Source organism: Falco cherrug, chromosome 14 (genome assembly GCF_023634085.1).
Source record: "Falco cherrug isolate bFalChe1 chromosome 14, bFalChe1.pri, whole genome shotgun sequence".
NCBI lineage: Eukaryota > Metazoa > Chordata > Aves > Falconiformes > Falconidae > Falco > Falco cherrug.
The window spans coordinates 19,709,988-19,854,166 of record NC_073710.1 but is presented as its reverse complement, the minus strand read 5'-3'; the positions used below and the strand labels follow the sequence as shown (position 1 = coordinate 19,854,166).

At 43.4% G+C, this 144,179-nt stretch overlaps 1 long non-coding RNA gene across 2 annotated transcripts; it reads right to left on the bottom strand.

Moving 5' to 3' along the window:
* Positions 1–74,377: 74,377 nt before the first annotated feature.
* Positions 74,378–132,624, bottom strand: LOC114015407 (uncharacterized). 2 transcript variants are annotated; one of them, XR_008735124.1, is made up of 4 exons: positions 132,579–132,624; positions 114,563–114,647; positions 106,114–106,269; positions 74,378–74,517 (listed from the first exon to the last, which is right to left on the bottom strand). It is a non-coding gene; the product is annotated as an uncharacterized LOC114015407 (long non-coding RNA). The 2 variants fall into 2 exon arrangements; XR_008735123.1 differs by lacking the exon at positions 74,378–74,517 and adding an exon at positions 89,946–90,149.
* Between the last annotated feature and the right edge of the window lie 11,555 nt (positions 132,625–144,179).

Below are 144,179 nucleotides of genomic sequence, written 5' to 3'. Positions count from 1 at the left end.
GGGACAGGTGGGATGCTCCACGTCCTATACCCTATACAACCACAGAGGACCAGAGTGCCTGGAGCAAACTGCTTTGGGTTTGGAGAGTCTCAATGAACCTGCAGAGATGTGTTGCAGAGAAGCTGTCAAGCTACCTGCCCCCCAGGACCACCTCAGCTTTCTTGCCAGCACACCTGGCTTGTAAAAATACAGCAGGAACACCAGCGTTTTGCCCTTCAGGGACTGGTTTCCAGTAAGTGCAGCCTTTGGTGTGAATTTCTCAGTCCCATTTTAATGGGCTGCAAAATCATCTTAGTGCCAGAGCCTGCCTGGAGTGAATCCTGCCCATCTCACTGTCCTGGGCTTACAACAAAATGCGGTGTGTTAAAGGTAAAATATTTGAAGCGAGTTTGTCTGCTTTTTCTCTAGGGATCTGGGAAAAAAAAGTGTTTCTGTTAAAAAGAAACATCTCCCTGGTCCGCAGGCTTGAGCAAAGGGAACATTTTTGTCTGAGGTTCGAGTTAAATCACTGGCAGGACATCACTGCTTTTTGAGCACTTTAACTCAGATCCAACAAAAATCCATAAAAAGCTGTTAAGTTGCGATGAAGGAGAGCCACAGCGGTAATGAGTTTACTACAGTCCTTTAGGATAAACTCCAGACTGCTGCAGGGTGAGGAGCCTGAGTGCTGTTCCCAGAGGGCAGGCAGGTATTGCTGCAGTGTAATGTCCTTCGTGCACCTTCAGCCTCTCCGTGTCCCTGCCAGAAACTGCGGAGTAGATCAAGAGTAGATCAGGAGGGAATGTGAGGTGCTGATCTGTGTCTCCATTACAGCCTCCAGCTCTGTGCACAGGCGGGAAAGGGCCCTTGGCTGCAGCAGCAGGTTGTGCTGGTGGGTTTATGGAGATGGATAGCATTACAAGGTGGGAGAATGGGAGTGACAGAGCATGCTGCAGAGCATGACCAGCGCTCCCTGGGGAGTATCTGCTGGGCACCAAGCGGAGCTTTAGGAGGCCTGCATCCTTCACATTTAACAGCACATCGTTTCCCTTCCTTTCAACATACGCAGGGAGAAGAAGGGAAGAGACACAAAGCTAAATAACCCCACATCGAACGGTTTCAAGAAAGCTAAAAAGTTGTCAGACACGTGGGCAATAACCCAGTGATCAGCAGCTGCAAAGCATCCCAGAAACCTGCCTATGAAGAAAAGGAGGAGAAAGGGTCCGAGCGTGCGTAAGAGCCGTTTACCACCTTCGTTAGTGTGCAGAGCCCTTTTCTGTGGGGCTGTGAGCTGCGTAACAGCCTTCGGAGACCACAGAGACTCCTGGTCGTGCAAGTGGTGGAAGGCTTTTGCCCAGGAAGGGGAGATGATATTCCTCAAACATCATGCAGAACCTCAGCCTCTTAATGCAGCTTCTCTTATCTCTTGTGCATACTGTATAGAAACTGGAGTGGCTTCTGCCATTCAATACCATTCATTCTGCCAAATCACCACCAGTATAGGATTGATTTAAAGTTTTGCTCTAATACAGAAATTGCTCTGAATTTGGGGACATTTGTGGATTTACAGCTTCAGAAAAATAAGACAGCACGACAACCCACAGGCTGCATGCTGTAGAGCAGTCCAGAGGGATGTCTGAGATGTTTCAGCTTTATTTATGCGATAAGGGGGCACTGGCAGACAGGCTTTGCAGATACTGGGACAAAGAAGAGAGTGGCAATGAAAGCTACAGTTGATGGTGGCAGCTCCTGCGATGTGCTGGCCTCTCACTTACACATGGGCCCACCTCTGCTGCAAGCCAGAGGCATTTGGCTTCTTGCAGCAGAAAACTCTTTTCCGTGTCAACATTTCCCTCATGCTTTGGAAATCGGAATGACTTGAGGGTCTTCGTGTATGAGAGTCTAAATTAAATACTGACTAAGACGTTTCATGTGAGCTTGAGTGTTTTTAAAAAATCTAAATGAATCCCACAGGGTGAGTTTAGGGCTCTAAAAAGGATTCAAGTAGAATAAAGGATGTACGAGTTAGAGGCATAGGGAAAGTCTCGAATGGCAGATGACTCAGCAAAAAAAGAGAGACCAAGAAGATGCAGAAATAACATTAGGAATATAAAGAGACTGGAAGTAGAGATAATTTTCCTGTACCAAAGTAAGGAAAGAAAGTTTTTCTAATATTCCCCAAATTACTCCTCTCCAAATATTTGTTGGTTGATTTGCTTTTCCCTTCCAAAGCCTCAACAGCCTGGTTTTATTTTCCTGGCTGTGTGGAGAACCAGGAACACCAGCAATACGGTTTCCAACATGAAATCCTACTTGCTGGCTTGAAAATCTATACCTAGTGTTGAAGGGATACAAGCATCAATTTTTATTAGAGCTTTATTTGCTACTTTTAAGCAATGAAGAAAGTCTGCTACAAAGTAAAAACATATGTCCCATGAAAAATATTGATGTGCACAGATAATGTTGTACATCCCCTGGGTACCAGGTGGATGAAAAGAGTCAGAAAGTCATTAATAGGGAAGGACAAAATAATTATAAGTCATTGCATTAGACAAATCGCAGCTGAACCTCTTTAGTTCACTGTTTGCTGGTTTGAATTTCAAATAATCCTTCTGTAACACACTGATGATGGACTTCAAGCCTAAAGGAGGGAAATCAGAATGTATGAAATCTTCCCAAGTAACATATATATAGTCCATTTGTGTGGACATATTAGATACGTGCTGTATGTTAAAGTTCAGTAAATATTTACTGATGCGCTGCTCTTTCCAGTAGTGAGCACAGTGGACTGATGCAAGTGTGTATTAAATACATCTTCACATCTTCAGCTTTGCTTCCTTCTTCCCTCACAGTATTAAAAGTGGGAAAACAACATTTTAAATATTGTGATTGTAAGATTAGAGAGTGGCAGCAGTCTTTTCTTCTGATTAAGAGTGACCATGTTTCGGTACAATGTCTTATAAAAATATAGAAAAGAAGTTCTGGTCATTTCTGCATCTAGCCACAGAGAAAATCAGCGATGCTGAGGATTCCATATGTTTTTGATTAGCTTTTCCGGCTCATTCTTCTTATTAAAGTTCATTTTGAGGTTTGACTGATTCTCCTTTTGCCTTTGCTGTTCTGGTCCTCCCTCAAAACTCGGGTGGTTTGGGAAGCCTTTTCTCGGGAGCCCTTACTGACAGAGTGGTGGGACCTTTCCTGGGGTACATGTAGCTTGACTAGCAGTGGGGCCGAGGTATGGTGTCTCACCCTGGGGTGGGACATCCCCCAGCCACCTTGCCCCACTGCCTTGGAGATGACTGGCACTCCAGGGAAGCCAGAGGTGTATCATTTGCTAGTGTCGTATCTGAAAAGTGGAGCACAGGGTATGAAGTTAACACAGACATCTGTTAATATCAGCTGAAGGTCCAGTGCAAAATGCTTTAAAAGTTTCCATGTGCTTTTTTTGCTGGTGATTTTCTCCCCCCTCCTTTCTGACAAACTTTGTTGAAAATCTCCAGGAGCAGCAGAAACGAAGGGAGAAATGGAAGGAAAGGAAGTTTACTGGATGAAAAACTTTCAAATCGCAGAAGTGAATTTATGTAAGATTTCCACTTCTTTTTAGGTTAAAACCCCTTTTAAACCAAGGAGCTACACTGTCAGTACCAAATCCAAATTCAAATCATTCCAGGCTGGCCTAATTAAAAAAAAATCTCCAGGGCTGGTGTCAAGGGACCATTCAAAAGTCTAAGGACGGAGCCTATCCCTTCATCAGAAAACAAAGAGAAATGCTGAATATGTATGAAGATGGTCAGGAGCTTTCCCAAGCTCCCAGTCCTCTCCTTGGGAAACCAAAAAGTATCAGTTTTAAATCTCTTCGGTGCGTTTGTGAGACACAGGCAGTCATTGTACGCAAGACCCACGGTATTAATCACCTCTAGGTTTCCCTTTCCTCTTTCTAAAGAGGGGATTTTTTTTTTAATTTTTTTTTTTTAATGTCAATAAATAGTCCTGCCTGAGATTAGACTGTCAGGGACATAATGCCAGGAAAAAATCTGCAATGCCCCGGGCTGGAGGGCCCTGACCTGTTTCCAGAGTCAGCTCAGTAGGTGCAGGTGACCGCGGTGGTTTTACCCCAGCGCTACAAGCCCTGCTTTATGGCGCAGCTGAAGAGAGTGATGGTCCCACTGGTCGGGATATGCAAACACCTCTAGATTAAAAGAAGCCAGATCACCTCCCAAACCAAATATTGAATTAGGTCTGGGATTTTTTTTTTTTTCCATCCCTTTTTCATCTCCCATTAGGGCTGCTCTAGTCTCGGCTGTGTCACTGGCTTCTTTGTCCCCACATCCTGCAAAAAAATACTGAATATCTCAAGCTGTTGTTTGTGCTTACAGTTCAGGTCTGCTTTACCTGCAGCGTTAATTCAATGTATCACCCACGAATAAGTTTCTGACCACAAACAGATGAGTGCTTAGGTGTCTTTTGGACATATCTTCACAGTAACATTTTTTTTTTTTCCGTCGGCTTGCTTGGTGTGTTTTGGCTGTGTGTCTCAATGAGAATAGATGTCCTTTCCTTGCTTATTTTTTCATGTGGATGTAAATCACAGTCTCCTGCATGGTAGAGCTATGGGTGACCTTGTAAAGATTTTCACTAGGATGTTGAACATCCAGGAAGTTTGAGTCTAATCCTGTTCCTGCCCTACTCAATGCCACCCATTTCAGTACCAACCAGAAGGAAGAAATATGTCACACAGGAAGCAAAAAGAAAGTTAAAATGTATTGGAACTTTTCAGAAATGACAGGTCAGCTCAAAATTTGGCTCTTTTTTAAAGAAGGAGGAAAGGGAGTGTTTTTCTGATTACCAAAATGTATCTTGTGTATTCTGTAGCTGGATTGTTAAAGGTATCCAACCTGGAGCAATCTTCTTTCACCTCCTTGTGTTTTTTTTAAGGGGACATGAAGAGAAAATGGCCCCTTGACTTATGACAGTTCTGTGATGGGACAACATTTTCATGCTACTGTATTTTAATATCCTTCTCAACAATGACATCTTCTACTGATTAAAGGCAGGTCAGTGAGTGAATCTAATAACATATTTGTGGAAACATAAGGAGCTGAAATATGCCCTTGGCTTTTCAGGAAACAGAGGTCTTTCAGAAATGCCAGAGAAATGAGATTCTATTTTTCCAAGGCATCAAATTTTTTTAAAGCAACCCAAAATGTGCATAATCATATTATAGGCAATCAGGGTGCTATTCAGCTACTATATCAAACAGGCATGTCATTAGCGCAGCAGGCTAATTGCTTGAGCTTTCCTTGACCTGGGACTTCAACATTAAGGCTCTGGGTGGCCGAGTGATTTTCATAATTTTGTCTGTACTCCACGAGTCTAGAGGAAATCAAGGTCTGTGATTGCTTTGGTAATTTTCCTTTCAGAACAGATTGCTTGATTTGACATTTTAAGTACAGTATCTTGTAACTCACAGGCAGGGGAACCTTTCAAAGAAACTGCTGTGAGTGCAGTCTGCTGTTTTCCTTGCTAAAACACTCTTCTGTGTCTTTAGAAGACTTATCTTTGTGAGAACACAGCAGCAGATCATGAGAATTGAGTTGCCACTGAGATAAGGTCATGTTATGTAGAAATATGAGCTCCTTAACCTCTGATCTTTCCCCCCACTTCCAATTTTGTAACCTTTTGCCGCGTGTAGTTCACAGTGAAGTCAGGAGAAATGCTCGGATTCCTCTTGGTTTCCCTATCAAGAACAGGACGAACGTACTTTTTTTTATTTCTTAGGCTTTTTGAAAATCCACAGTGTGCTGCCTTACGGGTTTCTACCTGGCTTCCACCAAAGGAAAAACTTCTTCCAACTCCTCAGACGTGATGATGACACCCATCTAAAATATCTGCCATTCCTCAACATGCTCAGAAGAGAATTTAACTTCTGACTAGATCAGTAGCCAGCAAAGGTGGCTGTGGACATTTAAGCAAAGGTTTGGGATGAGATGTTGTGAAATGGCTGCATCCTGAAAGCCGGGGCAGGGAGCAGAAGTTTGACAGTGAACATGAATTAAGCAGGGTGGGTTTTGACCAGAACTTTGGCATGAAATCCCAAGTCAACTGAAAGTCAATAGAGGATGTTGTGATCAGTGTTACACCTCTTGGTGTAAATTGATTTGAACCCAATACTGGATCAAGAGTTTCCATTTCCCTTGGGTGCAAGACGGGGAAGAAATGAGCCAGAGCCACCGTAGCTCCCTGCGATAGGCGCGGATGGGGAGGAAAACACTTCCAGTCAGGGTGATGTTGGAAAAGTGATTTGCAGCAGCAAATTAGATGTCTCTTACTTGTCCCCAGATTACTGGCTGTTTTCTGAAGCTCTGAGTTTTGCTTCTATCCCTCTGATGTCTCTGCTAGAAAGCAATAGACCAAGGCATAGCAAAACAAGGCATGTGAACTGAAAACATTTCTAAGAGTTACTTGACTTTAAAACTTCCTTGAGCAGCTTGGTCAGCTGTCCACCCTCTTCCCTGGTCTCCTTCCCCAAGCTCTGAAATTTTCCAGGGAAATAGGAAAGTTTGGATCCACACTACAAAATCTGCAGCTGGAGCTAAATATGTTTCACACATACAAATCTATATTCACCTTTTTGTTTTGTTTGTTAAATTTCATCAGTAGAAGAATTTTCATAGATGTTATAATCTCTCTTTTCTTGCACAATTAGATTGGAAAGTGCACTGTGCAGACCCATTTTTCAAAGTGAAAGCCTAGAAGGAGGAAACTTATAATTCTCCTGAATACTTTGTATAAGTTGATGGCTATGAAAAGATAGGTTTAGCGTTTAAAGCTGTATGATGGGGTCACACACAGACCCTTACTGTATGGGATTAAATCTGAAATATTGTAATATTATTTTAGCAATATTTCACAATTCCTGATTTGAATCTTTGTGGTTTACCAGTTCACTAATAACTTCTTGAACTGGAAAAACCTGTTTCTGGGACATTCCATGAATATTTCCAATAAAACTTACTAAACATGGGATTTTCTTTATGGTTCTAATTTCATCAACATTTTAAAAATATCATTTTAACAATTAACAGCCTTGAAGCAGGAATTTTCTGAGCTAATTTGTAGATTGCAATGCTGGAGAAGGTATCTACCTTTTTCTTAGAAGAGGGCATATTAAAAGTTTGGCAGAGATTTAATTACACATGGGCTACTGCAAAGGAGTGAATGCCAGGCATGGTCAAAAGGAAATCTTTATTATGTTACGGGAAACACATTTCCTTGGTCACTGCAAAAACTCAAAAAACTACTGAGGGTACAGCAAAGGGGACTGGATGCACAAAGGATGTTGCTGACAGACTGTTTGGAGAGATATTACATCATCTGCTTCATTACTTCCCTGGAATACAGGAGTTTAACTGGAAGCTGGACTGGACTGGTGATCCTGACTGGAGATGCAGGGATGGGTATCACACTGTGGTCAGCTGTAGCGTGTGTGCAGAACCAGAGCAACTGGTTGTGTGAGCATCCCTGGTGCAGGCAGAGGCAATGAGCCATAGCAATGCCTCATGCAGTGTTGTAGTGCCTGAAAGATGCTCCGAGATTTCCAGGCTGCTATCTTCCTGGTCCTGTCCCTCAAATATAAATATACGCTTCAGATATTTAGTTCAGCTGGTTCAAATGAGCCATGGCACTATCAATTATTTGGTCTCTGATCCCATGAGAGGCTCAGGTTGCGCATAGTGAGAACGCTTTATCCTTTGGTCTAACAGAATAATCTTATAGCTCGAGCAATAAAGTGTTGCAGCTCTGGATCCAGAGGTACAAGAGGTCTCCAGCTCTCAACTGGAGTCCTTTTTATGCAGAAAGATATAAACCCAAGCACGTGTATGCTGTGCCTTGGCAAGGAGAACACGCTCTCTTCTCCAGGCGACATGTGAGTCTGCTGCTCTTGCCACTATCTTAGACAGTCATCTTCTCTGTAGGAAGAATGGATTTAATTATATCACAGTTTCCAGTTTTATTAAGGCTCAAACAATACGAGCATTAAAGTGAAATAATACGCCAAGTACTGTAGAGGCCACTGAAACGTTTCCTGTTATTGTGTTGTAATGGAGATTGCAGTGAGGCTGAGCCGTTCCAAATGACTGCAGCAGAAAATGTCTCTAACCCTCTCCAAGCGCCGCAGCACAGCAGAGCTCTCAGGACTATCACCCTTGACAATAGATTTTCTAGGAATTAACAACTGAGGTGGCAAATAATTTCCCTAGGAGGACTGGGCCAGGCTCAGGCACTTCCCGGCTCTCTGCAAGCCTTCCCAAAGCACAGCTGGCCACAGCTGGCAGGGTGGAGAGCTGCGTTCGGCGAAGGGCTACAACCTTCCCTAGCCACAAAGAAGTGACCGAGCCCATGAGTAGAAATTGTTGACAAATATAGGGCGCAGAAAAGCCACTGCTGTTATGAGAGAGCTCACCTGGGTGGCAAATTTCTGGCAGAAACTGGCATTTGTGCCCAGTTCCCTGGAAGGACTGCATTCCCGTGCACAACAGTGTTACTCGAGAGAAAGCAGACATACAGAAGCGGCTGCGATTCCCAGCAATGTTGTACTTGGAAGAGGAAACTCTCCATCCATACAACATGCCTGTGAATTTTTATACCAGCTCACAGGGGTTTTTAGTCCATCTCAAATGAGCAAATTGAAGTGTAGTATTTAAAATCTGGTGGTCATCACTGTTGGTTTCGTGTTCCTACCCTTTCCTGAGGCTGGTGTCCTTTCAGTCTAGATGTGGAACACATCTGAGATCCTTACCACCAAATCATCCCCAAAGAAAGGGTTGTGCTGATGAGAGATGCAGCTGAATTTCACTGGCTTCAGTGGCCAAACTCCATGAGGATAGGATTTCCAACAGTGTGATTTAACCAAATTCACACACGCGACCTCTAACAGAAATACGTCTCTTCTACATTTTAGTTGCATTCTTCTACTAGTCTGAAATGTTAACTTAATCTCTGCCTCCTAGCTGACCTTTTTTATTCATCTACCTTCACTGCAATGAAAATGAATCATTCGATCATCCTAGCTCGATATATTGTTCTGGAATGAATTCATGGGCACATCCATGAAGGTTGTTTCCTACCGTAGACAGCAAGGGGTTTCTATGTGAACGCTCTCGTGGTGCTTTTCCAAGGGATTTAAATTCAGTTAGAATAAATTATAGGCCTTTGAATATACCACTGGAATACGAGTGAAAATTACAGTGTTCTCATCTATTTACAGAATACGAGTGAAAATTACAGTGTTCTCATCTATTTACATGGAGACTCTTTATAAATAATGAGTCAGCGGTTGCTCTGTCATGAATTGACCACAAACTTTTCATGCTGTTTTTTTGGATTTGTCATCACTACCTTAGCTGAGAGTGGCTAGTGGTGACTTAAACCAGAATTTAACAGAGTGGAGCTCCCTGTGACAAAGTGAAACTAAGGTGGTTACAAAAAGTGGGCAGTGCAACACGCTCCTCGCCCCCCCCCCCCCCCCGCCCCCCCCCAATTTAAACTTTTATTAATCATTTCATTTTACAACAGTTAACCCCTGGCCAAGCAGTAACTAATGCCAGGGCTTTGCAGGTGAATTTGCTATCACAGGAGAAAACAGCAAAGCAGACTCAGGCTATATAGTTATAAGATGCTTTGGAATAGCTGAGGTAAGAACAGGCACTTGAGACATCCCAGGGTCTTCGGGCACTTTCAGAACATCAGTAATCTATGTTTCATCATCCCTGGGAGGTGAGGTTTTTTGTGTGCAATTGGGGAACTTGCTAACAGACTGTATAAAATTTGCTCTCTGTAAGGAAAGTCATTTAATTGCCTGCCCACAGAAGTGCATCTCATTTTTGCTGTTTCCCTTCTCATACTGAAGTACCACAGAAACGTTGTCTATGGACAAAGAGTGAAGAATTAAGCCCTCAAGCACTGAAAAAAGTGTGTGGGAATCCATCCTGCTGCTGGATTTTTGCAAGTTGTGAATAGTACAGGAATTAACTCTGCAAAATACATGTTTACAAATTACAAGGTTGTATCTTCAGCTGAAGATATAAAGCACATACAAATAATTATTTTTTCCAAATCCCCTTTCCTTCCAGCTGGACACTTACTGGGATTATGCAGTCAGTGCTGCACTTCAGGAGAGAAAGGACTGGAAGGAAAATTAGCTACAGACAAAACTGGCAGAAAATTAAGAGATACGCATGCGCATGGGCAATAGAAATCACATTTAAGAAAACAGGGGGAAAATTGTGAAAGACAGACTGCATACAGTAGTCTTAGTGTTTGCACTGGTTAAACCCCTTTTATCTCACATTCATAAACACAGGCTCTCTATATGATATAAAACACATTTAGCTGTCATTGAAATGCTGTGATTTATGGAACAGGGCTGTCCCTAAGAGGGTAACAACACTTGGTGCTTATTTTGGCAGGTGCACTAATTCAAACTGCTGAGCAGCTCAAAGAACAGCTAATGCTAATGACAAAAGGTTAATGATTTTCTTTTCTTTTCCTTTTATTTTTTTTATATTGGAAATATTTGTTCAGTTTAGGCACCGCTTCATATGTGACCCCAGCTGTAGCCATGCAGATGTCAGCTCACTTTGCATTTGGCAAAGGCAGCATTTGAAGAAAATATTATTTTAGTTTCAAACATGACTAAATAACCATCCACATCGCTGAGCTAATGAAGAGACATATACAGACCTTTGCTTTTCCTTCGTGTTTGCATTTAAAAGGTGATAAATGATGATCTATTTCCCTAGTAAATAGGAAATGACATGTCCAATAGAAAAAACAGCATTAAATATATTCACTTCTCCATCTATCTATCAGTTCTGGGTTACATTTTACAATCTTTCCATGGTTCTTCAGTGCACTTGTTACACGAAGGTTCTCCTGGCTTAACAGATTTGTGGATTTGCCTGTAGCACTTTAAACGTGCCTATACTCTCTGCTGCTTGCTAACTCCCTAAGTTATCCCCCTACATATTTTATAAGTGTTTGGTCATGTTTAGCGAGATGGAAACCCATGTAGTCAAATCCTGAACCTATTTTCAGCATATGTCAAAACCCCCATTGTTGAAAGCAGGACACAACAAAAATGGTTGTCCGAGCCTCAGACTAATGCTGGCTGCAGAAAGGGTCCCTGTTCCCCCCCCCAGTCTGAGCCGCAGTATTACAGGAACAGCAGCATCCTTTGCACATGACGTATACCTGGGGGTCAGCGAATTGGTCCTGGAGAGCAACAGCAGGTGGGAGTGAACCAGGGATGTTTTCTTCTCCGAAACTGTTTTTAAAAATATGTGATGCAGTTTGGCATGGTTGCTGAAGTAGACCTGAGCTGGTCTGAACACTGACATGCCCACTCTGTCCTTCCCGTGGCATGGGTAACCAGAGCTGCATCAGGGTAACCCTGACCCAGGTTGGAGGAGCAGGAGGGAGGAGGAGGGCACGTTCCCAGGCAGTATGTCAGTCATCATTAAACCGCCTGCCTGGGCCAGGTTCCCTGGTGTCTTTTGCGTGGTGCAATCATCTTTGACTTTCTGCCTTATGCTGGTGATGATGAGCATCAAACATCTGCTCATCCTGCATGGGGAGCAACTAGGTGTGAGAGAAAGCCCTGGGAGCTCTGCATAGGGCTTGCCTACTGGGCACAGCACTGGGAAAATAAAAAAAAAATAAAAAAAAGACAAGAATTTTTAAAGTCTTTTGAGACCTTCAGAGGCTAGATCCCTCAAGATGAAATGCTTTATTATCACTATCAGCACGTGAGCACTCAGAGAAGTTCTGTACTCCAACACAACAGGGCTAGTCATCTGCCACAGGACAAAAATCTCATGTGCAACAATATGAAAAGCAGCAGAAAAGTCCAACAATAACAACAAGGCAGCGAAATCCTGGCCAGCAGTGAAAAGTAGGTCATTTTGAACGCATCCAAGAGCCGTATCTCCACAAGGAACTGGACAGAAACCAGAAAGATATTTGTCTAATCATGGAGGATCAGGTGCCCGTCCCCCTCCCCACCCTCTCCTCATTAACCTCTGGCATCAAGGCAGGTTTGAGACAGGCTCCTAATAAGTGTGATTTTTCTTAGCTAGTCCAACATTATTATTATTATTTTCTAAACCACAGTGTTGCTCACAGCGAGGGCCATGTTCCCTTTGCTCCGCCAAGTTCTCTCTGATATGGGGAGGGGAGCTGGGGAACTGGTTGCACCACTGACTCTTCTGGCTCTTGCTATAGCTCCACACATGCAAAACTGCTTAGGGTTCAGCTCTGGTCCCAGCTGGACCATGCTGAGGACCAGCAGAGCATCAGGGTGGCTGTTCTCATCACAAACCAAACCTGTCCCAGGCCTCGATTGGAGCTGGAAAGCCCTGCAAGAAATTTCAGCTGGAAAGTCCCTACAAGCAATTGCAACTGCTTGGTAAGTGTCTTATGCCAGGAGAATTCTCCGCCGCAAAAAGTTGGGTTAGATTATCCCTTTTTAATGCATTTTGAGTAGGGCTATGTTTAGAGTGGTTGCATTAGGAAAAGCAGAACTGAACAAAAAGCCCCCGGGATTTAATGAGTAGGTGTTCAGAAAGCTCTAGTCCATCAGCTATTTACTAGGAAGGAAAGAAGGAAGCCTGGAAAGCATTAGGAACAGAAGGACCACCAGACATGAAAAATGGTATTTTTAATGCTGAAATTATCAGCAGAAGAGGTCCTTAGAGTTTACAAGGGGAGTTTTAACACTACCATCACAGCAGGACTTGATAAGTAAAACGTGTGTAACTTTAAGAGTTTTCCCCCCCCACCATTGGTCAATATTTCCCTTCCACCAAAGTCAAGTGTTATTTTGGCTTTACTTCAATTTTTATTTTGAAGGATTCCTCCTTGAGAAAGATGAGTAGATGATAAAATATGTGAGAGGATGACTAAAGCGTTGGATGAAAAAATAGATTATGGGCACGGGGTGTAATCTCTGGTGATACTGGAGAGTACAGATGCCTAGGAAAGAAAAGGACAGGCTGGCCATTTTACTCAGGAGCAAAGAGAAGGATGGAAATCTGGATGCTGTAAGTGAGGCTTGGTCCAGGAATCAAAATCCATAAAACACATTAGTTCTAGGGTGAACGTAGTAAAGAGTGTAGTCCAGCTTAGCCAAATATCTGTGGCTTCAATAGAAGCCTTTAGGAAACTATGCAGCCACTAAACCATTTTTATTCAGTGTCCTCCAAACATAAAATACTGTTTTAGCTGTTTAAGGCTAGTTTTTTACTCCCACCCCTCCTGACCTGCCTCGCAGGGCTGAGTCAGGGACAAAACAGAGAGTGATGAAAATTGCTATCTGCTTCTGTCGCCCCTGTGACCCTGGTACCACTGTTACTCACTGGCCACATTTCTTCCAGTTTGTCCATCTAGGTAAGAAAACCAAGACATTGAATTTGCTCTGTGGTAAAAAAAGGAGAAAAAAATAAAAGAGCGGTTTGCATGGAAAATCCTGGAGCGAAGTGTTTGTTGCCTCTTTGAAGGAAGATACATCACTAAGTCACTGTAACTAATAATCGTGTGATATTGAAAGAGTGCAGAATTTACTGGTGCAGTGGGATTACTTTTGTTAAAGCAATAATGCCTCATTTGTTCTTATGACAGAGCTTTACAACAGTTACACAGGCAAGTCTTTAACATCCATCAACATTACTGTCTGGATTGTATTATCTAGGAAATCCCAGAGTCACTAGCCTACAGGTTGAATTAGCTGCAAATTCATTTCAGATTAGAATCCCTTTTGTAAATGCTGCAGTCACTCAGGCAATACCTCGGAGAAAGCAGGGGGATGTTATTGAATTTTGTGTTAATAATTCTTTCCCAGTTGTTTTTTTTTTTTTTTTTTTTTTTTGTAACCACTGCTTCTTGAAAGGCATTAAGGCATTAAGCTGACTTTAAAATAACAGCAGCAAACACTTTTCCAAAAAATCCTTCCTTTGAGTCCTTCCCGCTGGAATGAAAACCCTTCAAATACAGTTTATAGGGTAACTGTCCCTCATTTCAGGTTTTCCAAAAATACAGGGGCTTACAGGCCCAGAGCAAATCACCCAAAGACCCCAACTGCCATTTTTTGGCCATGCTTCTGCACTGGGTTTCTCAAGCCAGCTTTGCCCAAGCCACCGTCTCCACCTCGTGCACGTGGGCTAGAGCTCATCTTGCAATGCACGGAGCAACTAAGCCCTCCTCTGCAGGGTGGGAAGGTCTCAGGAGGGATGAGAAAGTCTTTTCCCCTCTGACACGGTTCTTTGCACCACAAAAACCTGCTTTTGGGGGACCTGGGGTTTTTTAGACATTGCTGTATGTCTACATTGTAAATGTAGAACAGGACTGCTGATGGGGATCCGGATTTTGCCTGGGTTGCATTTGGGTCTCTCTTAAATTTGCTCGCAAGTGGTGTTCCAGCAAAGACGCCTGCAGGCAGGAAAGAGTGTATTTGCCTTGAGCGTTACAGAATGTTTGAAGAAAATGAAGTTTGAACTCCAAACCACAAATATTCACAACAGAATCCTGATTCGGAGGATTACGCTGAGCCAACCTTAGGGCAGAGCTGCCACCACATGACTGCTCAAATGTCACCTACGACGTTTGGATTTTGAATCGTCGCTGCTGAACGCCTCCCAGGCAATCCTCAGGCTGATATAGTTTTGGCTAATAATTCTGAACAAAGGCTGTATCTGAAAATTCACTTGTTGACCACATTACTCATGCGAATCATTTGCTTGGCATCTTGTTATAAAAGAACAGAGAAATCCGAATTAAGGAGCATGTCCCTGCCTTTGACGTTCTTTTTAAAGGATCCCTTCTGTGCAAGAGAGCTGGAGCTTGGTTTAAAAGCCCCATTAAATTCTGCGTTGATAAACCCCAAGATATTACTGTTTTGATCCTTTAAATGTCTAACCAGCTATGTTAACATTTTTATGCAACATATACTGCTGCCCACAGAGAAAAAAAGGAAAAAACCTCCTTCTTTCCCTTTTTATAAATTAGTTTAAAGCTTTAACAAGACGATTTTATGTTCTGATAGGAGAAATAGATGTTACTGTGCAAGAAACTATTGAAGCATCTGTTTAACTTGAACCCTGTGCCGAAGCTCCAGCCTGCTCTCTCCAGGGCTGCAGACATCAGGAATATCTGTGGGCAAATGCAGACCTCGTCACCATTTTCCCTACCAAAAATTAATTAATTCTATTAGTCCTCAGAACAGGTTCTAGCCTGCAATTGAAGACAAAGCTGCAGATTTCCTTCCCCAAAGAGCAATTGCTCCTTGATTTGGGAAGCACCCTGTTTTCTGGGGACGGTAAAGCCCCGGTTCCTGCCCAAGACGGAGGTCTCCTCGACTGCCACCCCCTCCCGGGACACACACTTGCGGACACAGAAATAATGGCTATTTTAGCCTGTCATTCTCTGCAGCCAAAACCTCACCTCTGTTCACTGGGGTCTTTACATAACCTGACCCCCAGAAGCCAATTACATCTGTTTTCTTTGTGCTCATGTGTTTCTAGTATTGACACCAACTTCGCTTTCAACAAAGGGTGGGTTCCCATGAACTCCATCCTTTATTACCAGCTGGTTCTTATTAGAGATTAACCAATAAAAAATGAGTAATACAGTCAGCAGTGTGTTCCTACATGTAGCACTTTTCCATGTGTTTCAATTTACCAATCAACCAATAAAGCTCTGCCCTCCAATGAACTGCATTCCATACCTCACATTTTTTGCTTATTTTGATAAATGTAGCTTTTCATAGATAAAAAGGGCAAGAATCTGGCTAACACTGTCTACTGTTAGCTGGAACATTGATGTTGGTTAGATGAATTAGAGAATGCTACTTGATCTTTTCTCTGACAGCTTATTATGCCTGGGTTCCTGGGCTTCTAAAATTTCTCTCGCAAAGCTCCCTGTCACTGCGCTTAGTTAAAACTTGTCAAAAAATTAACAAACCCAATTTCAGGCTTGTTTTGCTTATTTCCTTCAGCACCAAGCAGGCAAGGGAGATTTTGAAAGGACACGTTGTCGTTGCTGCTGTTGCAGAGGTTTCTGCGAGCTAAAATTCCTTATCCAGCATGATGTGCGGCATTAAAGGGTTCGAACCTGAAAGCGGCAGTTCATAAAATGGGTCATTTCTAGTACAAACTTTTGGGAGGAAAAGTACAAAAAGCAAAAGGCAACTTAATGGATTCCTCAATGAGAGAACCTGGGAGCAAAGTTATTCCTTGCCACTGCATCTTCTCTCCTGAAAACCCCTACACACATATTTTTGTCAAGCATTTAAGCAGTTGCACTCGAGCCAGTAAATAGCTCACATCCTTAAAAATAAGCACACGCATAACTGTTCATTAATTTTCATTGTTTAAAAGGAGTAGTTTAAGCCCTGGTTGAATCTCTCGTGTCAAGGGAGAAAGATCATGATCCTCGCTGGGACCAGGCACAAGCAGTATTGGCAGGACTGTGCTGCCCTTCACTGGCAGGAGAAGAACCTTTGATATAGTGATGGTGAAGTGTTAAATTTACAAAGTTTCTTTGAGACTCCTTCGGTACATCACGAAATTTTAATTTCAGCAAGTTATTTTTGTCATTGGCATAAGTTTAATAAAAATGTGCCCTGCTTGTACCAAAGTGGGGTCCATGAAGGACTACTCACATCTCCCACCCATAAAGTGATCCAGGTGTCCTAATGTTATTAGATTCTTTAATTCTGCTAAATAGACCTTCCCTTTGACACCGGATTCTGAACTTGGCTTCATTATCACTTTTCAGCAGGAGAATGAAAATACAGTAAATCTTTCCATTAAACCAAGCTGCTGAAAAGGGAACTTTATTGTTTTAAGGTAGTTCAAAGTAGGGTGAAAAACTCCCTGTAAAAACAGACACGAACTCCTTAAACCCCACTAAGGTATAAATGTGCTAACTGAATGCCTCAGTGCCTCTGCCTCCTTTGCTACCATTTTCCCATTGCAGGCAGGGAAGGTTCAGCCTGTAGGAACACACAATCCAGAAAGTCACTGAAAGTTCACCCTGTAAGATATGGAAACCTGACCTTGATGCCACCCAGCTCTCAGCAAACCTGGGATTTCTCAGGCAGTCTTAGAAGCATCTTAATTCTGTTGGACCTTCACGATTCAAGGCACTAAACAGCACTGGCCATCTACTCACAGGTGGCAATCAAAGTAGCAGCTACAAAACCTCACCCAGTCCTGAAGACGTGAGGGGTTCCCACCTCTATATACCCCATAACAGTTACTACAACTTGGGAAAGCAACCATCATGAAATACCAACTAGAAATAAATTAAATACATTCAGAGATGCCTTGAGATTTTTCTTTTCCTTTTTCTTTGGGTATTTTTAGGAGAAACTCCAGTCCTGTTTGAGCTAAGGACAAAAACTTTACTTCCAAGGAAGCCCCAGCAAAACAGGGAAAGGTGTGGATGTATGTCCTGACAGTTATCCTGGACAAATCACTGCATAGACACTCCTTCCAGAATCGGAGAGTTTGGCTCTGCCCAGAGCAGTCCCCTGAACTGTCAGCTGTGAAGACAAGACCCCCTTGCTGGTTCCTTTTCCGTTGCCTTCTCCTAAGGCACAAAATGCTCTTTCTAGGTGTTTTTCTCAAGGGAGCACAGCCCATTTCCCAGCTGTTGGCGTGACAAGTAACCGAGGCCAAGATCCTGGAAGGATGCGGCCAATGACTAACCTGTTGTGACTTTTCCAGGCACTGAGTTCCCCTGCTGCTGATGGGGTCAAGCAAGCGAGACTGGTCCATCTCCCCGGTGCTTTCAGAGGGAGGCGATATATTTGTGCAACCAAATTCTTCATTTGTAGTTGCAATTAAGGGAAGAGGTCAGGAATAGGCTATTTCCCATCTGGGTCTCCTTCCAACACCACCCTCAGCAGTGAATTTGTGTCCTGTGCCCAAGATCCCGGAGTGCTGCTGCAGCTTTCCATGACCCACGTGCTTCCAGCTCCCCAGTGAGCATGCCGAAGCCTTGTGCCACGGCTTCCCCCGGCACACAAGAGCAGTTTTGCTTAAGTGGAACAGTTATGTGGTAAATACATTCCATTTAATAATTGATTAAGTCTTAGGTGAAAAATAGACAGTGCTGCAGAAGATTCATTTTCAGAAAGGGATATTTTTTTAATAATTGGAATTAGATTCTGGGTTGGAAAGAAAGCTGGGGATGGCTGATAACATTCTGACAATGATGAGTGAGGCTTTAGGAAATAAGTACAGCCAGGATTATTGAAGTCTTTTCAGCAGCAGAGCCTCCAATTCAGTGGAAGCATATGAAAAAATATTTGCCTTTTTCAAGTCACCTAATCACTCTAGAAAGCTGGCAGCAATTCAAGTGATGTACACTTAAAATGTCAGGCTAAATTATAGATTTCAGCCTTCAGAATGTGCTCTTAAGAATAATTCATTTGTGTTTTTCAGCTGAAAAAATTTTGAACCTCAAGCTTCTTTCTGTATTACTTGTGGGGTTTTTGTCCTAGTGAAATAAATAAATAAAGGGATAACAGGCAAAACAGAGGAGAACATGAAGTGAGCAACACATTTTCTGGAGATCAGCAAATACGCAGGAAGGAGAAGGAAATTCTGAAGCAAGAAGGGCCAAGTTCTGCGCACAGCATTAAGGACATGAAATAAGTCCCAGGTAAAGCCGCAGCACAGCAAAGTACTTGAGGATACCTTCAACTTTCAGCACAAATCTTTTCCGTTTCAATCCATGAAACTGAAGTATCTTGCTGAACTGGGCTGGGAGAGGGCAGTCAGTTTAATAAACTCTTATCACTGCGCACAGAATAACATTATTATTATTACTACAAGGGGATGATTCACGTCCTAAGGGATGATAGCACCATCTCTTTGAACAGAACTAAACATTTTAAATCACCTTATAAATCACTAGGCAATTCTGAATTGGCATGAGCTGTTACTTGGGAGTGGCAGGGGAAAATATTGATAATACACCATCATATGTATGCTCAGAGCTGCACAGGGACATTTTTTGGTATCATTTTTGTACCTCCTGTGAATGGGGATTGGTACCTCCCTTCATTTGCTGATCACTTTGCTTGCTCCAGCCTTTATTCCTATTTCTTCCTGTTGCTGCCACCAGGAATATGCATCCCGCCTCTCGTCCTGCAGTACCCAGCACAGCTGAGGCACACACATCTCTGTCTGAGGTCCCCTCCATGTGGCACCCTCTTCTTCCTCCCCTGCTACAGTCCAATCTGTATTACTACCTGAATTAAAAATAAAGCAAAGTCCCATCCTACAGTGACCGGGAAGGTCTGCCAGATATCAGTTTTCTGTTTAACAAACACCAGGCCACTACCAAGAAGGGTTTTGTTCCAATATACAACTTATTAATTATTGCTGATCCTGCAAAGACATGATGATGCACTCCCCCTGCCAGCTTCACATCTGCAGCTGGTTAGGAAACAACCACGAGTCTTTCTGCACCGATCACAGGGCGGGGAAAGATGTGTTAGGTGGTGCTATACAACAGCTCTGATTAAAATGTAATTGCTAAGGCTATTCCTCCTGAAGAGAATGAGAGGGCAGAGTCTGACCACGATCAAATGCTTCTGGTGCAGAACTGAATGGGAAGCTTGAAAATGAGCAAAACCCAGCAAGCCCTGCTGGTGTGCTTGGCAGTGCCTGCTGCAGTGGCCTGTCTTCCACAGAAGGAGTCTAAACTGTAAATAGTCTTCTGACAGCAGCATTCCCCCAACACTGCTGGAGGTCCTCTCCACCTTGGTCTAATCTCTGTGAGGATAAATGTCTTCACAGGAGAGAAGAGCTGGTCCAGTTGTTGGCTTCTGCAGGGACACCTAGTGACAGCATCACTCCCTTTCCATCTCTGGTTTGCATAAATCCAGCTTTGTGTTTTCAGTGCCCAGAATTCCCCTTTCTGCTCTACAGACCAAACCGCTACTCACTGAAGTTATACCTGGCAGAAGAAATGCCCCTCACTGTTGCAGTGACTTCAAGGTCTTTGCAGTGAAGTACAGGAGAAAGCAAAGGGGGTCCTGCAAAATACTTCTGTGTTAGAGGGAAGGGATGTATGTCCGTGGGATATCAAATAAATCATGCCAGGACTGAGGGGGGGATGGCAGGTGGAGGGAGCTAGGTGTGATATCTGCTCCTGGGAGGTGACCACCTGGCACCCCCTTGTGTCTTGGCCATGGGGCTGGCTGAGGTGCTTCCCCACTGACGGTACGGAGCCAACAGTTGAGATGGGCTCTGGTGTCAGTGCTACCTTGCTTGTTTGGCTTCCTGCTCCAGTTGTTGCTTCATGTCCATTCTTCACATTTCCCCCACAATCCCTAGCCCTGACAAACCGCATCACCTAGAAAGGCTTTTGTTCCCGATCACTTCTACTGCACACCCTCGACGGCAGCAATTGTTTGTTGTCATTGTTATCCAACCTTGTTCTTCCCCACAAAGGCAACAGAATTAAATTAAATTCTCCATTTCCAAGTTCAATTTATTTGGTTTTTTCTTCCAGCCGTTGGAATTCAGCTGTCCTCTCTTGGCTAGATTAAAGAGACCTTTAATATATGTTATTTTTTCTCAGTGAAAATACTTGTGTGCTGTAATCAAGTCTCTGTTTGATCTTTTTAATAAGCTAAACAGACTAATTTCCTTAAATCTATTCCTATCAGTCCCCTCCTACATTTAAAACAAATGGCTCCTTTGCAAAGGAAAGCTGTTTTTTGCAAAGCAGCCTGCTCTGCTTTCAACACCCATTCAAGACTTTCAGTATATCCTTTCCGAAATAATACCCCAAAGAGGCATTTTGAGGCATGACCGCCTCAGCTGCTCTCCATTCCTTCTGCCTTCAAGCTGAAGAGATGCCATCTGGCAACGGCGTTTGGGGCAATGTGGTCGTGTAGCTTTGCACGCCCTTTTGGGAGTTGCTTGGGAGACGGGATTGACTGTGGCATGCATGCTTTGAGTTTGCATCAGCCCCAATACCCATGGTGGCCACTGCTTCCCCAGCTGCTCCTTTGGATGTGCCACTGGAGGTGAATCCCTCTCCTAGGGGCCACCAGCATCCATGGCTCGTGGTCCTGTGGGGCAGGAAGACCCCTCTCTGCAGACAAAACAGACACAACAAGGCCCCTGTGGCCCCAAAAGCAGCGTCGCCTTTGCACTGGATTTGGTTGTAAAACATGTAAAAAAGGGAGAAGGCAAAGCCTCGGTGCTGCTGGGGTTTGGGCAGGGTCACCCCACTGCTGTGTCCCAGGGATGCTGGCGGTGTCCCCTGCCCGGCTCCGGGGGCGGCAGGGGTGGGCTGGGCAAGGAGCGCAGGGGAAGCAGTGGGCTAGCAGAAAATAAATCACAGCGCCTTGGTGCTGTCACTCTCTGCCCCAACTGGTTTCGACAAACAAAACTTCACTGTCCACTGACAAGAACAAATAAACCGAGTCAGGAGAGACTGAAATTCACAGGGGATTTGAAATATTTACCTTGATGCCTTATAAGGCTAATAACCACTTTGCTGCTTTGCGGCCACTGACAGAATAAAAAACCCAAAAAACCAAAACAAAAACCTACCCAAAATGTTTGGAGCTTTTGACTAGTCCAACCTGTCCTGGCAAAAGCATCAAAGCAGGATTAGAACAAGGTTTTAATTATACATGCTTCCCCCACCCCCTTCCCCTTCTCCCCTCCCAATCTCTTGCGTTTGATTATCGAGATCAGTGGACTCTGCCAGATATTGCAGCTAATATAAATGATTTCATTCAAGCTCCTCCACCAAAGACACAACGAGCATTTTTGAAGCCGTAGGTAAACCTTTTGCTCTCGGCCGTGCGTGTTCACCAGGCTGTGCTGCTTTCTTTCATAATCTTGCAAACCACGTTTTTCAAAATTACCTGTAAGAGTCAGAAACTGGTGCATGCCAGCAGCCCCAGACAAATAAATAACCCACCCTGGGAGGAAATATCTGTCATCTGCTGGACAAAAAATAAATCTTGTTCCCCAGTGTTTAGCTTGGTTCTGTACTGATTTTGGCCAATGCCCTTCAGCAATAAAGTAGCGGTAAGTAAAAATAGGGGTACATTCACTTATTTAGTAAGTAGAGAACATGGCAAATGCTACGGTAGGGAATAAATTAATTTTTTCTGCATTTTTTTCCTTGACTGCACAATTGCATCAAGGCTTTGAGCAGGCTGTTGAAATACCTTGTGTTAAAGTTCCTGAAGCAGCACTGTGATAGATTTGCGTCATCTGTGAATTGGACACAGTGGGTTAATTGTAACACTGACACCCCGGGGATTACTTACGTGTGCTGATCAAAGGAAACTCATCCAAAATGGGTGAGGCTGGAAGGGATTTAAGTCCTGGATGGGTCTGACAGTTCAGACTGATCTCAGCGGAAGAAGTTGGGTGTTTCACTGAGCTCTGCATGAGGCAAATATTCAAATACGGAGCCTTACGTTGAACTCCTGATCTTTACAGTTGGGGACATGTTCTCCATGGAAAGAAGGTCAAAAATTTTAATTTACTGGGGTTTCAGATCAGATTACAAACTCAAAACTAGCTTTGCCAAAATGCCATTTTTAAAAGACACTTCTGAACCAATCTAAGTTTGTATCATGCTCATGAGGATGAGGAAAGGGAAAAATCCTGTCTGAGTAGTTCTGTCAGTGTCAGGGTGACCTGGTTTTCTACAGCCACAAAACTATATGCCTGATAAATAAAGGGTGAGAAATTTGACTGCTTGGAACACAAGAATAAAATCAGAATTAAATATATTTTTTGGTTTGCTGCTTTTCAGGCCCCTTATGTATTTTTTAGAATAAATTTCTTCCTCATAAAGCCTCTCTCGTTGTTTTAAACTGTGCGTGACTCATAGTTGTGCCAGACTACCTTTACCCTGAGCATGAAATTGTGGATTATAGGGCTACTGTACACGGATTTATTACTAAAAGTACCAACTCTGCCTATGTATCCTGTTTTCATTAGCAGTTTTAAAGAAGCAATTGCGTGTGTGTGTGTAAACATATTCAAGCAAACCCACTTATTTTCCTTCTTTGTTTTTATTTTCTTTTTTAATCGGAGATTAAAGTTTTGGTTGGCTTCCCATCCCCGAGTCGCTATAGATGCGCTATAAGGCGCTGCCAGCACGCTGGAGGTTCATTACTGCCGTTTGTCATTACCAGTCATCCTAGATTAGAAGAACTCCCTCCCACGTATCTTCAGGGCGCCCAGCCCAACGGGCTTAATTAACACCATAGTAATGGGCCGGGCAACCACGCATTTTTCCACTTCACGATTTTCAAACACTTGACTTTTCAGCTTAATGATGTGACTATGCATCTAATGTGTTTTTTTGTTGCGGGGGCACAGCTTTTTTATCTGGAATTCAACTTCATACAGGATGATGCTGTTCCCGCGGGTCCTGCCCTGTCCCTTCCAGCCACCCGTGGGTCTGTCTTGGTGCTGATGATTACCCCCTAAATCCTAAATCTCCAGTTCTTTGTGGATGGGTGGGATGGCTTTCAAATTTCTACCATTTGGGAATTCCTCAGGTTTTCCATAAAGAGTGTAGGTCCTTCTATTCATAATTATGAGTCCCTAATTACCAATCGAATGAACAGTTATATATTAAAATAATAATTTAGTGATGCATTAATGGTGAAGGGAGAAAGGATCATGAGACTAGTTATATTTTTAGGGTAGTAGAAGACAAATAACTTTATAATTTTTTCTTTAACTAAGATGACAGTTTTGCTGACTATTTTACATCTTGAGTACACAGAGTTACTGGAGTAGGTAGCAAAATTAAGAGGAGTAGCTGCATAACAGCTTATTTGGGCATGGGGCTTTACTGCTCTTGGTACAGTGCACTCACCTACAGGGGGCATGGGAAGAAGTGATTAAAAAAAAAAAAAAAAAAAAAAGCCAGGATACTTCAATCTAAAAAGGATGGATAATATTTTATTGCATACATTTGTTTTGGAAACTGATTTTTTAACAAGAGCTAGTTTGAGAGGAAACTCCTCTGGGGAAATTTTGAGAACATTTTTTTTTTCCTTTAGTCTGCATCTCCAGTGGAAAACCCTGTCACTGGAAGCTGGCACCTTTGTTAGCCTCAGCTGCCCAGCTGAAAGCTAAAGAATGTGCCTCAAAATCCAGCAAAAGACCTCGGTGAAAAGGAGATGCTTTCATTTCCCCTGAAGTCTATAGGGTGCATTTTCTCCCTAGCCCACAAGCCATTTGGGGTCATGCCACAAGCCCATTCTTTAAATTTACGATCATTATTTGGGATTTGTGTTGTGTGAGGCTGAGAGCCAACCTTCTCGCTCTGAGGGCTGGCTGTGTGAACGTCTCCCAGGGAAGGGGACACCAGTGGCCCCAGGAGCACCCATCTGCCTTTAGCATTTCCTTTTTCCTCATTAACTTTTTTCTCTCCAGCCCTGGTGGGAAGGCTGTAACATTTTTTACTGAGGAGGCTGGGAAGACAAAGGGGACAGAATGTTCTGGGATAAGCTGAAGAAGGGGAGAGTGGGGACAGAGCAGAACCAACTGTTGCGCTAAACAGATAGGACCAAAAAAGATTTGCAGACCTTCAGCAAGAGCCGTCAGGAGGAATTACACTAGGTCATGGTCAGTGCTGTATATCACATCCAGCACAGAGGAAAGACAGTTTAGGCTGCAGAAATCTTACAGGTTACTTTAGGAAGCCTTATTTATTAAAGTCACAAGATGTTTAATAATGATAGCCTGTTTTATAATAGAAATGAATTGCTGGAGTATGAACAGCATGCACAGAAACCCCACAGGTGATGGGCAGCTTCCCACAGACACCATGCCACTGCATTTTGTGTGTCTGCAGAGCAATATTCCCTGGGAGCAGCTTTTGGGTTGTGTAAAATCATCTTTTTGAGGACCATCAGGAGAGAAATCCAGGATATATGTGATACGTGGGTGTTTGCTGCTGACGTCACAGTCCCACCAGCTGCTGGAGGCAAATGTGGCCACTTGGCCACATGGAGGTCTAGATTAATTTTAAACTGCAAAGGGGTTAAATTTAAAACCAAGCCCATGTCTCCTTTGAAGCCTGCCTGACCCTTTCCCTTGCATCCTTTTGGTTTTCCTCTGACAGGGCCCCTGGGAGCGAGGGGGTCAGGGCTCTGCCAGGTCCATGGCTTGGTGCTGGAGGCTGGGGCCAACTGATTAGCTGCATGGTCCAACTGGGAGCCATCTTTCAGTTCTCCCTGACAAGAATCTAAACAGCCTTTTGCAGAGGCAAGGAGGCAAGCAATCCAGCGGTGCAATTTGTCCATCAGTGCAACCTGTTATTAAGTCATCCATCGCGCACTGCTCCTCCTCCCTGGCTGTCACATCCCTGGTTGTTTTCATGTCTTTAATTTGTCATTCCCAAACAAGCTGAGAATGCTAGAGAGTGGGGACTCGCTTTTTGATTTGGCCTGTCTATTTTCACCCCAAAGCGTTTCTGCCATCACTGCTTCCTCTGAAAAATCCCACCTCATGCATTTCCGTGTGGCCAACAAGCTGGAGCTGGCTGCGCTGGCTCATGCTGCTCTAGCCAGCCAGCTGTGAGAAAGCATCACCTGGAAGCAAACGGCTTTGCTGTAACAGAGCCAGCCAGGGATGGCCAGGAAGAGAAAGTCCGGCTGCCTTTGCTGCCCTGGAGTCTGCTTCCATGCACAGCATCAGGTCACTGGTCTGGGAAAGGGCCCAAGTCCCAGCAGAACGATGCTTCTGTTACCAAGATTAAAAGATAAAAAAATAATTCATCATATTATTTTTTCTTGCGTCTACCTAATTCTCTTTTAACCTTTTTACTCTATTAATATACCCCATCTAGGTACAGACTGTTCCCATCTTATTAGATTCCCTGATTTCCTTTTCCCACAGTTGGGGATGGGAGGTGAATAATTTGACTTTACAACACAACACATGCTTCTGCTGCTACAGACCCTCATCCTACAAACGCTCATGGGAACTTGAGTTTAAGTAAGTATCTGAGGCAAGAATTGAAGCACAAATCAATACAGTCTCAATGACAATCTTTATCCGTCATCCTTAGCCTAAAACAAGCAAGGAGATTAAAGTGACTTTATAACATGCATTTTCTAATGGCTCTGCAACGTCATCTCACAGGTTTCCTCAATAAATTAAAAAAAGCCAAGTGACATTTTGTTGGGGATTCTTTGGTAAAAATACATGGATGCTCCTTTGAAAATGTGACACTTGATATGCCTCCTTCTGTGATGCTAAGGAACAGCAAATATCTTATGTCCTAGGATATGAATAAACTATTTGCATGAATTAAAAACAAACACACCATTAAATAGCTGGATCATGTCCTGAATAGCTTTCTGAGGCTGAAATTGGTGCTTGAGAAATGGTCCAAAATTCCACAATTGCTCACCAAATGGCTGGACCTTCAAACATCTGGAATTTAAAACTTTTAACGTCTCTTCTCCATAAATTTTAGCCACCTCAAGGTCTTTCCGCCACAACTACAACTTTCCTGACATGTTTTAGTGCTTGAGGTTAAAAATCACACTTTACCTCAGCTCTGTCAGGGTCAGATTTGTGGAGGGTAATTCTGTTGGACAAGATATCTTTGAGATTGCTTCAAAATCTGTCACTTGGGGGAAGAAATAGGAGTTTTCCACAGTCCCTTTGAAGAAGAAGCTATTCAAGTGAACAAAAAGGGCTGGCTCAGCTTGCAACAGGGGAAAGAAAAAGTGAAGCTAAATTACCTAAACAGCATCTCAGCTCTTTGCAATATGGCATTGCTTTGCAGCCAGATTAAGTGAGTAGATTGGAGTCCTTGCCAGGGTTAAGACCAGTCAAATCAAGACTTGAGCAAAAATTAGCAGGTAAGCCAATTTTCCCAGAAATCTCCAGAGACTAGCTTCAGGAATGATGGTTTTTCCATTATGCTTAGCACTCCATGGCACTGCTTCACAAAGCTTTTCAGTCATTCCAAAAGCCAGATTTAATGGGTGGTATTTCCTATTTTGACTGGTACAGAGCTCATCTATACATCTATTAACATGTGCAAAATGTCTTTTGCCAAAGCCGCCTTTCCTCTCACCCTCCTTTCATGGAGTATATGGGTGGAAGCAAGGCCCTTGCTCCTGTGCCATGGTCTATATGCCATCTTTGCCTTTTTCCAGCATTTGTGTTTCTTTTGTGAAGCTGCAGCCTGCTTAAAATAAAGCAAGAAGGTGAACCATTGGCATCGTAGTTCATGGTTCAAACACCTGAGTTCTCAGCAGGAAAAAAAAAAAAAAAAAAAAAAAAAGCAAAAAAGCCCAGGCCCTCAGGAACAGGATTGCTCTTAATGTAGCTGAGTTCCAAGAAAAACTTGAGGTGTGGTCTTTCTGGGGAGAAACATTCCAAAATTATTGCTTCTGAGTCTGGTTAGGGTCAAATTAAGAGCTGCCATAAAATACGTTTGTGTTGATGGAGAGATACCCAGTAGGTTGTGCTTTCAGCGTGTCTTGCAGGTAGGACGAGCCCAGAGATGTCCCTTATGCTTATTAAAATGGACTTTTTTTTTTCAAAAAATGAAAATCTTGGTTACTGCTTGGCTGTGTGGAGTTTCTGTAAACTCCCTCTTCTGTTTGCTGTGGTGTGGGATGCTCACGGGCTGCAGCTGTCTGTGCCTTTTGTACTCTCCTGTCCCTCTTACGCTTTCTCATCTCAGAAGGTGGACTATCCCAAGCAGATGTACGCTGTCAAGAAGAATGACAACTCTGTGGCAGAAGACCAACAGCCCTGGGCTGAGGAGCAACAGCCTCGCTGTTTGTTTATTTGGTTCTGGCATGTCAATGAAGACGTATCAGATCTTGCTCCTACCCTTGTGTTCCTGGCCTTGGCCCGGGCGAGAGCTTGCATGCATTGTACATGATGGCCCAAGCCAGGAGGTTTCAGGGAAGTTCCCGGTATGTCTTCTCAACTTGGAGACATCCTCAGCTGCTTCTGAAGTCCTTGTGAAGTTGTGATGTTAACCTCGATGTCCTGGCCAAATTCCAATGTAAGTAATTACAAACTGCCTATCTTATTTCAGCCTCCTATGTCAACTACACAGAGTGTACTTTGGCTCTGACATTTTTTTCTCAACATCCTAAACAGTTGCATAACACTGCTTTGTGGAATTACCCGTCTTCCACCTGTGGCTGGTTGTCCAGTTGGTGATGCAAACTTTGCCCCACAAAGAAACGAAGAACAAATACGTGTCCCCAAATTCTTACAATATATAATGCTCTTTGGACTGTGGAGACATCTTTTCTCCACTAGGTCTCTGCCTCTGGACAGAGGATGGATGGGACTGGGAAGTTGGTTGCTGTGTTCCAACTATTTTCAGTGGATGGATGGCTCTGTAACGCTGTTAGCAAAAGCCATTGTTAGGAACCCTCCTGAGGGTACATTGCAGCACACCGCTACCTCCCAGTCACAGACCTGCAACCAACCTTCTGCCACCAGATAACTCACACAAGACAAAATCTCTCCCCTACCTGATGGTGAATCACAGTGTTTGTGATGCTCACAGAGTCCCTGGGAGGAAGGGTGCAAGAGGACATCTCAAACACTTTATGTGTTTTATTTCCAGCTGTTCAGCTGCTGTCCACAGTGGTGCACAGCAATGTGGCAAAGGAGACAAAACTGTCTCTGGAGCAGTCCAAAAACTAGAATAAATCCGCCTTCTTGCTAACAAAGAAACTTTCCACAACCCTTTCTGCTTTGTCGAGCCAGCTCTGCCTTCCCTGCCACAAACCAGCTGTCAATCTGCCTTATCACACCCCGATCTCAGCTCCAGATTTCCCCCAGGTCTTAACATCTCTGACCCTTGGCCAGACAGTGCAGGAAACACGTAATAAAAAAGGTTACTAGAACCACCCAGCACAGTGAATGCGGGGACATTTGTGCACCCTGAGAAAACCCACAGGCGCAGCTGCCTAAAGCCAAGACATTTACTCACCTTCAGATATTTATTATTCCTTTCTTCCAACCTGCTTCCTCACCGCCATCTGTCTCTGAAGTAGGAGGAGTGCATTCCAGATTATCCCCGATGCTTAAAATGTGGCAAGACATTGACAGAAATGGCAAACCGTCTGCATGGAGGTCATGGGTTTTCCATACGTTCCCACTGGCCACCTAACCTCGCTGCTTCCCACTCACTCCATGTTTGGGAGCATTTCCATAGAGTCTTTTTAAAAATGAGGGGGTGCTACTTCAGATACATGTCTAGTAAACAAACCAAACATCTTTATGCTATTGTAGCAGGAGGGCTAGAGATGGGTGATGTGGCAGGATTCAGCAGGATTCAGTGATGCTTGGGGATTTGGTGTCTGTCCCATTGTGGCAACCTATATCCAAGTATGTTGAAGTCCTTGAGAGGTTTCTGTGATCATAGATCTTGTTTCTACTTCATTCACTTCTGCTTATCTCTTTTTACTCTGGTTGATGTGAATCAGATCCCCTGATACAATGTTAGTGGGGCATGAGAGCTAGCTGCAAAAAGAGGGAATTTCTGCTTCCAGTTTAGTCTCACCTCGAAAACTCAGCCTGAGCAATTGCAGCTGCACAGTTGAACTTAATTCAGTTGTGAAAATAAGGTAAATACACATGCACAAATACGTAAATGATGAATATATAGTTTTTCAGCTAGGACAGGCAGCCGTGGCCTTTTTGGGAGCAAAAGTTGTCCTCTGATCCACCCTGATTTATGTTGCCCCACTGTACCTTGACACAGGGCATTGGTGGGACATCTTACAGGCGGAGCAGGCTGACATACCCATGTCTCTAAAGCTTCAGCATGGGAGGGACAGGTCTTCCAGCCATGGCCTTTAATGCAATCATATGTTATTGTCATGTAAGGCAGTATTCAAAGTGGTAAGTGACTGTGCTTTGTTGCAGAGGAGATAAGAAGTCTGAATCTTTCCCCTCACAGGTCCACCTCCCCCCCCCTCCCCCCTCCCCCCCCCCCAAGCACTAAAGGCCATCCATACACATGAAATCCTACACTGAACCTGCTTCCTTTTTCCATCGTCATGTAATTTGCCACATCAATGCGGCTCCCACCCTAGGATCTGGAAATTCTGTATCCCTTTTCAGAGATGGCCCTTTGATTTTTCTTGGACCTGGCTGTGTTTTGAAGCCTTTCTAAGATAGCTGCACAGGAGCAGGAAATTCTGTAGACCCCACTCTGTCTCAGGAAGAGGAGATGGAGCCAAACTCTTATTAGCTCTTCCTTTTCATTTGTAACCATTTGGAAGAAAAAAAATATAAAATTCAGACGACATGAAAGAGTGCCCGGCCAGGCATTTTCATTGAACTTCTTTATTCCTTTTCCCTTACTTCTAGAGTTCAGCACAAACTGTTTCCACGCCTGGTCCATGCCCGGGTCGACAGCCAGCAATAGGCAGGCGGAGGGCATCTCTCTGCAGAGCAGGCTGTGGGAAAGCAGAGAATTGTTAGTTCTAGATGAGCTTTCAGCTTCAATGCGTGAATCAAATACCTGAATCAAATTATTATGTGCAGCTGTGAAAATTGTGATCGTGAAACCTGATTACAATTCCCCCTCTCCCTCCAAAGGTCAGTGACAACATACAAAAGACCTTCCCTTCTCCAATGTAAATATTTCATGAAACAAAGATGACTTTCTCCGTGAGCTTTGTGTTTCTCAGGGAAGGAGGGTGGACAGTGCCAGCAGAGTTCAGAGCTCACGGGAGGTCAGGATGGAGACGCACTGTTCTCCTGGTGATTGGTCACTGTTTTTTGGAAACATTTTTTTCCCTTGGCCTCTGGTCTCCCTCACCTCACTAACCATTTCAAGACAACTGGTGATAATACCTAAAGGACTGTGTTTTGTCCTGTTTTTAATTTGACCATGACTCTCTCCACATTCATTTTCCGTGTGGTGAAAGCCACGTAACCTTCTACCTTCAGAGATTTTCACTTGCGTGTAAACAAGCACCGTTGCTTCCCTAGACAAGGTATGTCGCAGTGACATATATAGAGAACACAGAGACCTCCTACTCATGGTTTAACAACAGTGCACACACACTTCAGCAGCCCAGTGCTGGTTAAACTTTCCTGCTCCAGCCCACAGCCCATTACAGGGGATGCAATTTGAACCAGATGATCTTAAGGTCCCTCCCAGTGAGATCCAACCTTTGGTTCCATCTGAACTCTTACTTATCAGTTTGCTGGCCTGAGTGGATCTACTTGTTGGAGTAGAAGCTGTTCACACAAGTAAAATATTACAGAATTAGCTTTTAAAACATATGTGGAGCTATAAACTGCACTGGATGCAAATGCTTTCTGTATGCAAAACATCTGCTGCTGCTGGGCTTTCCAGGCGGTCTTTGCTGACAAAATGTCAGCGTGGTCTTCTGGTCAAGCTGCTTCACCAGGGGGCTGGAGCCCTGGGTTGAACCCTTTGCATGGCTCAGACAGAATTTTCCGGTGCCTTAGGGAACAGTGGTCCATGAAGACAGGAGTGGCAGATGGAAACACAGAAGGTATGGTAGGGTGGGACCTGCTGGAGAATACACAGGGTTGTGGTGAGTGCTGTCCCTGCACCAAGGGAGCACAGCCTTCCTTGGTCCTGTCTGCCCAGTGGCTCCCACCAGCCGTGGGAGTGGGAGCTGGTAAAAGCGGTGGGATACAGTGGGGATGTAGAAGATGACAAGGCCAGCATGGCATAGCCTGGAGAGACATCTGCAGGACCTTAATCTGAGGACTCTTGACAGGATGTGGAGATCAAGCAGGGAGCACATAGGTAGTAAAGCAGCGTGATTTAACAGGGAGGAGCAGTCCCACCTCCACTGCCCTCAGGGCTTGCTTGTTACAGGATGAAAGCCCCAAAGCTGCTTGTGAACTTGGGCCTTTGGATTGGCAATTTGCTGGGCTCTCTGCCAAGCCACGAGGCCAGATGTTCCTGACATCATTTGAAAACCACTGTCTCAGTCAGTAAACATCACATCAGTCCAAGCTTAAACCTGATTAAAGGAAACTTTGGATTTTCCACTTAATGAAGAAGGGGTGAAAGGTAGGAATGCAGAAGAGGTTGCTTTTAGCCAAGAACGAATCAAGAAAGTCAGTGTCTTTATTTGACTGACTACAACTACTGTGTAACTTCAGACTTGGTGCAACTTCAGTGTAACGCGGTCACCGGCTAGTCTAAAAAATGTTGGGTTTCAGTCAGAGGATCCTCCCAGAGTTCATCTGGTTCCTGAGGCTCATAAATACTCACATTTCTTAAGTTAAGAAACCTAGGCTGGAAAATTGCACCAGAACAAACTGTCTATGGGAGATTCCTGCTCCTTGTTGCTTCCATTCCTGATGCTGCAAAGGTAGCTGCCTTCTTCATTGTGGTGCAACATCTACTTGAGTCCAAACACATGCCAAAGAACGGTATTAAAGTATTTTAGAATGACAGAAAGATGAACTGCTGCTTCTCTTTTGAAAACCTAAATAAACCTACAGGCAGGTCTTGTTGGGTTTTCCCCCCTTCCAACTCTTCATCCTCTCCTGTATCAGAGTGACAGGGGCTGGACATCCTTTCAGGACAGCATTGCTTTGAGATGATGGTGTTGAGGCAGGCACCAAATTGTGGCTTTCTTCCCATTATTATGCAAAGTCTTCTGAAGATGCTTGCCTGAGAGGACCTCCGTGCATGTGTATTCAGGAAACACTCCCAGCAGCGGTAGATGAGTGTTTGCAAATAGTACAGATGCAGGCTAATCTGAGCCGCTTTCTGCAATGATATTGCAAGTTTTGAGTTCCTAAAGGGCGTTTTTTGGTGTTGTTTTAAATTTTATTTACAAATATATCCTAGACTTGGCAATTTCTATTTCTGAAAGACCATCAAGAGAGCTTTCCAGCTCTTTACTGGGATGACAGCAACTGGAGGGGAACTGGATTGTTTGTTAATGTTAGTAGCACACCAGCTGTCTGGATGGACTTGCTGTGTGATAAGATGTAGGGCTTGGATGCAGATATATGGCAACTGATTCCAGAACTTGAATTGGGTCAAGCCTGTCCAGCAAATTTAATACCTCTCACCCCCAGAGGTCTGCAAAAATGGCTAGGAGAAGGGAAGCTGGCATGCCAGCCCAGTATCGCTGCAATGCCTACCCTCCCGGCAGTGTTTTGCCTTTTTGATTTTGTTAAGTTAAACTTATAAACCTAAAGGTTTTTATTCCATGCATATTGCCATGAATATAAAATAAAACCAGAATCTTTGGGTTTTATATTGGGTTTTATTGGGTTTTATATTTAATATGTGTGCTCATCCCAGCTTGCACGCTTAGATAAGATGTCAATTAGTGCATCCTTGCTTACATGCTGGACAACAATTTTTTGACGACAGCTTGGACTGCATCGAAAGAGCTTCGGCATTTGGTGGCAATGCGAGGAAGAGAGTGGGTGGGAAGGACATCGCTTCTGTTTGCTCTGTGCTCGGCTGAACTCTCAGCTCCTCTCTCCTGGTCTTCCTTTAGCCATGAGCAATAAGACATGACACAATGATTTAATGCATTTAAATGCTTTTAATGCACACCTCAGGTGCAAAGGGGAATGACTCCAACCACCTGAGAAGTGCATTAATGTCTGGTGACTGATAGAGGAACTCTCCCACAGGAGGACTGTGGGAGGTGGAGAAAAGGAGAAGCATCACTGCAAAGTGCTTCAGGGGCTCAGGAGTCATGCCAGGAGCTGAGGAGCCCTGTGCAAAGGACTCATAATTTCCCACCAAGCTGCTGTGGGTCAGGAGAAGTTGCTGGGATGGGAAAGGATGGCAGATCATGGGGTCCTGCCCACCTCACTGTTCAAAACCAAAGGGGATACGAAGCCTGAAGCCTCTGGTGCAGAGACCCAGTGCTCCACCTCAAGTCGTGACAGCTGAGGATGTGACTCTCAGCTGAAAGGGTATCTGCTGACATAGCTGAGAGAGCAGCTGGTGCTGCTGTAGCACCTTGACTTTGTGCAGACCAGCTGTGGAGTGTCTCCTGTGGTGGTGAAGCCGATTTGAGAAGTTCCCATCCGCATCTTTATTTAGACAGCTCTAAGGGGGCTCTGCTGCAAAGGGAGCTCTGGAGTCGTCCAGGCCAAAAGCAAAGCTTAGAATTCTCTGTTTTAAACCCAGACCATCTCACTGATATTTCTGTGCAAGTGGTACCACCGAGGGGATGTGCGTGTGGTACCTGACCTGGGGCAGGTACTGGATTTGGTTGGTGATGGCCCCACTGAGATGGAGCTGGGAAGAGAGAGGGTGGGGATTACAGCTGTTTAGGTTTTATTTCTTTATAGAGGTAGAATATTGGATAGACTTGTGCTAGCAATGGATTTTCAAAGCATTGCTTGGCAGGAAGGCAGGGAATGGGGAGCAGGGGCAGGAGGGATGGTGTTGCATGGCTCAGGAAGGGCAGTCAGCCAGGCTGCTCCTCGCCACTGGGACAACCCCCGTGCCCAGCTGCGGGTCCCGTGCGAAGGAGCAGCCAAAATCACATCTGAACATGGACTTCAAGCATTAAAAAAGATAAGGCATTTCCAACCATTTTCAAGATCGGAGAGATGGCCAAGTGCACTGACTGTGTGTCTGCACAAGCACGCAGGTTGGTTTCGTTATCGTTAGGGGGGAATATCCATTATCTGGGATTTTTACTTTTTTAAAACATTTTTTTCTTCCCTTGGAGGGAAACTCCTCCAATACAAGAAACTCAGAGGTGGAGACATTAGGTAAATGACTGAGTATAGAAGAGAGGTGTTGGTAACTTTACCAAACCTCACAGAAGCTGCAGAGGCTTCCAGGACCAGTTCCCATCCCTGCCAGGCAGCCCAGTGCGATGTGTAAGCCCACACCAACACGCATGAACTGCTTTAACAGTAAAGCATGGATATAATTTATCTCTCACTTTCATTTTATTGCATGCAATGTGAAAAATGTTCTGGGCCCTAAACGAAGTAGTAAAGCAGACGAAATCAGATCAACTACTTGGTGAGAGTTAAAAATGACTGTAGGAACTTCCAGAGGCATTCAACAAACCATTAAACGCTTTTGTTCCTGGCCAGCCCCATAGCAGAGAAGTAATTTATTGAACTACTTTGTCCTCCACATGCACATGTGTGATGTAAACAGAGAGATAATAAACAGCAGCTGGGGATCCCTTTTTCATGCAAAAAGGAACTTGTTTGAAATTTTTCTTGCTCCCAACTGTAAAAATGTTTACTTTTTTTCAGGCTGGGACAATAGCTTTCGTATCGCAAAACAACGTTAATCATCCTGAGTGACGGCACTAAGACAGAGATGAAAAAAGGGTGAAAACTCGAGCCATTTGTGATGGTTTAAAGCGATCTCTTGAAATCAGACAATGTCAGTTCAATTTACTACACGTTTTTATGTAAGTAGTCAACGCTGCTATTAACAGCTGGACTTCAAAGTTCAGATGGAGGAGTCTTGAGGTCTGTGCAATGTTACTTTTTTCCCCCTCCCGGTCCATGTAGACATTAACAAGGGTTGGTTTACATGAACATCAAGTACTGATAAGGATGTCTGAGTATTGACACAGAAATTGCTCAGTAAAGAGAGCAATTTATAGGAAAGCCAAGTGTAAGGCATTAGTCACGCACTATTAGGGGACAGCTAAGTTTTACAGAAGGGTCTTTTGAACTCTATTGGACTTGAACTTAATAAAAGCAAATTCCAAAGGAGAGGCTTGCTTTATGTTGGTCAAACATATTAAAATAATACTGCTCTGAAGGAAATACTAGCAATTCAATTAACCTAATTCTACCTTAATTGGAAATACAATTATTCTGAACAATCAGAACTTGATTGCAAGATTGTAACTATTACAGAAGGTTGAGGGTTGGAAAGGGGTTACTCTCTAATATTTTATCTGCTGATCAATGAAAAATTGCAAAAGATTACTGTTATTTCAACAAAAGAACTGAATTGTAATAGCATTTATAACAATTTAATAGAAATGTTGTTTAAAAATATAAATACTGTAATAATAAAAATATGTTTAAAATTTAATTGGCATTTCAAGGCAGGGAAGCCAATCCCAGGAACTGTGTCTGACTGACACTACCTGATTTCCATGGTGTTGGAAACCCTGTGGAAAATTTGTTTTGAAATTATTGTCTACTGAGAAAAGAACAACATAGACCTGAAGTTACATTTAATATTGAGATTTAAAACAAACTTAAGTACTTTTCGTAGAAGACGCTATTAACTTGTAGAACTCATTGCCACAGGATTTTATGGAGACCAGAAGTAAAAATTAATTTAAAACTAAGAAAAAACATCCATCAATGACTATTAAAGGCCAGATATAGACTCCAGAGGAGGAAACCTCATACCTGCTGACAGCCAGAAGTTGAGCAAGTCCAGAAGGGAAAGCTCATTTAATATATCCTGCCCATTGCAATTTTTTCCTGAAGGTATCTGCTGGTCCCTGGTAGAACCGGGGGTGGCAGGACAGACATACATTTATTCTGACCTGGGAAAAACAGGTTACAATTTTCTATCACTTGATGAGCATTGGACTTGCCTCTTCCAGGCTGTGAATAACGTGTGTGGAGTTTGTACATTAAGTGTATGCGAGAAGGCTTCCCAGCACCCTGCACTGCAGGCTGGACCACAGTCTGCGAGGACCTATCCACACAAACAGCAAAATCAGCAGTGAGTGGTTTAAAAGGAAAAAATCTTCTCAGGCCAAGCACGGTCGTGGGAACAGGGGTGAATTTTGGACCGTGAGGGATCTCGGGCTGGGTACCACGGTGCTGGGTTGCAGCACGCCCGACGCTGCTCTGTGCGGATGCTACCCAGGGATTGCTGCTGGTGGAGCTCCACGTCCCCAAGGTGCACCCACACATACAGGCTCGGATTTTCAGTGTGACAGCACCTGTTAATTGTCCAGTTAGGTATTACCTATTAAACATTTACTGCCTATTTCCTGTACATGTCTGGTGAGGCTAGCAGGAAATTTAGAACAAATTAAGCGGCAGCTGTAATCCCTCACACTTCCAACAGCCCCCCGATATTACAAGATATTAGAAATTGATGTCACGAGCAGCAGATGCTTTTAAGGCAGCAAACTTCCACTGCGTCCCCAGCCTGGCCATCCCAGGAGGTTAAATTACTCAGCTGGTATCTCTCCGCTTACGCTCCCTGTCTCTCCACCCACACTTTTGGTATGTTTGATGGGGCTCTTTCATCCCCCCCCACTGTTCCCACACAATTTCACATGTGGTCTGAGTGGGGCACTTCCTGCCGTTAAAAAAAGCAAAACCAAGACCCCTGCAGAAACAGCCTGCATGCAGAACACCCAAGTTGACAGAGTGTGAGAGAGAAGGACTAATCCATACCAGATGAGCAACAGCAATAGCCCTACTGAGCCAGGCCAAACACAGAGCAGAAGACAGAACAATCCTTTTCTTCCCCCCCCTCCCCTTCAAGTGGACACTTCAAAACACTAGGAAAATATTCCAAGGAGCATGCCCCTAACTTTAAACCGATATTGTTTGGGTTAAGTTGCCTACCATGCAATGTTCTTTCTTCACTTTCAAAATAAACCGTAGGAAGCATTAATGCAAATACTATATAAACACACATTCATTCCTACATTTTAAAATCTGCCCCAGTGCTCAGGCTTTAGTTGCTGTTTAATTTGATGCGAGAACCAGATGTATCTTGAAATTGCAGATCTTCACAACCTTCTTACATGTAAACAGGAGGAAATCTGATCCATATCTGAGACAGAGACCTCCAGAAAGCAGGCGATCGAACCCTGCTGCTTATCCCTGCCTTTTGGACGTGCTTATCATCGGGTTTATTTCATCCTAACCGAGTTATCAGACCGAAGAAAGGAAGCGCACCAGAATCAGATTTTTTGGACAAAGCTCAGTAAGAGCTTTGGATTCCTTTTCTGACCGTAGTTATTTATTTGGGACCTGCTATTTTTATTATATAAATATTCATATGTATTTTAGTTTAATTAAATAATGTAATATATATAAAAATATTTTAATTTTTTATATCAGAAAGGGAGAGTTGTAAGTTAACCCATGTTTTCAGTAAAAGAAGGGAAAAGGAGCAACCTGAAATCTAAACCTAGTCGTGATGTGTTCTTTAAATAATATCAAACAAGCTTTGAATAAATACAAATACATAAAATGAATATATTTATCAACAGATATAACAGGAATTATTCTAATATCAGCTGTCTTTCTAAAGTACGTTGTTCAGCCCAAAGCAATTCTGAGTTCACTGAAAACAAATCTGGTCTTGTCAAAACATTCTGGTTTTTTAAAACTAACTTTTATTATAAAAAAAATTACTTAAAATCTTCAAACCTGGTCCTTTTTTGCGGCCCCAAAGTGTCGTATTTTGGGTATAAGAATTTATGACAAAAAATTCCTGAGTGCAGCGGAAAGTGATCAATGGAATTTTTTGAGGAAAGAGTCATTTTTTAATTGAAAGAAACCTTTTGAAAAAATTCCACTACCTTCCCATAATATGTTATAAATTAAATGCTTAGTTGGGCATTTGAAAATTTTGTTAGCCACTTGCAGGTTGAGGTGTAGTTTCATAACTGTTCCCCCCCAGAAGCCAACGGATGAGCTGACACATCCCTGCTGGGTGCTGGTGCCCTGGGGCACTCCGAGCTCACCAGGACCTCAGGGGAGCCCCTCTGTGTCCCATCAGGACCCCGCTGTGGTTATAGAGGAGCTGCAGAGCAGCATATGGACCTCCACAGGGTCTTTCCCTTTTTGAAGCCCCCTGTAAAGCAAATTGAGGTCTCTCCCTACTAACCCATGGTGCAGAGAGTTCTGAGGGATGCACCATCCCATTGTTTCACTATGTAGAGCACTGAAGGGAAAACCTGCCCTACTTTGAAGAAAACAAACTCCTAATTTCTGTAGTGGCTCAGCATTTCACCTCCCTCTTGGGCAAAATCCCAGCCTCCAGACGAGGCATTTATTACCTCTACATCCCTCGTAGGTCCTTACTTCTGCAGGGCTGAATCTACTCTGGTTACTCTTGGATATGCCAAAAGTGATGCATTCCCACAGTCGCCAGAAGGAGCTAAATAAAGCCTATTGGGTCACATATCCACTTCCATAAGAAGTGCCTGAATATATATTTACACAATACTACACCCGATGACAGCTCCAGAGCTATTACACTCTCACAAGCAAACAGTTCACATTTAGGCTCGGCTTCGCTATACGTTCGTCACAACAGACGCAGTAATGATCCAATATCCGCTTTCCCTTTCACATCCCTTTTGCGCTTGCAGCCAAAAGGAGTATGAAAATTCCCCAAAGAAAGATCAGAAGCAGAGGGAAACAGCATTACTGATGTGTAACGACGCTTGGGAGATGATGTCAGCGTTCTCTCTCCTCCTTGCTCCCCGCCACTTGACGAGGACAGGGATACACAAATCAAGCTCTTCGGTGCTGTTGTAGCAACGTTCACGGCATTCATATTCTTGCTGTCTCGGCACTGGCATCTCATGACTTGTCGGAGCAACACTAGGTCATCTCTCTTTTCCTCCATATGGACCTTTCCTTCCCTCTCTGGACCCTCCTGTGGACGGGGGATGTCATGCCCAGACAGGGGGGCTGCAGCTGCAGGAATGCCCCCACTCAGCCTGCTCATGTGCCCATCAAAGCCATGCCTGTTGTACTGCAGGGGTTAACAAGGTCTGTCCCAAACAGGTGGCCTCTTTGGGTGACTCGGTCATCCAATTCTGGCTTATCCAGGGTTTGGAGGTGAGGGGAACAGCTGGGATGGGGAGAATAAACAGAGGAATTGGAGAAGATGGGACTGGCCCCTGTATGAAGGAAAACAATACATCTTCACCGATTTCAATTTTATACCTACAGAGAAACAGCGTGATTCATTTTATCCCCCATGACCATGACAGGAGTCATCCTCTTGATGCTGAAGCACCACTTCCAGAAATGCTGTGTGTAAAAGTACAGCTATGCAGACATTTGCCTGCTATTATCTCCCTGTGTAAATGTTCACCGCAGTTGCCCCAGAGAAAGTGCCTTGGTCTGAGAGGAAGGGGAGACAGTCCTGTACCTGCTCTCCCTACGGAATTGATCTACACGGGGGAAAAGCAAGAAAACCTCAGTGGTTCCTCATCCTAGGAATGATGTCCCACAAGTAAAGATAACCAGAAAGCTGAAATCTCCAGATAAGCATTATCACTGAAATTCTTCCACTTGTTATGAAAACGACTTGCTTTTCTATCTTCTCTTTCTCATCTCCTTTTTCTCCCCTAATGTGGACACACTCTCACTGCTGAAAGTCCTGAAGTCACTGTGGTCGGTGGCATGGTTCAGTATGTGATTCACCAAAACGTGAGCCATACGTAAGGCCGGATCATTCACTATATGTCGTGATGCACAAAGGTGCAGGCTTTGAGATTATTGAAGCATATAAATCGCTCACACAAATGGGAGCAGATTTGTACCCTGAAACTGGGGCACTAAAAAACTAGCCAGCGCAATATTACATATGTGCATACATACCTTGGGTCCCACTTCTCTTACCATTGTTTATTGTGCTATCCTACTTTTATGTAAAGAAAGAAAAAGTTCACTGGCAGTTGCTCTCTCTCCTATGAACAAAACCCCTATTCTACGTTTTTAAAGCCTGCAGCTGAATAAACGAGAGAACCTGGCCTTTCTTTACAGGCAGGGGCTGTCAATATTATATGATGCTGGAGAAACACAGGGAGAAGTGAGGCAAGGAATGAAACACCAAGATTTTCTGTTTCAAATACCAAATGTCTGAAGCCAGTGTTAGGCTGTGCCAACACACAGAGGAATGAGTGAAATGTGAAACACGATCTCCCGAAGACGCTGGAAGACATAGAGGCTGGATTCTAGTGTTGCTATTAAAAGCCCATTTGAAACTCTGGGCTCTCCTTTGGGAGGACAGCAAGCAAAAAAAAAAAAAATAGAGTTTGCTGGTAAAGATTATATTTAATTCCATGTTTAGGATGCCTGGGCAGAATATCAGGAACAACAATATATTCTTGGTGTTTCTCCCTTGTTGGGCTTTCTGCAAGGTTTTGTTGTTGTTATTGGTTCTCAGGGCAGGGGGTTGCCTTTCTCCCTTGGGTGCATGAATGGCTGAAACGTCATTAGTTGCAATAATTAATCTTTGCTCCTGTGCAGTTTCGAGAAGCAGTGGCTTTATTGAATAGCCTTCTTATTTAAATGTAAGCCAGATGCCGTTCTCATAGCCATCACAAACACAAACTATTAGTTTTAGTTCAGGTCATGGCCAGTTTAGCTATTTGAACTTCTCTAAATGGTCATGCTGCCCAGCTCTCTTGCTCGGTGAGGCTGGGGCACCCACTCTAAACCAGGCAGATTATAATTTTTTAAGCTGAATTTTAAAGCCAGTGTTAAAGCAGAAGATTTAAATTTTTTGATTCAGTCATACCAAGATACTAACCTTCTTTATTTAACTTCTCACGTTTTCTCTCAGCAGTGGTGTTTGCAGCACATCTGCATCCTTAGTCAGGTGAGGCCGGTCTCTGTGTTACAAATATTCCCTCTGAAGGCAGGAGAACATTTTTGGGGGAGCTGACTTACCCTACATGAGCGAAGCCCACTCAGATGGGGACCTGGCAGATACTTTGCTGTACTTACACTCACATATCACATAGACACTGTTCATAACCCTTATGGCTCCATATCTGCCATGCACATACCTGACTCTAACAAAACCACTTTTGCTGGTCAAAGACCTGCCCCAGCAGCTCTGGGTGGAGCTTGGTTTGTGGGGTGAGGAATGGTCTCTGCCATTCCTCTGAGACCTTCAATGAGACTGCAAAGAGTGTCAGCTCCAGCCACATCCAGGCAAGCAGTGGGTGATGTTTGCAGGACAATTGCCGTGCAGTTGGGATGTGCTCTGTGATGGTGGTATCCACAAAATGTAAGAGTTTGATGGGCTGGAGCTGAGCACAGCACCCAGATTTAATGGAGCAGATGCCTTGTGTCCAGAGCTCTATCCGCAAGCCTTTCTCCGTCTATCTGGATACTGTCATCTGAGGAACGACGTGAAGGAACTTCCTCCTTGCATTTTGCCAGTCCAGGCTTGCAGCGAAGCAGCGTGCATGGAGGATCTGGCTCTGGAATCAGTAGAGCTTGAAGCATGTGCAATATTTTCCAGTTTCCTGATGGGTTCCATGTAATGCAAACAGAGTTTAGCTTTTTAACTAGATCATTAAAAGTGTTGGCAAGGAGGTGTCGGTCATGTCACTGAACTGGTTGCTGCATCACTGTAATTGCTATTAATCAATAGCATCTTGGAGCTGTTTTGCTCAGCTAACAGGTTCCAAATGGTTTGACGCTGAAGTGAAAACAAAGAGACTTTTTTTTCCCTTGTCTTCTTTTCACACTTTATACTGCACATTAAAAATCTACTTTCTGAATCCCGGTATCAGATAATCTGGGTATAATTAATGCCTGAGAACATTCGTCCCCTGCCTTACTTTTACAAGGAAGTGTAATATTCAGATTATGTTATTAGAATAAGAAAGAAAATATATTAAATTTTAAAGTCAATAATTGGTGGAGTAGTGGCTATATGGGTGTCAAATTCTATGAAAGATGGGAAGAAAAGGAAGCCCAGGGACTTTATCCCAAAAGCAGATCAAAATCAAAGTGTTCAAACCGTAACTTAATTACTGTAACCCATTATTGAGATGAAGTGATTTCATCCTTGCTGTCCTGTGAAACAAGACCCCCAGCTACTGCATGGTGAGGAACAGATGGAGGGGTGTCAAGAATGATAAAAAGTTCCCAAGTATAATTGTAACAAATAGGTTAACAGAAAGGAATGGCGCCGTGCGTACCATAAAACCCTGCTAGACTTCTCATGTTCAGATAAATCTTGATTTTGTAATGGGATAAATCGGAGCCCCCTGCTTTGGGTTTCACAAGTGATTAGATCACTGATGTATGGGGCAGGGGATGGGAGAGGGGAGGAAGGGACATCACTGGGAGGCCTTAAATGACCTCTGCTAGCTGCTTTTTGAATGGGGTGAGAAAAGCCCAGCTAAATAGTGCAGGATTGTTATTATTTCATTGTTAATTTTGTGGTGCCCTCATACCAAAATCAGTTGAACTGGAAACAAACTTGCTGAAGCCTGTGCAAGGAGGCCTGATGGAGGTCCTGGAGGGGTGAAGAGCCCATCAGGAGAGTGGAGCATCAACTCTCATCTGTTGATTTTCCCCAACATCATGCTGCCCATCCCCAGGCATGGCAGGGTGAGGGAAGGACTTTGGCATACCCTGAGGGTGCTCTGCAGGAAGCTCGGGAGAGATGTGAAAGGTCCTCCAGCACTGTGGTTGAACCCCCAAATGATTCTCCCATCATACCCGAGCGGGAACAACAGCATCCTTCCCCTTCCCTGGGATGGGGAGCACTGTCCTGAGTTCAGCACATGTAACATCATTCATTCATTTTTACATCCCGCTTTCATACCCATATTTTTATCATTGCATTGCAAGAGCAAAGCCTTTTCTCAAACATAAAAATCTCTCAAGATAGTGACGTATAAATAAGCGAGGCTTCCCTTTAACAAGCCAGAAGAACATTAAGCTTCATTTTGGGCAAGACAACCACCTATTCATCTTTCCGTGCTGTTCCTTTTAAAACAGAAAATACCCCCGAGCTCTTGAAAACCTCAAGGTATATTGGCAACGCAGAGGTCAGTAACTTGATCTCAGCGCTAAAAAGACACTAACAGTTCTTGAGGGTAAGGGAAAGCTCGTTAATGATTTTAGCAGATGAACCAAAGGAGGGAGGGAGGGTCAGCTGGTAAATCCCATACTACCCTACAAAAGATAACCTTTGACTTCTCCTGACTCTCTGAACTGCACTGCCAGCAAACCCTGAGTCCTTGTGGGACCAATAAATCCTTGGGTGTTCATATCAGAGATCCTATATCCCAGCTGTAAAACATGAGAATCCCAACACAGCCCAGTAGTTAAAAGTCATTGCCGATAAACCCACTGGGCTGCGTTTACCAGCAGGCTGGGATGTGGCACTGAACTCCTTTTCTTCTGAGAGGAAAAAAATCCATTTCTGTGCTGGAATTGCAAAAGAACCAAAACAACACATCCGTAGGCCAAACGCTTCCCTCAGATATGTGCCGGCAGCTTGTGAAGTCAATGAGCATCGGGAGTGTTTATCTGAGGGCAGGGTTTGGCACCGAGCCCCCTCGCTCCATTTATTCAGGCATGGAGCACGCTGCTGAAGGCAACCGGCCCCAGCCATGCCCGAGCATCCCTTGGAAAATGAATTCTATCGAAAGGAAAATAAAGACTTGAAGCAAGTGGTGTTTGGGCTCGGAAAATCAAAAGATACTGCTATTTTTATTTCGAGGAGCAGGCAGCATCTGCAGGGAGCATGGGATGTTGCTATTTGGAAATTTGTGTTTAAAATGTTTCCTTTCCCAGAATGAAGCCGTGATGTGATGCAACTGTTCCGACCAGTGAATGCCTTCGCGCCAATAGCACAACCTTTCTTTTACAGGATGGTGAAAGTGCTTCTTCAGTCTCTGGATGGCTTCAGCCAGGAGCTGAAAAGCCAGTCTGAGACAGAGACCTACCGCTGAGTCCCGCTTGCTCTCCTCCCAGTCTGCCCATGCCTTAGCGGGCTGAATTGCTCTGCCTTAGCTGACCTCTCCTTAAAACAAACCTAGTAATCACTTCACTTTCTAAACTGCAAGCCTCCGTTCTCTGGGGTTTGGAGGACAATATGTAAAAAAATGCAAGGGCATTTCCATGTTCATGTCTGCTGTGAACGTCCAGTTCGTGACCACTGTCCAGATGTGCTCACAGGAGCAGAGAATGCAGAATTGAACCCTAAATGGCTTCAAGACAGAGCTCAGCAAGACTTTTGTGGTAAGCTTTGATAGCAGGCAGTTAGATTTAGCAATGAGGAGGTCTCCTCAGCCTTGTGTCTTCTGCTCACATTTGGGCATTTACACTCATCTAGTTGAACTGCAGACACATACACCACACAAACCCAGTGACATACAGGGAAGAGAGAGTGTGATGGGTCTTGCAGGTAATATTGCCTGAACTGCCCAAGAGTTTCTCTCCTTGCTTATTTAAATACATTAATATAACAGTGAGATAATTACTGCTGTGGAGAACAGTCCTATTTGCTTCATAGCTCTTTTATTTCACCTTTGCCAGAGGATGATATACCTACTCCACTCAAGCTTTTTTTTTTTTTAAATCCAAGAGAAGCTTAACAGTAAAAAAACAAACAAACAAACAAACAAACAAACAAATAAATGAATAATGGGGAAGGCTGATAAGAGGTAATCAGTGGTAGTTTCAAAGATCTTAGTTGTTTTATATTGTAGTGTCTTCCTTTTACAGTTGCTTCTGGCCTGGTAAAACAGCTCAGTTTCACCAAATTAGCATTACCAGATCACCAGAGGCACTGCTTGTGAAACAAGGAAAATACAAATTTTATTCAGTATTACGCTGTTCAGGAATGATGGCGATGAAGAATCCTGGTTTATATCATATAAATATGCCAGATTCTTGTCCAGCTAATATTTTCCAATCGTTTTTCTTTCCATTTTCCTGATGATCACCAACGTATGTACTAAATGAAATGAAGGTGTTATAGAAGAAAGCAAGTATTAACATCAAGGGTCATGAGCATTTGCTCTTGCGCTGAACCTGAAAGGAAATCTTCCATAGAGAAGTTTTTCCTGCAAGGCCAGTGGGAAGCTAATGGGAGCATTAAGATGGAAGATAGGATACCTATAAAAAGTTATGTTTCAAAAGAAGGATGTGGGAAGAAAGGGAAGTAGGGAAGGAAATGATATTTTAAACCATATTAAAGTAAGAAGCAGGTCTCCTAATTCTGAAAGCCTTAATTAGTCCCCTTTTAAAAGTTAAGCAAAACGGATTAATCCCCAAACATTGCATTAAATTTGCCACAATGCCTGCCCTTCTGTTTGTGTGGGTAAGGAGTTTCACAAAAGACCTCAGTAATAATAATCATAAAACAAGGACAGCAGCCCAACACACAGTGAACAACCCATCAGTAATAAACTGGAGTGTGTAGCTTCGAGCAACACTCCAATAACAAATTAGTTAGTGTGTGCGGCCCAGCGCCGAAGGACAACCCAACAATAACAAACCAGTGTGTGCAACCCAAAGCACTCAGGAGCAACCCAACAATAACAAACCAGTTTGCATGCCTGATGGGAGAAAAGAAATTCAGCAAGGAAACGGATTTCAGTCTGAATTTTCCAAGGGGTTATTATTATTAACAACAGAGAGTTAAACTATTAATGTTTAAATTAAGAATAATACTTTCTGGAGCCCAGTCCTGCTCCCATTGACTTTAATGGGACTAGGAATGGGCCCAAAGTACCCTTAAGGGATTTAGCCAGTGAGGAGAACAAACTTTTACCTGTAACTAATGAGCCCACCATGGCAAATGGAAATTTCGTTCATCTCCGCTGGATAATGTGAGCTGGGCTTTATGGGGAAATGGAAACTGTTTAAGTCCTGGCACCAGGGCTTGTGGTAACCTGCTCTCAGATGCTACTGAGCTGGATCGGGGTTAGATCACCTAAAGTGAGGATGCCTTTTCACCTCGCTGTTTTCCTACCATGATGAAATTCCAGACGGGTCTTCAGCTGGGATAAAAGGAGGCTAGACCCTCTACTCAGCCAACATAAATCATGCCTTATTGCATGCCCCCCCTCCCAGCATTCCTTCACAAACACAGACACACACCTCCCCCATTATATACATTATGATGTAAATATATTATGGTTACTTTTTCAAGTCCAAATCCATCATCTGCCCCCAGCCTTCCCCCCCCCCTCCCCCCTTGCAGAAACCCTCAGTGTCAAAGCTAGCTCCTCCACACCCTGCTGAACAGTGCCTGACTCCTGAGGTCCTGAGCACAGCCCCAAAAGCTCAGCCACAGCCAAGCCTCTTCAAACCTTACAGCTTGAGCTCGGCTCTGATACAGTTTATACATCCCAGGTGCAAGCCTACTGAAACAGCAGGCATCTATCAGAGCTGATCCTTAGGAGAAGGCATGGTTAACTGGAGACAGGGTGATATCCAGCCTGAAATATATTCTTTAATAAGTGAAGTTGTTAGTTATACCCTTGCTGTCTTTCTTTTCTTGGTGAGAAGACCAGCTCCATCCCTTCCCCCAGAAGCATGTCTCAAAAATAGCCCCTGTTGTCAGTCTGAGATTCAGCGGGAAGAGGTGGGATAGAGTCACCCAGGGATGCAGGAGCAGATCCAGCAACCCATGACTGTGCTCCATCCAACATGGCCATTCTCCTGTCTTGGTACCTTCTGACCAAGGGAGCTGGGAAAACACCTTCACAAAGAGGACATTCTGCTGACAAGAAAGACAGGGAGACATCTGGATCAGTAAGGTAAGGCAAACACTACAGAGATTGTGTGAGAGGTGGGTTTTTTCCCTTCAAAGACATAATCCCTAATGTTATAAACTGTGGTTTGGCTCCCATGCCAATTCTGCCCAGCTATTACTGCAGCGTGAGTCCTGCTTCAGACCAGTTTAACTGGAACCAGAACACAGCTGAAGGTGTTTGGAAATTACTTTCAATCTTCAGCACTCCAGAGACTTGGCTGGGAATGTAGCAAATAGATCAAGGAAATGAAAAGGAACATTGGGGTCGCTACTAGAGGTCAGGCGAGAAAAAGAAGAGTTGACCCTGATTAATCAGAAAAATGATGGTGTTGAGAAGAGAAAATATTTGGGGGTTTAGGCTCCTGGCAAACAACAGCAAAATACCAGCAACTGCCATTGGCTGGATTTTTCCCTTCCAACCAAACCAGAGGAAATTCCTGAACTGACAATGAACAGGAACAATGAGTGAGTCAGTACCCTCAATGCCAGAAATTCTCTGGGTTTCCTAGCCAGACTGATGTCTTTGGAAGGTCATCGCGATATAGAGATACATTTCTGTTAAACTTGGGGGCTGAAAATAAGCCAAGCCAAGATGCAGATAATGAACGCAGAAATATTCCAACTACCTGTAAAACACCACATCTCTGGAGAGAGGGAAGACACACTTTCTCCCTCGTTCGTTCCAAAATTGTTTGCTCATTTATAGCGTTATGTTGATATTAGTTGTATGTGAAAGGTGCTCAGGTGCTGTCTCTGGTGATGACCCTGTAAACCACCGGAAAAGAGCTGTGGGAGGATAATGCTAAGAAATCCTGACTATTGGTACTTCTAATCTGTCTGCTCTGATTCCGAGAATTTTTTTTTTCATTTTGTAAAATGGGGTCCTGGGAATACCTGACACCACATATGTGTAAAAGCCAGAGGAAATGCTAATATTGGTTTTTTTTCAAGAGTGCTTATGCCTTGCTGTGCTGTGTCCTGGGTTTGTTCATGCTTACCTCTAATACTCGATCACATAATTGTGGATACAGTCTCAGGGCATGGGGCTATTCTTAAAACCAAACCAAGTACAATTGTGCATAAAAATAAGTCTAATCGGTATAATTGACATCAGGGTTCAAAATTCAGCCTGCTAGTGGCTTGTGTTGAGTTTGGGCAAACCAGCTTACCATCTGCACCTACGGCAGGCACACATACTGACATAATGACACCAGCTCATTCAGTGCTCTTAAGTGATGTAAGCCCACGAAGTGAGGCAGCAGTGGGCAGCGAGAGGAGAATGTGATCTTTAAATCCTAGTGGGAGTCTGTCCTCTGGGCAAAACACTTTATTTTTTTCACCATATGTTACTCATCTGTTTACTCGGTATTAATTTAAATAGAAAACTGTGAACATCATCTATGGGATTTTTTTCTCCTCCCCTGGTAGCCCTAAAATCCCAGTTCCCAGTCCTGATCTCACTGTTAATAGCGATACTAAACACACACATGATAGATAGATGCTCTGAAGCTATCCAGACACACAAAGCAGATACACAATGTGATATTATTACTGGCATGCTACGAATCTCATTACTTTCAGCGAGTATCGATGGAGGAGTGACCTCCTTGCAATCCAAACACAACCAGAAACCACAGCCCCCAGGCCTTTTCTCAAATTGAAATTTCCTAATCTCACACCACTGTACCAAACACACAAATATGCAACAATGGATGGAAAGAAAATAAGGCTTCTCTGTATGAGTGTTGGATTAGAAAGGAATGGCTGGGAAACCTAAATTGTAGCAGAAGAACATTCCCGCCTGAGGATCTGATGACACTGGAGCTGAGCTCTGCTCCTGTGGTTTCCAGTACCACCAGACTGGATAACCTTGCGCTGAAACGGCTTCACCCGCATTATCCATGTGTTATTTTCCTCCACCATAATCAGAGCAGCTCCTGTTATCGTTAGATAAAGATGAAAAGTTAACCTGGGAAAAACAAGGTGGTTTTATTATTATTATTTGTTTATATCTAAAATTTCAAAGGGTACAGTGGGAGCAGAAGATATCCTCTGGAACACGCTGTCAGGAACTGCAAGTTGATACAGATGTATTGATTTAATCAGCCTGTATGACACCATTTGTTTATGCAAAACATCTGTGACAAAAACGAGGCACTTTGAAGGCACAGTGATACGCGCCTGGTCTTGTCTTGCACGTGAAAATGTGTGATAAGAGCATCCATGTAGCTTGGAAGGGTCGATTTTAGGGTGTATTTGCTTTATGTACCACCTATATTCATGTTATGCAGAGTAGCTCAAAGCCCAGGGAAGCTACAAAAGCCTTTTCAAGGACCGGAGTAAATTTTAGATATGAATTCAGAATTGCAACCCAGCACACCAGATTGAAATGGGCAAAGAAACTGGAAAGCACAAAAAAAAAAAAAAAGGAAAAATTAGAGTACACTTTTCTGGTACATATTAGATACAAATTAAAGAGCTTTTTAATCCATGGGAAGGCAAAACTTGTCTGCAAATTGAAGAGATTGCATGACTGAAAAGAATATGGAGTTGTCGTCTCTTAAACAACAGTATGAGAAAATATTTGGAGTTCATACGTACACCAGCAATAGTTTACATGATAAATCAGTAGCTTGAGTACTTCCAGAATACTAGGACATATGAATGTGTTGAAACTATTGTTTCTGTTGTCTTTTTAATGCTACTGGGAAGCTTTTTGTGGTAAAGCAATAGAGTTATTGCCAGCTACATTATTACAGTCTCAGTCTAACATCTGCAATTACTATGGAGTAAACGGTTCGCATCCCATATGAAATATAAAAAAAATGAAGAACAGATTTCACTATTATTCTCTCTCTCTCTGCGAATTCTGTGACATTTTTTACTGTTTAATCGTGCCTGGGCAGTTTAAAGGTCTGGGAGAAAAGGAAGCCAAAGTGCTTATTTACAATTAGTGATGGCTAAATATCAAAAAAGAAAAAAAAAAAGAAAGAAAAAAGGAAGAATGTAGTGGTTCAGAAAAATGTCAGAAGAGTTCAGATGATTATCAGAAATCTGTGGAAAGTGTCTTTAGAAATCAAATTTTATTGGATTGCCCTTCTGTATCCTGCTCAGCCCAAGGTGCTGGTTCTCACTTTCCATGCAGTTCACCACCTGGCACTCCCATCTCTCTCCCTCCCACGACCAAGCACCCACCCTAACAACCACCCTCTCTTAACAGCACCATACATGACACCACTTCTTACATTTTCTTTCTCACACCCTGTTCCTCAGAGCAGGGAGGAGATCCTACCATAAACATCCACCCAGCTAGCTTATTTCCTTGCTTCAAAGCTCTCCTTTAACATTTTCTTCTTCCACAATGCCTACAAAGAACAATAAAATCCATAAAAAGTTGGGCTTCGTGGTGTGAGGAAATAATTTTGCCAATATTTCTGAGCAATACCGACTTGTCTCTTTCTCTGTGCAGGCCATCTTGGAAGGAAGACCTTCCATGTGGTTGCTCAGAGAGCAAAGGGTTCTCAGTATGCCAAAAATTCATCCTTTGCCCTATTTTAGGTGCCTTTAGGATGGGCTCTGTTGCACAAGGTGTCCGAGAAGTTGAACCTCATGATGAAGACCTCAACCCTGCTGGGATGGTTTGGGCCATTCAGTTGAAGACATGGTGCTTACACTCACTTCTGGCGCAGCGTGGCTTTGAGGCAAGGTTTAATTTGTGGGAAAGCCCTAGCCAACTAGGGTGGATTCCAGCCTTTAAAAAAATATATGAAAAAGCTGCTTTTATGGAGCTGCCAAGATGTGTGTTGCTGCATTGCCATCACAACCCTGGATAGGCATTAGACAGCAAGCCCTCAACGAGCTGCAGTAAGCCCCAGTTCCATACTGGGCATTTCCAATGCCAAAAACTACTCCAGAAGTAGCCAGTGCAGGCCTTAATATGCACAGGATTTCTAAAACACTTTCACGTCTTCAAAGCACTATGCAAACAGGAGCTGATTAAACTTTAATTAATGTCTTGACAGGTAAAAGCTTTTTCATTTGGCTTTTAGCTAATGTCCATTCATTGGCAATGGAAATCACCTAAGACCCCAACCAAAACACTCCCAGGGTAAACAGACTCTGATTTGCTGCATACATTTAGCGAAGAGCTAAGTGAACACTTTTTTGTAAATGTATTTACTTATCCTTCTTTTAAAAAATATTATTTCCTTTTTTCCCTGCACAAAGATAAATAAACAGCAAGCTGGAATGAAATGACAGAATATATGTAAAACAGAGGGCAAAGGTGAAATACCAAAGTGAAACTGGGCATTAAAACAAAAGTCCATTCTCAGGGTGTAAACAAAGTGTCCAATCCTTTCATCAAAAGTGTTTACAGCTTATTTTCGTAATATGAGTCTAAGTGGGTAATGTAGCACACAGCATGGGTCTGTGCATAAATATGTTCCTGTTTGTGATTTTAAAAATCATAACATCCTTTGAAATATGAAAATCCTGAGTCTTGATACAAACCATATTATTGACCTGATGCCAACTACCTATATGTATTTGATTAACTTGCAGCAATCCAGGGATTTGATAAAGACCTGTCTGAGGAACGTGGCCTTCGTAAGATGGCAACGATGCGACACAAACTGTGCAGTGGTTCAAAACGGGGCTGTGCTTCCTCCTTCCCTGCTTAAGCTTCAATGGCAATGCTCAGTCTTTGGGTTCTTTGGAAAATCAGGTCATTTAAGACCAAAGAGATGATCTTCAGAGGCAAGCAGTGACTTAGAAATTCAGGGCTCTCAAAGTAAAATCTGGATCTGGCTGACATTAGCAAGAAAAGGTCCTGGTGCCTGGAGGAGCTCCAAGATCTCATCTGCCCATCTGCATTTTCTTATCCAACATCTCAGTGCTAAGAAGCTTTTTCACTTGTCCACGGCCAAAATCAAATCATAGAACAACAGGTTTGTTGAAGGCCTCTCCTTCAACCTGCTGCATGGTTCCTGTTGGAAGTGAAACCCCCACGCACACCTCAGTTAGACGGCCTTATGCCCTGCAAGAAACACAGCACACCGTGACCCACGCTGTGGTGTAGAAGCCCTTGCTCTCTGACTGTAATGGAAGTGGTTTTGTGGCAGGAACAAGGGCCCCGGTGCCAGGTGGGAGGTCCGTGTTACGTTGTCTCCTGCCAGCTCTAAACGGCTTCCAATAAGGGAGCTAGGCCATACGGCCATGTGGACATACCCCACTACATATAGTTTCCACTATATGTGATTTGGGTGTACCACAAAGACAACATGGGGAATTGGTGCCCACGTTCGGGCACCTCGTTGGGAATTCTGGTCAAAAACCACTTCAAGAAAACTGGACCTGGACCAGCCTGTCCTGCATCACCTGAGGTTTGTGCTGGGAATGTAAATGATGCTTCCTTCCCTCTTCTGCCTTCCCTCTTGTGTTCGCCCAACTGCAGCACATCGACAGTGTGTTCTGGCAGGGTTTGCTGAGAAATATTTTGAAACCCTGGAAGGAGGGAGGGAGGACGCAGACATAAGCTCTCAGAAACCCATGTTCGTTTGTGACTGAGAGGTTTCTGGATACACTCACAACATTTTTAATAATGAGACCATTGGCAGAACTTTGTAAAATCTTGGTCTGCACCAGAAAACAAAGAGAGCCAAACCCTTTCTATTGAGTTTGCTGTTGATTGTTCTGGTTTCTTGCTTTGCTACAGGAAGCGTTAGAAGCCAGTATCTTTAATAAATGGGATCCAAGCAGCTTTCTCACATCGTCTTCATGTTTTGTTTAGACCAATCTATGTAAAAAGTTTTGCAAATTCTGATTGAGTTTACCATTAGGAACAATTCCTGTTATTCATTCAACATTTTCCTTTGCTGAATTTAATCTGATTTCTCCTAAATTTCTCATGCCGACCAAACAATTTCTTTCCTTTCTTAGTAGTTTTCAGTCCTCATAGACGTGCAGATAGTTATTTCCGCTCTTAGTCACAATTTGGCCAATTTACACATACTTAAATCTTTTAATCTTTTCTCGTAAGCCCGTTCCCTTTGGGTCTTCTTCATTTTTACTACATCGCCACCACAGCACCCCCCTTTTGCCTTTTCCCTCTCCCTCTGAGCTCTCTCTGTGTTGTTATCTTGCTGAGGTTCCTTGAACAGAATAGCATTCAGTAAATTAAATGATCACGGTTACCACACGTTGTAAAACTTAGCTCTCTGGTTGATTAAGCTTCATCTCTCTTTATGGAGTCCCCACAAGTGACAAGTTTTCCATTGCCATATCATACAGCCAGCAAAGGTCAAACGTGCTGCCCCGGTGGTGGTCACATACAGCTACCCCTATATGTGTGTAGGCTCTTTCTGCTGGAGATGACAGCCTGAGTTATTGAGGGCTTGCCAGTAGTTCAGCTCCAAGTGTTTCCATCTGCAAATGCAATGAGCATTTTGTTTGCTGTGTCTTCCAGTTTATTAATGAAGAAATTAGATAAAGTTAGGCTTAACTCATTCTCCTCTCCAGCCAGAACCTCCTTCATCTCCTCAAACCTGATATGTCAAAATGTATCTTAGTTTACAGTATTTCAGCCAATGCAGAGACCACAGAGAAGTACTTATATCCAGGCCAGATTGAGTCAATCTTTCAAATAAGATTTTATGAGACTATCAAACGCTTCACTTAAGTACAGATATATTTGCCCAGAACTCAACGTAACTGTTTTAAACTTCCTGGCCAGGCAATTAAAGTTGGAGTAGCTGGTCACAAGAGTGTCAGTACCTCTTATGGAGGTCTTCTGCTAGTTTAGAGCCAAAAGTAATGTTTTTAAACTAGCTTTCCTCTCTGTTACAATGCTCTGAGCTCCAAGTGCTGTATCAGCACATTGGAGTTGTTTAGTAGTAAGAGAAAATCTGGGCACATGTTCTTGTCTGGACAGATCCAGCCATTGCTCCTGTGATATTCTGATGCAAAGCCAAAGCGAATCTAGACCCCACATCAACCCTGTTAGAGTCCTGCTGTGCGTTAGCTAAATCACCTTTTCTCTTGGTTGCTCTGCCACAGGTATGTGGTGTCTAGCTTGGCAGAAGGACTTGCTGTCCACCCATGCAGACATGGACATGCCCCTACAGCACTTGTGGGTTACTCTGGGTCACCTTAGCCAAAGGTAACTAGGAACTGGGAAACAAGAAGTCCAAGACCTGAGGCCACTACGTGTTGGCTTGTCATCACCTGACTTAGCAGCTAACATTATTATTAGATTTAAGAGAGAACATAAGGAATGCATTTGTCTGGAATTACTTATCACTTGGAAGTCTAGGCTTGCAAGAAGAAGATATGAACAGCTTTAGCAGGTCAGGCTGGAAGTCCATGCCAAATAACCTCCTATCTTCAACAGTAGTGAGAGCCCAGGAAAAAGTACAAATGTAGGTCAGTTCTACAGCAATACTTCCCCCAAAATACTTGCCCAACCTACAGTGGTTTCTGGCTCAGGCGCTTTCTGAACCAGACGTGGCGTCTTTCTGCTTAATACAAAACGCAGATGGATTTTAAAAACCTCCAATGAGTTTTTCTTTCATGAATACATCCAGTAAATTTTTAGCACTCCCAGTATCCTGTGGCAAGGAGTTCCACAAGATGACTAAGCATGGTGTCAAGGATTGCTCCTTCTTGGATTAAACTGCCAGCTACCAGCTTCGTTTCATGCTTCTGAGTTTTTGTATTAGAAGAAAAAACAGCGAACAGCTGCTTGCTATTCTCTCCTTGTCATTCATAATTCCTGAGAACTCCATCATATCCTCTCAGTCATCTCTCTTCTGGCTGAAGAAACCTAGTCCATTTAATCGTTCTCACACTGAAGCCTTTCTAAGTCTTTAATTATCCTTGGCGCCATCAACTAAGCCTGTTTCAGTTTGACTAGTTCCTTTAGGAGCTGGAAGATTACAGGTATTTCAGGTGGAGATGCACCAAAGATTTATAATGTAACACCAATTTTTTTTTCTTCTCTATTCTTAATTTCTTTCTTAATCATTTCTAACACTCACTTTGCTTTCTGAGAGATACAAATGGGAACCATTTCACAGGATAATCACTTTTATGGAATTCTCTATTATAGTTCTAATTCTCCTCAAAGATTAGGGTTAGTTTAGAGTATAACAGAGTTCATGTTAGTTTAGAGGACCCTCCTCCCCCATGTACGTCACTTGACGTTTACCTACCCTGAATTTTACCTGATGTTTTATCACTCAGCCATGTACTTCCAGATGGACTTTTGGCATCTCACCACAGTTAGCCTTTATCTATAGCCCCTGAATAATTTAGTACTATCAGCAGCAGCGTGTTCTCATCAGTCTGTCTCCCTTCTCGTGTTATGACTTCTTTTCAGTTTCTCCTAGGATTGATGCTAGATCACAACCTATCTGTCGACTGGAGTGACCCATATGGATCTATAGCATTAGTGAATGCTGAAACACTTTGGAAAGCATCTTTTCCTGCTAGGATGAGTGATGTGGGAAGAGACATAGCAAGAAATTTCCTCTTATTCCTGGAAATAAATCACAATTGTTCTTAAAGTCTGCAGACGTCTGGCTATTACATCATCTGAGGCTCTGGTGTTTCCAGCTAACAATCACTAACAAAGGAGATGCATTTCCTTCAAGGAATTTCACCATTTACACATCTGATGTTAATTCTTGTTGGGCCAAAATAAGAATAGGAATAAGTGACTTTTTCACTTGATGTTTACTTTTTCCCAGGCCACAAAACATCCATTGACTATGAAACTTAAATTTACTGCATAACAAATGCCTGCTTTCGTAATAAGTTAATAAAGCTGTTTCATAAATAACAGCACGAGAAGCTACAGATGCTGACCTAAGAAAATAAAATAAATACGAACAACATTCGGTTTTAATCTGATTCTTTATTAAATATTTATCACAGTATCTGAGAACTGAAGAAATTTGGTTCTCCCCAGATGGTCATTCTGAGATGTCGGCAAAGAGATGGCAAAAGGGTTATCTCCTGTCCCTTGGGAGTTATAAATCACACGTTGATACAGCAGTTTGGTTGTTTGCTCATATTTCCCCATCCCTGAGACAGGGAGGATGTTTCTTTGCTCACTTACATGGGAGAAAGCATTGATTTAGAAAGTGTAGTGGAAAGCACAGTAACCTGGATCAAAACTACCCCTGTCCAAACTTGGTGGTTTAAATAAAAAGAGCCAAGGGCAAAATGCCTGGCCCTGGGGTGGCAGGGGTGGCAGCCCCATAGCACCTGAGCCATTGGGGGGGTCCCAGGGATCCAGGCATTACCAGACATCCAGACTGCTTGCCCCGCTCTGCACATCGGTCGCAGCAGAATTTCTTGATGGGCAGAAAGTGTGGCTGAGCAAATATGCATGTTGGGCCAGGAAGGGGAATAAAACACGATGTTGATTACTATCTAAATATTGCCCCCTTTGAAGTGAGCAGGTCTGTGTTTGGGGAGGATCAAATACTCTTTTCTCACAGTTTGAGGCACATCATGAGTTATTTTGTGTTCTTGCTATTGCGAACATTATTTCATTACGTCCTATTGCAAAGGGCTAAACAAGGTAAAGGGCAGGGGAAGGCGTTAGGATACGGACGCCTTATGGTCAGCAGCCTGCTGTCTGGCTGAAAAATGCCTACACTATAGCACAACACGGCCATCAGCTGTGCAACGGTGCAATGGTGCAATGGTGCAACGGTGCAACGGCTGGGTGGGGAGGGCAGGGGGGCAGGTTGCCTTCTGAGTCCCCTCTGCGCTGCCCCTGGCCAGACAGCACCAAGAGGGTTTCAGCAGAAACGGAAAGGGTACAGGTAGGATAACTGTCCAGGGAAAATCTGCAGTGCACCATCCCTCCTTGCTCCTTTACTGAGTTTGAGAAACTGAGATTTGAGCTTTATTCCCACCTGGGAAGGCTTTATTCTTTCCCTTTCCCCTTGTTCTCCACTGGGCAAACAGTAGGGTAACAGAGTCAGGGCACATGGGGAATATCGTCAATGCCGTATTCAATCCCTGCCACATATGCACAGTGCCCCGTATTTAAAGGGTGTATTTTGGAAATAAGCGTCCTTTTTTCTACTGTTTATTCAAATTCTCTCCTTTTTCCCTAAGCATCTGTTACAGGGAAAAGTCAGTGGGTGTCAGTGTCATTCAGGATCAGGCCAGGATAAGCAGGGCTCTCCTACGTCAGTGCTTTTCAGGGTTTTACCACATTTGGATGCAGCGTGGAGTCAGAGATCTGGGATGAATTGTTCTTCCGCATCTTCTTTTTGAGCCACTGAGATATAAAACAGAAAGCATCGGCTTGCAATAAATTCGCAGATGTGTTAAGTAACACACAATGGAGGTCCTTTCAGCAAACTGTCAAAAGGAAAAGACTGCCCTGGGAGTAGGAAAGGGCAGGCTGCCTCTCTGCCGAATTTGGCAGACTGGATTTTACATCTGCTCCCCAACCTATTACAACCTCATTTATCTGCTTCATCCCCATCCACTGCCCTGCTGCTGCTGCAGACAGTGGCCGTGCTAAGGCACACGTAAGGGTAAGGGGCTTCAGCCTCTGTGGGGGTGTTGGAGCTGCAATAACAACGCCAGTGCTCGGGAAGGCTTCTGACAATTCAAGGGGTTTGACAGGTACTGTAACAAAAAGGAGGGAAGCTTTCGGCTCACACAGGGACCATTTTCTTAACCACAAATAAGTCAGATATTGGGCATTTTCTGAGCTGCCACCCTCCCGACAGAACCACATACGACTGGCTGTGTCAGGATCAAGTGTAACGGACTCAGGGAAGGAGAAGGACCCATCTATAGCTCCCAGCCTGCAGTAAGCCTTCCATGCCCTGCTGAAGGCTAGGGCTGGTATGCCCTCAGCAGAGCTACTGAGAGATATGTTTTTATGGCCAGAGGTCATTTTCCTCTGAATATGAAAACCCAGAGATAAAAAGGTCTTTATTTACAAGTGTTGGAGCAGAGGGATTTGCCAGCTGCATCCCTGAGACAGCAAAGATTCCTGTGCTGGGGTGGGAGCTGCGTGGGGAGTCAATGGTGCTGGGTACACTATTGGGAATGGTCCACCACACCGCCCCTGACACTCCTGGCCTCTTTGGCACTCTTTGCCACTGGGAGCCTGTGAATTATCCCTGCAGAAACCCAGAGAAAGAACAGAAATTAAGTAGAACCCAACTTTTCGCTTATCCCACACAAGCCTGATCCTCAACCTTCTCTTCAAATGACTTTTTGGGGTAGCCCACCTAACTTGGGAAGTTACGGGGCACGGATCAGGCAGTCAGGGAGGGGAGTGCTGCAGTGGCAGCTCCCCTTGCACAAGCAGTGATGAGATGCCCCATGTACCCCCACCACCCTCTCCAGGCTGGCAAAGCCCGGAAGCTTTCTGGGCTCATAAATGGTATTATCTATAACATGTGCAAATAAGTGCACCCACTGATTCTGTTCTGGGGCATTCAAGCAGGATTCACGTTTTTAAAGCTTTCTGTCTGAAAAAATGATCTGAAGGAGGTTCCTTATACAAGTGAAACTCCGTAACAGCAGCTTTCCTCCAATTATTCCTACATACTGGGACAACAAATGTGTCTAGCTGAGAGCCTTGCCACTTCACTTCCTCCCATGTAGAAATAAGGGAAAGGTTGAGAACTGAGGTTGTGAATCCCTGCTGTACCCCTGTAAAGTAATAATAGCAGCATCAGTAATAGCTCTTAAATCAGGAGGACTTGCTGCAGCTTGCTCCCATGAGGCTTGCATGACAGCAGTTAGCGTTCACGGGAATGACATGTTCCCAGCAAGAACATTCTCATTTGCATTATGGCAGGACACGGAGACCCAAGTTAGATTTTAAGTGTTGAGCAAACCTGATGTGACAACATGGTCCTTGTTTCCACACTATGTTTAGTCTGAGCTAACCTTTTCAGACCCTCCTCCCTGCTCCGAATGAAAGCTTTGTGGAAAGGCACGCGCGGCGCAACAGCAAGGAATAAAAGTATAAAAGCAAGAGAGAAAAGGAGGTAAAAGCACTTGAACCTTCATTGACTCCAGAACTCCTCTAAGCCCTCAGACTTCTCCGTTTTCTAAGAAAGGTAATGAGATTTCAGGCTATTTGTGCTAATTACCAAAATGTGGAATGAACTCTTATATGACTAACATCATTGTCTATTTTTGAAAAACCCCAATAATAATAAAAAATCAACAAAATCAAAGTCAGGTTAAAAATTTGTTATATTTTTCTATGCAGACGCTATGCCAAAGCACAAAGTTTTATTAACACGTGGGTGAGAAATCAGCTGACACGTGTTGCGTTAGCCACAGAGCCCGTGATAAGTCCAAAGCACATGGAGGAAGATATCATTATCAGACCAAACTGCACTGTCCAGCTATAGTCTAAACTATTCTGTGGGTAACTATTCCCAATTTTGCAAAACGATAAAATTAATGTTCTTATAAAAGTACAGCCCCCAATTTGTAAGGAGTCCAGTGTTCAGATCCAAATCCTTTTAGAGCAGATAGAAATGGCTCATTAACTGCAACATGGCTTGGATCAATCTCCTATCTGGGAAAGTCTTTAAAACAACGCTATGATTTGACATACATACAATCTACAAAATTAATCTTAGTGTTTAATTTGTATACTTGTGTAGGTCAAAGCTGAGAAGTAAGGAAGCTGTTCTATTCCCAGAAGATAGAAAAATAAGGAGAAAACTGTACCCTAATAGAAAGCAATTAATTCTCCTTCTGGGATGAACATTTCAAAACAGAGGGCCAAGTTAATGTACTTCATGATTTCAGGAGCACAAATCCCACAGGAGATAATAGGACTGCATGTTTAGTTTAGCTATATACCTTTAACAATGCTTCCCCTAATTATAAAGCTGTTCTTATAGGTATGAAGTGTGCATATGAGGTATACACACAGGAAGGATAATGTGCTATACTCATTTAAAAAACCCAGAAAATATTCTGCATTTTAAAGAAATAATTAAATATGTTTTCTTTGTGTTCAGCTGGAAAGTTACATAGCAATCATTTTAACTACAGGAAATTATAAGTAAGGTTATTTTTTTCTAGTTTTTTGGGTTTTTTAAACAAAATAGAAAATTAAGATATATATCTTTTACTGCAAGAACTATGCCATTAAATATAGCAATGCTGTACAAATTACAGACAACTGAAAGTAGTTTCATAATAAAATATAATGCAATAAGTTTCTGCTTTTCATAAATATGATGTAACATAGGAAAAGGTTTTCACTATTGATTTTTCTAAGTTACTATACTATGATTTTAAAATGGAACAGATATCTGCAGCCTCGACAGTAATATAACACCTTTACTAGTGTTTGTATCACTGTAATGTACTGGTTGTTAATGTTATTTTGTACTGAGAGGAATATATTATAATGTTCAATTTCTACATTGTGCCTGTAAATGTGTTCTATGATTTACCACCGATTTTGTTTTTCAGATCAGGAGTTCTGAGTTTCAGAGAAATATTTTGTTATTCAGTTTTAAAATTCCATTTCAATGTTAATGTATTTTTAAGGAGTGACTCTAAAGAACAGAAATAGCACATATTTTTTGAAAACTATACAGCCTTGTATAGTTTTCATATACAGCCTAACATTCATCATCATCTCCCTGCTGCTTTATAACCACTAATGTTATTATTCCCCCCCCCCCCCTTTTTTTTTTTTCTAGGTAGAAATATTAATGAGATATCATTTCCCTGCTTTTGTCAAAATCTCTCTCATGTTGCTTGTTCGGTGGATAAAAACTCAAAAGTCAATAAGTAGCAAGACCACCACTGAAACCCCATACTCTGCCTTTCAGCTCCGTAAACTCACAAAACAAGCTTCACATTTCACCCTTGTTCCCTGGTTTTGCTTTAAGCTGCACTGAATTTCAGAAGCACAAATTCTTCCCATCCCGCGCTTTCACCATCAAAGGGTCCAATACATTATGACTGAGGCAGATGGCAAAAAAACACAAACAAACAACCGGGCAAACTGATTAAATACCAGCGAAAAAAAGTTCTTAGACATCAGATTTCCTGAGCTTTTTCCCCTCTCTCGCTGCACTACTTACTTGTAATTACGTCTGGGGCCATTCCTTCCTATTCCACAGGATAAACTGGAATATACTGCTCGGCAGTTTTGTCTCAGCTCTTTAAACACTAGAGACCTTATAAGCAAACAACCTTTTTTTCTGCCTGTTATGAAATTTTAATGATCTTCCAAGGCTCTCAAAATCAAACCAACTTTCTTCCCTCCCCCTGCCCCAACAGCCTGGCTTCTTTATACCTTTTGTTTCAGAACTGTGCCCAAACTAAATATGCTAAACCAGGAGAGAACTATAGCTTTAAAATAGAGGTTAAAGTGGCCCTTGTTTTCCTGCTTCTCTTCCTGTTCCCGGTAAACTGTGGGATTACACTTGGGGAGCTTTGGAAAAAGCAGGTTGGGGAGTGGAAACTGGAGCAGAGATGCGGTCTCTGGGCACAGAGTCCTCAAAAGGGGTTTCATGGAGGGGATGAGAGTGCCAGCGCCAGCGTACGCCAAACAGCTTTGTGATGGATGTGTTTATCCTTAAAACTAAGCTCCCATTCAACGCTGCGATAGCCGGGCTGGGGCAGGCGGGTGGCAGGAGAAGCGCGCTGGGCAAAGAGAGGGTGTATGTGAAGGCGCCTTGTTTAAGCACTCCTGTGTCAGTGCAACAGTTTATATTAAAGGTGATCTGTAGACCTTCAGGTTCGCCGTAAGGGATCCCCAAAGGGCTTTATTTTGCTGGGAGAGAGGACAACTTCCCTCCGCAGCCTTCCCTGCCTCTGGCCACGGCTGGACTCAAAGGACCGCAATGTACTAACAGGGAAGCTGTGAGGTGATGCTAAATGCTGTAAAATAAGTAAAATGCCTGGTTAGTCCCTGTTGCTGGCATGTATTTTCTCAGCTCTGTAGTTGCCTGGAGATCATGGGTAGTGCCCTAAACTCTGCCAAAGGTGTCTTTGCGGTTCCTGCTGATCCTGTTCTCCTCGATACCTCCAATTTCATCGTATTTGACTCCTCTATAATACCTCCTGCTCCCAATCCTGGGGAGTTATAGCCTATCCGAGCATTCCCTAATTTATGCCAAGTGCTTTTACCCAGAGAAGCTGTTTGGAGAGCTGGCTGGGAATCCTTAAAATGCTGGTTTGTACCCCTGAGATCCAGCGCAGCACTTATTGCGAGCAGAGTTAACAGGTTGCAGCCCAAATCGCTTCACTTCAAAATCTGATGCCTGAATTGCACCAGCACGAAGCATGACCTGGCTGGAGGCTGGTAGGAGCTAAACATTGCTGCAACAACCCATGGAGCCCTCTCTGCCTCCAAAGGCAGTTTTTGAAGAAGGGTGATGTGCAGCACTTGATGTGATGAAGAGAGATGTGAGAAGTGTGGTAGGAATGTCACAGCTCTCAGGAGTGTTACACTGTCTCAAGATGAGGAGATCTGACTTAACTGCGCTTGCTTCCAGAGGAGGAAGATGTTTGGCGGCTGTCCTGTCCCCATTTTATTGTCCTCAACAGGCCATCAGCGTATGGATGGGGGAGAAGAAAAGAAATAGCTGTAAGAAAAGTGAACGGAAAGCATTTGGGGTAGAAAGGAGAGGAAGAGAATTAGAGTGGTAGGGTAGGTCATGGGTCGGAGACTGGGGATTTGGGGGTTGTTCAAGAAGCCCCAGAGCATCACTGTTGACAACAGCTTAGGGGGAGCAAATGCCACATCCCCACAAAGGAGGGAAGGGGCTGCAGCTCTGCATTTCCACCCCCCCCAGCCCCCCTCATTTAGCATCTAACCCCCTGCAAGGGGATGGTGCTCAGCTGAGCGCTGCTGAGGGCTGGCCTGGGAACGGGGTCCGGGTTAGGATTCGCACACATCAGTAACTTACTCCCACGGCCCTGGGCAGCATTGTTCTCTAAAAGCAGACATGTTTCCTTCCAAGCAGCAGACATGGAAAGAAAAACACACACAAAAACAAATCATCTCGTCCTTCCTTCTCTGGATGGCGAGCAGCCCGCTCCCGCTTGTCACTGAGGCTTGAGGTGGACGCGATCCCAGTCTGACAGAGGAGATGGGGGGATGAAGAAGAAGTTTCCCAAGTCCCTTTTCCCTGGAAAATCCACTCCTGAGGATGGCTGACACTACCAAGGTTTCTCCTTGACCTTTTCTATGTGCATCTCCCTGTCAGCAGCACATCTCCGCACACCTCAAAGGCAGGCATGGGGTACAAATGGGCATTTGTCATGTGTCAAACTCTTTCTGCTCTGTTGGGAAGGATCTGAATTAGCTCACAGCTCTGTCAGGCTTCCTTAATATTCACCTGCCGTAGCTCCCTGCCTCTCTGTAAGGTCTGGAGCTTTCCTGATGTTTTTCAGGGTTTTGGGGCTGCAAGGCTGTGGTCAGAAAGAAATCACTGCAGAAAGAAGCAGAAACAGCCACAGGCTATTACTCCCTCCTCTTGGGCTGCATCCAGTCCTCACACCTGGAAGACACTGAGGCACTGGTAACGCTCTGAAGATAAAAGGTCCTGGGTGTTTTGCAGGTGATAAACCCATCCTTTGCGAGAGGATCTCCACCACTTGCTGCCCCAGCTCCGTTATCTGTCCCTCATTGGCTATTTGTTTAAGCTTTCCCTCCTCACAAAATAATCGGTAAATCATAACAGGCTAAAAACACGGCTGGGCATCTGTCCTGCTGCTGGGGCTTTTGGCTGCTTTGAGATCATTAAAGGGGCCTGGCTCCGCACAACCTGACAAATACGAGGTGAACTTTAGCCCCAGGGCTGCCACCTTCACACAACAAGGGCACATATTCCACAGCTGGGGAGCTGTTATTCGACTCGGACTGTACCACAGGTCAGAATTTATGACTTTGTTATTATTATGTTTGTGAGTTTTACGGCCACACAGGTCCCGCGGGAACCCGCAGCACTTTCGTTTGGCCATGTCAGTCAGACATTCATAATGCTCCGAAGAGGAAGCATTGAAAATGCTGGGAATATCCTGTCTAACACTGTCTCTCATCTCTCTGACCCTCAGGTAAGGGCCAGACTTTGTTTGCACCCAACATCGGAGGAAGCTGATAAAGGGCACAAGAGGAACATGGAGGGGGAGTGAATGGCAACGAACACTCAGCAGCGTTACTGCCAGACACCTCTGCTGCTCTGTTTGTTCCCTCTAATGACACATGTCCCAAATTTCCTGATCATAACAGTCATCATGTTGCACTTGGTGTTTTATTGCCCTCTGATGTTAAGCCAGGAGCTTCACAATGGGAGTTAACCTGATGTTAATGAGTTTAACCACTCCAGTTCATCTGCTGACTCCTCAGAGGTTAATGGCTGGGGGAGGGGGGTGCACAGAGAGGTATTTTTATTCGTGTGCAGTGTGTAAACACACCACACTCTGTCCAGATTTCACTGCGAGCCACTGACAGCAATGATGGCAACTCAAAAGCTTTGCTTTTTGTTTCATGGGTGCCCGTCCTTATCACTGGTGGGGTAAGGTATCTGGGGTTGGAGCCTTTCTCTCATACATGTGATGAATGGATGCCAGTGAGCATCTGTCAGGCTTCCTTGGGGGGACTGCAGAGGGAGAAAATTTCTCTTGCAGTGTCGGTTGTAGGGTCACTGACACGGCAGCATCTCCTACTGGTACCCAAGATGAAAAACCCACTGAGCAGGACTAAGTCATCCAGTGTGGTTAGCTGCCAGCTTTGGCCACCTGGCCCCCTGCAGCAGCTCGGTCCTTCGCCACCAAGCTGTCCCAGCCCCCAGAGGATCTTCACTCTTCAGAAAAGTCAAAAGCTTCCCAAACAGCAAATGCCCTCACCCCCAAGGAGCGCTGGCATCTCCCACCATCCACTGCCAAGGCTGGTAGCAGCTGTTTCATTGCTTCCCTGGCTGGGGACATCCAGGCCAGGGATCAGGGTATTTGACAGAGATGTTGTAGGCCAGGTCTGAAATCTTTGCCTGAGCCACTGGCCTCTGAGGCCATAAAACACCAAGGTCAAATTATCCTGAGAATTTTTCCCTTTTCCCCTCCTTCCCTGCTCCTTCTTTCACCCTCTCCCAGGCAGATCAGTAACATCCAGACCTCCAGGAGCCACCTCTCTTAACAGGCATCATGTTAAAGGCAGCGGTGGCATTGTATTTTACAAGACCTGAGGTTTGACATTCCTTGCATTTGGACACAGAAGATATTCAAGCAATGTCATCCTTTCATTGTCTGTCCATCCTAGATGAACGGGGGTGTGCAGATATGTGTCGTTACCATTAGGATCCACAAACATCTGATTTGCAAATACACTGTGCAAGCTAACCTTGCAATTATACATACACTTAGAAACCATATATAATAATAAATTTATAACTCCCTGGTATCCAACGACGTGGTTATTCTGTAGCATAGGACAAACTTCCTAACCACTTTTTTTTTTTTCCTTGTCTGAAGAAATGATTCCTTTCTCCACCTGTCCACAGAATATATCATCTTAATTCAGCATACCTCAGCACCTGCTGGGCAAGCGGAACTGGATACCCATGAGCAAAGGCCAAACCAGGAGTCCTTTAACCTAATAAGGCAGGCAACGCTACAAAGGCATCTACAATTCCCCTTGGTTTTCCTCTGGGAGGCAGGTGCTATCTGTCCTGGAGGAGCACAAACATCTGACACGGCCATGACTTTGTGCTGTGCCTTTCCTTCACTGCTGCATGTTCCTGCACTGTGGCAATTGCTGGCTTTCCCCCAGAAACCTGGAGATCTTTGGCAGCAATTACCCAGAGCATCTACAATGTTAACGTAACCACCACCTGCCTCCTGCCTGCAGATCTCTGTCTTGGCTGCTTGTGTCTGTTGATGCTAAAAGCCTTGAGGCTTGATGATCGGCTGGGTGGTATGCCTCAAAAATTATGTATAGCCATAGGAAGATGGGACTGATGCACTTCTCCTGTGTCACCACCTGCAAGTCCTCAGTAGCACATGGCATCACAAGAGGGAGAGGAGCACCCAAGGAGGGAACAGGGCTACTGCCAAAATGGCAATGGCAAGGATTTGCCAAGGACTTGGGGCAGTCGTGGTGGGAGAGCAGAAGAGCTTCACCATCCCCAGAGTCTGCAGGGTCTCCCACATGCGCTGGCAATTCACACTCTGGCTTTTATGAGGTGAGAGGAGCTGCTGGAAGGCATTTTCCCCAGCTTGTCAGGGAGGCTCATGTGAAGCCCCCCTGGTGAAGGCAGGCTTTGCAGCCCCAGGTGCAAGGGACAGCGGTCAGCAGAGTTCCTGGAGTCTGCACACACCGGCCTGGAGAACACACACAGGAAAAAGGTCAGCACTGCTTTCCTAAGAAATGTAACATCTGCTTTATAAAAAAAAAATAAAATAATAAAAATAGAAAAAGCCCTCTGCTTCAGTACATAAATGCATCTCTACACTAGGAGAATTTCTCTTTTTCAGGAGCTTCTGAATAAGGGAGTCAAGAATTTTAAAAGAAAAAAAAAATGGAAAACGGAGATAAACTTCAGCTCCAATGTTGCGGGCAGAGGTTGAACGAATGTAATCTGCTTTTCTGACACTCAGCAGAAAGACAGACAGAACAGAGCAGGGAGAAAGGAGGATCTGATTTCATATGTTTCCTCTTAATGAGCCCAATATCACATGTGCCTTTTCTAACAAGAAAATGCTCTGTACGCAACAAGAAAACGCTCCTTAGGCACTCAAATGCCTGCATATGGATTTGTGCGTACGTGTGATGTACTGAAGCACTTCGGGGTAGAGCCTCATTGTTCCAGCACGGCTTCCCGCTTGGGCATGTAAATTAATCCTTGTGGGCGCTTGGATTTGCACTTCACACTCTCAGCGAAATGTTATACATTTGTGTTCTGTGTGAGAGGGAGAAAAGGCAGCATGTTGCCTGGCAGTCCAGGGTGACCTGGCGTTATTTCTGTCCTGGCACCCCCAAACCCACTCACATTTTTTTATTCCTCATTACATCCTGCACAAATTCCTTCTGGTCTGAGAGTTTCCATTCTTGATCTCTGTCCAAAGGTGCGCGTTCGCTGTTGAAAGTTTGTTCTAAATTGATTTAACTATTTTTAAAAGTTACTCATTGCTGAATAAATATACCTTTCCCCCTGCAAATGTATTTCCCTGATTTTCTCCTCTGAAGGGAGCAGCAGGGATATAGTAAAATGTTTTAGAAAGAATAGTCTGGTTGATACCAAGGGAGCTGAAAGAAGGAGAAACAAAGAAAGCAAACAGGATATTTATGGCAACTCTAGAGAGCTCTCTGTATGTAGGCATTAAAAATAGCCCTCAAATGAACAATATTGGCTTTCTGCTCTATCCTCAAACACAGAGGACAACCTTTGAAAGGCTCAGACGCACATCCAAGACGTGTGTGGGTAGCTGTGGGCTGGCAGGTGAAAAGAAATAATTCTGAGCACGTTCTTAACCCGCGTAAAAAGCAGCTTGACTTGTGCACACACTGAGTAACACACACTGTTTTGTTTTTATATGTAGCTTAATCATTCACTACGCATTTCCTTGGAGAAAGCTTACAGTTCTTCAGGGTAAAGAAAAACGTAGCAAAATTAGGCAGCTCCTGTGCCTTTTCCTGCCTCAAATTTTGAGTTGCTATCCTTCTTTTTGAAAAAGTAAATAAAAGAGTCCCAGAAAAAAAAGTCATCATAGTTTAAATTTTTTAAATAAATACAAGCAGAAAACCATATAAGATTTACATAGCTTGCAAGTGCATCTTAAAAAAATAATCATCACATTATTTTCCCAGTTTAGGCATCACTAATTTACAGTGAATAGATCTTGCTGCATTAGCAGTTTTCACCTCCAGTAAATGTCTCCAAAAAGGTCCAACACTGCCCAAATGTTCATTTTTCTGCCAAAAAAGAAACTGCTATTTCCCTTTTTTTGTGAAAGCATTTGTCACTGATACAACCTAAGGTCTTCCACTGTTGGTCAGAAACGCGCTGAAGGGAAGTATTGCCTTAGATACATCTTCCTTAGACAGCTTTGTCCTTTCTGCTCTTTTTCTTCAGCAAACATATCAAATACTGCTTTAGAAAGCTGGTTTGAACAAGTAAGCCAGTGTTTCAGCATTCATTCTATTTTTCCAGCTGAATTTAAATTTTTTTTAAAAAACATAAATGGCTTCATTAATGTCAATTTGCGGATCTGTTAAGATGTAGGTGGTCTGATGCCTTAAATATGACTGTACATTTGTTCCACTCCACCACTCTGAAAAACGCTTCAGTGGGATACGACTTAAGGGATTACCATCCAACTTCTTTTTTTTTTCTATCTGTTTTCAAAAACAGCTGTGTCACAGATAGCCCTCCCCTCCCTTTGCTCCTCTGACCTCTTATTCTGCAATCCTCTTGGATTCCCTCCAGGGAGGGCAAATATTCCCTCCACCTTTCCCCAGAATTGCATGTTCCTTTAACCTTGGAACAATCTTTAGCCGCTAAAAATAGACTCCCAACTCCAAACTTCGCCGACTTTTCTCGTGCCACAACTGCATTTTGACATTCTGTTCTCCTCGGTGGATCACATGCACCGTCCCTGCTTCCTTGCCAAAGCTGACAAAAGCACAACGTGTCACCAAAATTTTAAACAGGAATTCCAATGACCAGACCTTTCGGGTTGGGGGGTGTGGGGGGGTGGGAAGCCAACTCCAACCCCAAAAATGGTGTGTGGAGAAGTTTTTTATATGACGAGCAGCAGAGACAAAAAATTCACAGAATTACAGTCATGAAAACTGGAAATGGAAAATCGATTAGGTCATCCAGGCTACTGCTTTGCCAGTTCAGGATAATCCCCTATGGCACTGCCTGGTTTAAAAGCTCTAAGTGAGAGACCTCTTACCACTGAGAAGACTATTTACAATGCAAGATATCTGCTAGTTTTTTTGATATTTAGTCTGAAGTCCTCCTTTCAGAACATCATCCTGCCCCTTCACATCATGGACCTCATCACCACCAGTCTTTCCATCCCATCTTCATGAAAGGACTTGAGCTATTCAGACTCTCTAAGAAATGTTTGGATTTTTTTTCTCCCATGAGTATTTGTAGGGTAATATCCTTGTCTGGTGTTTTATCAAAAATGAGGTGATTAGGACAAGTTAGCATTCAGCTTCTCAATTTTCCTTTGGTTTTGACAGTTTTTCATCCTGATGACTCTTTGGAATATTACAAAATCAATCAACATTTTCCTGGTGAAGAGGCGCAGCAGGTAGCATGGTGCGAAGTGACCACAGAAAAGCAGCTGTCTCCTGGATGTCACCCCCAGATACATCCCAATAGTTCATTTTCCCAATATTAAAATACACTTGCAAAAACTGACAGATCTGTTGTTCGTCAGCAACGTCTCAGGTTTTTGTCAGTGGTGTTCTTTTTAGTTTTTTTTCCATTTCATTGAATATTCTTCCTTTTGACCACGCTTTTCAAAAGGATTTTCTGTGGGGGTTTTTGGTTTGTTTTTTTTTTTTTTTTTTTTTTTAATTTTGTGAGTTATATTCTGGCCACTTCTCTAATCCCTTAGAGCAATAGAGGAAGATAATAGGAACATCAGGTCTGGTGTGGGACCTCAGTTCTTGTACCAAGAGATGTGGGAGGGTGTGAGTGACCTCTCTGTCCTCCAGTGACTCATCTGTGATGGGACAGCCAAGAATTTGTCACATCCTTCTAACATCATTTGAGATGTGGAGCAAAAAAAAAGCTGTACATGTAAAAATTCTGCAATAAGCCAGTTATATGAGCATTTCTTTGGTATTTCTTCCAGGGGTAGCTCCCAGCCATGCAGTGGCACTCTTGACCTTCTTCCTCACCTCCTTGTCCTCTGTTCACTCCCTGCTCTGCTTCAATGCGGTGTTTTACAGAGACCCAGTCCTGGCCCCCATCACACACTTTTAGGTTTCTCCATCCCAGGACCTGCCAAAGGGTCTCTGCAAAGACAGTGCTTAAGTCTGCATATGTGACAGTCCCATCTTACTGTGCTGCTCTGAGGGCTGTCCTGTGGACCACCCGTGATCACGAACTTCTGCGGGATTCACAAATTATCCTCCAACCATTCATTTATGGCGTGGACAGATGGTGAAATTGAGTGTCCAAGGTGTTCCTGTGGCATCAATATTATTGTACCCTATGTCACTCCATCCCTGCTTGAAATCAGTCACCTTGACCCCACCAGCTGCCTGCATTTTGGAGAGGTAAAATGCCTGTGTTATTCCAGAGCACCACAGTGAAAAAGGGGGTGAAGAAAAGCAAATCTGAAAACTTAATGCAGTGGAGAGCTCCGGCAGGTTGGTGGTCTGATGTGGTTAATTGCTCTCTTTCTGGGTTTCCTTGCTGCTGGGAGAAAGTCCTTGGGGCCAGTGGCCCACAGCTCCAAGCGAAACCATTTGTGTCAGTGTCCTGCTAGCACCATATATCTTTTCCATCTAAGAACTGTCCTCACAACCCCTGCTTGTTCCTGATCAATACTTCACTACGAATAAAAGTGAACAGAACAAATGGAAAAGATTTATTAACCCTGCTGATATGTTAAAAGCATTCTGTCAAAGAATTTGAAAAATGCTTCTCATATTTAGTGTTCAGAGACAGAAAATCCCTTCTGAGAAAGGAAAGGTATGTAAAATACATCAGTACCTCGGTGTGGAAATCCAGACCTGGCTCACTATGCACATTACTGATGAATAGGTATTATTGAAAACTGCATGTGGTTCTTAGCAGGGAGAGCAGCTCCACATAAGAATGAGAAAGCAATTGTCAGCACTCAGGGAGAAACACTGGTCACATCTTTAAGGGAGTTGAGAGAATGGGAGGCTTTAAGATGGTAAAACACAAGATTAATGGAATTGGGAGAAGCTGTTGACAGAATTTCTTGAGGGGAATGAAATTGGAAAGTGATACTTGTTGGGACGTGGCCCTTGGAAATTTGCAGCAGTCTAAAGCTATATACAGATCTACTCACTGTAATAAAAATATGGTCTGAAAAGAAATGAGTATTTGAACCGCATGTCAGAAAGTCACTGCTGGAGTGTGATTTCAAAAAGCACGTTGCAATGCAGCGAATGAATCACAGACCACAGGGTACATAACATACGTTAAATGAATCCAACATGATGCACTGCGCTACGGGGCAATCATCACCTTCGGCATTGTCATCAGAAAGCAATAACCAGCTTCAATGTGCCACCTTCTTCCAAAGCATTTTTTAAAGGTTAGGCGAACATGCAGTGCAATTAGGGGTGTCTACAGAGGAAAGAATAACACTTCTGGCCAAATCACTTTCCAGTTTGTGCCTTTGGAGTTTACTGGACGAGCATAAAAGGAGCAGCCTGCAGCCCAGATCAGACTAATGTGCTACTACCGGGATGGGGGAAGAAACGGGAAAATATGTCAAAGAATGTACTGCTTTTGCATGCAGATGATATTCTGGTAATTTCTTAGCAACGTTTACAGCATGAAGGAGAGTGGCAACGCTAAAACATGAAGCAAGTTCATGGCCAGGAGTTTGAAGGCAGGTCTTTTTTCTTCTGTGCCTGGCAAGGAGGCAGGGAGTTTTATTGGAAGCAGACATAGTTTCCATGCCTTTGTCAACTCCAGATTAGACTGTTCTTCTGGAGAACGTCTTTAATCAACTGGAAGCTGGTCAACCCACTTCATGGGTTGGGTTTGTCACTGGAACAACATATAACACCAGAGGCCTGTGAGCCGTGCTCCAGTTGGAGTTCTGACATTTACAGCTCTAGATGGCTTAAGCAACACACTTTTTAAATGAGTGCGTTGTATGTATGTTAAAAATACAGGGAAATGAGTAAGGCTTTCTGCATAAAGACCCTTCAGGTTTGGAAATAACTGTCCCTGCTCTGGATGGAAATACCCTCAGACGCTGACAGGATATTGGACTGAACAGACGCAATGCTCACATAAAATCTTTTTGGTGAAAGAGTGGTCAAGATCTTGAGAGTGCTCAAGGAAAGCAGACCCTTCCAAGAGCAGATCCCTCTCCCGGGACACTGATGCAATACCTACTTGAAGCTAAGAAGCTGTTTACTAGCTCAAGGGACAGCATTCACTGCTGATTGTAGGAGGTCTTCCCTGTGAGGTCTTCCAAATCCCTCGTGGCCATGTTGAACCTACCCAGACTGTGGAAGCCAAAACCATTTCAGGCAAAGCAAGTACAGCAGTAGGAAAATCAGCTGGAAACATACTTTTTAAAAATTTCACAACATGAAGTGAATAAAGTTCGGTCATTTCTTCCACAGCACTAGCCTGGAATTACCAGGGGTTATAGCTAGATGCAACACGAAAAGCATCTTACTGTATCTTGCATATTTTTGTCCTCTTTGGGGAATTGTGGAAGAGGATTATGGCAGGAAAGATGTAAGAGTAGAACAGTCATCTTTCTTACAGTGACCCACTTGGTTTCTTAAACAAAGCGACGTTGGAACACTTCACACTAAATGGCATTTTCCACCTCAGAGTTGATGTCAAACCCACAAGCATGTCTTTCCTCCCTGTTGCATTATAATCCAGCACCTAAGAATACTCAGCCAGCTGGATTATTTGTTGGGCAGACTATTCCAATAATTCCTTCAGAAAACAGATGTCAGGTCAGGCATTGGAAAGGCTAGTGAAGGCCGGCCCCCCACTGCAGTTAGAAGTTTTTTAGAACAAACCAGAACAAAGCAAAGGGTTGACTTTGTTTGTGTGGTTTTTTGCTTGGTTTTAAACTTAAAGCTAAAATAGGGGATGCAGAGGCAGGGTCTGGAGAACCATCTGATGGCTGGGACAAGTGGGTCCAAAGCTTGGAACAGATATTACATTACATGAGAGTCTCTAACTCTCAGTGTAGACTGGAATACATGAGAAGTGTTATGCAAGAAGCATCTGTATCTTTTGAAGAACAGAGATGTGTTTTCTTGAAGGAGCTCGGGACTGATTTTTATGAGGGAAACAACAGGTGAAGGAGTAAAGTACTTAAGAGACAGAAATCCTCAATGGAGTATCAGATTTTCAAGTGACTCTTCAGCCCCCCATCACAACTCCTCATCACTAAGACAAAATAAATTAGTATCAGCCTTTCAAGATCTTTCCTGAGAGAAGGGTAGGCTAATTTCACACAAGAAGTTGTCAAAGTGGGGGTGTGAACCCTCTTCCATCTGCTCGCCCCTCTTGCCAGGGGCTGCTGTGGTTCCACACAATGAAATGTTAATTACATGATCACACTAGACTTTTTCCATACAGCCCCCTACTTCATTCAAAGCCTTGGATGGAAAGTACAGCAGGAATGAATCCAGGCTGTGCCTCAAAATGGACTAGTTTTTGCAGGTCTCGCCTCTTTTTTCACAGTAGTTGGAAGGGGCATGAACTTGTAGCAATTGGATATTTAAAGGCTTTATAGAATGGGGCCAATTTAAGGTTGCTTGGGTATTCTGGATCCAAGCACTTCCTAATCTTCTCAGAGTTGACTTTACCACTTAAACATTTCTTAAATGCTGATTTTAGATGTGCTGCAGAGTTAAAACAAGGCTGGCACTGTAGGAGATTGTAATTTGGTATTGTATGAAAAATAACAAAGAAAAAAGAGCGACTATTTAGGAAAATCTACAGGGATTATACCAAGCAGTGGAAGTTAGGATTGACTGTCATACTTAGATGTTACCCTAAGACCTACAAAGGAGAATTTATATAAAGTAGATGGGGCTTTCATACAACTTTGTCGCATGAAACACTCCTACAAGGATCCCATTAAATGGCGGGAAGAAGATGTGTCATACCTGCATTTTCCTCCTTGGATAAATGAGCGTACGTAGTGCTTTGATCCCCAGGCTCCTGCTGGCTTCCCCGTAAAAAGCACCTTTCGTATCCTGGGCTCTGAAAGTCCTGCCCCATTCCAAGTGTGAAGAGCCATCAGGATCTGGCCCTGTAAGATTTACGGGAGCAATTAATCAATCACCCCGACACTCTCAGTGAGCTGGGCTTGCACCAGCATTGCCTGCCAGGTCCAGCCAAACAAGTATTTGATCTGAATACGCTGCAGGAAAATGCAACATTTGTGTGTGATTACACAAATTACAAAGCCATTTTGTAATATGCCCATAATGAATTAAATGAAAAAATATGTACAATAATGAGGTCTTTATTTTCCAACTTTTATTTTCTACAGCAAATGAATAAATTGAATGGTTTGGGCACCAAAACCTCCAGTCCACCTTGCCCTAAACAAACTATGGAGTGATTGCAGAAATGAAGAGGTAATTAACTGGGAGTTAGCTCAACCAGCTGCTCTCTGTATTACTGAGGCAGACTAAGCCCTTGGCAACTTGATTTGGTAACACCCCTCAGCAATTTTCAGCATGTCTTTTCTCAGCGTCTTTAATGTAGCCAAAACCCCAGGAATCCACAGGTTTTTAAATGATCAAATCTACAATTTTGCCTGCCTGTCATGTTCATGCTGCAGACTTAGCGGATCTTTTAGAATAAGGTTTACAGCACGTCTTCTGGATTTGATTAGAAGAAAATCTGTACTTCATCTTAACTCCTCCACTTTTTCTGCCCTAGACCTGAGGAATGCAATATTGGCTTCTCCCTCAGCAACTCCCACGTTTGTAGCAAACATTATTGAGCTGGGTTTCTATCTAGGGTGTACTATTTTAAAATATTCTTATTCCCACCTGAACACCATGGCATCTGTAGCATTAACATTTTGTATTAATTCATATATATTACTATTAATGATGCATAAACTTCAGTTTGCCTTAAGCTTGGGAACCTATCGTGTTCAAAACTGCACTGTCTTCCAGGCTGCATTTATCAAATTAATTTTACACAGTGAATAAAGAAGTCCTGATGGCAAATTCCCTCCCTCCACACAGAATATAAAATGTAGATGATGAAGTAAAAAAGCTTTACTCATTGAAGTTTATTTCTAGAGATTACCCAGGAGCTTTCCAATTTGTTTAGACATGCGATGTAACGAAATACATTCACTTTTTTTTTATGGCACACATATAACGTAATAAAGAAAATAGAAACCAAATTTATTTGGAACTCAAAGTCAATAGCCTATGGCAAGTCAGCCTCTCCCTCTTGATTTCTCATTTTTACTGTAATACACGCAGGTTGTTTAGCAATGAACATATATGTTCCAACAAATACTAGCATGAGGCTTTCAACTAATGCTAAACCTCCTCTCAGCAAGTCAAAGGAATGTTTTCCTCGATTTTTGTGGCAATACATTTTAGTGACTCTCATATAACCAGAGTTTTGAGAAGTTGTGTCATCCTCGGTCCTAATAGTTTACCTGTTAAGTGATTGATCTTAATTAAACTTCCATAATGAATCCCTATATCACCACTTATGTAAATCACATCTTATGTGCGCAGAGAGCATGGGTGAGAAAATTCCCTATAGAAAAGTTGCAGACGTGTTGGTTGGGGAAGATTTCTTTGCTGTCTGCTGATAACAGCCACTGGAAGTGAGTGGAAGGGGTTGAGAGGTGATATTAGCAAAATGCAAGCAGATAAGGAAAGAAAAATGGGATATGTTTTTCATTCCTGGCAGCGATTCAGTGTTCTGTGCTCTATGAGATGGTTCAGATTCCAGGGAAACTACTGCACAGGTGTAGATTACGCTGGAAAAACAGAATTGGCCTCTTTGATCTTGGTTTGCAGCGTATCCAGCATATCAACTCCTTCTCCCAGCTGCAGGTGAACTATCCAGCGGGGGGTCCTGAAGGCCACCGAGGCTTTGGTAACCGACTGCTCACATTGTAATTGCAAGACTATGGGCACTGAAAATAGATTCAGCAGCTGAATTGAGACTGAAAATGGCTTTCATGCTATTGTTCAGCTATTTTTGTGTACCTGATGCACCTTGCTTAACGGTTATGAGTCCTACTCACAGGTCAGGAATTAACCACGAGAGGTGGTGTTAACATGGAGCAGAAAAAGGTGACTTTCTGAAGCTACTAGTATGAAAAGAAAGGGCAGACATACCTGTTTCTTCTTCCTCTAAACCTGAGAGAAGTTTAAGTTATGCTGGCTTTCAACAAAGAACTAGTTCACTAAGATATATTGATCAGCTTTCCCTCAACTGGAAGGTTTAGGAGAACTGGCAGTGGGATAACTGCTTTAGAAAATAGCTAGCACTGTTTACGAACATCGGTGTCAGGAGCCACGTTGATTTGATGGTGAATGTTCAGGGTAAGCTCCAACTTCCCCATCATGTTAATGACAAAACTAATCTCAATGCATTTCAATGCAACTACAATTTCATTTCAGTTTGGTTTAATTTTTTGGTATCGATTAGCCAGGAAAGTCTTCTGTGTAAATCTCAGTTTGCTTTTGGTACCAATGCCACAGAACTCGGTATTTCAGGTTTATCTGCAAAAATGAAAGTGAAACTCAGCTGACCCCACATGATTTCCTACGATTTTGTTTTCCAGGTCTGGTCTCCAGCAAGCCTAGGACAGTTAGCTGGAAACTCAAAAACCATTCTGATGAACCTTGGTTGACTTTTCAGTTTTAAAAAAAAGCCCAGATCTGGGCATTTTTTACCTGGTTTCCAGTTTCATAGGTACAGCTGGTTGAAATTTTTCAAATAAAACAAATCATGAATGCTTGGCTTTTCTCCAAACATTCATATTTTTTAACACACAAAAAAATTAATTTTTTTACCTCAATACTTTCTTTGGAAAAAATAATAAAAAAAATTTTTTCAAGATCAAAAGGGAAAAAAATAACGACTATCTCAGTGGCCTACAAAATACATCTTTTGTTTACTTCTGTGCATTTTTTGGCTTTGTTTGGACAGCCACAGCAAGTGTTTTGACTGGTTACCGCAGATTGTTGTGTGCTTTAAATTTCCTTCCATTCATAGCCGAACACTTTGGGTCTGATTTTCCAATGACAAAGCCAAAAATGTTCTACTTCTGGTCATCATCTCCCAGGTTTTCTGGGGCAATAAAAGCTGATTTATCATAAAGCAAGACAGGCTGAAAAACGTTATCACACTTGTAAACGTCCCAGTAAATCTTTAAACCCTGCTTTTCACTCTCTGCTTTTAAGGAAAGTTTTTCCAAGCATCAGTCAGGAAAGTCACAGCATATCATTGTACGTAGCTTAGACAAAGATTAGCTTCCATTCCTTGAAGACTTCATTTTAGATTATGTAACAGATGCTGTTGAAAATCCAAAAGGTGCAATAAATCCCCCAGTCCAACCCTGAGAGAAAATCAGTTAAGTGACCGCGGACGGTGGAGCAAAAGGTCCCCGTGTGGCACAGCTCCCTGGCTCGATGTGACTGCACATTGTCAGCAGCAACCTCTCCTCCCATGAAACTGTTCCTCCTCTTCCTCCTTCTATGAAGACTGCAATCTGCACATTTTAAGAGCGAGTGCCTGGACCCTCCAACATGGGACTTGGTCTGTCCTTCAGGGCCCGGTTGGAATATTTTTCAGTTAATGGGCACTTTGTAGGCGGTTGACACCTCGGCAAGCATGTTCTCTCGAGCTGCTTTTAGCCAGAGACACACAGCTTAAGCTTTTCAACAGCTGCTTTATCTCTGCTTCTCACCCCTACCCCCACCCCAATTTAAGTTTAAGATGAGCCTCCACCCCCAAAGCCCATGATATCTCACTCCAAAGTCCTGTCAGAGCCACAACCAAGGCCATAAATTTCCCAGCTGGGTCACAGTACTCCCTATTCATTTACTGAAACATTATAAATGTGTCCAGGCTCTGAGTGAAACCTAATCCCGACATTCCCCGCATGGCAATTCCTGCAAGTGATGGCAGGGTCATCTGGAATTACCATCACCTTATCTGATTGGAAACTCATCACCTGCGTTTCAACACCAAGGGCTCCAAAATGCCTCATAAAATCGAGCCCTCTGCTATTCCAGGTCTGCGCCTTTGGTACACAGCAGGCATCGGCCACCCCAGGTTACACAGGGTGCTGGGTCCTGCCCGGCCAGGGAGAGCAGGGATGAGCTGGCTGAGAGTGATGCTCTTCAATACATCCAAGGATGGCTCATAAGAGGGGGAAGGGTGGGAAATGTCGCCCCAAGACAAAGAATAGTTGCAGATTGAAGCTTGGCAAAGCCAGAGCTCTTGAGAAAGGGGTCAATGTGTAGCTGTTGTGAAGCAGCATCATTTCACTGAGACCGATTATGTATGTTCTATTTTAGTTCATATGGGACCCTCACCATGTCATATCTGAGCATCTTCTGGTAGTGGTTACATGACATCATATGTCTTTCCTTTCTCTCATCCTGTCCTCGAGGGAAACTGGATCTGAAGTGCAGTGGCTTTTTTTGGTTTGGCAGGAGAAAGGTTCAGATATGGGGTTTTTTTTTAGGGTTTAACTTCCATTTAACTCAGGGAAAATGAAAAAGCCATAAGGAATTACACCTTGGACTTCACAATCTGAGTACAAAGACCTGCAGGGCAGCCACGTTTTGAACTTTTTGACATAAACCCACAGTTAAATGCTTTAAATGTTTTAAGCACTGCCCGAGGCTCTGTGCAGGTGCAGAAATCAGCTCCAGGTAACAGTGGATTGAGCTGCAACCCCTCCACCTCCAGTGCAATGCTATCTGCGTGCCTCCATTCCTAGATATAAACCAGCAAGTGCCTCTGAGCTATATGCTACATAAACACAGCCCAGGAAAAGCTCAAACCAAAAAGCTTCACTTCCAGCCAACATTCCTTCCCCCATGCCAGCCATTCATTCCTGTAATATTTAGGGGATTGCAAAGAGATTTTGGATTTCCTGTCAGGTTTCTGTCCTTCAGGGACTTGGGACTCAAGCAATGGTCTCTGCTGTGGTCCCACGGTCGGACGTGTGTTGCTGCTCTAATTTATCTTTGTGCCCTTGCTTCTCTAAAAGGTCCTGTTTGAGTCTCCGAAGAAAAGCAACAAATTCCCTGAGCTGGCCTGATTCACTGGGAGACAGGAGGGGACAGCAGGTTTGATAACTTGGCCTGGACTGGTGCAGCCTTCTTACACAGCTACAGGGGAAAAAGAGGAGAGAATGCAAAACCCAGAGACTTTAGTGCCCTTTAGCATGTGAGCCTCCTATCCAGCTGCCATCGCGTAATTCAGAGTTCTTGGCTGGCCAGCCCCTGCCCGCCGGGCAGTGAGCAAGCAGGAGCTGCCGCCAGCCTGGGGACACAGATCAGCTCCCGGGATTGCCCCGGTCTCCCTGCATCACCTTGACTAAGTCATTCAAACCCTTTCTACCCTGCAGGGAGTGCAAGTAGATGCACTTAAGCCTGTTTTCAATGAATTAGCATGGGTCCTCCTGGCATTGACCGCTGAGCTACTTGCCCAAGTATTTACCCAGCTTCTCAGGTGGGTTTTCCAGCCATGCTGAATTCCGTTCTACTCAGTGACTCCCATGAATACATACACTTAAGTCTCTCTGTGAGTAACTTCCCCAGCTGTAAAATAGGGACAGTGTATCTCTACATTGCAGGGGCGAAAGAAAAATAAATATGCTAAAGCTTCTAAGCAGCTTAGGTATTAAGAAAATGAGATACATCTGTGGCTAAAATTTATAGATAGACCCTTTGGATACAATCTGATTAGATTTATCCTCCAGCAAAGTATTGTGATTTCTGTAAGTTCAAGAATATTACTTGTGTCCCGGTGAAGCAAAGATCCCTGCCAGTTCCTAGGCTTAGGCTCTGCCAGCTCCCGGGGAAACATCCGAACGAAGCAGCTGATCCAGGGAGCCTCACACACTTGTTTCCCACCCACAGCCCTACCCATCCTCAGCCGCAGGAGCGACTTCCCACGCGGCGGGGTGGCAGCTCGCTGATGGCTCGCCACCGGTCTGCACGCTGCAGATGCCTTCAAGCAATAGATACTGGCTGTGGGTCAGGTGTGGATTCACTGCAGCATTCCTGTCTCATTTCCCAGTTTATACTGGATCTGCGCTTTATGGGGTATGAGTGTGGCTTTTTAGATCTGGTGCAAAAAAAAAGAGACAGAAAACTGTCTTTTGCTATGTTGGTGAACCTAAGCTGCCATTGCAGGGCCTGGAAAAAATGTGGCTTTTAACAGAGGCTGTCTAATAACATTGGGACAGGTTATTCCCTTATTCTAGCACATAGAGGGGACCTAAGGGAGCCAGCCCTTCAGATAAAATTTATTGTCAAGGCAATCGTTCTGAAAAGACCGCTATTCACAACAGAAATGACCGGTTCCCAGTGCTAGGTTTCCCCTGGGTTTACTGCAGACTCAGCCAGTCATGCCCCAGGCAAAATGAGCACCCAGCAGCCAGAAGGCTGTGAACATTTCCGTTCTCTCTTTTACTACTACTGGTCACCACTCTTTAGCTTACTGCAGCCTTGCACTGTGGTGACATCGCTGAATCCTTGCTCCCCTAGCCTCCCTCCTCACCTTCAATTCGACGTTCAGCTTCACATTTGAAAAATAAAAAACAATAATAAAAAACCAGCGTTGAGGAAGCCCCAGTCATTTCCCACTTCAGTGGGTCTTTGTCTGTCTCCGCACCTCCAAACTTCCTCTCGCACTTCCCAGCACATGCAGAGCCACCTTTGTCATCTGCGCTGCGGTTCCCCATATTAGCCATGCCGGATTATGGGCTGTTTAATTCACTGGGGTGGTCGGTCAGTGGAACCTCTATAGGAGGCATCAGCCTGGTGCACAGCGATTCTGCCTGCAGCTGGGGAGGTACTTTGTGCAAAGCACGGTGGTTCGACTGAATCTGTTGGCCATCTCCAGGATGCTGCTGTTTCCTTATGTATAATCATTTTTATTAGTGCTCAGACAGCACTTCCTAAAACACTTCTGTCATCTAAAGGCTTTGACCTGGTTGAAAAGTTTATTGTGGATAGTATTTTCAGACCATTAACAAAGGAGTCACCGTCTGTTTGGGGAAAGCAAGGTGCAATAAAGCAAGAAACAGTCAGGGCCACCGAGAGACTCCTTGTCAACACTGATATTAAACTTCCAAAGTCGAAGACCACCTCTTGTTTTTGTGAGGCCATGTAAAAATATAGAAACAGACTTTAGCTGGAAGTGGGTTTGTAGGCAGAGGCCGTGCTTTTTCCTAGACAAGTTGTGTGTCCTTGGATCATCACAACTACAGCAAAAGATCTCTGGAGAGCTAGACTTTGACAACAGTAGCAGAAGGTTTGAGTGGTCTGTAAGTAATCAGCCTCAACTCCAAAAATAATACAGTTTACAGGATTAGTCCCTAATTGTTTTACGCTCAGACAAAAGTCAAGAGAACGCTGCCGTCTCAGGCAAAGTCTCAGGCTAATTGATTAACATTATCAAGTTAAACCTGAAACAGTTATTTATGTCCAGAAATTAGCTTGAAATTTCTTGCTGAAGACCCAGAGAGCTGGCCTGCCTGATGTATGCCTTTTCCAGCTACTTCAGCTTGATTAATAAGAATATATTGCCTATTGCTTTGTCTTTCTCCCATCACAGCGACAACAAAATGTCAGAATTTGATGCATCACAAAACAAGCTCATAAGCCAGCTCCTCCGACACACTCCGATTGAGAAGGTGTTTGAGCAGGTACAAGGACCTGCTGACCTTCAGGTGTGCCTGATACACCCAGGAGGTGTGCGGCTACCTGCAAAAAGCAACAGTTTGACATGAAACTTCACAAGCAGGGAGGTTTTGCTGGTTCATTTTTTTTCAGTTCCCTTGCCCTGTAAGTCACCCACAGCCAGGGCAGACACCATCCCCACCTGCAGCTCTCCGGAGCATCGCCATTGCCTGGCCTTTGGAGGCATTTAACCCCCTCGGAGGAGAGCAGGGAAAGCCTTTCCCTTGAGAGGTCCCAAGGACTCGTTTGGGTTTTCTCAGCACCAAAGCTTCACTGAACTCCCACAGAGCTGAGCACACCGTAATGGAGGAATTTTTAGCAATGCTACATATAAAATTGGAGCAGGTGCTCTCAATAAAGAAAATTCTTAACCCTGCTCATATTTATTTCAGTTCCTCTCTGTCTGGGCATAAAGCCACTATTTCAGTTTCAAGCTTTCCTGGCTTGCTGGAAAGGGTGAAGGATAACCTTTTTTTTTCCCTCCCCCCTTCCCCCCCCCCAAGAAAATGTGGAAACAGATTTTAACATCAGCCCTGGAAGAAGGCTAGGTGATTTGCCAGCAAGCCTTCTGAAATGAACTGCTAGGCCACCTAATTAAACAAACTCTTCCAACATTTTTTAAGCTCCTCTCTCCCAGAGCGCACAGAAGATCGATTTTGTCTTTTTGGAGGGTGGCATGAAGAAGGGCACTCAAACTGCCTGATCCTGGTTGTCTCCCAGAGATGGATTTATTTCAGAGATGAATACCACCTGCAGAAATGACCCCTGGATCCAGACTCTGACTGTAGGATCCAGACACTGCATGTTTGAGCATACCCATAAGTGGAGCTGGAGCCGCTGGGGATGGAGAGTGCTTTTGCGTTTGGGTTATATTGGGATATGACTATTTAAATTTGACCAATTATTTTTCCTGTTTAAACATGTGAGGTGCCCAGAGTCATGCGTCTAGGAATAAAAGAAGTTCCTTGTCCTCTACCTTTTCACAAAGAAGAAATTTTGCAGTGGAAAAAAAAATAAAAAAACAACCAACCCCCCCCCCCCCCAACAAAATGCCAGCACGCAGGGTACGAGTCAGCGGAGCCATATTCACATTTTCATAATTCATGTGAGCTGCCATATCTGCTAAACTGCTTTGGGCCACTGGACAAGTGTGGGGTGAAAAGGGAAGGGGGAAGAAAAAAATAATAATAAAAAAAAGGGCTGCCAAGGGAGAGGGAGACAAACAGGCCATTCATAAAGGCATCACTGCAGCACTTTATGGCATTTCACGCTCACAGAGAGGAATCACTGGGAACACTGGAAGGAGGCTCCGTGCTAACCACAGCAGGGGTCTTGAACTCTCCTGCTGTTTAAAAATAGATGTCTGCCCCCAACCCACATGGCCGGTCTCTTAAGGTGGACCCCGCCGAGAGATGCTTTGGAAAGCTTTGCAATTTTGCTTTGCAAATTGAACAGGAAAGTTTTGCTTTTCCCACTTTGTTGGAGTGCCCAGGGCGTGTTTGGAGTTAAATCATGCTGCTATTTTTATTATTTCTAAGTCATTCTGGGGGGTGTGGGTGTGTGGGGGAAGATAGGGGCAAAAAGAAAATAACTTCTATTGCTTTGAGGCACTGTGTATGAACACTGAACTTTCCTAGTGTAGCTTTTCTTACAGTTTCCACAACCACCAGATTGGGTGACTTGAAGGAAAATATTTCTTGCTTGAAATTATTATTTGAAAGATTTCACAGGAATCTTTCTTTTCTCCCGTGGAATGGATGGGCAAATTACCAAAGCAATACTATCAGCTGGGAAAGAGATGAATATCATTTTAGTCAAATCATTCAGTAAAAGACATATTGTAAAATCTGCCAAAAGCATTGTCCTATGAATTTATTCAACAGACTCCAATCACCAGTGGATCTGACAGCAATCAAAATACTGCAATGCTTTTTTCTGCCGATGAAGCAGATTTTTTAAACAATTGGTTATATGCTACTGGAATCAGAAGTTGCTTATCTGCGTACATGCAACCTACCACTTGCAGCAGAACTAGCTTACTGTTCAAAAAAGCCCCACAGAAGAGTTTAATATTGCCTAAGGAATTTAATAGAACAAATAATGAAGTACTTCCTCCTGAAAAAAGATGACAACCTGACTCAATTAGATGCAAGTTTAAAGCAGAATTAAGAGTACAGCCTGTGTCTCTGAACTCCATCTCATATTTATCTCATTGCATTATTCAGGCTTACTGATAAGGGGTTTTTTTCAATAGCAGTATGTAAATTATATATAAACAGTCCTCACTTAGTTGGAAAATAGAGGGAACATTAAGTAAAGATATAGAAGTGTGGGTAAGAATGGACTATGTCTAGAACTGTGAGGAAAACAGTGTAAGAGAAATTCAAATATTCAGTGAATCTGAGAGATTTTAGTTACAAACATCCCATTAACAGTGCTGAAACACAACAGTGAACATTGATTTTATTTTTACTTGTTTTCTTTGAACTAAGTGATGAACTACCAGCCAGAGAATCTATTTTATCTTTTCCTTTAATTTACAACTTTTTTCCTCCAACTGCAGCCCCAGTAAGACTGCATTTAATAAAGTGATATTTGTTATTTCATGCAAAGATTAACTCAAAAGTCTACCCGTAGTAGCTGACATAGGAAACACACTTTCCAGGTATCAAATATTTTTGTGTTCTCTAGAGAAAAAGAATCAAGCCCTCTAACTGCATAAACATACAACTACTCCAATTTAAGAAAAAAAAATTAGCTCCCTGAATATACCTACCAACTTCTCTGTATTTGTACTCCCCGTTAAGCTTCTTCAACTTCCTCATTAACTAAAGCCTGTGAAATTCTCTCCTTTTATGATAGCAGCTACAATTATGTGCTGGAGGAAAACAATGCCCCAGATTATTACCCATATTACTCCAAACTCAGCATACCCTTTGCATTTCACAGCCTAACTCATAGTAACAACTGAAACCCCATTCCTGCAAAGTGCAACAGAACTTGTTTAATTTCATGGTGGGGGCAGCCTGGTCATCTATTTATAGCATGGAGATGAACATTTGCTGCCATACAGATGGAAACAATTGGGAATGCAAAGTGGCTCATGCTGGGTCACAGACTGACACACATTTGTTAATCCCCAGTTTTGCCTTCACCTGAAATTGGAAAGAAATAGCAATCCCACTTGAAGCTAAACCTCTCCAGCAAGCCTTTCAATTAGAACTGATAAGACACTTGGCATGTTTCAGTTAAATAGTGAAGGGACTGTAAAAAAAACCTAATTAAGTTTAATTGTTGTGCATGGTTTAATCAGTGTGCTTGGTAATTAAGTGCAAATTATGCACATAATATATTACAGATGTGGAGCTCAGCTTTTGAAACATAGGAGCTATGATGGGATGTAGGAGAGGTGGCAGGGAAGGGAAGAAATTTGTTGCTAAAGTTGCAGTGGAAACCTGGTTACCCAAGAGTGAGGTTATATGTCTCTATATGTCACAGTAGTTCAAACATTAGAGCTTATTCTATCAAGAACCTTTGTTGTTGGGCTTTAAACCAGCAGAAAATGTAGAAAACTCAAGCCCTAAAATATGGGATGCTGGTGAGATTTGTGATCCTTATTAGTTTCCTCAGAACTTGAGTAATACTGTAAACATGATAAACTCGAGTTGAAAGAGTCATTCCATTCTAACCCACTGTTTTTATATCTTCCTGCATAAATTTCTCAAAAAAATTTCCTTTTTGGCTACAATTTCTCATGTTTAGTCTGAACTTAGAGGTGAGTGTTGTTTCTCTCAAACCTGAAATAAAGTCAGGTTGCTGCTGTAAGGTTTAAGATAGGGGGAAGAAGATGGTTAGAATGGGCTGACTCACTCTATGTATGCTGCTGGCATCATGGAAATAAATAACATTTAGAAAAAAACACTTATGGATTTTTCCTTTTTGACTTCAGCCCAGAAAGAGTAAAAAAACTTTTTGGCAGTGGGGTATGGTACAGCTTTTAGAAGCTCTGAAGGAATTTGATTAGAATTAAATTATTTCAAAAATCTGGTTTTGACTCTGCATCCAACATGAGTGTGCATGGGGTGCTCTTACTTTGGAGCCGTGGTCTGTTTTATTGTCAGCATTTGTGAACATGGCATCACCCAGCGTATTGCTAATGGAAGCACTCTGAGTAGCAGTAGGGTAGCAGGACGAAAAGATAAACCTTTTGCCAAAAAGAACTGGTTTTTCAATTTATTTGAAGAAAAATTCAGTTGTCTCTCTTCCATTTGATCACCTGAAGTTTACAAGTGGCTGCATGTGCACAACTCTGAGAAAGGGAAGTTTGATAAATCCCATTGTACAGGTGGGGAAACTGAGGCACAGAGGGGAAAAAATGGGTTGATCATCATTTCCCAGGAAGTGTATGATGGTTTCAGGCTGACTCACCAAACGTCTGCCATCTGTTTACCCTCAACGCTTTTTTTCTTCTTGTATTATTTTCTCCTCCTTTTTACCTGAACAAAGTCAACTGAACAGCGCACAGACATAACACTAACTCTGTCGTTGGGCAGACTCATGATTTTAAGCCTTCTGTCAAGATCTGTAAGATTTTTTAGCTAGAATATGAGGTGTGAATAAAAAGAACTGTTAAAACAATTGGGGTCAGAACCTGCCCACTGGATATGAGAACTCCTGTGGACTTTAATGGGATTATTCGCGTGAATAAAAAGAGCAGGGATACCCCATGGCTTCCTCATTTATTTCCAGCAAATGGAAACCTGGTGTTATATGACCAGAAGAAAATAAAAAAGAGGTGGTTGGAGTGTGGTAGTTCTCCAGTGATTTTTGTGAGCAGCTGAAAACCCCTGAATTTCCACAGAAACGTTCTTGTTTACTGACAAACCCCCCAAACCTAACACTTTTCCAATTTTTAACAACTGTTCTTCAGTTACTTCTGGTTTCTGAAAATTAAAGCATCTTCAGATATATTCCTATTTTTCTGTCTTTTGGTTTTCAACCACTCCTTACTTACAGAATCCAGTAACTAAATCATCTTAGCAGAGACATAAATTTTAGCCAAAAAATTCAGTTAGAAAAAAAAAAGGCCCTTTTTTTGTTCCAAAGAAACCCTGGAAGGCAGCTCAACTTGCGATAATAATTGTAATATCAGACCGAGGTTCAAGACGAAACGTTGCTGCAGCCCAGCCCAGGTAGAGCCGCGCAGATGCCGTCAGTAATGCAGCCCAGCCTGCGCAGGGCAAGGTCAATGGGAAAGGTATCCCCGTGCCCTCCTCGCTCTATAGGACAATGAGGTCCATATGTTGCATGCGTTCCCGAGACCGTTGTGACTGGAAGAAGGTCAGCAACGCAGAATTATGGGGAGGAAAGTGAAAAAGCAAGAAGAGGTTTGCAAAGGCCAAAAAAGCAAGGCTTTCATTTTATATTCAATTTATCTTTTTGCCTCTGAAAAGGGCACAGAGGTTGGAAATTATGATTGAGTTTTTAAAATTTATTAATGGCAGGCTTTGTGGTTGCTAGGGGAACTTGACCCAACCAGGGGAAAAAAAAATGGCCCAACGCAGCATTATCAGGATTAATCTGCTGCCTTGAAATAGTTGGATCTCTCTTCATTGGCCTCACGAGTCCTTCCTGCGCTGCCTCGATCTCCACGACCACCTTGTTGACATGAGCCTACCACTTAATCCTTGGAAGGAAACCTAACCCTGGCCTCGGAGAGATGTCCCCGAGAGAGGGTAACCAGAGTGCAGCCGTGCAGGAGGTGAACCCCACCGGAGCCGGCGTTCGAACCTCCAGGCGCTTGCTCCCGTCAGACAATAAAGCAGCGAGCACAAGCGAGACGCTAATTTAACGGGAGGCTTGATTACACTGTGATAGGGCCCTGCTGGTTGTTTCCAGCAGACCCCTTTATAGTATTAGTATTTATTACACCCCATATTATAAGGCATGGGGATTTGCTTCTGTAGGGCAGTTTGGCTGAGCAATGAAACATAATGTTTCTTTTATTGCTCAATAAACACTGTTCTCTCTTTCACTGCTGCTCCAGCCCAGCTTTCTCAAGCCCGTTAAGCCTCTAACACAATAATCTTACCGCCCAGCAATGAGAGATTGCAGCTTCCAAACATTTTTGATTATTTCTGAGGCCTCCTACAGGCAAGATTTGTGGATAATTCCGTCTCTGGGACTTTCACAATCCCTACCTAAATTGGGGTTGGGTATTTTTAAAGGCTTTGGTCTTCTGGATGATGGGGTTCAGTGGTTTCTCTTCATCCCCCCTGAAAGAGAGAAGCAACCAAGTGTTGGTCTGAAGGACACAGCTGTAGAGCATCTGGTATTTTGTTTTTGTGTCCATGTATATCCACGTGTGGGTTTGCATCCCATGATTTAAGGCACCTGGTCTAGGCCAGGCGAAGTGCTGACAAGCAACCTACAGGCATCTTCCACACTTCTTTGCCAACAAATCCAAATCTTTTCCTGTGACATGCCCACCTCCGAGCTGTAACCAGCCTGGCCTTCTCCTCTGAGAAGACCAGTGTCTGCAGCATATTAATTGATAGTGTTATGAAGTGTTCAGCTGTCCCACCACGGTCAAGAACAAGATTTTCCAGTGTCGACTTCCCTTCTGCATTAGTTAATGTTTGGAAACTCGGTACATCAACACGCCGGACTCTGCACCGGCCTCTCATCACCTTGTACAGCTCCTAATGTGCCAGGCCGTTATCCCTCATGCTGTAACGGGATACAGCCATCACAAATACACCTCCTTGCAATAATATTGTGGACGGGTAGCATGTACAGCAGTGAAATGGAACCATTTTAGACATTGGTTGTACAGGGCAAATGATTAAGGACTTAAGAAAACCCCACTCTACAAGCTTTGAGGGCATGACCAAACATTGCAGACAGGGATGATGGTGATTACTAGAAACTTTTACAGGTTGCTTAGTTTAGAATTAGGTTTTTAATTTCAATTTCACATTTTACACTCAAAGTAGTGTTCAGCTTTTTTTTTTCTTTTTCCTTTTAATTTTAAAAATTACAGATCTTTTGGTTAGATTGTACCAAAATCTTGCATGAGGTTTGCATTTAGTTTGATTTATCATGAATGGTGACAGCAGTGTGTGCCACTGGAAACCCTCTTGCAAGAGACTGATGCTTTCTCCGAAGTTCTCATTGAAACATAACCTTTGTTCTTTCCTTCACACTGGACCATTTTAATTCTCTTTCTCCCTCTTTATTTTTGTTATCTTAAATAATTACCCTTGATCACTCTTTTTCACATATTTGTAGATCACTTTAATGTCCCCATAGGTCAATGCCAAGTATGACTACAGTTAGTGGTTTTAATCTCTTCTCTTTTTTTCAGTCCGTGCAGCTATCCCAGCAGGACCCTTATCCGTACGATTATGTTTTACGGTGCTTTCCCTCTCTTCTGCTAAGTGATAGGGTTTCTGTTTTATTTAAATACCAAAAGTATAATGATAGAATTATCATGCTGTCTTCAATGAACGTCATGGCAATTTCCATACCTGCCGTGACACTGCCAGCTTGTTCTTTCCCAGAGATTATCAGGGTACTGGATTTCTCTTTAAATGCACGTACACACATATTTATATAAAACTCCACTGCCATGTTTAGCTGCTTAAAATTGTTTCTATATTTTTCTATATTTTAAAAAAGCTATATTGGGAAAAAGATTATACAATCAACTTCAGCATAATTGAGAAAGAAGACCAATTTCCAGTAACATGTTTTTTGGCAAATGTAATATGGTTTAATTTTTTTTTTAAAGTACGAAGAAATTAAGAAATGTTAGTTACTGTAGCAGAAGTTTCTCGGCTTGCTTCTAAGACAATTCAGTTCTGCGTAGGAAATTTTGTCTTCAAACTGTGCAGTGGCCTTGCTCCTTTGATTGCTAAATGTTCCAGTGCCTCTTTAGGGGATGTTTGTTCTCATTTATTCCCCTCTGTAATTAGAAATAGTGGTTAGAATTTCTCTATGGATCTGATTCAAAGCCCACAGAGGTCAGCTGGAAGACGTGCATTGAGTTCCCTGGGTTTGAGTGAGCCCAAATTACCCTCAAGCTCTTCTTTTAGTTTACAGGCAAGTTAACATCTTCAGTCCAAGCTCCCAACCACTGTTATACATAAATGCAACCTCCGGGACCTGAGAGCAGCAGCATAGCAAACACTCCTGCTCAGAGCTCTTCCCCCTTCAAAGAACCACACACCTCTATTAAATGCTTTGTCCTGCTGACAAAGGGTTAAAAAATACACATTTTGAAAAGAATCCCTTTGAATCATGGCATGAGAGGGAGCTCAAATATTTTCTCAATGGAGAGTTAGTGGAATTTTCTATAGATCTGGGGTGAAAGAAAAGTCTTCAGAAAGTCTCAGAAGAAAGGTCCTTTGAAATGGCCCGACTTCTGTTATGATAAGCAGTTCGATAAGCCCACCCATGGTAAAGTTATTAGGAATTCATATCATATGGATCCCATTAACCTAAACGTTTGCTTTTAAAGTAAACTTCTCGGTACACGGCTACCACTAAGTCCAAGCACTTCAGGTTTGAGGATTGTGTTTTTACAAATGAATCTAGGGTTATCCAATCAATTAGCTGAATTCCCTGTGTAATTGTGCTTTAAATGAATCACCTGGTACTAATGAGACTGCTTTCCCATTAAAAGAAAAAAAGAAAAAAATATCACTGCCTTTAAGGGAAACACTTTAAAATCTGTGGAAAAAGTATCACGCAGTATATAGTTAATCTTTGGCACTCACTGCTTTGGGATATAACCAAAGCAGGTAGATTTGAAAGATTAGGCAGAAGGATTTTGGTCCTATGGAAGTCAAAATATCACTCAAGCTATTTTTAATTAATTATTACAAGGCCATCTGAAATCATTATTGAGATCAAAGCCACGTTACTTAGGTGATAATAAAAATATAGGCTCAGAAAAAGTTTGCAGCTTATTCTTAACAGGCAGGAAGCGGAGCAGTGCCATGGAGACGATAGATAGAAGAGGAGGAAGGAACGGAGGCTCGCTGAGGCTGAATGACTAGTGAGGGCTATGCAGAAATCCAGCTCTAAAGAGCTTGGAAGAGAAGCCAGTTATTGTAATCATCTTGCCTGCTACACTCTGTTGCACTTTGGAAGGGTTTAATACATAAGCTTTTGCCATGGAATAATTTATCTGTGTGCTATATTATTGCACAATTTAGACATATTATAGGCCTTATAGAAGCATAAAGGATTCCAGACTAAATGGGCTATTTGTCTGTCCCAGTCAGGCAATGCTTAGCTATCAGTGGTTTAGTGAAGGATTTTATCATTTAGCTTATATTGTGTTTCTAAACGAATTCAGTCGAGCAAAAAGAGAAAAAAAAAGCAATTAAGGCCATGCTATAAACAGAGGAGTCCACAGGCAGGAGGCTGCAGTGAATTATACGGAGCATACTTCTCCCAACCGCAACTTGATTGAAACAATTTACTGGATGTGTGCGTTGAACGACAGTGGATCTGGGTGACTGATGGGGGAGCACCGTCAGCCCTCCTCCTCCCAGCCAGCACACACTTGCTGCTCCTCCTGGGAAAGGGTCAATGCTTTGTCCTGCTCCGCTTTGCCCCTGTGCGAAGTGATGTAACGCATCAGACCCAAAGGGGCCCCCAAATCAGATATTAAGCATACTGTTGAAATTATTGTATGGGCTATTTTTGGTTCATTCGGAGGTCACTGTCCTTCCGTGAACAGGGAGTTATTAGATATTCCCCTGGACAAACAAAGAGATAATTACTCAGCAAAATAAAAGAAGGTGCTTAGAAGTTGGCAAACCAGAGAACATTTTTGTTCTGATTTAGAGAGGGTTCTGGTACAAATAGCTGGGATTTCTGGCATGTAAAAAGAGTCTGGTTGAACATCTACCCAACTATTTTCATTGAAGTGGAAAGAAATGAGAAACATGCACAAAGTACCTACTTCTGATCACCAAGGTGTTTTGATCTCATAAATTATGTCTGAAATTAGGCATGGACTGGAAAATGTGAGTGTGTTTTCTCTCGGTCTGGGAGCTTCTTGTTTTGAGAGAAGGAGCACTGTTCCTCTACCTTCACCAAATACTTTTTTTTTCTTTTTTTCTTTCCACCTCTGCTTTCTAACAAGTAGGTTTCTCTAGCCATTTATCAGAGGTGTCATGAGTATAGGATGGAGAAGCACCACATACCTCCCTTTCTTTCTCCTCTGGGTTTTCCTCAGTCTAAAACTCACCCTTAGATCCAAAGAGACCTGAAAACGTTCCAGTCTAAGGAGCAGGTTGACCTGCAACCTAATCTCATCCCAACTGTCATAACACTATGTTAGCCATGCACAGCTAATAAATCATAATAATGCTAGCTTAATGGACCAGGCTTTGACAGTGCCAGGATTAGAAGGGCACACAATAAACAAAGCGTGTCTGAGCAGAGAGGTACAGTAGAGCAGTGAAAAATTGCCAAATGATGCAACAAATCTTCTTCTGGTATTTCCATGGGCCCCTGCTATAGGCAGTGCTGGGGGGAGCTCAGCTCCCTCCCCCTGTCCCTCTTCTCTTCTGCCAGACCCTAAAGATAAGGCATGAGAAGCAGGGTTTGGTGTAGGAGCTCAGCCTGGTGTAACATGCAGCTGAAGAGACAGGACAGGCTGTCTGGAGGGGTGTGAGAGGAGACTGGTGAATTACCTTGCTCCGGCAGGGTTTTGTCCCTCCAGCAGCAGGACTGCTCACCAGCAAGGCTGGGAGCGGGTGGCTCCATACGGGGAGTGCAGCCCGGCCGGCCAAGATGGGGCACTGCCCTATACATGCCGCCAGGTTCAATGTAGAGGTAATAAGCAAGGAGGAAAAAATCCCATCAGAAAAAGATGTCAATTTTTTAAAGACCTCAGGATATCTTACTGAATAGGCATGTGCCCAAACAATTTTCCCTGCAACTCCTACAACTTCCGAAGCAAACACATGCATAGGTAGAAAAGCTGCGGAGAAGCTAGTTTTTACTAAAATGCTTTTGGCACCGAATTGTGCATCTTTTGGATACTGAAAGAGATTTTGACATTGTTTTCTTAACCCTGTCATGGGAAAGAGGGGGGATTTTTCAACCTTTGCTAATGATGGACAAGCCTGAAGACTTTTGATAATTTACTTTACAATGGGTAAATAGCTAAAGTAACCTTATCTGAACTAGCCAGGATCGTTTGGTCTGAATAAAGAAGCTGAAAGTCTCATGAGAACAGGACTTCTTACAAGTTTTCCATTATTTCCCCTTTCCAGTAGGAAAAGTGACACAAAGAGGATATCCTATCTTTCTGTATTTCAGCACCTCTGCTTCTCCTCGGAGCTGGAACCAAGAAGCTGCAAAATCATGTGAAACTAGAGATTGGGAATCATTTAACTGACCTTTTTGAAAGGCTTAAATGTGGCTGTATGTTTATCTGCATATCCACATAGTGACAGAGAAAGAACATTTCTTTGATGCATTTCTTCTGTTAGGTCCATTAATTTCAGTGGTGTTATTTCTACACTTACATATTTTGTTAAGAGATGAATCAGATCCCCCTTTATCCCCTATTTAGCAACATTTCTGCTGGTAGAACTGGGGCTTTCTTGGCAGAGGAGAAGACTTAATTCATCTTGGAGTCACCCAAAGAGGTGAAAGAAAGATCTTAGGTTACAAGTTGAAAGAGTAAATTGTCAACTCAGAGGAACTAATCTTAAGCCCAAGTGAGCAAAGTGTGGTTTAGCTTTCAAACGTGAATTTTCAGAATTGCTAGAAACATCCCTTTGCTGCAAACCCTTGGATTTCCAACACAAAAATTAAAACAATACAAGAGTTAAGTTCTGCCTGACCTGACTACTAATACGGCAACCCTCTATTTGTAAGAGGTCTGAGCTGAAAGAATAGACAACCTGTCATTAATAAAAGTGTGCACCTCCAGTCTGTAATGGGACCTTATGCTTTAGATTATGTGTATTCAGACAAAAAGAAAGAAAGGAAGAAAAAAAAACAAAGGAAAAGGGCCATGATCCGTGCTGATGCCGCATTTTTGTTATTAGTAGTGGCCCTGTCCCAGCCAGGAGCACATCGCATGCAGAAACCAAACCTAACCATTGAGCAATACACTGGGGGGGCTGGGGGCTGAAATCTCCATGTCTGGGCTTGCTCCAAGGTGAGCAGAGCAGTGTGATCTGGATCCACCCATGCTTCCGTGGCTCCAACAAAATCTGTTCACTGGGCCTTTGCATACAGTACATGCCAATGAAACCCAAAGCTCTTTGAGCAACTTCAGTGACTTCCTTGGTCTTTGGATCTGACTCTTGATAGTATCTTTGACCGGTAATAAGCGTGGGTATCTCCCCCAGTTCGTGCAAGGAGTCACCATCAGTACAATGGCTGCAAAGATTTATAAACTTCTCTGGTTCGGGCAAATTGGTAAATGTCTTTCCTCAGCTGATTCTTCGATGATTTTTTTATGTACGGAACTGCTGGAGGCTGGACCCCTGGAGTGCCTCAGGATGCTTGTGCCCATGCAACATCTAGCTCTTCCTAGGCCTAAACAGACGTACAAATCAGCTCTCGAGCACTTGCGGGTGCTCTGTTTTCTGGCATGCTGACTTTAGCATGGCTGCAGAAGAACCTGAGTTAGCTCTCTGCAGATCCAGACAGACTCCAGCTGGGCTTATTAGCCCAGTACAGCTCTGCCTCCACCCAGAGACAGCCAAGGCTCAGGCTGAACCTCAGTAAATCCCAAAGGCTGAGCCCCTGTGGGTGGATATCTGCCCATCTCCCAGTGCTGCCGTCTCTCATCCATCCAATACTTGAGTACCTGGTGAGTTCATTGCCCATTTTATGAGCTATTGAGTGCAGTGAACATGTGACTTAACTGTAATTGAGTTTTAACTGCTAGGAAAATATCTGATTTCTATTTGGGTACTGAGTTTTTTGGTTTCTCGAATTTTTATCAGGTTTTTTTGGAGTGCATATAGTATGTAGCTCTGATGACTAAGAAATGGGAGAGGACATTGTGAATTGCGAAGCATAAAAAGGAGGAAATGTAGATTAGTGATGTTCTCTCCTTCCAGAAAGAAGTATTTATGACTCTACCAATAGGTTATCCTGCTTCAGCCTTGTACAAACACTGTCTCCAACAGAGGGAATCTTGATTTTGAACAACTTGCCATCGGATGCAGTGTCCTGGTTCTCATTGCCTGGAATGGGAGGTAGTGCAGCTCAGCTCCCCACAGCTTGAAGACTTTGATGCTTGAAGTCCATGTCTGCATGCTTTCCAGACAACAGGAAAACTACTTTATGCAGATCCATTTACACAGTATCTCCTGAACCTCAGCAGCATTAGTCTTTGCAATTGCTGTCACTTAAAATTTATCCAAGCTATTATATTACCGCAACGTTGCTCAAATTCCTTGACTCCTGTTCCCTCAACACACATCTTCATCTAAGAGATCCTGGCCCTTCAGGCTGTTCCTCTTCTTTCCTTGCAATGTTTCGAACCAAAGTGAAATGAAGACTATCCTCCTGTTGACATTCTGATTTTGGTTGTGAAGGATGTTTTTTCTGCGAGAGCTGGAGTTTCCACAGGCAGCTAGCTGGGTTTGTTTATTCCCCGAGCATTTCAAAGCCTGCACTGTCCCGTGGCTCCACATCATTAGGGCTGCTTTAGTGCCTGACAAAAGTGCGGAGAAAAACCCCCTTGAGCACTGGGTGTTACAACCTTCTGCAGAGGAGTGGCCAACAACCTCAGCCTCCCAACGCTTGCCTGCCAGACCACGCAGCGCTAGGATGCTAAAATACGTTCTTTCCTGGCAGCACTCAAGAACGGCCAATTTAGTGGGAGAAGGAAGCTGGCAGAGCTCTGTCTGTAGAAGACTTTGAAATATTATGATTTTTATCAGAAATGACAACAACAAAAAGAGCATAAGCCAAGTATTCTCCACAAGCTACGCTTGTCTGCTGCCTTCCTCTACTCTCACCAACGTCATGGAGAGAATTTCCTTAGGTTTTCTCCAGCAGACAAGCAAGACTCTGTATAGAAGAGTTTGACTCAGTTACTGCAAACATTTTGGGTCCTTGTGTTTCTAAGGGGCAACGCATGTTTTCAGTAAATTATTGACAAAGCAAAAGTGTGACTCTTCTGAGGTCATTTAAGTGCATGAGGCTACATTCTTTCTTGCAGAGTTGGTGAAAGTAAACAACATTATTATAGATTTTGGTCATGCCCTGGCATCAGTAAGTATAGTTTCTGTGTTTGCCATATGCTTGCATTGAACTGGAACAGCAATGCGTACACAGGGAAATTGTTTAAAGAGCCAGTTCAACCTCAGTACTCGCTGTCAAAATTATGATGTACACGATTCATTCTGCTAACCACAAAAGAGTTTTTGTTTGTCAAGTGAAATAATGTGTAATTTGGTATATCATTTAGGAAAGCTTCCCTCCCCCCCCTTTTTTTCAGTATCCCACCGCAGGCCTGGAGACTGCAGCATCGGATTAGCGGATAGCATCCTGCAGCTCCACAGGACGACAGCGACTCGATGTGAGATAGGAGGCAGAGGAGGCATAAGCCAAGACTTTAAACTGTGATTGCAGAAGGTGGCTTGCTGAGCCAAATAAAGAGAAGAGGGAAAATTGACACCCCACAAGACATGGACAATTGTTGCCACCGGCTGGGAGGCCTTAAATTACAAACCCATTTTGTATATCCAAAAGCTTACACTTTCTATTTATATATCCCACTTCTTCTGTGCACCAAAAGTTGGATTTGGCAAATGCAGCTATTCCCTGCAGGCATATGGGTGAGGTTTTCTGCAGAGAAAATAAACTTGATTGTTGAAAACCTGTGTTTGCAATTAGCCTGAGTTTCAATATTCTCAGGTCAAAATAGATCCTTTAAAAAATCATAATGCTTTGAAACAGATTAATTTTCTTTCTGAAATGGTTATTGGATTAAAATGAAGTATTGAAACATTTTTGGTAAACAAGTCATAGCAAAACCTTTCAATAGAAATTATGGAAATATGGAAAGAAAGAAAGAATACAAAGTCAAGAGCTTAGGACAAAGTTTTTTGGGTTAAAGACTACCATTTCTGTTAAAAATCATTAGTTCTAAAAATGACAACCAGCTACATTAATCAGTTCAGCTACACTGAACAGGCCAAACCCAGTTTCCAATACATCTTTTGGGAGATTATTCTACGGTCTGAGCGATCTTTGCTTGGCAAAGGAGCAGGTATAAACAGTAAGAAACATTTTCTTTGGGGACTTTGGTAAGCTGGATGAGAATATAGTTCATAAATATTGTCACAGAAAGCTGTGTTTTGTCTTTGGACAAAAAGCCAGATTTTGCAGGGCATTTAGTGCACCTTAATTTCCTTAAGAGTGTGGAACAGAGGCTGGCATGAAAAAATAAATGAAAAGTCCCAGCCAGGGCTGAGCCAAGGAGGTCTCAGGAGCTGGGAATAATCCTTAAATTCTAAAGCAACCATTCAAGGGGACAAACTATTTTTAATCATCTATTTGCTATTTATATTTCAATGACATCTCCAGAACGTGCCAGCACAACTTCCACCTCGGACGGCCAGCTTGAGGTGAATTTTCATCTTTCCAGCAATGGAGAAAGAGTAAGAAATCAGAAATTACATTACAGGAATAAAAAAAATGGATCCAGAATAAAACTCGTAAGTAATTACTTAGGTCCTTGAGGCACACCAGCACAGCGCAAAAGAGCTTTGATAGGACTGAGAGCCAAAGCCTTTCTCCTCCACCTCGGACTAGAGCTACATCTGGCATTTCACCCTTGTAAGAAAACAGTGAGGGGCTTGTTCCAAGGAAGGTGCAAGGAGGGTAGTGAGAGCCCGCTCTGCATGCTCTTTGCCTTGAAATATTCCTTCACTGCATGCCCACTTGAAGGCCCCTTTATGCTAAGGAAACCTAGTATAAATAGGAACCATGCTCAAAGAGCCTGGAAAGCCATAGCACGAGAGTTCAAACCTTTCCAGTGCAGACCCTCTCAGATCAGAGCGGCTCTAAACCTCCGCCCGGGTTTCACCCCACTGTACAAAGCTCAAAGCTGCCGTGTGCTCATTAGCTTTGGCTGATGAGCTCTGCTAATTACTGGGGCTGTCGTGTTACGGATAGCAAGAACACCTAGGGCATGTTTTTGGAGGAGAGGAGGGGACGTCTCTTAGTTCCCTTCAATTTCTTGAAAAGAAAAAGCTTTTTTTTTTTTTTCCTTAACCTTGAAGTGTTACTTGTAAATGGAGGCCAGAATTTAATTTCAGATAGTGTTACTCCACCTTGTGCAAGTGATTTCTCTTGACACTGCACTGACTACCCATGCACAAAAAGCCCTTTATGACTTACACACCAAAGAGCCTGAAGTATTTTTTGCCTCTCCGAAAATGACATTTCGTTCCCCTCCCCATCCCCCCCCCCTTTTTTTTTTTTATCACCTGAACACTGGTCTTAAAACCACAGCACGCAAAGGCCCCATGTGAAGTAGGGAAAGGCATTCAGCATCTGCTTATATCCCCAAACTGAAGCACCAGTGTGCCTAAAAAAGCTTGTATTTAAAGGCATTGCAGCTGCATCAGCTCATATTTCATCCAGCCACCAATTTCCTTTTCCCCCTGACAAACAGGCCTCAGAAAGAACCCAGGCCAGAAATTCTCCACGTTAGCGAAACATTTCCTCTTTCCCGTTCTCCCTTCCATTAACATTATTACGCTGCTCCTGGGAAAAGATGACTTTTCCAATCCAGGCAGCATATTTCTCTCTTTTCTTTCTCTCTCTTTTCTCCCTCTCTGGGCTAGTGGTAAGGAAAGAACTGGGGTGGAGATAACAGGGGGAAAAGGAATATGGGGGTGAAAGGAAATATAGTGTTTCTTCAGGAAGGACATCTTAAAATCTGCCTCCCTTTTTGCATGCAAATGCAGAGGGATAACAGCTCCTGGCTCTTCCCTCCACTGGGTGTGGGACACAAAGATGGAGAAAACCACAATGCTGGTGACAGCGTTCGAGGAGGGTCAGGTGCTCCCTCTGGGATCAAGAACTGCTTAAAGCCCATTTGACTGAGCCTAGGGGTAAACTCATCCCAGGCCAGACCGCAGCCAGATCTACCTACAGCTAGCTAATAAGTCAATATTTGCAGCCCTCGGGATATTATATGTTGTTTCTAGACGGCCAGCAGCCTTCCAGATTTGCGCAATCCCGCTCGCCTACATCCCACCTCCACTGAAGGTCTCCATCCTCCCACCTTGCAGGACCAACCCTACGGCAGCTGTAACTCACGCGTCTTTACTGCCTGACATATATCAGGACCATAGCAAATGGGTTCAACCTACACAAGACCAAAACCAGATCTGATACAAAAATGAGTGATTATCCTGGGTATCAGGAGAGTTGCACTCATACCAAGCCTGACTTTACCACGTACATCTTTGCTACAGCCTGCTTGTATTTCTCTCCTCCTTCAAGAACTGGAAGGCAAAGTCCCAGAGGACAGAAAACATCTCACTGAAATGAGTGGCAAAGGACAGCTAGGTCATAATTCCTTGCCGCAGAGCAAGCGTGTCGTGACTGAATCATAAACATTCTGTTATGCCTGTAAAAAAGGTGAACGGCAGCATCTGCTCACTCAAAATACCCTCTGGCACTATTGGAAAATCTCTTTACTGTATTCTAAGGTTTTGAGGCAGCTCTTGTAAGTTCTAAGAGGGAATCATTTATTCTTCATCATTTTTCCTTAAAGTCCTAAAATACCTTGAGTTCAGCACATCAGAAGTCAACCTAAACAGCAGGTAGCTTTTCTGAAAAAGTGGATTATAAAGGGAGCAGTTTTCCAGTAAAGAATAGGCTTCACACAACATTTCCTGCAGGTACTGGTTGCTTAATCATGTGCTACCGGCTGAAGCAGGTATTTTTGATCAATTAGAATTTATGTAGTTTTAGCAAGTTGTGGTGATAAACACAAAACATGGCCATGGAACTGGGTGAAAAATCAAAACTTAAAGAAGTCCAGGAATGGTTCATTTCAAGAGATCAGACTGAGTGAATGTACTTTCTGTTGTTCTATTCCACTTTGACTTTGTAATTTTGTTCTAAAAAAATCTGCATAAATTGCCATTTGCAGTGAGAAAGGCAAGAGTCATGGCAAGCCAGACCCCAGAACTTTTTCCTCCAGGACTGGCAGAAAGGGGCAGCTTCTCTAATTGCTCTTTGTTGTGTCCCCTGTCCCGTCCCCGTCCCGTCCCCACCTCCCCCCCCTCCCTTTTTTTTTTTTTTTTTTTTTTGTGTTTTCTTACTTGCTTTTCTGTTTTTGCTTTTCACTCTGAGTTGGGAACTTTGTTCAGACAGACCTTCCCTTGTGAATGGTTTCAGTTTCAACAAATTGCCATTCTGTGACACCCCGCCAAATAAGTACCTTGGAAAACTCCCAACCACCTCTCGTCTGTACGCTGGAGCACATTTCATTTCCAAATCCTCGGCTAGCCATGGACCAAACCATCCGTGGGCGTCGCTCCCTTGACTCCAGGGCATCCCCTCTGCGAGGCAGTTGGCCCCTCGTTATGGAGAGGCAATTTGTATCAGAGGAGCGCAGTGGTTGCGGAGGTGAGATACAGACTCAGCTGAAAGCTGGGGAGGGTTGGTGTTTCGGCAGTATTGACAACAACAGAGTATTGATATTGTGTCTGGTTTTGATTTAGAGCTAGTTGCAATGTCACATTTTAAATAAAATTATTCCTATTTTCTAGGGCTTGAAAGAATGAACTGTCTGTTTTTGAAGGTTGAATGCAGGCAATCCTCTCAACTTTACGGCTTTATCGCCTTCAGACAGACAATACTGTTATATTTAACAGTGCCTGCAGAAATACGAAGTCACTGATTTTTAAAAGGAAACATAAAAGTATTGATAATGCCAACATTTTGTAAAAAATGTCATTTTCCAGAACGGATTGTTTTTCAATGGTAACATGCTTGTAGTGAAAAAGTGAGGTGAACTTACATCTTTTTTTCACTAGGTGTAAGAATAAATCTATAATTAAAGTGCAGCAGATACATAATGAAAAGCAAAAGCATTAGATGCAAATGGGCTTGGCTAGACAACCCAGGTTAATCCTTTAGTTGCATATTGTGCACATCTTGATGGCTGATTCTACTCAGAACCCCTGAACGTGATCCTTGACTTAATTTTTTCTCTTTAAATTTATACTGGAACAGCCTACACAACATTTTTGAACCATGTTTTGACTGATTTTTATTTTTTTTTCATTTTACCTCACATGGTTACTATGACCAGTAAGAATAATAAAAATAATAAAAACAATGTTAAAGCTATGCCTAGAGAAGCTTTACTTCAGCAGTCCACCAATGTCAAAATACCATTCTTAGCCGTCCTCATTTTCTGTCACGTGGTTAAAGATTTTTGCTTCATGCCTTTCTGGTTAGAGATGTCTTGTTTGAGAATTCTATTTCGTGCATGTCAGAGAACAAGTATGTTTTTTATGACATTTATGAATGTGACCAGTCTGGGAACATGCTGTGTGTCTGGTCAGGTTTAAGCCAAAATTTAAGTCATTGTAACTAGAATTTCCAATTTTGGTGATAGCTGATACATCTGGTGGGGTCAATAAATTGGCAAAGTCATCTTTTATAGTACAAAAAGGTAACTGCTGTTTTATAGGAATTGTCAGGGCGAGGTTTTATTATCTAAGGTATTAATCAGAATGACTCCTTCTACCTTCCCCTGCCTTTCCTTTTCGTTAAGCTAGTCCTATAAAATTCATATTAACTGTAGTATTAAAACAAACAAAAAAAATGCATATAGATTCCAAATGCCTGTCCCAGAAATCAGTTTTGCCCTGAAGTGCAAGAATCAATCCTGTAGCATCAAAACATCAAAGAATTACAGTTTTATGTTGTATTAAGCCTGTCTGTCTTATTTCAGCTATTCTAACACTCCGAAATACATGATTGAGAGCTGTTAACTCCCAACGATACGCTCCTGGCAAGCAAGCTTGAGGTTTTTTTAATATTTTATTTTAATTATTTTTAGTTTATAGCTCAGCAACTCGACTGACCCAGGGGAACACTTAAACTAAATTTGATAGATGTCAAGTTAGAAAAAATAAAGACAGCAGTGTTCTTTCTCCCTGCAATTACAAATGTTTGCTGGAGACTTTTCTGACAGTATTAAGCATAGCAGAGACCTGGGGAGAGCGGGGAGGGATGTCGTACCCCTTTGCTGAGGTCACTTTGGCTGATGTTCTCCAGAACCTGGAAGGGGAGGAGGACTAGGACACCTACTAGTAGCAGTTGCTCCTAACCCCAAATACTGTGGGTTTGCTTTCCTCCCCCCCCCCCCCCCCCCCCCCCCCCCCCCCCCCCCGCTTTTGCCTGAGTCCTGATGTGCCTTGCATCAACTGGAGGAGCTGAAAAGAGAGGGCTTGTTTTTTCAGCTGACATTTGGAGCTGTGGAGACCTGTGAGATGCCCCATAGATGGGCTGAAAAACCCTCAACAAAAACATAGAAATTGAGCTTAACGAGCTGCAAAGCAGCGAGGAAATGCTCCAGGAAACTATGCAAAAGCCTGCTTTTGAAAGTCTACCTGAAAAGAAAGTAAAAATCAGAAACATAATAATAATAAAAAAATCAATCTACTGTTTTCTAGTCCATTTTTTTCCTTGTAAACCAAAATATATGAAGATACTGTAAAATACACTGATGCAATCAGTGAGAAAGAGAAAAACTAGTCTTCACCAAGTTCTATAGGAATTATTCAGAGGGGAAAAATGTTGCATATCTCCAGTATAATATGCTGGCTAGCTGCATAAGGGAAAAGGAATGGGTTTTCCAGTCTTTCATCATTAGATCACTGGCTCAAATCTCTCCGAGGGACTTCATCCAAAACTCAGTGAAATCAGTGGGAGTCTCATTACTCTGAATCAATACCCAGGTACACAACAAGAAATGAATAACAGAAATTATTAGAAAATAACTCCTGAATTTTCATATATTATTTTAAAAATGTTCAGAGCTTTCTTTGAACCGGAACGAGGGGAAAGATTTCTTAATGGTCTGATCATTCCGTAGTTCTTTTCAATATTTGTTTTTGGGTGATCCCTACCCCTTCTACTGTAAGAAGATCTGCTTCTTATATTTTATCACTGAAAAAACCTTTTTTGCTGTTTTTCTGTTTATAATGAAAAAAAAATCAGAATTATATCTATGGGAGTGGATCATTTTTCTCATTGAAAGAAAAGGCTGAATAAGAAATGCTGCACAAATTGGTATCATATGGAGCTGTTTCATGGTTCATGTGAATTCACCTGATGCTGGCCCAATTTGGCGGAATTTTCTGAGTGAGGTAGTATTGCCAGAGGGTGCCCACAGCACAAAGATCAATATCAGAAATTCCCTGAGCCCTACATTTTTCTAAGCATAAAACCTGAACTACATTCTTCTGCAGGAGATGTCCCTTCCATTGTGGGAACCAAAGCTGGTACTACACTTGCTAACGATTTAGAGTGTTTTCGCTATTTTCCAGTCTCATTAATTAATTTCAAGGTAAACCCTTCACTGAATGGGCATGTATTTTTATAACACATTGAGGAACACATACTTCAAGTGAAATACAAGCTGATTTATTTCTATAACCATAGGGAGCAAGAGTATTCCCTCCATATTTTTCATCCCAGCTTTCAGACAAATAAATCAACACACGTATAGATATATATTTACAATACTTGGTAACAACAATAACAAAAAAAAAGTTGAGGCCATCTGAATTATTTCATAATCAGGCAGGTAAAGTGGCTTAGCAGATTATGAAACCACGCTGCTGCCAAATTGTTCCATGATGATAATTATTTGCCTCTGTTCTTTAATTCTGGGTGGGCAACATTGCTTTTCCTCTGCCCACTGGAAAAAAAAGCAGGATGGCTCTCCCTTTGGTTTTTGGCTTAACTGCACACATCTGGGTTTTGTATCAAAAGAAATAAATATCAGACCTAATTAATCCTCCGAGGCTGCTGGGTACTGACTCCTGAGCAACACAGACTTTAATTACAGCTTCAACCAGGCATAGTGATGGAGGCAGTTGTAGAAGGCTGACTGTTGATTTAATGCAGTATATCATGTCTAAAAGTATCTGGAACAACACTGATTTACATCAGTTGAATATTTGGCTCATTTGAGACTCTCTTGGGAAGGAGAGGGGGGATACCTATATACATACATTCACCTTAATTTGTTCAGATGTGGTGTGCAGCAAACTGTACTGCAGGACACTTATGAAATCCAGGGACCTTTTTATAAATGCAGTTTGATGAGGTTAAAATATTGAAATTGCTTAATTGGGAAAAAGTAAAGAGATTATATATTCTTTCAAGAAATCCAAACTACTTAATTTGCTAGTCCCTTATAAAAGTTTATTTATAACTGATAACATATATATAATGATTCTACCAGAAGGTAAAGTTCCTATATTTCAGGCAAAGGAGTATCTAGACAGCAGTATTCTGATTAGTTTTACATCTTTTCTAATTCAGCTAATTTAGAGATAGGCTTGAGGGATTTAGTTGAGCAGCAATAAAACTTGTCAGGAATGGGGGTCTGTTATGTTTTACAATTCAAAAGCTGTCTGTCTCTCTTTTACTCCCTCCTTTTTACTTTTCTTTTTTTTAAAGACATTAAAACAGTTTTGATTGCAAATATATGAGTGAATTCAGAGCAAATGAAAGTAAAGAGACTGTTAACACTGGCCTCGGTACAGCCAGGCTTTGTGCAAGCTTCCCCTCCCTGCCAAGGCACCTCAAGCCTAGCTTGCAGCAAACCTTGTTATTCTAGTCCCGGATTTATCTAGCGAGGGGCTGCCAACGGTACCAAATCATGTGGTCGATTTTTGTAACGAGGACTAATGAGACCACCATACTTATTTTCCCTCCCAACCAGAGCCTGAACCGGAACCAGCATCCCCAGAGGTTCAAACCTGGTGTATTAATCCCCTGCAAAAGTCCGCCTGCCTCCCCACTATGCCACCTGAAGTCATACCCATGAATCCAGGCTGGTTTTGTTGTGCTAGGCAGCTGTGTGTTTACATGACTATCCATCTATTACAGGATATTATTTTTCCAGTGGAGAATATTTCAAATATTTCCAATGAAGTTCACCCCCCGGCTTTTTTATTGGTATTATTTAAAATAAATTAAAAAAAGGGAAGAAATAAAATCATACCACAAAAATCTATGGTAAAGTAAAAAAAGGCAGGGAAAATCGAGGATTTAAAGATGAAGCTGATACTGATATTTGCTCCATTACATGATGGTCCTGGTTGCTGTACAGATCCTAGTCAGAAATCTTCAATTACATGCAGCATTTTCTGAAATTCCTTGCATGTGCCTTAATGTCACACTCTTTTACATATATGTCATATGAAGACAAAGCAAGAGAAACCTCTAAATAAATAAATAGAATCTTTACCATTGACGTCAGTGTACAGTTTTGCTTTCTGAAAGCATTTCAGAAACACCAAGGGTCAGACTCATTGGTGTAATGGCAGGAATCAATGGCGTAAAGAGCTCATTCAATCGTAAGGTCTTTGAGAGTCACTGCTTGCTTGTACCCGCTCTGTACGTGCCCTTTACGGACAACCCAGGACCTGCCACTAGCTCTGATTTAAATTTTCAAAATTCTTTGGTAAAAAGAAAGAAATAAAATCACAATTATCTAAAGGATAGTCCCCGCTAGTCTTGGGCTCCTGAAGCCCCTGTGAAAGAGAAGCGATGGCTGCTGAACGGTCACTGCCAGGAAGCACACAGATGCCATCACTGCTCGATCAGCCCTTCCCGGCTGATAAGACTCTCTTTAGAACCTCAAGTCAAGTTCCTCTTACCCTGATACGTTCAAGTGGTCACTGGCATGCTTCTGTTCTCCACGTCTGCCTGCAGGGCTCTGTTTCTCTCCCGTTTTTTTCCTTGACTGCAGTAGCTCCAGAGGCAGGAGAGCGTGGCCTCATCGGTGCTGCTCTTCTCCGGTACGAGTGAATCTCCTACCAACAAAGACCAAAGGCAACTTTTTAATATGAGTGTGGAATGCCCATATTTGTATTTAAATGTTCATTCTACATTTATCAATGATATGTAAGTGCCTTGTTTTGGCACATACAGAGAATACAAAAGTATTTCCTAATCACCTTTCTCCACAAAGGGCACCATTAGTTTTATTTTAACTCTATTCACACCTAAAAAATCATAGATACAAATGCATGTTTGGACACTGGGGCAAAAGGTACCTAAGACTGCCACCCTTAAACTGAGATTTTTCTTCTTACATACTTATTTCTCCAGCTATTTGTGGGATCAAGCAACCCACATAAATTAAGAAATAATAAACATATTATTATTTAAGATATTTTTATATTTATATAATAAATTTTTTAATGATATGGGTCCTACAATAGTTCATTCTACTGACTCTTTGTCCTTCTGCTGAGCAAAGTGAAAACCTTTTATACTAATGAATAATTGTATTTGGACTCTTTCTAGCTCTCCATTACAATATCTGAATACCTCATTGCTTCCAAACATGTATTTGTTTAATAAGAAATATGAAAAGACCCTATTTGACAGGTGTAGAACTGGGAGACTAGAAGCTAACAGAAAGGTTATTCAGCTCAAATACGTCCTTGTAAGTGAATTATCAATGTATAGCACAAATACTACTGCCTGTGGAACCACAACCTACCTGCCTTGTTCGCTCACTCAAAAAAAGCCACCAAATTATTGCAGTCAGAAAGCCATGTTGCAGCCGCAGATTTCTCCTCCCTCTGATCCAATAAACCATTTCCAAGAAGTATTCCACATGGTCCAGAGGTTGGTACAGAGGGAGGGACTAGTGGTATGAACAAAGATACAGAAACTTGTTCACGGAGTCACCTATCTTCAAAATTAAATTTGACCTTCTGTTTTCATTTTCTCTTTATCTTTAAAAACAACAGTGAAAGGAGAAAGCAAAGTTTGGAGCACTTTCATGCAGTAAAGGAGCAATGCAGGTTTGGCTTACACAGGGAAAATTTGTTCAGTGCAGTGAAATATTCATCAGAGACACTGCATTTCTCAGAGTTGCTTAAATAGTTCAGAAAACCCATCTGATTAGGCACTTTGCAAGTAAAAAAAATCTTGTTTGTTAAAATAGGCTTTAAATGTCAAATTAACAATTTATGACTCAGAATTGAACACAAATAAATAGCCGGCTGCATACTTGGAACAAATTATTTTTTATTGTGCAATTAATATTGCTGAGATCGCTATTTAAAATGTGAATGAATTTGTCTTTCTGGTTTGAGCATTATTGGTAGCGATGGTGAGGGCAGCACTGAAAACATTTGCTGGGATGTAATTTTGGCAAAGGACAAGCGCTGGGATGCGAGAGGCTGGTTGAATACCCTGCACCCTTGGAACCAGCCTTACGGCACTGAAAGTGCTCAATTCTGCCAGCAGACATGACCGTCGGTCCAATTTCATCCTGTTTATTCAGCTAGCAAATATGTAGTTAAGGTGGGACTGACTGTGATCTAATTCTTCTGAGAGAGACTCGCAAATGTCTTGCCAAAAGAAGCAACAAGAGGCATTGTTATCATTAAGAGCTTGTAAGTCCTTTGTCGGTGTTGCAAAGATCATCTTCTCGAGCGAACACACAAACCAGGTGGATGCTTCCCCCAAGGTCCTGTTTTAACAGTGTTCAGGCACATAGATGGAGCTCCAAGGCATGTTTAACCATTTGCTTACAGTAAACATATGCTGAAATAATTTTCTGCATGAAGATAGCTTGCTGAATTGGAGGTCAAAAAAAAGTCAGGGTGCACTTCCAGTGTGTTTCTGGAGAAATTATGCAGGAAATTAATTGATAAATGTTTTGCAAACTGCGGTCAAGGATTGCAGCTGATATAAATCAGTATTGCTCCATTGGTTTTGAGGATGGAGAAGCTGGCTCAGTTTTTCAACTAGTTTATCCACCAGGGATAATTAAGAACAAAATGGCAAAGCTGTTGGACCTCTCGTGTGTGACCAGGCAGTTGCTTTAGATCATGCCATGTTACCGTAGGGACTTCTATATGTCATCATGAGACTGCATAATAAGGTTTAGAACAAATATAGTCTTTCACATATTCGTTGTATTATCCGTGTAGAAATTCATCTCAACCAGATGTAATTTAGCAAGTGGAGGAGGTTTCATGGTTATTGGTTACATCATCCAAATCCACTTGAGAAACAGTTTGTGAACGTCAGAGTTTGGCACAGCTTTAGAAAATTTCATAACCCTTTGGCGGAGGAAGCTGACCAGAAATATTCAGTGATCAGATTTTCAAAGGTGTCGAACCTCTGCAGCTCTTCACATTTCCATAGCAGTGTTCCAGGGTTTGACACAGCTGAGAATCTGTTCGTTATCTTCTATATATTTCTTTTATGACTCCCTTAGAAAAAAATGGATCTCTGCAAGCTGCATCTTCCAGAGAAGACAATGCGGCCAGCTTTGCCTGTGCCCTTTAGGAGTGCACACAGCTTAAATGCAGGCTCACGCCAGCCTATAGCTACTGGCACCCCTAAACCACTGCCCGACTTCCCAGCCTGTACCAGTCCAAAACTTGCAGGTCTTTCTGCACTCTTGTTTATATAGCTATTTTTAAGTATGTAGTTTTAGGAGAAAAATTAAGGAATTCTGCTGTGAGCTTAATTTCTTGCCCTGTGGATTTGCATACGATTTCTACAGTATAGACATCCACTCCAGCTTTCCCTTTAAGGAGGACATTAAACCAAATATCTGCCTCTAACTATTTTTATGAAGCACGTAGGAAGTTAATATTTTGGGAGACTTTGGCCCATTGATCATATTTGACAGATGGATACACAGATACAACACAGACACAATGATTGCATAAGCCTTAAATCCCTGAGGAGACCAGCTAAAAAACACTTTGCCAGGAGCACTCACTCATTTACCAGCAGTTACAGAACTGCAGGTGGGAGGTTAGATGGACTGTGTAGCTTTGGCTTTGGGCAGGAGTGGTTTGCCTGTATAAGTGGAAAACAAAACAGACATTAAAAATGTGTGAAATGGGAAAAAATCAGAGCTGTCAATAATTTATAATTAAGCCAGAAGAGATGATTGCATACATCTAATCTGCCTGCTCAATATGCTATGTGTTCCTATTTGTATGGGACATACGTTTTGAAAAAAAACACCCAATCTTATTTACAAATGTTTTCTGATTGACTTTTTCAATGTTTTGTGGTTTTTGTTTTCTTTTCATTATAATCAATTTGTTCTTTTCTATTATGGCTTGATTATAAATATGGCATTTTGGCGATAGGTGACAGAACCACTCCGGGCCAGATGTGCTGGCTGCCTGTGAAGGGCTTGGCCATAGGATGTTAGTGGTATAAAGTAACAGGAAACCTGAGGAATATCATAAATCAGGCTTTTCTGACTAGGTTTTTTGTACAGAGTATAACAAAATGTATTGAATAACTTAAGTATGTGTGAGCCTCCTGCCTACCAAATTACCGGGGTCTGCCAGTGGAAAGCACACTAATTTGATGTTGGCCTCAAACAGAAAATTGTTAAACGAAAATTAGGTTTCAGCATTTTAACAAAAAAATCGGCTTGGAGTTCAGTGTTAACAGGAGCCTAAGGATTTAACGAACTGTAATGAAAATAAAGAGAGACACAATTCTTGACTTTCTAAGCCCCAGTCCTGAGAAAAGATTTGTACTTCTGGATCCCAACGCAGTGTGAGGGACAAAGCATGTACCAAAGGGTGGGTTTTCTTTTTCTCTCTCCTGCCATGGATTTTATAAGGTCATAGGTTGACATTTTGTACTTTTCTACACTTCTATTGACTCTTATTAACAATAAACAGAAGGTACCGGGCCAAAGTCATCGAATACATGACAGAGTGTTTTAAAATATTGAGCCTCCCGCAGGCAAGGGCATCAGAAGGGGCTGAGCTCAGAGGTCCCCTCACCTGGTGTCCTGGCTCCGTCCCTCCCAGTGCAGGGCACTTCAGGAGAGGTACGAGAACTACATCTGAGCTACTCCCCATCGGGGAGCTGTTTCCAGCCCTGACCGGTGTAAGCAATCGCATTTCAGTGACACCCCTGCAGATAACCCTGCCTATGGCAGCGCAGCTCCTCATCTCACCAGCTAAAATCAGTTATTGCAAATTGGTTCACCCAAGGCTTTAATAAAAAGATGTTCTATTCTTATTATCTAGTTTGAGGTCTTAAAAGGTTGCCTGTTTCTCTCCCAGCTCTTTTCTACTCAAGTGAAGGAAGTACAAGAAGCTGAATGCCTTTTTTTCCATCTCATAACCATTCTTTTTTTTGGACACAGTCTTCTTTCAGTCTCCTCCTTTTGGCCATTTGTGGAGACAGCCTGACATGCTGATGTATTCTTGTTCCCTGAAGTATGGGTCCCACATCAGTGGCTTAGCATCCACACCTTCTCAGATGCCCATGTTTTCCCTTTCAGAAACCACTGCAAAGTCACTTTTAAACTTATTAAGTTAATAGACTTACAGCGGATTGGCCCAAGTTTTACCATTTCCTCCACACTGTAGATGGGTTCTGGTCAATTCGAGGTGCTCACTTTCCTGCCCTTCCTCTCCCTTTCTCCGTGGTGTCGCTCCATGATATACATGTACATGGACCTCCTCCTACACCGGCTTCTTATGGCTGTGAGAGCAGTTAATACATTAAATGTTAGAAAGAGCTCGTACCTGAAATGCATCCGCAAACCTTAGTCCTGGGCCATATTTCTTATACTTTTTTTCTTTTTTAATATATATTTTGGTTTCTGGCAGAGATACAGGGAGCGAGTGTGGCGTGCAGCGTGCAGCGTTTCCCAGACTGTGTAGCTTGGCACCAGAAAATAATTTCTTCGGAGTTCAAAACCTGTCAGGATGCTCTCTCGAAACCACTCCACATTTAAGACGTGTAACACTGAAATGTCACTTTTGGAGCCCAAACCGGAGCGCCTTCAGCTTTCTGATTGGCAGAAAACTGACGGTTAAGCTCCAGGGAATTTCTACTACAGCTGTAAACTTTCAAAAATACTTTGCTGCTGCAAAAACTATAGAGTGTGGTTTAAATGAACAATATGCCCTCTTCATACCTCATCGCCAGAAAGAACACGCTTTCGACTTCAGCATGAACAAGCCATGGTTTGATTTTTTAATTTTTTTTCGCCCACACAAAACAGGTTAAGCAGTTTTTAGTCCAGTTTCTACCTGTCACACAAAAAGGACTATATTCCAGACATCTCTGGGAGGAGGAGGAGATGATACAGATGCTTGTGCAGATGTTTGGATCCTGTTCTCTTAATGCTCTATGCAGGATGAATTTAACCTCCTTATATGCCTCACAGAAGACTAGATCACAGCTCTATTCCATCCCTGGGATCTTGGAGAAAGCCAAGTCTCTAGCTAATATGTTTATGTGACATTCTGAGCTTGGCTCTCCTCTGTCCTTATGGGCCAAATCCTAATATGACCCAGTGCTCTCTCACATCAACTGGAGTTTTGCCTGAATAAAGTATAAGTTAAAACTAAGCAATGCCTCCGGGTTCCAGGCCAGCGATTCCATTTCACAAAAACTCATTGTATTATAAAAAGATACATCAGCTTCAGCCCACTGCAGGGTGGTTGTGGGTTTTTCGGGGGGGGTGGGGGGGTGGTTGTGTTTGGGGGTTTTTTTTGGTGATGATTCTTTAAAATCTGAAATAGGAGAAGGCAGGTCTTCTCCCACTCTGGGGGCTACACCCTTCCCTGACCAAACCTCCGCTCAGCAGGACCCAAATCCTTCCCGAACCAGTTGTGTCTCCAGGGGCCAGAGGTGGTTGGAGCTCTGTTCCATTGCAGTTGATAGAAAGATGTCTCCTGAGGTTGCCATGGGCTGTTTCAGGTCCTATTTACTTATAAACAAATCTCAGCTTTTATTCCAGCCTTACTTTAATCTTTACTCCTATATTCTCTCCCTGCACCTCATTCAAACCCAAGAAATGACTAATATATAGGAACAATCCTGACAGCAACGTAGGAAGAGCTAAACAGTCTTGGGAAAGGAGATGACAGCTCTCCAGCTGAAGAAAGGCTACTGGAAAATACACAGGAAAAACCTCAAGCACCAATTCCCAGTGAGGGCTGCATGCCTTGGGTTTACCTGTTGCCTCCGCAGTGTCCACACTTGTACAGCCAATTCTGGCAACATATCTCACAGTTCCTGATGTCGAGTCTCTCTGGACAGCTGGGGCTGCTGTGGGACATCAGGGCTGCCCTTTGCAGGGAATTGAGAGGAAATTCCCTAGAGGACTCTCTGCCCCTTGCACGATACATCAATCCCACGCCACATCAGTGGAGACCCCAAGCTTGAACCTGTTGGCTGGATGAGCTCCTTTTGGTTGTGAGGGGTAAAACCCTGGGTGGACTGTGGGTCTGTAGAAAACGTTGTGCACGTGGCAGTATCCCTGACACGTTGAGTGTAGTCCGTCTGTCTGGCCTCTGTATGGGAAGATGTGCCCCTTTGCATGGGGGTCGTCTTCCCCCGAGGCTGGATGAGACACAGCTTTGCTGCTTTCTGAGCTCTCTTGCCAGCAACACTTGACATAATTTTGAGCCCAGTGAAGACAAGAAACCAGTCAAACTCATCTTTGATGTTGATCTCTTACGTGTGTATTTTGGAGGTGCCATTGAGTCTCTAATCACAGTGCTTCGGCACTTTAATTGTGCCTTCTGCTTTTGAAACACATTACAGCCAAATGACTGAGTGATCACCACAGTCCCATGAATGAGCCGGGTAAGTAAGACTGCGCATGGAGAAACCGGGAGAGAAAGAGAGACCACACAACAAGTAGTGTGAGCTGTGGGATTAGACACTGGGATTTTTCTCTACGCACAATCCACGAGGCCATGCTACCCTGTATGATCTCATGAAATAAGTATATTTTCCATCTGCAAGGAACTCCTAACAGTATCAGCTAAGAGCAAATTAGCATGATCATTAGCCACTCTTTGAATGAGGCGGCTGCCAGGAAGCCTGTGTGTATGTTTGAGGAAGAATTCCTAATGTCTGTGTGTCTGGAGGAGTATAAATTCTTCTGTTCCCCTCCAGTAGCCTAATTAGATTTTACTCTGTTTATTAGAAGAGTTCAGTTGCTAGCCTAACATGAAATAAAATCTGCGTGATTAAGAAGTCACGAGCAGTAAAGTTTACAGTATGCTGTTAGAAATTTTCCTTTCAGATCAGCAACGATGAAAACCTTCAGTGTTAAATAAAGTGAAAGCAGGAGTGTGCTTAGATCCGGCAGCCAGTATCAAAACAGAGTGTCAGGGATGGAGAGAGGGTGGGAAGGGGGTATCATCCCATTCAAATGGTACCTGAAATGAGAGAATTACTGGAAAAGTTACATTTTTAACCACATAGCAGACTGAAAGAAACATCCTCCTTTATTGATCTTCACTGTAAAACAAGGATAGGAAAGATGCTCTTCTCCCATTTGAAAAGATATTCTTCAACCCTCCTCACCTCCTCCTGGAGACACAGCAGTATATCAAGAGCCAAGGGTCATAAAAAGATGGAATAATATCTAGACCTAAGTCTATTTGAGCATCTTCAACAGATGTCCAGATCTGAGCCCTTCAGGGCCTGATGGCCTTAGTGATGTAAAACAGCCTCCAGAGGCAGCTATATCCATTAGACATTAATTGTTCTAAAGTGACACCTGGTTTTGAGCTTAGAATAAAAATTAATTGAAGGCAATGAGATGTTTGGGGTTAGGATCAGATTTTTGCATGACAAATGCAGAGGTCTATGATGAACAGCTACTAACCATTGAGATTGCTTAAGTTCTAAAGTACCCTCCCAGTTCCCAGGATCCATGGTGGCACTGAGTTTCCAGCATGCACCCCTCAAAACCTCCATGTAACACTAGGTACTGAAGGGTGGGGAAGCAGAAAAAAAAGATATTCTCTTTCCACTGACTTCATTGGGAACAGCTGGCAGCATCACACTCAAAGTCATTAGCAACCTGCAATAAGGAATTTTCCATGGTCTTTGAGCTGATGACCCCAGGACCCCACTCAAAAAATGCCTCTACATTCACTTACCTGTGGAAAGAAAAATACAGAGTCTTTTTTTTTGTGTGTCTGCTAATCATCTGAGAAAGTAGCCTTTAATTGCAAGGCAGGGTATTCTGGAGGACCTCCACTACGAGAAGCAGCCGTGTCTCATGCAGGTTTGCTGCACCCACAGCCGGAGCGCCCAGGCTGTCCCACCAGCAGCACTAACCTGGTCTGTAGCCACAGCCAGGATGGACTCCGACTCCTCGTGGATCGTTCAGAAACACGTTAGGGCTTGGAGTCGGGATGCACACCTGAGGACAAGGTAGGAAACCTGGTGTAGAAATTAAGTTCTGGAGGCTGAGAAAGAAAAGAGCAAGCTTGCAGGAGAAGGTTAGGAGTGAAAGGAGACTTAAAACCTAAAGCCTTCCCAAAAAAGCAAAGGGATTTGTGTAACCCGAGGGACTAAAAGTACATTTTGGCCCACGGTCTGGTTTTCCTCAGCACGTGCCCAGCCACAAGAGCCCATGTGGTTCTTCTGTTTTCCCAAGTCTTTTGAAATACAGATGCAAGAGTCTCAAATCCCTGCACTTCCCTGCATTCCTCAAGAAATTGGCCCACCAAGTAGTTGTAATTTAGGATACCACCATACACCCACGTGTAAGATTCCTTAACAACTATGCACATTTTTAGGCTCAAATATTTTCGAATTGTTTTCACTGTGCCTGAGCTGTAATTGGCTCAGCTTCCCAAGTGTTGGATCATCTAACTAGAGTGATTTTTGACTCAGAGCCCAGGCACCATATCAAAACATTTATCAATTAATCATAAAAAGTAACTAACATTGTTGTCCACCCAAGAAAAACTGTCACTTACAGACTCATGTATGTTATTCCTTATGAAAGAGCTGCTATATAGCAGTTGATTTCCTGCACAGACCAGGTGGAAAATCTGCTAAAGGCAGAGGTCAAATCTAGTTTAATTTTATACCCTTTGTTAAGAATGTTCTCCCTCTCTCTCAATAATAAAAAAAAAAAAAAAGAACCACCAGGAAAAAAAAATCCCACCCTTGTGTTTCTTTCCAAGTTTTCTGAAGTTAATTCATGTGGAAGAAAAAAAGATTAGGATAAAATTTCAAATATTAAATTCAAATGCAGGATTAATGAGTTTTATTTCAAAGCCCCAGAGGCTGTCTGGAATTTAGGACATTTTTTTAGTAGCAGACACGAGACATAGCCAGATGCAGTCGTGTTTTGGACCAGCTCAGCACAAATTTAGCACCTTAAAGGAGAAATTTTACGTCTGTTTTGTAAAGCAAACATTTCAACTTTTCCAAAATCCATTGTCCAGAAGATATTACTGTTGCGTTGGATGAAAGGATGAATTTAAAATAATACTGACTTGTTGCTCTAGCACATAGTAATTGCCACCCCCGTCCCTGTCACTGTAGGTGATGCAGGTTCTCTGCCCCATGCAATACATGCACATACATCCTTCTTTTTTTGAATAGTATGAAGCAACCCTGATAAAACAAAATGGATTGGACCTTTTTCTGAAGCTCAGTTCAAGGCAGTCCTTGCAACACTCTGCAGGAAAGAGTTTTTTGCAACTCGGTTCCTTAAAGACCAACAGGGAACAGCTTGGCGGAGGTACAAACCCAATTCTTCTCACACCCTTACAGATAGCATGGCAAACCCATGGATGATGAGCTACTTCACACCCGGTCCCTTAGGCAAAGGAGCTTTAGGCCAAAACCATCCCTTCATTAAAAGGTGGGGGTTTTTTATGGTCACAAAAATTAAGAGCATTCAGCTTCCTTCCCAAACAGCGTTGCACCTGAGAAGCACAAAGTCACAGCAGTGTCTCAGGCCAGCATTGCTAGTTAGTTCGACTGAGAGAGGAATTCTTGCTTTCAGTCAAGACTGCGCTTTCCTGCTGACTCCAGGTAGGCCAGTGATACCTGCAAAGCGCAGCCTGCAGACCAGGGCAGGTGAGCTGGACCACGGTGTCTTTTGGACAGCCAAAAGCGTTTAGCCTTGGCCTGATGGCCCTTTGCCTGCAATCAAAGAATAAAACTCCAGCTGACTTCAATGGAAGAAGGCGGCAGCCAACATCAAGTTTAATGCTTTATACATCAGCATTGAAAACTTGATGGGAAAGGACCAAAACCTTGCAGTGAACACCTTTAAACATTGGAATCTTGTATTGAAAGAATCCCATTATAGCAAGAAGAAAACACTAGCGTTTCAGTTTCGCATTCTGGCTTTTCTTCAAATTGACATACCACAGTCTCTAAATAGAACCAAAACTGAAAAATCATTCTGTTTAAACTCCTTCATTGCCTTGGAAGTCCACCTCACCTGTGGAGAATCAGTGTAATTAGCTGTAACAGGAACAGGTAATTAGGACCAGTGATAGGCAAGCTTCAGAAGAACTGTTCCATTTAGAAATACACTTACAAATGTTTTTTTTTCTGATTTCTTCTTGAGCTGGAAATCCTACAAGAACAGGTTTTCTTTTCTCCACCCTCCCTCCCCTTCCCTACTAGAGAACAAAAATAGTCCATGGAAACAGCCTTGCCTCACAGTATTTCTCTTTATGGTCCCCACCAAAATTGTTAAATGTGATGGCACACAAAAATATTATGCAAAATAACAAAGGTACATTAAAAACTCTCTAAAAGTTTTGTTTAATTTGCAACTAAGTTTTCTGGTCAACCACAATTTTATCCCATCCAAACGCTCAGAATCACATCCCATCTCTAACCCTTTTTAACAGTGATGGAAGTTTGAAGCTTCACGTTCAAATAGGTTTCTTTCATCCACTTGATTTTGGACAGGATGGGAGAAGATGGGCATAATTGTCAGGAATTTTAGAACTGCCTTGAGCTGTTCTGAATGCAATGCTGAACCATCACCAAAGGAAAGGAAAAGCTGTGCAAGGCAATGGCAGCTGCACTAACTGCAACCAGATTTCACCTACGTGATGCTAATGCCTCTTTTCGGTTTTTCTTATCCCTGAACTCAATCCCTGACATTTTCTCAGTATTTTAAGCTGAAAAATATTTTGAAAGTCCAAAATTTGGTGGGGACTTGGTGTCCTGCCTAGTTTAACAAAGCCATACTGTGTGGTATCAATGGCACAACTTTGTGTTTCACTTTGGATACGCTAAGAAATGTTTTAATGCCAGACACTGCTTTGCACGTATACAATCTATCACTACTGTGCAGTTTGACGCAGAGCACTTTTGTCCAAAAGTCGCCGCCAAAGCAGCTGTATCACTGTGACTTATTGTCCAAGGCCAGCTAAGCCAGACGTTCAGCCAAGGCAAATGCTGTCCAAAGGAAAACAGCAATCGTTGAAATGTATCCGATGCACCACCAGGATGTGAACCCTACACATCATCTTTTTTTTTTGAGAACATATACTCTTAACACAATAAAAATGTTGGGCTGTGCTCCCACCTGGACTATATGAGTACCTCACAAGGTTGCCTAGCTGAATAGATGTGATGGTTTTCCATTCCTGGCCTGGAATTCAGCACAAAATATTCCCACAGTCCAGCGCTCATTTACATAACAAACAAACAGTGAAGCATCTCAATGACCAGAAAACAGACGCAGACGAGCCAAACCTAGGACTGGGTGGAAGTCTGCTCAGTGACCAGTTGCTCCACACCTGGCTCGGGGATTTTGTACATGGTGCTGTGAGGTTTTATGGGCACTCCATCTATCATTGTATTGAGGGAAAAAAAAACACCAGCAAAAAGAATAAAATGAAGATTTTTATGGGTCTGCGAGGAGCTAACCTGGAAATATAATTGGCACAAATAGAGCTGTTCAGCAGACAATAGCACTCTGATATTGCCACAAGTTTGTTTACCCAAACGTGGCCATCCTCATTGTGAATCCCCCACCCTCCTGGTCCCCGGCCTGGTGAGCATCCCCACTGTCCTCCAGTGGGTGGAACACAGGCACTGCTGTGATTGCCATGCTGACAGCTTTATTGCCTCCCTGACCTTGCTATTTTTAAAGAAACGGGTTATCTCAGTGATGTAAACAGGTCTTCCTCATGCAGTTATGTCATCCCCACTGCAGGGAGCTGGAGCCTTTGGTCCTCACTCACTTGTACTGTCCAGTCAGTAGTTTCAGGTGCTCAGGAGCTTATGGCACAGGTTTTACTGAAAGCTGCCTAGATTGACAAAACTATTTTTTTTTCCCAAATCACTCAGAAAATACAAATTTAGATCTCTTCTTCAAACCTAGTTTACCCAGATTGCTAAGAAGAGTTAAGCTACCCCAGACTGAGAGCCAAAGCTTAAAAGAGCATCCTGGCTGGGGGATGAGGGGAGATGCTGATGTGAGATGCTGGGTTGACCAGGGATCAGTTAAACTTTCACTCTTGTTAGAAGTGAGAAAGTGCAAGTTTTAGCGCATGAATGAATCTCTGGAACAATTGCAAGAAGTAGGTAAATGACAAAAATGGCATTGTGAAGAATGGCATTGCTCTCCCGCTTTGAAGGTGCTCATTGCAAAGCAAGAGTGGACAGAGCTGCCAGACCCTCAGCCAGGAAAAAAAAAAAGTTGTATAAGCGCTACAGATTTAATAAAGACTTAATGTCTAGATTATCTTTTCTGGAGAAGATATGGACACTTTCAGAAAATGGTAACAGTTTGGGTTAAATTAGAGAAGTACTTCATGATTTAGTAACTGTTTATCCAAGATTCTCTGTATGTAAACTACTTAGAATGATATGAATGAAATTGAATATGTCACAGTGTCTCCAATTCTAAAATTCCCACCTCCACTCCTAGTTCCATAAGCAAAGTAACAACCACAAAAAGAGTTGGGCCAGTTCTGTCAGGAGGATTTTCTTCAGCTCCCATGAAAACAGAATGTCTTATTTAGTCTCAGCTAGAATGAGGAAATGAAAAAAAAATTTCCTCGTGAACTAGTGCAGCCCAAACATAGCCAAAGGTATCCAAGCTGCTCCAAATCATGTCACCAGTCTCTATTTTTGTTGATGACTGTGTAAAGTAGGTTGTGAGACCCTATCACAAAACTTCCTGGAACATTTTCTTAGTGCCTGGAAGCCTCCAGGCAAACCTGGAGGGACATACATTGAAGGAAGCTGTGTCCTCTCCCTCACAATTCCTACTGCTTAGCCCTTGGAAATGGGAAGATGAGCTTAAGTATCACTAAACTCCTACATTGCCTTTAGAGGTGATGGAGATCGGTGCATCCGAGGCCTCCAGGGAGTAGCTAGTGCTGTAAGCTGCACAGCAACACTGTTCCCATAACATCACAGCAAGCAAAGGTGAGTTAGAGTGAAAATGCAATTCAGTGGTTCATCAATCACCCTTCTATTTTGAAGGAGTCAGATAAGCAAATTGAAAATGATGTCATGGCTCCCACAGGGCACTGCAATATGCTGCCATTTGTCCAGCCAGAGCACAACTCTTATTAGTATGATATAACACAGTTGGGAACTCAATAGAAAAAACAAAGCTGGAATTTAATAAAAAAAAGCTCTGTAGCTTTTAACTCATTGCCCTTAACATGCAGAGCTACTGTAAGTGAATGCCTTAACACGAAAACTCTGAAGACCAAAGAATTAAAGTAAATGCAATCAGCAGATTACTAAATACCAATGGGAAATTTAGAGCTATAGAACAAAATCCCAGAGCATTAAAGGATTTACCGCTTGGCATTGATGAGAAGCAAATCTTTGGATTTCCATTTCTATCCTTAATTAGTAACTGGGGTTTATTTTAGTCTAAACTGAGTCACAAAAGATAACACACCCTAAAAGAAAATAGAAAGCAGAGCAATAAACTTCATAAAATGTCTTATTAAAAAATAATAAGTAAAAAGAATAGATTCAAATGGAAAATCAGTTTCCAGCACTTCCATTTCCTTTTGTTTTCTTGTCTTCCCACCCATGCTCAGCTCTTTTCTAATAACATTCAGCTCTTTGCTAGAGAGGTTACTGAGGGAGGTAACAAAGATAGCATTTTCAAACCCAAAAGGGAGGCTCCCCTTTTAGAAGGGACATTTTAGGAGTGTTCTCGCTTCTTCACAGCTTGGGTTTCGAAAGTTTGCTGTCTCCCTGCCGAGTTCCCAGGGCCCCTTACTGGAACGAGGACCAGAGATGGATGATCTGTGCTTCTACACACCTTCAGCTCTGAAAAAAACCAGCTCTGTCAAATGGAGCATTTTTTATACATATGCTTTGGGACAGGGGAAAGATAAGGCTCATCTGGTTAATCAGGAGAGCCCTAGCTTAGTTATCTGAAGTCCCCATCTGCTGTTTGCACCATTGGTGATGTACTCCCAGGAACCAGCTTGGCAGGGACCCCCTGTTGCTGGCAGCAGCCTGGCTGGGCTGGAGCATGCCCAGCTGCCAAGATGCACCATAGGTATTTGGGGTCTGATTCCCTGAACTGCGATACAGGCTCCCACTGCAGCATTTCAAGCACAGCTCTTGCCATGGCTTCAAGCAAAGCTGTGATATATAAGCAGCTTGCTTCAGAACAGGAAAAGAGAAAGAGCCCACGAGTTAAACCTGAAGAAATACATAACAAAGAGCCCAGCCCCAAGCAAACCATGTGCTGCAGTGAGGAAGAAGCTGAAGTACCATCTCCCTGCTATCAATCACTCCCTGCTTTCCTCCCTTCCCCAATGAGCCCAAAAGCACATTTGTTCCCCATAAAAATTTACTACAGAGTAGTACAGAGTGCTGCCTGTGATTCCTGGGCTGAGGCTGAGCAGCAATGCCCGGGCATGAAGGAGTAAAGAAAGCGTGGCATGTAGTAAGGCTGAGACAGGCAAAGTAGAGCCATTTAAGGAGAAAGATCTTAGGAAGTTTCTCTGTGTAGGTATGTTGCAGCACTAACAAGTTAGCAGGCTACAAGGCTTTTACCGCCCCACACCAGCCCTCTCATGCCTCAGCACCACCCTCAGTCTCACACAAGGTTTCAAGGGTTCATCTACTGTCTGTGCTGTTTCTTCCTCTTCAGGCCAGGCCACCCAGCTTCTTGCCTCTGCTGTGTCCAAGCTCTTCCTTCTCCAGGCTCCTGTCCCAGCCAGCCTCTCCTCACCCAGGCTCCCTGCTTCTCCCAGGGCCTCTCCTTGTCTCTCTTACATCCAGGGCTCCCTTCTTTTTGGTGCTTCCTTCACCCCTTCTGGGCATCTCCCTCCACTCCTTTCATACAAAACTCCCCTTCCATCCCCCTCAGAGCTATTTAACTGCTTAGCAGGAACCAGCCACAGCTGCACATCATCCACGTCAGCCAACCCACCGCCCCTGAAGCCAGCCCACAGCTGTATATTATCAGTGTTAATTAACCTGCCTTCATTCCTCTACAATTCCTTTACACAGGTACGAGCTCAGTGTGTGCTTAGGGTACCAAGACTGGCAGCAAGATGTGTGTGAGCTGCTTAGTTCTGTGTCTTCCATGGTCAGAGGAAAGCAGGACATAGGACTTGTGAAAGACCTCTGGAATCATCCAATATAGCTCCTTCTACAGCAGGTACTAGGTCAAATAGTTCCCACCATAAACTCACTAAACTGCCAAAAAAAAAAAATAAAAAAAATTCAAGTATTTGCCCTGTCTTTACCTACTGGAGCTGCTCGGGAGCCTCACTTCAACATCTTCTACTGATTTCTACCCACCTGGGGAGACTTAGGAAAGATGATAGAGACATGAGGGAATCTTAGATAAAAGGATCAAATACTTACAGCACAAAAGCCAAGGTCAGCAAGCTTTGTCCAAAAGTTAAAATATTCATAACAGGCTCATACGTGCAACAACATAACCTCTTGATTTATCTGTTTAGCTTGGGATGTGTCATGCTGAATGCCAGTGGGGTCACTCCTGTGCTAAGCCCAGTAGATAAAAGATTATCACTTGCATGAACCCGGCTTATTTAGCTCTGCTGGGTTGCATTTGCCCACTTCTTACCATGGTCCTACGTTGTCTGGAGCCCAAAATGGACCACAGCATAACTTCAGCCGTGGCTTTGAGTTCTTTTGCCTGTATTTCAAGGCTGAGGTGGGACTAAATGATCTCTCCTGCCCATGTCCTCCTTGCTGTCTCCTGTCCTCCTCTGCAGTCACTATGATGTGAAGAAAGAGCAATGCTGGCTCCACCTGAGACATCACCTCTTTGGTCCACGGTTGAGCCATAGTTCAAATATTATTTCTAGAGGTCTTGCCTGGAATTCAACTTCACCTTGCCAAGCATGGCTGTAAATTTCCCTCTGCTCCCGTTCTTCCCCTGCATCGCGGTGTGGCTGGCCTGAGCTTACCCAAACCCAAAGCGCTGAGGCCAGAGGCAGGGACAGGGCTCTGCTGATGCCCAGTGCCAACTGACTGGTGGGGACAACAAAACTGGGCACGCCTCACGGGTTTGCCAGTTAGCGAGGAGCCAGCAGACGTGTGCAGTGCCTCATGTGGGCCATGGGCTCTTGGGGTCTGGGGGCTCCAGGGTCCAGATCTACAAATCTGTCCCTCCCGAGCACATTTCCACATCGCTTCACAGCCAGGGCTTCAGTCAAATCCAGCCCTGGCAGCAAACAGGTCCTCCAGGTGTATGAATCATCTAATGAGCAAAACTGCATTAAGTACACCCAACCCCAGCAGTGTCAAAGTAGGTATTCAGGACTCAAAAATTATGGTATGGCTTAAAAACAGTGAGCTTAAAAAATCCTACTTTGAATTAATTTTATTTGTCTTGTAGTGTGCAGTCCCTTGGATTGAAAACTGGACAGTGGATGCACACAAAGTCTTAATTATCAGCTAAAATTAGAGGTATGCATCTGAGAATGAACACTGGGTATAGTCACATGATTGCAGGAGCTGACTAAACTCTCTTTCAGCTAGTTGGTTCATGAAAAAAAAAGGAAAACAAAACCAAACGCCTACCACCCCCCCCCCAGCTTGTTTAATGAATTGCTTAACAAGTGGTGATACTTCAGTTTATGGTGATTCATTAGATCCTTATTCTCAAGGTGATTTGTGGTGGGCTCCTTTGGAAGCATTGATGGATATCTGCCCATCTGAATCAGCAGACCTCTTTATCTCAGGGCTTCAGCAGCTCAGTCTTTAATGCATTTTGGTTTTGTGACACCTCTGCTGTCACCAGGAGGAAGCCTGCCACAGGGGAATGTGATGGACGACTGTGGCAGAGCCATCAACTGGGACTACATCTCCTAGCTTATGGGGTGCCCTGTGCTAGCTCAGAGAGAAGAGAGAAAGCAACTCCCTCACTTGTTTTTTTAATTTGTTAAAATAACAGCTCCATATTCCCAGGGGCAAATGTCAGGAATAATTGCATGCAAATTGCACTGGAGTCATGCTAACGCACCCATTGCCACCCAAGGGCTCCTGAAGGGTTAATATCGAGGGCTTGCTGGACTTCAGTTAATTTACAACTGGAGACCTTTATCATCTCACACTGACATTGAGGGCTCACATTTCGCACTTAATTACTTGTTCAGCAATCACGCCTGGAAGAGATAGATGTGTTTCTGTGTTTAGCCCATGCAGCTGTGAATTGTTTATTTACTTATCGTCAGGCCGGGAATGGCTGTAATTTAAAGGTTCAGATCTCTGCTACCCTGAGCGGTGCAGGTCTTCCTTTAAACACTTCCATATTGCTGCAGTGGAATTTTGCTGGAGATGCCCGTCTTCTCCTCCTGTTGTGGGTAATGGGCCAGCAGGTGTTCCTGGTTATCGGCGACTGTGATTATTTATGCTAAACAAGTGCTGCCAAGTTCACAATCATAACGAAGGATCGACGGAGATAAATTTTGGAAGGTAAAAAGCAGGCCAAGGAGATGAAGCAAGATGAATTCCAGTAACTCAGCTTCTGGGGAATGGCTCGATCCCTATCTCAGCCCTGGAATAGCTGAATCACAGCAGCTTCAAACAGTGGCTCACAGCAATTCATAGGCCAAATGGTGTAATTACAATTTAAGCTGTCAAATGGTGACCAGATGGCTTTATCTTTCACACCAGAGGCCTAAGAAGTTGGTAGGTGTGACCTTTCCACATACCAATCCACCTGCACGGTGCATGAGGTCTGCAAAAGCCCGCGTACCCGGCGCGCTCGGCCATGTGCACTGGAGCCCATCCTCGGCTTTGATAACTTTTGAGCAAAGCTGGGTAAAATTAACAGTATCAGTTTTCACAGGGCTCCCAGGCTGCATCACCCTTCAATGCCAAGACAGCAGCCACCATCAACGTTGTTGGACTACTTCACCACACGTGGATGCAGAGGGTAACTGTAGTAGAAAGAAGGGGGGATGCCCCCCGTTATTCCCTTGGGGCACATACAGACTTCCCGTCTACCTAGGAAAGGAAGAGTTGGGCAGGACAAGACATTCTTGGTTCAATAGCTGGCTGGCAAAATATATCTCAGAAGGAAAAGTGGTGAAACTCCCTTCCAAGAGGGAGTAGGCAAACTGGCCTGTCCATACATCCATCGGCCAGCCCGTGCGCAGGCAGAGCTGCAATGCAGGAATGCCACATGGCAGCTGTCCTTGTGATGGGCGTGATGGAGGAGAGCTTGATGGTGGAAACAGCCTGGACACGTCGTCTAGTTCCTGGAGACTTGTTCTGGGCAAACCTCCATCCAATTTCCCCGCAGAGACCACCTCCCAAGGTTAGGTACTTGCTGGGGAGAAGATCCTCATAGCCCGTCCCATCGCCGAGGATAGCTCTCTGCAGCCTCCAGGAAAACACAGCCTGGTCCGGCACCGGCCAGATCCCATAGGAAAGCACAGCTTTGCAGCAGGTCTCAGATTAAAGCAATATTAAAAATAAGGACTTTGGGTTTGACATTAACCCCAGGGCTGACACATACCACCAGCAGCAGAGTTCCTGCCTCAAGACTCTTGCAGAAGCCAACCTGCTTCGATTTAAAGAAAAGGCTTTCCTGTCCCACGTTCTTATGAGAAACACACATTTCTCCCAGTCCCAAGGTTATTTCTATCTCACAAACGAGGAGAAGGGGATGCAAGCTGACAGGGAACATGGCAGGAAAGGCTACTGCAAAGAGGTGGTGCTTCCTAATATTATTTTTATCTATTATCATCACCACTGCTGCTGTAACAAATTACCGATCTCTGAAGATGGAACATCATCAAAACAGTGTAATAATAATATATAATAAACAACAGATCAGACCTTTCTGTTTTTGAAGAAGTGTAAGAAATATTTTTGGCCATACACAAACAAACAAAAAGGAAGATAATTCCAGAGTGATTTGAATTTTCTGAGACGCAGATATACAATCTTATGTGTCACTTCAGTAAAGTGAAAGAAAGAAAAGAACCTAGATAGGTATAATTGAATTACAGAAAATCCTGGAATTTGATGAGAGATAAAGTTACCACTAACTCCCTTAAAAAAAAAAAAAAAAAAAAAAAAAAAGATAGATATGACATTAAAATGTCAAGAAAGCAGTGAGCTGCTTAATTGAACGTTCAGTTTTGGGTGCGTTCACAGTCGTGTCGGCAGCGCACCCATGTACACACTGAAGCATAAACACTGCAAAATGGAAAGAAACCCAAACCACGACTTTTACAAAGGACTGAAATGAACAGCTCAGAAATGCTGCAGGATTTACAAAAGAGCATTGCAAGGCAGAAACAATTGCTAGCAAAACCTGAGCAGTAACAGCCCTGTACGTTCAGGCGTGCCGGCGCTGAGAGGGGCTCTGCGGGCTGGATTGGTGCGGGTGGCACAAACGAGTAGGACCCAGCCAGCCCCCAGGTAGCCACCTCCTCAGTGACCCACTGACACAGAAAATGGAAAGAAATAACTTATTTCTTTCAGCGTTTTGCTGGTTTTCCTCCTTTTTTGATTTTTGCTTCTGCTGATTCCAGTGCGATAGGTAGCGGCAGCACGGGTGTTCAGGGTCACAGCCTCAGCTTAGGGAAATGGGGCTTTTCAGTGAATTATGAAAATTTAACTCAGATGAATCTTGCTGCAATTGAACAGATATAAAATTACAGAAGGTAACTATTGGCTATAAATAAGCTTCCCAGGCCATCAGAGGAATTACTGCCAAGCTGCAAATAACCTGTGAGCAGAGAGATTAAAGGCAATGGGTGCACTGAGCTATTTTGAAGGCAAGCGCGGAGGGGAAGGGACCAACATCGCTCCCGCCGGCTCCCCGGCACTGCCACTTCAGTCAGGCTTTTCCACACTTCGTGGGAAGTGAAAAAGTTTGCCGGGACCCTGAGGGGCTCTGAGGAGGCAAGGCGAGCTGGGGAGGATGTGCCATGGTCCTGCTGGGTGCCACAGGGCACCAGCCCAGGTGTGACAAGTACCAGGGGGAGAGAGAGGACCCTGCACTGCTGTGGCACCCATATTATTTCTGTCGTGAACCCACATACCACTGGTTATTGCAGTCAGCTGGTTCAGTAATAATACTGTTCTCAAATGCATTTTTTTGCACCAGGCATTTGTAGTGGAGTGCTGGAGAAGAGGGACTTCTGCAGGCAATGCCTCCTCGGCTCCGGGACCCCAGGGCAGAGGGGGGATTGTGCGGTCTGGGGCTCGCCACTGCCCCACATTTCAAAGAGATTTTATCTGCCTGGCATGGAAGATTTCCCAAACTGTTTATATTAAGAGCAGCTTTTGATGCCAGCAATGAATATTACTATATTACTGAAAGGAATCAAAAGCTAAAGTGCTTGCGTGTACAGTTAATCTATCCAAACAGAAAATGTTTCTTAAAAAATTACGGCACTATTTTTATAACAAACCTCAGCCAAACTCAAAACTGAATAAATATAATATGTTCTTTTAAAACCGATTTATTTTTTTAATCATGGGCAAAAATACTTTCCTTGCTTTCATTCATCAGCTAATACTTCACCCCCCCATGTTCGAACCCGGAGATCTGCCCGTGACGGGATTTCTGTTTCGGAGGCACTGGGGCTGAAACACCTCCCGAGGCTGGCGGGGAGGCGGATGTGAGCACGTTAAGTTAGCATCCCAGCCAGCCTGTGGTTTCTATCTCTTTTTAACGAAACCATGAAGAAGGCAAGAAAATGCCTCAAAAGGGCCAGTAGCAATGGGAAAGGCAGCCACCCTAAAACCCCGATGCACCAAGAGCCTCAATAAAAGCAGAGCCGTGTTATTTCTGCAGGATTAGGCATGGGCATCTATTCCTCCTGACACACTGTTAAAGCAAGAATACAGAGCTGCTGTCTTCATGGTATTAAAAACTGGCCCGTCGAGTCATTACCACAATGTAATTTCCATTAGGGTTGCTTATAGCAGTTTGGCCCTTCCTTTTTTGTTTTTTTTGGGTTTTTTTAATGCTATTATTATTATTACTATTTTATTTTAACCAGAAGTACTATGCAGAACTTTTCCTGGAGTTTTTGAGCATTTATTTAAACTTGCGCTATTGCCCAAGACCACAATTTGAATCTCTCCAACCTCATCCCACGATCTTTTACTCCCCTAAACGTGGCGTGCATCGGATTCTCTCACGAAAAGGAGTCAAACCAAACAGGCTGCAGTGTGCAAGTACCCTCAAATGTAGTTAAAAATTACTAGAGGAGACGGCACTGGGTGATGAATAGGCGAGCGGGGAAACCTGACCCCTGAGAGCTTACATATCCCCTTTTTGTTTGCTTGTTTGTTCTGCTGAACTTTCCAGGAGTTTCAGCTGCCATCAAACCCGGGGCCTTACCGTGCTAGAAAAAGCCATGAAAATGCTTTAATTCCATATCACCACATTGGTCATTTGCCTATGTATTTTTTAAGAGGGGATGATTCTGGTTGCAAACTGTCATAGAAAAAATATATTTAAATTTCTTCCATCTGATTTTCTTGTATGAAAGAGAAACTGTGTTTGGGTGCTGTGCCGTTCCCCCAGCATCTGTGTGCTGCTTATTCTGCTGCCCTGCTAAAGGTCAAAAGCAGGTAATGTATGTCAAAATTTCCACAGACTGGGGTAAGCTCTGAGGTTGTTGACTTTGATATCAGTTTTCTTCCACCCTGGGGTGGTGGTGGGGGGAAATATCACTCCAGCTCCTCATTGATTTTTCATGGAAATTCACCAATTTCTTCTATTTTAAGATCTGGTCTCTGATTTCTCCCTGATTATCATATCCCTCTGCCCCCAAAATGAAGCCCTGCTTTGTTTCAGCTCGGGATGATGATATCATCATTACTGCACTGAGCACAGGGCAAAAATCCCAGTTTGCTGGATCATCAGTGCTGAATGACAGAAGTTACTTCAGAAAAACAAACAAACAAACAAACAAAAAAACCCCTAGTAAATACAACTTGACAAAAGAGGAAAATAACGAAAGAAAAAGTTACGCAGAGCCTGCAATAGGAACGTGACGTGCCTGCGCCTTTGTGCAGAGGATGCTAATTAGCTCAGCGTTGCAGAATTAAGCACTGTTATGACTTTAAATGCTCCTTTTGGAAATCACACGTTGCTCCGGCTGTGTTTGTTTTCTTTCAGCTGACCGTCACTCTCGTCCCTGGCTTCAGCCCTTCTGGTTTTAGCTGCAAGCTGATACAAGGGGGGAAAACTGCTTTGCATTTCTAGCACTGCAGATAATATGAGATGAACTGATGGAACGAGCCACGTAACTTTATGGTGTGTCCCCCTCCCCGGCTCTGCAAGGGGCAAAAATGACCTTCAAACAAACAAAATGTTGGTCTCCAACATGCTTAATTGGTGCAGAACTGGATTAGGAAGTTTCCATTGGGCTCCTGAAGGTTTAAAGCCCCTTTTTTTCAGATATCTTAATAGAGATGTTGGTATTAATTAACCTCTTGGGCTCTTGCAGATGTTACAGGGAAAGTATTTAAAACTTACATTGTAAAATATATCTGGGATATAAGCACGCTATTTATTACTGCTGAAGTCCAGAAATCTAAGGTATTAGAATTATTTTTTTTATTAATTGTCATTGACTCGCATATTCAATTAGAAGCATCATTTTATGCCCACTAATTAAAAAAAAAAAAAAAAAAGCTATTGGAAACTTTACTTGTGAAAACAGCCAGAATATTCCCTCCCATGACAGCACAGGAAAGCAATAGGGGTTATTAAAAGAAATCCAACAAATCAGACTTTTAACATTTACTCAGATAATTAATCCAGAGAAAGAAAGAAAGGTACAGCAAAGAAATGAAAGCAGGAAAAAAAATTGTACTATAAGAAAATTTCATAGCCTAAAATAAAAATATTTTTTTCTAGATAAAACAAAACAAATACTTTAAAATTTATTTAGCCATTAGTGTGCATAGATATTTAATTATATATAGCAAGCTAACATTTCCGATATAGCCTACCAGTCATAACTTTGAGAAAATATACAGTTCAGTCTTTGTGAATCAGGGTGTTTTAAAGCTGTACAGGTAAACTCCTTTAAATGCAGTGGTGTGTGATTAACATACAAATTTAATTCTTTAGAACATCTTTCCCAAACGAGTATAAATGTGAAGTCTGCCCTTTAAATTAATGTCAGCAAGAAGTCAGGGGAAAAAATAAAACAAAACAAACAATAGCAAACAGTTTGAGATTGATTCTGCTCTTGCTAACCTCATTGTAAATAAGAGACTGGCTCTAATTTAGCTAATAAGATTTCACCAGTGTAAATTAAATTATGCTAATTAATTTATGATTAAAATAATCTCTGTCTTTGCAAACAAAATAGATTTTTTTTTTAACAATTAAAGGATTTTCTCAAATTAAAAAGAAGTGCTGGCATGAGATGTAAAAGCAGAACTATGGACAGAATGTCACTGTGAGTAGAAAAAATATTATTCTTAATTGATTTATATTTAATTTATTATTTTAGAACTTTAATCATATTTATTATTTAAAATTGCATCTATAATCTCTCAGATCAAACCCAATTTGTGGAAAGCATTTTTCTCATTGGCATCACATCTTTGCGCAGCATACAACATACCCACCATCTGTAAGTGCGTAAAATTAATTTGCCAATGCATGTAGCTACCCCACGAGATAAGGGCTGAATTACCAGGGGTTTGAACCTTTAGAAAACAGGAAAGGATTGTGTATAATCTGTTATACATTATAGTTGATTGTTATGGTTTTTAAGTGTTCTATAGTAACCAATTATTTTTATAATGCCTTTAATTGCATAAAAAGCAGATACGATGTGCACCACTCAGGGCAGGAGGGTACTGATTTTCATTCTTGACACAGAAACCTTCCCGATAAAATTTTTAAGCTGTGTGTTGATAAACCAAATGGTACTGTAAGTATATAACAAGTGCTGAAAAGATAAATACGCTTTCAATTGCAATGCAAATACGTGTCCCGGCAGCAGAAGGTGACCAGTGCACGAAGCCACTTTCTCCCTCCCGCACTGCCAAACTCGCAATGCCATCTAATGGAGAGCACAAGCATCTTCCCTGATAGCGATCTTTGCTTAGCTTCAACAGCTTTTAAAAAGCCTTTACAAAGCAATAGTTTCAATGGAAGAATAACAAAATCCTGTAGCAAAGGCTGGACAAATATTTTGATTGCCTTGCTAGATGTCAACACTTGAAATGAGTAGCGTTGTCTCAACCCATCCCTGTCTCACGGGCAGATGCACGTGGCCCCTAAAGTACGAGTCTCGGTTTTATAGGAGGTGCAGGGCTGATGCGGTTAGCTTAGATTTATTATCTTCTTAGAAATCCCCCATTCCTGTTCGGCAGAAAACTTGGAGACGTGACCCAGTTGCGACACAATGTGAAAATACACTCTGCTGCACTAATCCCTGCTCTCTGACGTGTGGTCATGACATGCTTTCATCTTCCCCATCGCTCACCCCCCCGCGCCCTGGCTCACGCACCCAGGCACGCACAGGCACACACGCACGCGGCCACTCGCAGAGGGATGCACACAGAGAAACCGAGACGGGGGTGCAGAGACAGGGAATCAATATGCCCTTGCCTTAAAATGCTCTTCACGTGTTGCATCTGCTTTCTGCAGCTCTGCAAACACCTCGGTGTGTGAGCACCTTCCCAAGAATGCTTTTATGTACCTATCCGTAGGCAGGCGTGCATCCCTGCTGCCAAATGCATGCACGGGGATCTATACACACATATTTAAATATAGGGGTGAATTACACTGCATTTTCACCCATGCAGCAAATAAAACTCGACCAACTTTTAGGACTGGCTCCCAAACCAGGCAGGCCCTAATTCGAAGATGATTTAACATTTCCACCCCAGTTAAATGTCCTTGGGCTTAAGGCTATCAGAAAGCGGTTTGGGTTTTGGTCTCCCCTTTCCCAGTTGCAGCTGAACAAAGCACCATTCTCTCTGACTCGTCTGTATTTTCCTTTACACTGTACCCAGGGTTTTCCTCTAATTTGTTTCTGTAGGGCCTGATCCAAAGCTCCCGCTGATTTCAGGAGGTTTGGGATAGGGCCCTGCGCTTCTTCAGCCCCTGACCTGCTGCAGCCAGGTCTGAAATCAGTGCTGATTCAAGTGATAAATATCAGGCCACACAAAAAGTAGTTTAGAAGGTGGGCTGGGGGGAAAAGGCTGTAATTTTCTGTAAAGCGTGCTGTCCTTATGCCAAGGTTTGCACCCCCACACCACCTATGTCAAGCATATTCTAGTACGGTAAGGTTAGAGATAAAATTCAGCTATAAGAAAGATGCAGTTTTAAAAGCAGCAGGATTGAAGACAGCAGTTAAAGCCAGTAGAGCTGGGGGCGGGGGGGGGGGGGGGGGGAGGGGGGGAAAGGCAGCAAACGGTGCAGAGTAGCTTCGCTGCTCTCAAAAAAAACCCCAAAACAAAACAAAACAAAAAAACCCCACGTAAAATAATTGCAGTGAAGCCCAACAACAGAAAACCCGAAGCAAATAAAAGCGAGTGGAACAGATTTCCGTGTTTACTTTTCTTTCTGCAGTTGGATCCCTTGTCGTAGCCACAAGAGCTGCAAGGGTAGGACGCGAAATGGGAAATAACAGACAGGGAAAATTAAAAAAAAAAAAAAATCTTTTAAAGCAACTGAAGGCAAAGGAAGCAAACCCAAAGCCTCCAGCCTGGGCCAGCGGAGCTGGGAGCTCGGCGGTGCCGCTCCCCAGGCTCCGTCCCGGCAGCCCGGCGGGGGCTGCGGGCAGCAGCGCGGAGCGGGGAGGGGACGGCGCAACCCCCGGCCCGGAGGGGAGGAAGAGGAAGAGGAGGAGGGTTTCGGGACGGGGAGAGGGAAGAGAAAAAGTCCAGTACATACATCTCGATGAGTCCACCAGCCCCCAGCCTCTGCTTCTCTCTCTCTCTCCCTCTTAAGTAAAAAAGGAAATGCGGTTCTTTTTTTTTTCTTTCTTTTTTTTTTTTCTTTCACCCCCCACCCCCCCCCCCCCAGAGTCAGAGAAGGAGCCCTGAGGAAGCTGGCAAACCCTCTGACCAAACAATCAACCGAGGAAACCCAACACATTCGTGCGAGCCGTGCGCTTTGACAGGGAGGGGAGCGAGGGCCGGCGGGCGGCGCGCAGCGTGCCGCGCAGCGCCGTGCCATTCAGCGCAGTGCCGCTCAGCGCAGGGCAGCGCAGCGCAGGGCAGGGCGCTGCGCGCCGCGGGCACTGCTCCCACCCGCAATACCCTCTCACTGCTGTGCTTTTACCCCACGCAAACATCCCCCGCGAGCTCCAGCATCTCCCGCGGGTGCGGCCGCCCGCTTTCGCTTATTTTGCTGGCTGCGGCGGAGCGCAGGGCAGGGGCGGGGGGTGCCGGCCGGGCTCGCCCCCCGAGGGGCTGCCTGCCTGGCAGAAGTGCTGACATCAGCCCATCAGCCCCGACACGAGCTGAAGGGCAGCTCCCCGCACCGCCGTGCAGGGTGCACAGCCCTTCCCCAGGAATGCTCTGCCCTTCGCACGGGCTGGGATAAGCAGGATGGAGAAAGGAGCTGGTTCCTTGCTGGCATTTCTTTTAGAAGTGCAATTCACACAAGGATGAGTGTAGCCAGGAGAGGGTTTGGGGGTTTGTTGGGGTTTTTTTTGGTTGTTTTGTTTTGGGTTGGATTCTTTTGGCTTTTCTATCGCCCCTGCTTCTCCTAAGTTTTCCACAGTTTACCCGTTCCTCCCCCTTTCATCCCGTTTCGGAATGATCGTCTCTGCCTGCCGATACGGACCGAAAGGCTCCCTCCCACCCCACCCACCCCACCCCCCTTACGAAAATCAAACAAATAGATGGATAAATGGAAGCGGCGGAGCGGAGCAGCCCTCCCGGCGCAGGTCGGTGCTGCCCGCCCGACAGCATCGCAGGGGGGACGCGCTCCGCGGGCGGCGGCAGCCGCGCATTGCCGGGGGGAGTTTGGCTTCTCTTTAGGCTCTCATCTGGGCGAAGGCAACCCACCAAACCCCCCAGGGGATTTTCCCCGGTGGGGTGGGTAACCCATCAAACCCCCCAGGGAATTTTCCCCGGTGGGGTGCTCCACCAGATGCTGCTAAAGGCGGCTGGAGAGACCCCTTCCCCTGCGGAGCCGGGCCGGGGGGACCCCCGGGCAAGGGGAGCTGCCCTCCCCCAGAAATGCGGGACACACTCCGGGGTCACTGCTAAAAGCAACATAACTCCGTATTTTTTAATAAAGAGCGTTCTCTCGCGAGCTGGCTGCCTTCCACCCACCCCACGGATGAGCTGGCTCTGTAAACACTGAATAGAAGATTAACACTGCTGTTGTAACCTCATAGAGAGATCTGTGCCGTACCAAAGCCTTTACTGCTGCTGCTCGATGGGCTCCATAATGGCCCTTTTGTTTTAAGGGTGACAACAGCCCCGGGTCCTGCCATCCTCAGCACCGCAGCCCAGCTCCGGCCCCTCTCCATCCCCATCCCGCCCCTGCCCGGGGGGCGCCGAGGCTCCGGGGGTCCCTCCCAGCAGCAGGGGCTGCAAAAAGCGGCAGGTTTTTTTCCGTTTTTTTAAAAATCCATTTATTTTTTTTAATAGGTGATGTCTTAAATTTGGCAGCCGAGAAGAGCTCGTAACCAACGGCAGAGCTGCAAGGTTTACCGGCAGATACCGGCCTGTTCTCAAGAGCTCCTCTACCGACCGCCAGCATCTCGGGAGGGGAAGAGAGCAGCGCTATCCGCAAGTGGGAGTGCGGGTAATTTATTAGAGAAGCTTAGTTCAAAGGGACTCCTCTGCAGCGCCGTTAACTGAGCTCCGTGTTTGTGAAAAGGCGGAGGAAAGTTGGTAAGGGCAAGTTCGTTTGCCCGGGCATTAGCCAAACACACCGCAGTCCCGGGGGAGCTGCGTCCCGCACGGGTGGGATGCGGAATGGGGCGGGGGGCTGCTTGTTTTTCCCGTTTTGCTAAAATAGTACCAGGTTAAGGGGTGTGTGTGGGAGGGATTGAAGAGCAAATAGGGGAGAAAATCCTGGGGGCAGAGCCGAGCGCCCCGGGCCGCTGGGCGCAGAGCAGGGGGGCAGCAGCGCCTGGCGCAGCCGGCGGACCCACCGCAGCCTCCCTCCATCCCTCACTGTTACCCGCCTGCGCAGAGCTCAGCCCCCAGAAAGAGGGTTTAGTTAGCAGAAAAGAAGTTGAAATAAGAACTAGTGGAAAAAAAGGAAAAAAGAAAAAAAAAAAGAAAACAAGAAAATAAAAAAGAAAAAGGAAAAAGAAAAAAGAAAAAAAAAAAAGAAAGAGCAAAAAGCAGTTCTGCTTCCCACTCCGCCACAAACAAGACTTTCCCATAGCAAACCGTGTCCTTGGGTAAGGATTTTCCCCTATATCGTTTTACCCTCGCAATTCCTTTTGGAAAATCCCTGTAACACGTTTGGGGGTTCCACCCCGTTTGCTCTTTGAGAGTGTTGGTGCCATGAGCTGGCTCGAGGGTGGTGGTTTGACTTGGTTTGAGCAGCCCCTGTGACAGCCACACTGGGGCATTTACACCCGGTATAAAATCGGAATAAAACAGCAGATCGAAGTTGGAGGACCCGGAAAACCGTCAGACAAAACACACTGTAGGCAGAATGGGCTTTACCTTTATGAGACGCTACAAATTGCTGCTATGGACACTTTGGAGACCCTTGAAATCCCTTCATTAGCTATTTGATGCATTTGACATCCGAGCTCATTGTACCCCCGAGGCGTCCAGAACCTTGAAAACCAAGTTTTATTAACCTAATAAAACGCACGCACACAAAATTCGGGGGAAAATTCAAGAATCAAAAAAGGATGAAAAAACCAAACCCCTCTGACGAGTTGCTGGAGATTTTTCAAGGCTGGATTAAATGTGGAGGAGACGAACTATTTATTTGTCAGAATATTTCTTTTTTTAATTTGTCAGATTTTTATTTTTTTTTTACTTAGACTATCAGTTTTATAGCAGATTTGCTTTATAAAAGAAATCAAGCATTCACTTACATTCATAACTGACAGGCTGTCTTCGATTCCATCTTTATGATATATTTTCCTTCTTCCTTGATTCCTGCATTATACAATAACTCAGTCATTTTTATGAACAAAGGGGAAATATAATGAGAAACATTACAGCAGCCGCGTGCATTTTCTGCCCACTAGCAGAGCGGTTTGCATGTCATATATTTTGTTTCCAGCCAAAAGTAACGATCTTAACTTCTTACATGATGGGAAGGGATGTATTTACAGTGTGGTCATTGTACGCCGGGATATTGGGACTTTTTTGTGCCATAAACATCACCTGGGCGAGGTCCAAGCGCCGCTTCCCACCCCTTGGCGGGCAGCATCCCTCCTCTGGCAGCATCAGGGAGAAGGGGTCCAGATGTTTTGTCCTTGCTCTTCTTTTCTGTAAATTAATAATGAAGGAGAAGAAATTAATAATTAAAAAAAAATTACCTTTGTGAGTGCTTTGACCTAAGAAATTTAAACAAGCTTCAAGCTCGCTCAAGCGCAGCTGAAGCTCTACTGCAGCCGCTTCTCCCCTGCACAGTGCTCTTAATGCCCAGGACACATGTTGCTCACTTAAAGCAGTTTCTGGCATGAGAAAAAACCCTTTTCCCCTCTAAAGCACTTGTTTCCACCAAAAAGTCCCGTTTGGGGCTCTCTGGGGCATCCTTGCTACCTGCCACCGATAACCCGGGCTGTTCGCACCCTAACTGAGGCAAAAGTGCCATAAACCCAGTAACCATTAGCAATTGGTAAGGGAGTGTGCAGACTGTAAAGCTAAGTGTGGTATCATTCAGATAAGGGTTTATCTATATAGCCATTACACCCACACTTGCCTCTTTAGCATGTAGAGAGGCTGGGGGTGTCGATTCCTGTAGGCAAATATTTATCTAGTCCCTTTTGGACAGGAGGATTTAATCCAGGCTGATTTGACTTCCCAGGAGACACCCATTTCTTGGATTTGTTTGGTGGGTTGCAATGCTGTGGATTAAAATCCTTAAAAGCTTGCTGTTTGGCCACAAAATGAAAAAAAAGATAATCTGGGTGGGGTGATGGGAGTCTTAATAGACACTGTCTTTTCTGTCATTCCATCTCGGTAAAGTTCATAATTTGACCATATACACAGGCTGTTGATAAAAGCAAGCTTTATATATATTTCAGGTAAAGAAGAAAAAAAAAAAAAGGAAAAGGAAAAAGAAAATAGGATCCAATCCTGCCAGCTGTCACTTAGGCTGGACCATGCAGGATCAGGTCCATGTGGTTCAGCTGAAAGTAAAGCCAGCAGCCAAGTCTCCCTCAGACTGGAGTATCACAAGGATTGGGCCCTGGTGATGGATACAGCAAGGAAGCAGCTGGGGAGAATGTCTCTGAATTGGCACTGGTGTATACCCTTGTCCGAGCCACCTTGTTAGGTCAGTTCAGAAAGTACAAGCTGCATGGTGTGAGCTGCACGGATTAAGTAGTATAAACAAGATTTAGGTCCTGATCCTGCATCCTCAGTCTTTCTCCCTAGTGGAGTTTTATCTGCTTAAGGATGCTTTCATGCACTATGGACTGCAGGGTACAAGAGACCTTGAACACCAGGCTTTCATTAATCCAACAACAGCAGATAAAACTAGTCTAGGAGGTAACTAGACAGATATTCTGTTGTTTTATCCTAGTTCTTTTGCAATTCCTGTAAAATTTAAGGTTTAGTACAAAGTTTAGTGGCATTTGATGAGGAAACCAAGGCACTAGGAAAAAAAGAGGTTTAGCCAAGGTGCAATTTCAGTGGTAAAGTGCAGGATTAAAACAGGTTACTTGCACCCCAGCCTGGTGTATTTATACCAAAGCCACACTGACTTTCGGATAATAGTCTCTGTCTGATTCTTACTGAAGATGATGGAAATTTAAGCATTGCTTTCAAAGAACAGGCTGAGGAGACTGGTAAATGATCACTTGCTATCGATCCTCTCTGAACAGCTCCCTAAATTTTTTTTTTTTTTTTTAAATAAGCAAATCTCCCAGCCCCATCTGGGGCCTGGCATTGGGAGTGGTGTGGTGTGGTGGGGGTGGCTGTAGAAAAATGAGAGCATTGGTATGCTTTGGTCCAGAAGGAAATAAAATAATCAGTCTTCCAAGCAGCATTTTCAAACAGGGCACAGCTGCAATCCGAAGCCCTTCTCTCAGTTGCAACTGTGCATTTTTAGAAGGGTACCCTTTTTGATCCATCTATAAAATCCTAAAATATGACAATTTTGCTGGCAGCAGAATGCATAAGAGCAGCAGGCTGAATTATTCATGGGAAAGCCAAGCCATAACTTTCCGTGATATGGCACAAACAAAATTCAGTCTTAGACACGAGTAGAAATCTTACACGCTTTAACTTAATCCCAGTATAATGGAACCAGATTACAATAAAGAAGTTTTTTCTCAGTAGCTGCCAGCTTTGAGGATAAGGCTGTGCATATCATCTTGCTATCTTCCTATCCTTGTAATGAAACTCAAATCCAGAGCCCAGAAAGCTGGGGGAAATTTTGCCACTGAGTTAAGCGAGAAGAGATGAAATCTCTTGATAAAATAACAATATTCCATTACAGTTGGTTTTGGCCAGTTACTGTCCTGTGTTTGCAATCTGCCTTGCTTCAGCAACGGTCATTAGGGTGCAGGAATCTCATTAACTCCAGCAGCAAATCCTCATAAGCCAGAACTGCAGCATCAAGGCATCTACCTATCACTCATGGCAGTGAGATCTGAGGGCACCAAGTCCTGTGCAAGAGAAGCTTTTTCAAGGCAAACCTTCAAACGTGTCCTCTGGGAATTAGATGCCCAAAGAAGGCAGACACAGCCATGTGGGTCATGTCCCCCTGTGCCGGCATCTGCAGGTTGTTGATGTGCCTTTAGCTGAGCCTTCCGTGGGGTCCCATCTGTTCTCTCACTGTTTACCTAGCACCCTCCTTGCTTTAAGCTCGACGATTGACTGCTAATATTGAACTCCAATAGGTTTTTCTTGCCCAAAATGTTCCTGAGGGCTTCTGACAGCTCCCTTTTGTGATCCCATAAAATCCACCCCCCTCCTTGGCCCCCTCTTGCATTTGGTCTTGGCAAATGTGCTAAAGCAGAAACGAATGGGCCAATAAGTAGTTTATTGCCTCACTCATTTGGGATGCACAATGACCCTGAGTACCCCCTGCCTCGTAATCACATTAGATTGTGTTAGCTCTCAGCCTGCCACAGAAAGGTCCATTTGATATATTTCTGTGTTTTAAAAAAAAAAAAAAAAAAAAAAAGTGCCAAGGTAAGACATCAATTTCCCTGCCACTCAATATTTCAGGCTATAGTTGCTGACTTGTTGAGTGCAACACCAGCCAGCAGTCATTCCAAAGGCTCCATATGATTTTATGTCTTTTTTTTTTCTTTTTTTCTGGTTTGTAAAAAAAGTGCTCAAAACTAAAACAAAGCTAGGTCTCCATAGCTGAAGCTTTAAAAGATTGGAGAGCTTTTTAACCAGCTGAAGGAATGAGCAGGGAGAAGAAATGAGCGCATCCAGAGGGAGCAGACTTTATGTTTTCTGTAAATGCCCTTCTTCCAGGACTATCTAATCAATATGAATCAAAAAGCAATTGGCTCCTTTATAATGATCCATTTTTTCATTAGGATAAATTTCCCAACTGGTCTCTTCCTTTCCTCCAGCTGCAGGTGGATTCTGACCTGGAGCCAGGGTTCAAGCGGCATCGAGCCAGGAGCGGCGAAGGGCTGCGCTCCACCTGCCACGCCGAGCGCATCCCGGCTGGATGCAGCCGCTGCGCACTCCGCTGCACATCCCCGAGCTGTTACCCTCTAGTGGACTCTGTGTGCATTTTCTCTTGGAAAAAAAATGCGAGAAGAGTTTTATACGCAATTTCCATCTTCATTGAGCAGACTGCTGAAAAGCTCTGCGACACCTTCCCTGCTGTGTTGGAGGGTTATCCTCACTGCTTCAGTACCTTACCCACGAATCGGCTCCAGCCTGATGTTTTTTAAAAGGGATCTAAAAAACACAGAGCAAGACAGAAGCCCTCCGAAGCAAACACCTTTTTCCCTCATGGGAAGAAAGCTGAAGTTCCTTTTCATTTTTCAGGCATGAAAGGGCAGAGAGAATTCCAGCCTAAAGCAAAAGACTAAAGAAGAATTAATATATTTTGATGATGTTTTATATCTGTATGGGTCTTATTATAAGTAATCTTCCTAAAAAAAAAAAAAATCCCAGGCTGAGCACTCATTTTGTGAGGGAATATATAATGATAAAATAGTCTTGTGAACAGAACCAGTTCCATTATTCAGGGGTATGAAATTTAAACAATGAATGAAAAAAAGATGAAAAAACACCTCTGATTTGCTTTTTACCATCATCACACTGACTTTTAAGCCAGTCACAGTTACAAAAAAAGTACGTAAAGTTACAAAAATTTTTGCCCAGATTTAAAACAAAGATAGTGACAGCACTTGGTTATAGAAAGGAAATCCAGCATTGAAAGAAAAGATTGTATTATGTGTTAAAATTATAAACAACAGCTTTTTTTTTTTTTTTTTTTCCCCCCCCAGAATTACCTTGATTTTTACTTTCCTTTAAATAGTGTATATTACACACATGACAAATGTGGGGAAGAACACTCTGGAGCTGAGCACTTAATAATGTACGCTGGGGAGAAGGAGAGAGGAAAAGAGCGATAACTTATATCTAGATTTAAAAACCCCCACAAACTAGTGTTATCACCACTCCACCAATCCTCAAACACACAAAAGCTGTAAATTCCTCGTCTCTGGGGTATATCCAGGTAGCTCAGCTCCACAGCCAGCCCAAAGTGGTGACAGCTCAACATAATGTCACTGCTGGATTGCTCCAGGTCAGAAAGACTCAAGAGATTCAAACCAGATTCAGACACCGATACAATTTTCCTGGGACCTTGCAAGTACCAAGATCAGCTTGTGCCCATGTGCTGGGCTGGGAATTTTTTTAAAGTTTTTTTTTTTTTATGTTGGGTTTGTGCTCCACAAAGAAGACATCCCATGTGCATGGGCAAGCATGGTGGGGGCTACCCTGCCCGTGCCGCCCACAGGGCTGCCCGCAGCCTTCCAGCAGCACAGCCACCCGCTCCCGCTGCGAGCACATAGCCTTAGCTCCATCCCCCAGCCCACACAAGGCACCAGATTCCACTCTCATTGCAGCTATGCTGGAGCTGTCCCATCAAAAGCCAGTGTTGACCAGACTGTGGGGAATGATGGCCAAGAGCTGATAACCCAGGTCTCCTCCTCACCGTCTCTTTGACCTGCTGAGCTAGGAAGGAAGGAGGCAAAGCAGGGACAGCTTGCCCTCTTTCTCTGCTCCTCAGAGCTGCCTGGAAGCTGTAACTAGAGGGATGCTCTCAGGATAGTTAGATGTACCAAGCTTGGAAGCTGTGGGGCAGCGGCAGCAGAAACCATCTTCTAACCGCATCACCTTGTGTTTGCAAAGGTCCCCAGTCCAAAGCAGTTGTCCTCCTGCAGGCTTTTTGCATTAAACATTTGTATTAATTTTATGCTTTTTTTAAATTTATTTGTAGGAGGAGAGACATGCTTCCCCATCATCAGAGGAGAAGGAACAGTGGCAGGAAATCAGGTCGGTGAAATTGCCCTGCTGTGCTGAGAAGGGGTTTTGTTCCTTAAGAAATTTCCACTGGAGAAAACCAGTATGCCACGCAGCAGAGCTGCCGCTTTTGTTTCATCTCAGGCCCCCTTCCCAGCTCTTTGCCATGGATCCAATTACCCTTCCCTGGGAATGAGATGTGGCTCTAAATTAAACCAAACCATGTATTTGTCTGGGGCAGCTTGGCTAAGACACATCATGCGGTTTTGGGAGAAGCTGCTGCCATCTGAAAGTACGGCTTTGCAGTTGTCACTCCCCACCAGGACAAGGAGAGGCGCGGGTGCTGCTGTTTTCCTGTCTCCATTCATAGTCCTCCTTTTGAAAAGATATTTTTCTGTGCTGGAGACATGCAAATCTCTAGGTACCCCAAAACATCTTCTCCCCAAAACCTGGTTTCTTCCAGGCTTCTCAAAACAGACTCTGTGCAGGTAAAGACTTCAGAAGTGTGTCCTGGGGAAGAATCTTGTGAATTTACCCACATTTTTTCCAGGCTGAAAGGAAAGAAGGAGTTTTCTATCCACTTGGAGACTGAAATAAGCCCTGCAGTGCCTGTCCAGCCTTTCTGCTGCAAGGCTCCCTCACCAGGGAGATGTCCCAAACCCCATCATAACACTGTTCTTCAACTGTAACACATCCACTTTTTTCTATGTATGCTTTCTTTTTGATCAGAACTCATCCATAAGAGTATTCGGGGCTCAGATGATGGGGTTCTCTCCCTGTTTATAGTCTAGAATGTTTTTTTTTTCTTTTTTAATACACATGTGTATATATATATATGTATATATCAGCCACTTGTGACTGTGGGCTGTTGGAACAGCCAAGGTAGCCTTGGGTCCTGGGGACACAGAAGGGAGCTCATCAGACTCTCCTAAGAAGAATTCATTAAGGAATGAGATACAAGGAAGTAATGCAGGTTTCTGGGGATGTGTTACTGGACATAGGGCACTGCTTATGTCACCAAACAAGCAGTGTGAAACCTTCAAAATAATTTCCATTTTTGAGCATCGCAGTGTTTCCCATGATCTGTTGAAAAAAACAAGTGCCTCCAGGGCAGAGAGAGAAGATCCAGGCAGCAGGTTCCCAGTAAGCCAGAAACATCCTGAAGGCAAACAGATAAATCTGACTAAGCCAGAGACCTACAGCCGAAAGGGTTGGCACTTTAGGGGGCAATTGTCCTGCTGGGCAATAGGGTGAATGTTGGCAGGACATAACATCCAGTTTTGTATTTACATCAGTGATTTTCCCGTCCCCAACAGAGACTTCTGCAGACATGCAGAAACTGTCCCCTGGTGGGACCCTCTCCCCGCCGCGGATCCTTGCCACAGCCCCCGCTTTACACACGATCCATTGTACCGCTGTAAACACTGAGCGATGGGGAATTAGAGACACATTTTGGAAACGGGCTCCTGCTTCTGTGTTAGGTTAATTAGTGGTTTGCTAGTATGTTAACTGCTCTGCACATTGACCTCAGGCTGGTTTGTCTCTAATGAACAAAAGCAATTCTCCAGCAACAGGTAACCACTGATTTCTCAGGGACTATAACTTAACTAACAAGCATTGAGTTACTGAGTCTCCCATCTGGCCAAGAAGTGAGAAAATCCTTCTTAGGAAATTCACCCTCCCCATTCCCTAAGGAAAGAGGTTATTAGAATGATCTCGAGTCTAATTTAACACCCGAAGCCTGGGATAGTTTGAAACCTTCCTTGTTCCTTTTCAATAAAGTCTCCCAAAGCTGAAGTGACTTTTTGGACCATGGTTTGATGACTGCCAATTTTGTTTCTATGGTAAAAGTTCATCAGGAAAGAATTCACCTTTTGTAGGAAACCCTATTTTGATCAGGGAATGTATTTTTGCCAATAAGTCCAGCTAGACAGGCTCTTGTCAGGAAATAGGATAGGGCCAGGCTGAAAATCCAAGACTTTTCCCCTTTCCTGTTAGGATGTCCTTGCATTGACAGGTTATAAAGCTGAAACATGCTCTGAAAAAAAAACCATAAAACCAACAACAATGCACAGAGATGGCTCTTGGGTGACCCAATGGCCTGGTTCCTATTTTTTTCCATGGGATTTAGGAAGAATTGCAAAGGCTGCAAGCCTTTGTGAAAGAAATGCTGCAAGTTGCAAGCAGCGCTGACGGCGTTGGCTGCCAGGAGTTTCGAGATGATCCCTGGAAACACATTTGGTTTTAATCAGGCCCCTGCACTGTGGAACATCCTGTTTGTCTACACTTATTATTACTGACAAATTATCCTCCTCCAAATCTCAGGGAGCATTCACTTTATCCTCACATTAAACCTGATTGGAAACAGTAGGTTTAATTGGACTCAGCATGAGGCCCAGTCGTAAACTGCACCAGTTCCTTTTTTTATTGTGGCATTCACTAGATGTGTGAAAATACTATATTTCATATACAGAACCCAATTTGCTACTGCAAGGGCTGTGAAAGACAATGCACAGATGCCCTGTGCTACACGAGCAACTTCTGCCCACTCTTGGCATACCTATGCCTGGGAGAAGCTTGCCGTTCTCAGCAGTCTGTGTATGTATGTCGTTCCAGAGGAAAAGATCTGGCCCCAAAAAAGCTGAGAGTTGTCTTCCTTCACTAACTGAGCCCCGTGGTTTGCAGGACTGTAGGAGTCTGCTCAGTTTCAGCCAATGTCTGGAGTTTGAGAGGGATGGAGAAGGCGGTGCAAGGAAAGGATGCTCCTCTCCTTGGTCTTGCTAAGAAACAGGAGCATCTTCTTCTTCCCCTCATCAGCTGGAGACTCTTTCCAAGGAAAAGCCTGTTGCAGTAAGCAAACCTGAGGGGTTAAAGGTGTCTGACTTCA